At 44.2% G+C, this 144179-nt stretch overlaps 2 protein-coding genes, 2 long non-coding RNA genes and 1 pseudogene across 7 annotated transcripts; 3 read left to right on the top strand and 2 right to left on the bottom strand.

The window, feature by feature from the left end:
* Positions 1–37355: 37355 nt before the first annotated feature.
* Positions 37356–39950, top strand: RTP1 (receptor transporter protein 1). Its single transcript, XM_027108740.1, has 2 exons — positions 37356–37627; positions 39431–39950. Exons 1-2 carry the CDS (start codon positions 37356–37358, stop codon positions 39948–39950), a joined length of 792 nt encoding a protein of 263 aa, XP_026964541.1.
* A 4258-nt stretch (positions 39951–44208) lies between these two features.
* Positions 44209–45641, bottom strand: LOC113621874 (elongation factor 1-alpha 1 pseudogene; annotated as a pseudogene).
* A 6751-nt stretch (positions 45642–52392) lies between these two features.
* On the bottom strand, positions 52393–115195 carry MASP1 (MBL associated serine protease 1). Of its 4 annotated transcripts, XM_027109193.1 has the most exons (16): positions 114762–115195; positions 108670–108901; positions 89517–89694; positions 87753–87884; positions 85378–85574; positions 82622–82769; positions 81185–81303; positions 80135–80213; positions 73591–73728; positions 72724–72798; positions 63373–63510; positions 60202–60315; positions 59149–59334; positions 57308–57375; positions 55199–55298; positions 52393–54735 (listed from the first exon to the last, which is right to left on the bottom strand). In XM_027109193.1, exons 1-16 carry the CDS (start codon positions 114764–114766, stop codon positions 54545–54547), a joined length of 2100 nt encoding a protein of 699 aa, XP_026964994.1. In that variant the 5' UTR covers positions 114767–115195; the 3' UTR covers positions 52393–54544. The 4 variants fall into 4 exon arrangements, with proteins under 4 accessions (XP_026964994.1, XP_026964985.1, XP_026965002.1 ...); XM_027109184.1 differs by lacking the exons at positions 52393–54735; positions 55199–55298; positions 57308–57375; ... (1 more) ...; positions 60202–60315; positions 63373–63510 and adding an exon at positions 66782–69203 and having other exon boundaries at positions 114762–115179; XM_027109201.1 differs by lacking the exons at positions 52393–54735; positions 55199–55298; positions 57308–57375; ... (2 more) ...; positions 63373–63510; positions 108670–108901 and adding an exon at positions 66782–69203 and having other exon boundaries at positions 114762–115020.
* Positions 113792–137870, top strand: LOC113621871 (uncharacterized). Its single transcript, XR_003433332.1, has 3 exons — positions 113792–114665; positions 133722–133846; positions 135690–137870. It is a non-coding gene; the product is annotated as an uncharacterized LOC113621871 (long non-coding RNA).
* LOC113621869 (uncharacterized) lies at positions 115022–119707 on the top strand. The gene is made up of 3 exons (XR_003433330.1): positions 115022–115129; positions 115313–115489; positions 118492–119707. It is a non-coding gene; the product is annotated as an uncharacterized LOC113621869 (long non-coding RNA).
* Positions 137871–144179: the final 6309 nt, after the last annotated feature.

Raw genomic sequence — 144179 nt, 5'->3', positions numbered from 1 at the left:
ATCAAAATCCCCTAGGATAGTTGTTAAAAAGAAAAAAGCAAACAAACCAAAAAACCCATGACTCTGAATCTCAGGGGTGGACTGGGTGCCTAAGAATCTGCATTTTAGTAATCATGCGAGTAGACGATTCTCAGTTTGAGGATCATTGTTTTAGGTTGTCAGAATTCATCAGCTTAAAAAAAAAAAGCCTATCCTTATTTAACTCATGCAAAGATGGAAATTTTGAAAGGTATTAGTAAATGAGATTAACATGATTTAACTTTGTTGTTAAATCTCACCATAATTTCCTTCATTTAATGAGATTGATATTATTTTCTTGCAGTTTAAGGACTTTAACTTTTAAATGTATTTAAAAGATATGTCAGTCTTCTACTTTTACTTTTTTTGATTGAAATAAAGCATTCCAGTCACTTCAAATAGTGAACAAAATATTTTTTAAAATTTTTTCTTTATAGACCTGATTTCCTTATGCACGCTAAGACATTCAAACCCTTATTTGTTTCAAAAAGAGTCATGTACTACAATGTTCATTGCAGCGCTATTTACAATGGCCAGGACATAGAAGCAAGCTAAGTGTCCATCGACAGATGAATGGATAAAGAAGATGTGGCACATATATACAATGGAATATTACTCAGCCATAAAAGAAACGAAATTGAATTATTTGTAGTGAGGTGGATGGACCTAGAGTCTGTCATACAGAGTGAAGTAAGTAAGAAAGAGAAAAACAAATACCGTATGCTAACACATATATATATGAAATCTAAAAAAAAATAAATGGTCATGAAGAACCTAGTGGCAGGAAGGGAATAAAGACACAGACCTAGTAGAGAATGGCCTTGAGGACACGGGGAGGGGGAAGGGTAAGCTGGGATGAAGTGAGAGAGTGCCATGGACATATATACACTACCAAATGTAAAACCGATAGCTAGTGGGAAGCAGCCGCAGAGCACAGGGAGATCAGCTTGGTGCTTTGTGACCACCTAGAGGGGTGGGAAGGAGGGAGACACAAGAGGGAAGAGATATGGGGATATATGTATATGTATAGCTGGTTCACTTTGTTGTAAAGCAGAAACTAACACACCATTGTAAAGCAATTATACTCCAATAAAGATGTTAGAAAAAAAGAAACCTTATTTGTTGTTAATGTGAGATTTAAAAATACCATTCCAAGTAATTCTCTTAGTTTTAGTAATGAATTCTATAACGCTTATGGGTTGTGATTTTTTTTTAAGAGTCTTGGTGACTTAGTGTTGATACATGATGTGACCAGTTGATGCTACATATTACTAACCAACTGCAGCTGATACGAAAATGATGCCATCAAAATGGGGTTTTATCAATTGTTCCCTTGAAACAACTTGTGTATCAAATGTTAACAACTCCATTGTATCCATTGTCAGTAATTCTGAAGGCAATAAAAATACCTTCTATCAGCTTTTTAACAATTAAACTTTATATTTTGACATAATTGTACATACATTCATGTGAAGTTGTAAGAAATAATACAGAGATCTTCTGTGCTCTTTACCCAGTTTTTCCCAAAGGTAACATCTTACAAGAGTATACTATAATATCACAACCAGGATATTGAGATTGATGTAGTCAAGATACAGAACATTTCCATCACCAGAAGAATCCCTTCTGTTGCTCCATAATGGTCACACCCACTTTCCACCTATCCCCACTCCATCTTTAATCCACGATAACTACTAATCTGTTCTCCATTTCTATATATAATCATGGAATTTCAGGATTGTAATATAAACGGAAACAGTAGGTAACCTTCTGGGATTGGCATTTTTTTACTCAGCATAATTCTCTGGAGATTCATCCCCATTGTTTCCTGTATCAGTAGTTTGTGCCTTTTTGTTGCGGAGTAGTATTCCATGATGGATATACCACAATTTATTTAACTATTCACCAGCTGAAGGACATCTGGGCTGATTCCAGTTTTTGGCCTTTACGAATGAAATTGCTGTGTACATTTGTGTACAGGTTTCTGTGTGATTAATGCCCAGAAATGCAATTGCTGAATTGCATGGTAAATGCATGTTCAGTTTTTCAGAAACGGAAAAACTGCTTTTCAGAGTGGCCATACCATTTTATATTCCCACCAGCAAATTACGAGTCATCCAGTTTCTTTGAATTCTAACCAGCAGTTGGTGTTGTCACCAATTTTTAATTTTAGTTATTCTGATAGGTATGAAATTGTAAGATATTTAAGGGGTACAACAAAATGGTTTAATATACATATACATTGTGAAAGTTTTCCTCTCATTGAATTAATTAACACATCCATCACATATTTACATTTTGGGGGGGAGGGGGTGGGAATATTTAAGTTCTACTCTCTGAGCAAATTTCAATGATACAACACAGTGTTATCAACTATAGACACCATGTTATACATCAGATCCTCAGACCTTATTCATCTTATAACTGAAAGTTGGTTCCCTTTTACCAACCTGTCCTTATTTTATGGTTGCATTTTGAGAGTTTTTAAAATATATTCTAAATAGTAGCTCTTTGTCAGATACACGTTTTGCAAATATTTTTCTCTCATTCTGTAGCTGTCTTTTCATCCTTTTACAGTCTTTCACAGAGCAAACATTTTAGCGTAGTTCTGTCATATTATTTAAGTTTGTGTTTTAGTATTTTAATTTCTACCATGCAATGTGTTTTGTAATTTTTTTGAATGTGTGTGTTTATTCTAATACTTTGAAAATTATTTCTTTTTGATCTAAAGGTTATTGTTATAACTGTAACTTAAAACCTTTAATCCTATGTCTGTCTAGACAGAATCTAGCTCCATCCACACTGTGAGCAAATCACAAGGTAGTATTTTCCTTTTGCTTCCCTTTCACCCCTCCATTCAATTTTAGTTGCCATTTTTCTTAGCATTTACCTTTGTATTGCTACATAAACTTCCATTATTTTTACTTGATTTATCAGCTTCCAATGATATCTTTTGACCCCTTGCTACGAAGTATGAGTGAATTCAGCAAATATTAGTACCTATTTATTCTCCCAAATCTCTTCTCAAATCTGTTATATATGTTGTTCCCATATAGTCAGGATTATTACATTTACATTTTGCATTGTTACCATAATCCCTGCATTTGCTTTAATCTTTGTCCTACAGTAAAGTGGATCAGTCCCAATGCCAGTCTTATTGTTGTCTTTCTCATTTATCTGTTGGCTGATGGAAGTTCATCATCTAGTATTTTCTACAAGAAGGGCTCATCAGATGTTCAAAATGTTTATTTTTTGCCTTTGCACTTGAGTGATGTTTTGAGTTTTTTAAATATTCTTTGGTTACAATTTCTCTTGAGGATTTATAAGCATTGCTCCACTATTTTCTGTTGTGGAAAATTTGCTCTTTGGAAATCTGAGATCAGCCTTATATTTCTCTTTTGAAAATGATTTAGTATTTTTGCACAGTTCCCCAAAGAACTTTTTGTCTTTGAAGTTCAGTAGCATTGGTTTATAGTATGTTTCTGTGTTACTTTTTCCTGAGACATTGTGTGTCCTTGCAATTTTGCAATCAAATCTTCTTTTATTTTTAAAATTTCGTGGTGAAATAGTCACAGTTTTCAAATTGTCCAAAGCAACTTTTTTCCCTGATAGATGTCTTTCACATCCTGTTTGTTTTTTCTTTTCCTCACTTGTTTTCTTTCTTTTTAAAATTTATTTATTTATCTATTAATTTGTTTTTGGCTGCATTGGGTCTTCGTTGTGATGCGTGGGCTTCTCATTGCGGTGGCTTCTCTTGTGGAGCACAGGCTCTAGGTGCGCGGGCTTCAGTAGTTGCGACACGTGGGCTCAGTAGTTGTGGCTTGCGTGCTCTAGAGCGCAGGCTCAGTAGTTGTGGCGCATGGGCTTAGTTGCTCCGCGGCATGTGGGATCTTTCCGGACCAGGGATCAAACCCATGTCCCTTGCATTGGCAGGCAGATTCTTTACCACTGTGCCACCAGGGAAGTCCCTTCCTCACTTGTTTTTAATAGGATCTTTGTATAGATCTTTGCAGTTCCTTTTGGTGACCTCATTTTTGACAGAGGTGTTTTTTCTGCATCAGATATTTAGTTCCAGGAGATTCATATGCAGGTGGGTCCAGGCCTACATTTTAAGTGAGCAGAAGTTTTCTTTTGATTCTGGATTTTAAGGGGGTTTAATGAGTTTTTACAGCCTTTAGTTTTTCCCACTAACGGAAAAAGGCAACTATGGGGGTTTTCACTTTGCAAGTCTCTCTTCTCCCCCAACCACATAGGTAGACTGTTATCTGAAATTATGTCTTGCCAGTGTAATTCAACCTTGTCTTCTACACTTTTTACATCAAAACCAGGTCCAGGGAACCTGACATTGTCTGTACACTATATCCCTTCAGTTACAAAAAAAATTAGATTTTGCAACTCAGAGTATGCACCTGTTTTTAAAAAGTGTACTTTATGATCTCTTTCTGAGATCTGTAGCTGTGGGCATCCTCTTCTCCTCTTTCTCATATACTCCTCATAGAATTCCAATGTTCTCCCTAACCCATCCTGTTTCCTCTAGTTTTGTGACTAGAGGTTTTAGCAACCTCCTAGTTTCTTTGAAGGAAGAGTTTGCATTTCTGCTTCTCATCCTACTGGTTGCTTTAGGTTGATTTCCAAGGAAAGGAAAAAATGGAAACCTTTTGCCCCATCGTCAAACCAGAAGTCCTCAAACTAAATTCTTACTTTGCTGAAGTTTAGTCAATTGCAGTTTCCAGCCATGGAAACTTCCAGCCATGATAACTTGCTGGAGATTTTCTGGATGCATTAGGGACAGGAGTATGTGAGGGAAATGTGGCCAGTGAGAAATTTCCAATGGTGGATATTTATCTTACTGCTTATTTCCTTTTGAATATCTATATGGTGAATCTTCCCTGATCTTTGTCTTATCAATGAGCCTTTTTTAGCCAGAGAAATGGTCCTAGTTCATAGCCTACATAAAGGATGATTTTTTAAGGTTCCCTGTGTGATACATGTTATCTCAATCTTTGTTGTCTCCCTAGTTCCCATCTTATTTGTGAGCCACCTGAAAATACCCTGTCCTCAGAAATGAACTTGATGTACCCCATATCTTCTCTCAATAATGGACTTCAATGTTTCCTACCTCCTGGAAACACCTGAAAGGAAACCACACAAGGACACTTTAGATTGTGACATTGGAAGCAAAGCCTTACAATCTGCTTGTCATGAAGGGATTGCTCCTCTTTGGAATCCTTCCTCGGTTGCTTTTTAGGGTAACAGATTTCCCCAAATCATCACACTAAAAATTCCCTTCCTTTTTCTGCTGAGTCAGATCTTCTGTTTCCTGTATGCTCAAATCTTCCTCTCTCTCTCTCTCTCTCTCTCTCTTTGTTTTGTTGTTTTTTCTTGGTTGTAACACTTCTTCTGACAGCTTGCTGAGAATGAGTCCATGAGAGGAGAAGAATATTTTGAGACATCATATGTCTGAAAATATCTATTCCTCCCTCATTTTAATTAAAAAATTAGTTGGGTATAAACTTCTAGGTTGGAAATAATATTATCTCAGAATGTTGGAGGCCTTACTCAATTTTCTAGCTTCTAGGATTGTGGAAAAATTCAATGACTAACTGATTCTTGAACTTGTGTATGTAACCTCTTTTACCCATCTCTGGAAAATTTTAGGATATTTTCTTTATTACTACTATTCTGAAATTTCATAATAATGTCTTATTGTGGTTCCTTTTGTAGTTAATGTGCTACACCCCTGTTGGTTCCCTTAAATCAAGAAATCTGTGTTTTTCAGTTTTGGAAAATTATTTCTTTCTGTAATTTTTTTTTCTGGAAATTTTACTATTCAAATGTTGAATCCTAGATTAAAAAAATTATTTTACTGTGGTCAGGACACTTGACATGAGAGCAACCCTCTTAACAAATTGTTAAGAATATAATTCATTGTTGTTGACTACAGGTGCAATGTTATACAGCAATCTCTAGAGCTTATTCATCTTGCTTAACTGAAACTTTATGCCTGCTGCTTAGTAACTACCCATTTCTCCCTCCTCTCAGCCCCTGGCAACCACCATTCTACTCTTTAACTTTATGAATTTGATTATTTTAGATACCTCAAATAAGTGGAATCATGCACCATTTTCCATAACTGACTTATTTCCATTAGCATAATTTTCGCAAGGTTCTTCCATGTTGTCACACATTGCAGAATTCCCTTCTTTTTTTAAGGCTGAATGGTATTCCCTTGTATGTATATCCCACATTTTCTTCATCCATTCATCAATGGACATTTGGGTTGTTTCTTCAACTTGGCTATTGTGAATAGTGTAGCAATGAACATGAAAGTGCTAATATGTCTTTGAGATTCTAATTTCAATTCTTGAGGATAAATACCGAGAAGTAGGATTGGTGGATCACATAGTAGTTAAGGGTTTGATCTTCAAAATATATAAGGAATTCCTACAACTCAATTAGCATAAAAACTAATAATCCAATTAAAAAATGGGCTAATGACTTGAATATATATTTTGCCAAAGAAGACATACAATTGGCCAACAGATATACTTAAAAATGCTCAACATGATTAGTCATCAGGGAAATGCAAATCAAAATGACAATGTGATATCATCTCATACCTGTCAGGATGGCTATTAGTGAAAAAACTCACAAGTGTTGATGAGGATGTAGAGAAATTGGAACCCTTGTACACTGTTGGTGGGAATGCAAAATGGTATAGCTGCTATGAACAGTAGCATGGAGGTTTCTCAAAAGGTTGAATCTCTTGGATTGATCCTCTAATTTCTTTATTTCTTCTCTCCTATGTTCCCTTCTCTTTTTTGTTGTTGTTGTTCTGATTTCTTAGAAATCTAATCAACTTTACCTTCCAATTCTTTTCTTACAATTTTAATTTCTCCTAAAGGCTCTTAAATTTTCTAAGAACGATTTTTTTGTTTTGTTTTTTGTTTTGTTTTGTTTTTTTGCGGTACGGGAGCCTCTCACCGTCGTGGCCTCTCCCGCTGCGGAGCACAGGCTCCGGACGCGCAGGCTCAGTGGGCATGGCTCACGGGCCCAGCCGCTCCGCGGCACGTGGGATCTTCCCAGACCGGGGCATGAACCCGTGTCCCCTGCATCGGCAGGCGGACTCTCAACCACTGCGCCACCAGGGAAGCCCTCTAAGAACGATTTTTGATTTGAATACTCTTTTTAGAGTTTTCTGTCCTTGTTTTATGTATGCAATATCTCTTTTTTTTTTTTCCAGAGGGCATTGATGATAGTTTTGAGTCATTTTTCTCTGCTTCTTGCATTGTCTTTCTTTCTTCAGTTCCATTTTTTTTCCTTTGGTCTACTTTTGTGGCTTTCACATTATATTCTTTCTTCAAATGTCTTGTGACCTTTGGCTGCCTTTTCAATTTAAGAGAGGCACTAAATGCTGATTGGAAGTGTATTGGTGGGGCTTGTAGGCTGGTGGGACTCACTGTAGGGTAGCTGGATAGCAAGAGAAGCAGCCTTTTTTTGTGTGGGGGGGATTACCCCATCATGTCAGTATTTGTAGGCTACTCAGTCTACCTACAGAGGAGTCCTCCCAAGTCCTGCCTGGGGAGAGAGGTAACAACACACGTGATTTTCAACATTTTGGAGGCCAAGAGAGAAAAGAAGGCACTTTAACAAGTAGGTTTTTCTCTAACCTTCCTGTTTTGAGTGTGTTGACTCATTTTTACTCTTAGCCATTTCTGGTCCTTCTGCCTCAGTCTACCCACTTCATCATTTTCTGAAAGTAAACTTGTTTGTACGGCTATCTGGCTGCTTGAAGTGAAAGAGGAAATCTGGGATTCTAACTACTCTTCAAACAAGCTTTCAGCCAATTCTTTTGAGGTTTAGCCTCACCCAGAACCCCTGTCCTCAGAGATACCAGAGGCTTATAATTCCCCAAATTCTGGGTTTTGACACCTTATTTATTGCAGTGCTTTTCAAACTTAGCATGTATAAAAATCACCTGAGGAGGCGGTTGACCCACAGATATCTGGACACCCCCTCCCAGAGACTGTTATTCACTAGGTCTGTGGTGGGCCAGAGTATCTGCAGTACTAGCAAGCTTCCAGGTGATGCTGATGCCTCAGGTGAGTGATGCATTCTGCTTTTACCTGCAGTCACTTCACTTCCAGTTTTCTGACTACTAATGATTTACTTTTTTAAAATACTCATACAACCAATTCTATTTTCCAAAATTGTTTTAAATTCTCCTGATGTCTGTAGTCTCACTTTCCATTCTGTCTGTCCTAATTAATTTGAATTAAAAAATTCTTTAATCTTGTCTTTATGTGGTGTGGGAAGGGAGTGGAAATAAAGGCAAGCATTTAGGTTGCTGCCATTTCTAACCAGACGTCTAATTTGATTAAATGTAAGTTTGGGGCAAATCCTGAGAGTGACCTTATTTTTAAGGTTGGAAATAGTATAATTGTAATATAAACTTGTCCAGCACTGGCTTAAATAAAATGGAGTTTATTTTCCTAACATAAGTCAGAAATGTCAGTATAAGCAACCATCTAATGCTTTTGACCTTTTTCTCCTGATTGCAAGTTGGCTGCTAGTTCCTGACCAATACAGAGGGTGGATCTCAAGGAATGAGAACCAGAGACTGTTGGGTTCAACGGTGTCTCCCGAAGAGGAGATTCTTCCTCCCCCGACAGTTTGGGGGACTGCAGTATCAGTTTAATAAAGGAACCACTTCCCCAACAATCATCTTTGGGAGTTATCAGGGCAGCTGTGGTTTTCCTGCTTCTGTCCTGGCACTCTACTGCGGGGCATTGCTCTATCTGCCAACCACAGGCTCTGCTGAAACGCGTTCTGTTCATTTCACTGAATTCTGCTGTTCACGATTCTGCATTGTCACTTTTCAGCTGCATACCGTCCTCATTGCTGGACCCTTTTGCTACTTGCTTTCTTTTGGACACTACTATCTTTTCTCAGGAACCACCATCTCCCATAAGGTACCACCTTGTCCCACTGGGCATTGCTGATACTCTCCTGGGTACCACAGCTTCCACTTGGATTGGTGATCATGATGCAGTGGTGCTATCATGTGCCAAAGCTCCATGGCATTCCGTGGGGGAGAACACCCTTCTTCTTTGTGTTTTATATTTGGTCACTGGGCACTGCAACCATGATGCTGTGCCTCAGTGTTCAACACAATGATTAGTGAACTGGTGCTTTTATTTTCATTCCACCTTCCACTTCATCTCCATCCCCCAAAACATATAACAAACCACTCAGCAGTGAGTTATACTCAGAATGGTCCCTCTCCATCTGATATTACTGGGTAAGCAAGTCATTCTGTCCAAACTTTTCCCCCATTTTCCATGCTCACTGCTTTTAATGAGCTACTTTAGCCAATTCACCATTTATCCAGATAGACTTTTAGTTCATCAAGGCAGTGGACTCCCGAGAGATCCCTTTGGAGGAAATAACGCTCAGGTGTGCAGCAGGAAGGGCGTAAGGGAATTGGTTGGTTGATGCATTCATTTATCCATCCTACCTACTTCTACTGTACCTTGAGGCAAATTTCTTTATCTAATGTGATAAATACTCACCCCTCACTAACTTTTAAAATTTCAATCTGCTGAAGGTAGCCATGGGCTGAGATCGCTAGTGCCCCAGCAGTATAGTGGTATGGTTGTGACAACCAGTGTTTATTGCTTGGGAATAAGGTGCTGAAATTAGGTGAAGCTTGAAGAAGTCAGGCTGGGCTCAAGAGGGTTTTCATTAAATCCTCAAAGGTGACAGAGGGTTGTGAGCTCTTCAACCCTCAGCACGTCTCTGTGATCCTCCTCCTGCCCCGTCACTCATTACAGCTCACATCTCATCCAGGAGCGTCAGGCTAGCAGCTCACATCCTGTGAGGTCCATGGAATACAGGTCTCACTGCTGAGCAGAAGCTGTTCACCTGAGCTGCCTGGGTGTCACTAAGGTGAAGTTCTTTGCTCCTTCTTTCTCCTTCCTCTACCTTGATCCATTTCCACTATTTTTTTGTCTTTTTAAACTTATTTCTTTGCTTCTTTGTCTCTCTCTTGCCTGTATTTCTCTTTCCTTATGTCTATCTTCTTTGCTTCTAAGAATTCTGTATCTTCCCTTCTCTGCCTTTGTTCACTTCATTTGAACACATTATAAGCATGCTACGTGCCAGGGCATGTGTTAGGTGGTGGGTATAATAAAGGTGAGTAAAACAAGATCCTTGTTTTCCTGAAACTTAGTTCATTGTTGGCATTGTAACTATAACCCACAAGATAAAAAGAATCATTAAGCGACTGTGGTACTTCAGAAAACCACAAAGTGACCCTTGGGGTCAGAGGAGAGAGGAATTGTGACTGGGAGAATCAGGGAAAGTTTTGGAAAAGGTGGCATTTGAATTAGGCTCTAAAAAATGGCTTTGCTTTAACAGGAGGAGCTGGAGAGGAGCAATGAAATTCTTTTGATGATGACTTTAAAGCTGATCTGTAGACCCTAGGCACTGGATTTAAAAAGTCTTAGTGAATAGAAAAAATTGAGATCTCTGAAATGGCATAGGTGGACTGAATGAGGCGGGGTGAAGTACAAGGGGGTTCTCTGGGCTTATGACTTGAAGTAAGGAATCTGCAGGTGCTTGCTGCTTCCCTTGCTGGTGAGGTTGTGGCTTGTCCATAAGCCCTCTGAGCTTCCAGCTGCCTCCTAGGCTTGAACACACAGCCCCGGGGCTGGCACGTGAATGGTGGGGCTGACCTGCAACACTCCAAGGACCATGCGAGTCCCGGGGTGGACACCTTCCAAGGGCTTTGTCACTTGATTTGCATCACATCCCTCTGCATCTTCCCTTTAACTGAGATGCCAGGGAGATGCCACAGGAGAGGGTGGAGGTTTATCTGGAATTGTTGGATGGGAGGGGGCAACAATTTTCAAGGGCACTTTTTCAACTGTACTTGCACCCTGACCCTGGAAAATACTAAGTGAGAATGAAACGTGGTTAGAACCTGATAGCACCTGTTCACCATCATCCATCAAGTGCAAACCTTTAAAACAACAACAAAGCAATAAACCCTGGAAATATCATTCCTGAAAGAGTCTACTGGGGGTCAACTTCACAAACTGCTTGAGCTGGGATGGGTTTTAAAGAAGTGCCCTAATCACATTACACTTTCATTTTTGTGTGGGAAAACTGAGAATAATATCACATGGTGTGTACAGTAGTTCTGAAAATACAAGTCTCCTAACACCTAATTCTCTGCTCATCTCATGAACCCCTTGGATTTTGTCGGAATCATGTAAGAGGAAACATACTGTAATTATTAAAAGCCTGGGCTTCAGAGTCAGACCAACCTGGGTAACATTTTGGTGCTGTGTGGTTTTGGTCAAGTTCTCTTTGAGCCTAGGTTTCCTCATCCTTTAAGTGGATATAACTATGGGATCTACTACATTGGTATTACATCAGGATTAAATGAGATAATGCACGTGAAGAGTCTGCACACAGCTACTCAACAAAACTCATCTAGGATCATTAAGTTATACAGATTATTACATTTTTGCATTGAGTACCTTATCCCTCAAGAATTATTTTATACCTTTACATTGTTTCATAACTATGTTTACAGTGATTACCTCCACTGTTTACCACAACTTCCTTTCTATCACATCTTTCCTTTCTCCTTTGCTGGATTCCAACCAGCCCCTCCCCACCAAACCCTGCCAGGACCTGCCCTTACCCCTAGCTCTCCTGCTCCATTTGGTGGATTTTTGCAGATTCTGGCAGGGCTCTTACCCACTTTTCTCTCAGGCCCTCTCTTCACACAAAACTAGTTGTGCAAGACGTTTCTCAATCTCACCTTTTCTGCATCATTCCCTGAAAAAATGTCTTCAAGTTTCTGGTTCACTGATGATACTGTTCCTTGTGGTCCAGGGCTGTTACAGATGATTACTCAATATTTATATTCTTTGCTCTGTTTTTATGAAGTTTGGGTGGAAGGGGTACTAAGAGTATGGACTCCAGAAAGCATCTTGGCAAGGATACCTTGGCAGATCCCCAGCCCCTGTGTGTCAGCCCCAGGGGATGGAGGATGGGTTTGTTTCTCACAGTTCTGATTCCAACAGAAGCCCTACTCCCTGCTCAGGGAAGCATGTCCCCCTCACACAAAAGTCTGGATGGCCCTGGAGAGCACAGAGGCTGTATTCCTCTGGGAGCACCTATGCCGTCGTTCCTTGGCCAATCTGCCCGTGCATGACTCGAGCCAAAGTTTGAATTTTAGCTAGACTAATTATTAGATTCCTCTAGGAGAAAGGTCTCTCAAAACAAATCAAAGTTGGGATTCAGATCCCCAGAGTTGTGCCTTTAGATCAATACCTATGTGGGGAAGGCACAATTTGGCCAGGAGAAAGAGGCAGAGTTAGAGAAGAAGTAAAAATGGCATTTTTTACTGATCATTTTTACTGATAACACTTGGAATTTTTCCAAACCATAGCAACCTTTGTGGCTGAGAAAGTGAGCAGTGATAAGGTGCTGAGGAGGGTGTGAAAATTAATAATGAAGACCTTAACTAAAATCGGAGTCACGAAGACCTGGAGAGGGAGCTCTCATGCCCTACCACTTGTCCTCAATTACAGACCCCAACAGGAAGTTACATCTTCAGCAGGAAGTGACATTACTTTACTACCCTGGCAGGAGGGAAGAAGATTTTCTTCTCACCTAGCAACAATCCCAGCCAATGGAAAACACCAGAGCTCAGCCAATGAGGAGCCACCATTACCCTGAACTCTTCCTTCCTTCCAATGAACTTTCACTTTTCTCTTGCTGATAGTTCCTTGTCCCACCTTCCTTTCTATAAACAGTCTTTCATTTTGTATAACTCCTCAGAGTATCTCTCCACTTGCCAGATGAGATGCTGAGTCATTTAATAAGGCCATTTTAGATCTCCAAGTTTACTCAGTTGAATTTTTTTTTTTTTAACAAGGGTAACTAAAGTTTCTGCTTAACTGATCAACTGACCTGCTTATGGCATAATTTTTTTTTCTAACATCTTTATTGGAGTATAATTGCTTTACAATGGTGTGTTAGTTTCTGCTTTACAACAAAGTGAATCAGCTATACATATACATATATCCCCATATCTCTTCCCTCTTGCGTCTCCCTCCTCCCACCCTCTCCATCCCACCCCTCTAGGTGGTCACAAAGCACGAAGCTGATCTCCCTGTGCTATGAGGCTGCTTCCCACTAGCTATCTAGTCTACATTTCGTAGTGTATATATGACCATGCCACTCTCCCACCCTGTCCCAGCTTACCCTTCCCCCTCCCCATGTCCTCAAGTCCATTCTCTAGTAGGTCTGCATCTCTATTCCTGTCCTGCCTCTAGGTTCTTCATGACCTTTTTTTTTTTTTTTTTTTTTTTAGATTCCATATATATGTGTTAGCACACGGTATTTGTTTTTCTCTTTCTGACTTACTTCACTCTGTATGACAGACTCTAGGTCCATCCACCTCACTACAAATAACTCAATTTCATTTCTTTTTATGGCTGAGTAATATTCCATTGTATATACGTGCCACATCTTCTTTATCCATTCATCTCTCAATGGACACTTAGGTTGCTTTTATGGCATCATTTTCAGTGAACATCTTTCTCTGAGCAACAGGGTAGATTGTGCCCTAGACTGTCTCACCTGTTTCCCCAACATGGAGACCATGGATGTCTCTAGGGCATTAGCAGTATGTCCGGCAGGTTCACTGAAGCCCAGGATTCTTGCCAAGTAACCAGGGGTGCAGGGATGGTGGAGGAGAGGAATGGAAGTTAGACTAAATCTGAAAGCTGGCAAAGAGAGAGAGAACAGGGTTTACATAAACGCCTCTCATAAGATGGGCAGTTGTGAAGTCTTGAGTCCATCCCTCTGATGGACGTTGAGGATCATCATCCCTGTTTGGCCCCAGCCCTGCCTTTCACAGCTCTGTCTGTCCACAGATCTACAGGTAAAAAATTCTCTCCTGACATCGAATGTCTCTTGGTATCTTTCTTTTCCACCATCATATTCTAGTTGCAGCCTACTACAAGACTGAGGTCTCAGGGATGACTGCCCAACTCCTCACCTGGCCAAGGGCAATTCCCCTTGTTCTTCTGGATTTGCTATTTGCTATTTCTTCCCAGGAACTCTGTTTTCCTCTTTTACACTCTGTCTTCAACCCTCTTCACCTCTTTCTGTTTTTCCCTTCATCTTTTCTCCCTCCTTTCTTTTTTTTCCCCCCCTCTCCTACTGACCTTTGTTACTAACTCTCCCTCATACTACTTCCTTTAAAAGTTTCTTTCTGGACTTTCCTGGTTCTTTTTCTCTTTCTCTCTTTTTATCCCCTCTCTCAGTGTCTCTCTTCTTCTATAACTTCAAGCTTTTCTTTGCTACTTTATTTCTTAATCTGTTTCTTTCTACCCGTCTCTGTGTTTCTCTCTTCCTGCTCACATTCTTAACCTCTTTCTTTCCTTTTCCTTTTGCTGAAAAAAACCCTAATGTGCAATGTACACATAGGTACAAAGAAGGGCACAAACCATTAATGTAAAGTTTAGCAAGTAATTATAAATTGGGCACCTATGTAACTTCTGCAAAGGTGAAAAATAGATTAATTCTAGGATTCATAGCCTCCAGTACGTACCATCCTGACCATGAGCACCTGTCTTCACAAGCCTCACTGTTGTGACTATCATTTCCTTGATTTTCTTTATAGTTTGACCACCTATGTATGCCTTCCAAACAATGTAGCTTTAGTTTTGCATATTTTTGAAGGTTATGCACATGGAATCATACTATGTATATTCTTTCATGTCTTGCTTCTTTCACATTAGGTTTGTAAGATTTATCAGTGTTGCTGCTTGTAGCTACAGTTCATTCATTTTCATTGCTGCCTATTACTCATTGGATGGACATACTGAAATTTATCCAACTATCTGACATCAAATTGTAGTTATCAGGATACTTGTTTTGCATTTAAAAATAAGAGCTGGAATTGCTGCCCTCTGGTGTCTTTCAACAACTATAACAACAACATTGCATATATCCTCTCTTACTCCTTACAAGCAAACAAAGAGCTCCAAAAACCATAAAGAGTTTCACCCGGCCAGCTTGCTCAAATTACACCTGGGGGCTGAGGAGACCACACCTTTAAGCTGCAAAGAGATCCACTGACGGAGAGGCTTTTATTACCACCAGCACCAAGCTCAGTGCTGACTCTATTGAGGTTTGAGTCACCACGACTGAAAAGGATTTGGCATAAATAGATTGGCCAGATATAGTTGGGAGGTGCTCAGGCGTCTAAAAGAATGTTTTTCAAAAAGATATCTTTTACAGTGTTATTAACTCAGATACCAAGTCTTACTCTGAAAGCAGGCTGGGGAAATTCATTTCAACAGGTATTTTATTCTTTTATTTACCTGATGTTCACTGAGTGCCAGACATTGATCTAGGCTCTAGAATACAAAACTAAACAAAAACAGTAAACAGGCACATAACTGTGAAATAGTTATTTTATCACCAGTTAGTGATAAATATTAAAAAGAAAACAAATTAATGGTAAAGAAATAGAGGGTAACGGGCTGATTCTTGGAAAGCCCCTCAGAGAAGGTGACATGCAGAAATGTGAGGGATGTAACAGAGCAAGCCGTGTGAGGGTCCAGGGGAAGAGCGTAAGTAAAGGGAACTGTAAAGGCAAACGCGTTGAGGAGGGAAAGAACTAGTTATGCTTGCAGAATAGTGAGAAGGTCAGTTTGATGAAAGCAGAGGAGGGAGGTTGAGATTAGCAGGAGATGAGGTGGAGAGATAGGTAGGACATTGTAGGTGTAGTGGTAAGAAAATTGGATTTTACTCTGAGAGTGATGGAAATCCACTGGAGAGTTTAAGCAGGGAGTCATATGACTTAATTTACGTTTTGAAATCATCACTCTGGCTGCTGGGCAGAAAATTGATTCTAAGGGGATAAAAGTGGAAGCAGGGTGGTAAAAAAGGAAACTATTACAAAATCTTGGCCAGAAATGGGATAGCTTTGGACTGGGTGAAATGGTGGATATTGTGAGAAGTGGTCATATTTAGGGTGCATTTTGAACACAGACCCCACAGGACATGCTGATGAACTGGATGTGGGGAACGAGGGCAACAGGAGTTCACGATGACTCCCAGTTTGGGCTCAGCTGGTAGTGGAGGGGTGGCGATCAGAGTGGTCATGGGGAGAGACACAACTAAAGTTCTACTGGGGTGCATTAACTTTGAGATGCTTACTACACATCCAAGGGGACATGTCCAGTAGACAGGTGGTACGTGAGTCTTGGATTGAGATTAGGGCCAGAGGTATACATGTGGGAGTCATCATTGGAATAAATGGGACTGAATGAGATTACATAAGGAGTGAGAGTAGAAGAAAAGAGCGCTGAGGACTAAACTCTGGGGCACTCAACATTTAGACAGCTGGAAGAGAGGTGAGGCCAGCAAAGGAAACTGAGCAGGAATGGGCAGTGAGGAAGAAGGGAAAGCAAGAGAGTTTAGTATCCCAGAAGCCAATTTTTAAAAGTAGTTTAAAAAGGAAAGTAATACGTTGCCCTCCCCCACACCCCAAAATGCTATTGAGAGGTCAAGTAAAACGAGAATTGAGAATTGACACCTGGTTTTTCCGAGAGGGAAGTCATTGGTGACTTTGGCAAGGATGACCTTAGTAGGGGTGATGGGCTGGAAGCTTGGTTGGGAAGAATTGACTTAAGCCCAGAAAAGGGAGATGTAGAGATTTTGAATGATGACATTCAAGATGTTCTTAAGAAATGCAATCCATGCTTATAAGAAGCTGAGCTTACTAAAGATTAATGAATATTTCAGAAGGCGTCTGTGTCTTTTGAATTTATATCTGCTACACTATAGGTAGGCAAAGAAAAAAAAAAAGTCTCCATGGTTTGCTGGCAGAAAAACCACTGAAAGGTTTTAAAGAAATCTTCTCTTTTGCATCTAAGTGGCTTAAAAGTTAAGTGGAAACACAAAGTCACCCTAGATTATGCATCACTAGAAGACAGAGTACTAACCAGATATGTGACATCATCTGCTCAGGTGATGGCTTGGCTCAGGAAGGTGTACCAACTAATGGCTATGATTCTGCATACAATCTCCTTTAAAACACAAAATTAATAACCTTATAGATTTGTTTCATCTTATTTTTTCATTCTTAATTTTTTTTTGACTTTGTTCTCCACAACTTTATCTGCTTTCTTAATTCCATAACACTTTTTCTCAACTTAAAAGGCACTACGTTGTGACTATCTGGAAAAAATAGGGGGTTATAGCTATATCCTTAATCTCAACATTGACAAGAGAAATTTTACTGTGCCTTTATTGATCAAAGTATTTTAACATCCCATTTCTTACTGTTGGAATCTAGCAGTAGTCTGCTTTGTAACATCATTTTTTTTTGAATTTTTGAATTCTATTTTATTTATTTTTTATACAGCAGGTTCTTATTATTTATGCATTTTATACATATTAGTGTATATATGTCAATCCCAATCTCCCAATTCATACCACCACCACCACCCCGACACTTTTTTGCCATTTTTCTTTGACCACATTTTCTCACCTACTTAATGTAATTTTTTACTGCTTAATTGTTGCGTTATTTATTTTTAAAAACTGCTTTAATATTTTTTTGGAATAAGGGAAGTAATAATTTCTTAGCTGACCCATGTAGTTATTGAAATGTCTGTAACACTTCCCTAAGGAGGGAGCGAGTAACTCTGGAACACAAGGAGAGAGGAAGGCATAACAAACCCCCTACTGACCCCACCGCTGAACTACAAACCTCAGCCCTGGGAGGAGATCTAGCCTGGAGAATTTTGGTCCTGCAGCCAGATGATATAAAGGTCCAACAGATATCTCTTGGGGTATTATCAAAAGGAAAGGTTTTGTGGCTACGGAGCAAAGATTGGAGATAAAAGAGAAGGACTTGACTGTGGCCCAGCCAGTTGTGAAGACTGTTGTGTACATTGTCAGGTTCTTTCTAAGCATCCCTCCATTCCCTCTTCGGTAGCAGTCATGCTGTTTGAGCAGGATTGACATCTCTTATCTCCCATAGCTCCAGTATTCCAGTATTTCTACCGGAATATCTGGTTTGTTTTTGCTGTGTAGACACTGAGAACCTTCCCACTCTTCCTATTTCCTTTTTACATTGTTGGCTACAAACATTGAGCCAGATTTGTGGCCACACCTGTAACACGTGTGTAGGAGTACATGGAATTCATTTGTGCACTAACTCCAGTCTTGGATCCTTCTTACAGTTTACTCTCTTTTACCCCGTTTTGTTTTTACTGATTTAAAAATGTTTTAGTATGAAATTTCCAAACACACTTAAGAGCAGAGAGAATAGTATAATAAGCTTCCACATGTCCATCCCCCAGACTAAAGTTATCAAGATTTTGCCACATTTGCATTATTGGCTCATGCCTGGGGAATTCTGAAGCAAGACCCAAGTACCTTGTCATTTCAAGCTTAAATACTTCAGTATGCATCTCTAAAAATTTTGGATTCAATCTATAATCAAATTTCTCATGTTATCTCAAATATGTTTAATAGTCTATTTAATTCAATCAGTATCCAAAGAAGGTCCACGTATCACATTTGGTTGTACATCTCAATTCTCTTTTAATTTATAATAGTTACCCCTTCCTCACTTTTCCTTTGCCATTTATTTATTTGGGGGGAAAACATCATGAGTCTTGTAAGATTTCCCACATTTTGGACTTTGCTGATAGCATCTTTGTAGTAATGTTTGAGATATTCCCCCATACCTTACATTTCATCTACACTATCTCGAGGCCTGATCAGATTCAGATTTAATTTTTTGACATGATTAGTGTGGTACAATTCCTCTAGCATTACATCAAGAGGCACATAACACCTGGTTGTCTTTCTTTTTGTGACTGATTCACCCTGTTCCCTTTTTCCCTGATAGGCAAGAACTTTCTTTGGTTATTTGTTTATTATTCCATTTATTTTTAATATATGCAAATATTTATCTCTAATTCTTAGACCAAAGAGTATACCCTGGAGATTATAACAGTCTATAGAGACAATCCTCATTCCTTTGTTTAGCTCCATAGTTCTCCATTGGGTGGATGTTCCATATTTATTCACCTAGCACCCTACTAGTAAGCATTTAGTTTCTTTTCAATATTTGGCTACTAAAAATAATGTTGCAATGAATAACTTTTTGTGTATACCATTTTCTATGTTTGCCATTATATTTTAGGCCTAGATTTCTAAACTTCTGATTACTGGGTTGAAGGGAAATGCATATATTATTCTGTTATATATTTTTTGGCTGTTTGAAAATATAGAAAATATTGTAATATTTTGTGCATCTTTGATGCTATTTTAAACTTTTTTTCAAGAACTTGGGGGCATAAATTAATTTTTATTTTCATTATTATAATAATAGTTTTTGAGGCAATAAATAAATTTATGATTGTATGTATATCTATCATTTATAGGCATAATTTTCTGTTGTGAAAATTGATATTAACCAGGGATTATCCATATACTTCCCTCTCCCCCCCAGTCCACCAAAGCCAACACCATAACTACCAGGTCAACCTTTCCCTACTCCCCCAGATTTCCCCATCCCTTGCACGCTAAACTTGGCATTGCCAGTCCAGTCTCTATACTTTTGTGAGGATGGATCAAGAAGGATTTTATGGCAGAAAGAAATGACCTAGGGAGAAAAGTAGAGGGATGGACATAAGAAAACTGAGGCTATAGAGGCTGGAGATGGGCAATGTGGTGGAAAGATGGGGGTAGCAAATGAGAGGTGCTAGAGGACACAAAAGATTAAGTGGAAGGGACGAAATAGGAATATGAGAAGTGTTGCTAAAGTTTGTGAACTTGACCACTTTGTCTCCTTTTGGAAAAGCAAGTGAATAAAATTCTTCTATAATTTCTTGTTTGGCTCTCGTAATATGCATCTTGAACACAATGCCATGTAGAGATGGACGTTTATGGACGATAGCACCAAGCCTTCATAATGTAAACACCTAATGTGTTTACAGGTAACACTAGATTGAGATTAAGGTTGGCTGTCGGTGTGAAATCAGTTATGTATGAATTAATATATATGGACCAGCTATGTACTAATTGAAACCCATCCACATACTTGCAATGTAGGTATGTCTCTTTCTAATTATGAGCAGACCTATAAAGCAAGGCTGAGTCCTACCAGACACCAGATGTCCACTTACACCCTAATGCTTGAATCCAGTTGTTCTGGAATGAAACTATATGAATCACTGGTAAAATTTCTAAAAAAGAAGAAAAAACCATAGCAACAGAAAACAAAGGCTGACTCTAAGCACAGCCAGTGTGTTAGCTAAACAGGATAGGCCAGGTTGTCAAAATGTTGGCAAGTGTGGATGTCATCTAAAAAGCACCTGAAGTCAGGCTGTCCGTGATCAATGCCCCAGGAGCTGTCTCATCTGCCCTGCACAGGATTCCTTCATGGAAAATGAGCCTTCTGGGCCTGTCCCTGATGGCCTTGAGGGCTGACTGGAACCCGTTCCCTGAGGGTAGCATTCTTGTAATCCTCTATTTAGTTGATCTCCATTTGTGGAAAACCTGGGGCTCGAATTCAGGATTCTTCCTTCCAGAGAGTTTAGTGTTTTGTTTTGTTTTTTGTTTTGTCTTTATTGGAGTATAATTGCTCTACAATGTTGTGTTAGTTTCTGCCGTACAACAAAGTGAATCAGCTATATGCATACATATATCCCCATATCCGCTCCCTCTTGAGCCTCCCTCCCACCCTCCTTATCCCACCCCTCTAGGTCGTCACAAAGTACCGAGCTGATCTCCCTGTGCTATGCAGCAGCTTCCCACTAGCTATCTATTTTACATTTGGTAGTGTGTATATGTCAATGTTACACTCTCACTTCGTCCCAGCTTCCCCTTCTCCCCCTGTATCCTCAAGCCCGTTCTCTATGTCTGCATCTTAATTCTTGCCCTGCCACTAGGTTCATCAGTACAGTTTTTTTTAGATTCCATATATGTGCGTTAGCATAAGGTATTTGTTTTTCTCTTTCTGACTTACTTCACTCTGTATGACAGACTCTAGGTCCATCCACCTCACTACAAATAACTCAATTTCGTTCCTTTTTATGGCTGAGTAATATTCCATTGCATATATGTGCCACATCTTCTTTATCCATTCATCTGTCGATGGACACTTAGGTTGCTTCCATGTCCTAGTTATTGTAAACAGTGCTGCAATGAACAATGAGGTACATGTATGTTTTTGAATTATGGTTTTCTCAGGGTATATGTCCAGTACTGGGATTGCTGGGTCATATGGTAGTTCTATTTTTAGTTTAAAAAAAAAAACTAAAAAAGAGAGTTTAGTTTTTAAACTACTATTTGCAGCAGGCTGGGGAAGTCACAGATCTGCGATTGCTTTACCCTCTTCCCTTGTCCCAAGCTTCATCTGGGAACCTGGGTTCATTCTGCTTTACTTTTGCTCAAAGTTTAGCTCTGGATTATTGCACTGATATTGGCATTTACCCTGAAGGCGACTCTCCCTTTTTCTGCCTACCACTAGTTCAGCTCAATGTTTTAAAAGTGAATGTAAAATTTCCATGTATTTATCTCATTCACGCTCCCAAGCACTCTGTGAGGTAGGAACCATTATCCCGTCCCCACCTCCCACCCTAAATCAGCCGAGTGAGGAAACAGGCTTTAGAGGATATAAACGTTTCCAAAGTTACACTCGTAGTAAGTGGCACAGCCTCGATTTCAGCCTTGTCTCTTTGACTACAAAATGCATGCTCTTAACCACTGCGCTTCGGGCCAACTCCTCCTGGGGTGCACTATGACCATGGCCTTCAAACAGCCACTCTGCTGTTTCTCTTCATGTCAATCCACCCTTCATGCTGCCCACCAACTGTCCGTTTTAGAACATGGCTAAGACAGCACCAGTCTAACCATCCTTGATATGCCATCTCCATATTTCCCACCAAAGTGTACAAAAAACCACAAAAGACACAACTGCAAAAGCACTGGGAATTGGGGATGGTGATGGACTATTTGCTAGTGTCTGGGAAATTTACCACTAAGTGAGATGTGGAGGGGCTTAAAGTGACAAACTTTTCCCTTTGACCTGTGAAACAGTACAGCAGGACTAGCCATGATGATGCTGGAAAGCAGATTTGACACTCCCCTCCCACAGTTCCTCTCTCCAGGCCATAACAACCCTTCATCTCTAAGTCATAACATCCACTGGACAGCAATTCCCTGGGTGGGAGGGAAACAGAGGAAGTGTCTGTGTTAGTTTCTTCCTGGCACAAAATATAAAATCAACCAGATGTAGAAGCAGAGCCTTGGGGGCAGTGGACTCCGGGGCTTTGTTTCCTGAGACACCACTGCCTTGTCCCTCCCTCCCCACACATGCCTTTCTTGTGCCAATAGAAGTAATAGATGGGGAGAATTGGAAAAAAATTGGGCATAGGGCCAGGTGGGAAGGAACTCAACGGATCTAGGCAGGAGGAGGGGGGTAAGTTACCAGGTTTTGTTGAAGGAGGCACTCAAGCCAGCCAGTAAGGGACAGGTTTCTATGTTGCTTTGGAGAAAGAAAAAGAAAAAGATTTTAGAGGGATATGCTATGGTAAATGGGAAACGGATGGGTGAAAAGAAAGTTTAGGACATGTTGCTTAGTGTTATACAATGTAATTCCCCATCTGGCACCTCTGTGAGAAATGTCAATAAAAATATAAATTATTTTCCACTGCCTTTTTGGATTGCGCTTCTTTTGGTTGTAGTGCTGTTTAATGAATGACCGTTAAGGTGGTCCAAAGTTATCTCCCCTTCACAGTCAGACAAATGGGCAGTGGAAGAATTGAAAGATTCCTTCTTAGTCTGAATGAGTCACTCCTGATGCCTGTCTGTCTATAGGACAATCACCTCCCTCCAGGGTGTGACCTGAATGAGGGGAACCCAGGCAGGCATGGAAAGAGGGCATCTATGTCACCTGTTTGCTGCAAAACGTTGAGCCTTCATGGATCTTCTTTCAAATTTGAGCAAATAGGCAAACAAATGAACAAACCCCAAATCAAGTCAAATAAAAATGAAAACACAATCCAAATGGAATCTATAAACACAATTAAGCCACACAAAAGCATAGTAATACTCTACAGCTGCAAAGGAAGTACAAATTTAAGAGAAGTTACTATAGGAAGCAAAAGCATGCTTTAGAGCAATCTGCTTTCCTTCTTTTTCCTCCAACTCTGTTTCTTTCCTCCTGTGGCTCCCTTGTTTCTCCCAGTCTTTCACTGTTCCATACTCTTTCTCTTCTCTTTACCCCCCTCCACAGGTCCTCTCTACTCTTCTTCCTCTCTGCATCTCATTTTCCCTATTTTCTGGTCATCCTTTTGAGTTTCCATAGCCCTTGCTAAGGACGACATGGTGGGCATCTTTAAATCTTCCCCTCATTCTCCATCCTGTGTCATAGGAGGCGTGTTGGGATCTGAACTTCCAGGTCCTCTCAGTCCCTGAGCTACCTGGGATGGGGGAAATCTCTCTTCCTGTGGCTCCCTCCTTTGCAGAGCTTAAGTTCATGTCTTACATCAGATTCCCTTAGCTCTGTGTTCACTTGTTGAGGCTTGTTAAGGAAGCCAAGATGCATGAGGTGTGTGGCAGTGATGATGCCCTATGTAGAGTCCAAGCATGCCTTGGATTGAGTTTCCTGGAAACAAGCTCAGAGACAGAGAGTTGCGTGCAGAGTTTATTGGGAAGTGCTCTCGGGAGTTACACCTGTAGGGAGGTGAGGGAGGCAGAATTGGATAGACAAGAAAGGAACATGTGATATGGTTGCAACTGAGCCTCAGTCTACCCTATGGGGGCCTCTGGAAGTGAGATAGCCCTTTGGAGTTGTCTCAAATCAGGCCGGGGGGAGGGACAGGTCTTTGGATCCTTGAATCAGCTAGTCATTGGCCTTTGGGAGCCTACTGTGAAGGGCAATTCCCAGTAAGCCATCAGCATTTCCAGTATTCTTAGTTGAGGGACGGGAGCATCGGCAGAGAGTTGGGAATTTGGGTGGAGAGCTGGAGTGATAACCTGGGGACAGATACAATATGGCTGTTTTATCTTCCCCCACCCAATACACTCCTTCTTCTGCAGCCACAGTGATGAATGAGACAGAGGGTAATCAGACGTGGGTTTGGTCTTCATTCAAGGTACAAAGAGATAATGACCAAAATAACAAAGGAGTAAGAAAAAGACCAAGAAAGGGAGATATCATCTTTGGGGGATGATGTGGGAAGGTTCCCTGTGGGAGGCAGCATTGAACTGGGCCTGAGAAATAGGCCAGATTTTGATAGGTAGAGATGAGGGGTAGGTAGCAAGAATGTAGGCAGGGAGTCATCTGGAAGCACTTTAAGTCTTTGCAGGTCTTCAAGCCCCAGATGATTGTGAATAAAGAAGACCTAATTTCTCAAAGTAAGTGTCCTTTAAAGACATTTACTTTGGATAAAGCATAGCGTGGATAGAATGGAATGGAAGAGAAGCCCAAGGGACCTTGACCTGGAGATGTTTTCATATATCAACACCTCGAAGATATCAGGAAGCTAAGGTGTGGAGACTTTTAGCATCTTGAATTTAATAGAAGTTTATTTACAGAGCCATTTTCTGAGGCTTGAGTCTTGAAGTGAGGGTTGGGAAAGCTCCAAGAATGATAACTGTTGCTGCCTTTAAATATCTGAAGGGTGCCATGAGTGGCGGGGGAGTGGGTATCAATGTGCGTTCAGAAGGCAAACCTAAGATCACTACATGGGTGAAACAGGAAAACAGATGGTTCAGCTCATTGAAAGAAAGAGTTTAATGGAAGACAGTGCTTTTTCAAAATTAGGCAGGTTATGAAGTAGTGAGTTGACTATAGGATGAGGTATTCAAGAAGAAGATAGAAACAAGATTAGAGAGAAGATTCTTTGGAATTGGCAGTTGACCTAGATGAACTTTAAAGCCCATTCCAGATCAGAGGTGATATAATAATGGCTAACATTTATTCAACATTTACTATGTACCAAATACTATTCCAAGCACTGTGAACATATTACCTCATTTATTCCTCACAAGTTTATAAAGTGGGCACTATTATTCTGTTCATTTTATAGACAGAAAATTGAGACTAGGGAGATCAAGTCATTTAGCCAATTGTCACACAGCTAGGAAGAGGTGATGCTGAGATTTGAATGCAGACAGGCTGACTCCAGAATCTGGTCTTCATCTCCTGTGAGACTGGGATGTCAGAACCTGTGGCATCATTGCCCAGCCCATGTGATGCAGAGACAGTCAGTAGTCAGAGCCCAGAATAACAGTGATAGACTCTGATGTGTTAGCAAATGTCCCCTCCACTTGGTGAGTTACTTAGCTCAGTAATCTACAAAATGTCTACAAATAATGTTACCCAAGGGACACATCACTGCTTCTTACCTCAGGCAGGAATGAGATAGTCAAGTCCTTGACAGTCTCTAAGTGATGTGTTACTCAGCAAGTGGAGAGTAAGTTTGCAATGTGTTTCTTTGCTTCTCCTGTGAGGTTAGAAGGGGACCAAGAATGTGTGTCCTAGTTTTTCCTATCGGAGTGGAGGTCCTTGAGGGCACGAAGTGTAGACCTATTTCTTGGGGCCCAGCAGATCCCTTCTCGCCTCTTGCGAGTCAGCCTGGATTCCCAGACAAGAGCACTGAGCCCATGTGGTTCTGGCAGACACAGCCATGCCCTTAAGGGGCTTGTGAACTATTAGAATTGCTGTCACAGTCACAGCTCGCTCACACTCAAAATAACATGGCAAGTGTAACAGAGGCACCAGAAAGGGTCTGCAGTGGCTTAGAAGACAGCAAGCATATCCTCACAGGGAACAGTGGGGAATCTTCCCAGTGCAGGCAGGATTTTAACTCATTCATTCAACACCAACTTTCTTAGATGCTGTACTTCACATGTCAGTGAAAGTCAGAGGAGGAACTTGTTCTCAGAGAGCTCCTCTTTTCTTGGGGAAGACAGATCATCCTGCCATTACCCAGCACAGCGGTTAAGAGGCTGTGATGGCGCTGCCATCAGACTCTTAAAATCTCCTCTTCGCCACCTGCTGGCCAAATGACTCAGGGCAAGATGTTGAACCATTTCAGGGCTTATTTGAGTCATCCATGAAAGGCAGAAAAACAAGAGCTTACTTTACAGGGCTGATGTGAGAGTAAAATGTAAACCTTTAGCAGGGTGCCTGCTTGGCATACAGTAAGTGCTCGGTAAATGCTAGCAATCCTTATAAATGTTGCAGTAGGGAAAATGTGGGCTGCGACGGAGAACATAGGAACTCCCGCCCCTGCCGCAGTATAGGGGAGCAAGCATACCAGGCTGGGTAAGAAGGTGCTCTATGAGAACAAGGCATTTCAGACAGAAGAAACAGCAAGAACAAAAGAGGAGGGGGGATTCCAGGTCCTGTTCTGGGAAGAGAGGCATCGGCCAGGTGGGTTGAGCAGGGATAATGCGATGGGAGCTGTGTCTGGTGAGTTAGATAGAGAGTAGGTCATGGGTGAACCTGAGTGCCACGCTGAGTAATTAACCCCGGGATGTGGCCCTCAAGTGTGAGGCGGGGGATGATTTCCATACTTGTACATCCTTCTTTTGTAGACTCTGCTGAATTTGCTTGGAATCAGAAAAAACCTGGAAGATATACCAATTCAGGTAAAGATATAACCTTGAGCTGTCTGGATGACGGGGTGCTTATTTCATAACTTTGGTTATTTAAAAATTTGAGGGGTTTTCTAAATAACCATCAGTCCTTATTTCTTCAGAAAATATTTCATAAAGGAAACTTTTGGCACAGCCCTATCTATTCATTGGGAAAATAGGAAGTAGCTCCTTACATACGTTTCTGAGTATCTGGCAGGGGCAGGGGTGGTATGAAGAGGGAAATCCTGCCTTTGCCAAAGCTATAGGTGCTTCATATAATTGTGGGCCCATGAACTGTTAGCACAAAGAAGAAACTTATAGACATGTGGTATAGTTCTACCAGTTTTAAGGTCACAGAAATGTAGGACCAGGAGACCAGCTTCTCTGGGTCACACAGCAAGTCAGTGACGGAATGCAGACCCCTTATTTTTCCCTGCTCTCATTCATTCCACAGTTCTTGCTAATTCTCTCTCTCTCGTAGTTTCTGAGAGTTTATATATGTAGACAGGTACTGAGTATCATATTTACACCTAAGACAGGCCTTATAGAAATGCAGGGGTAGGTGGTACCACATAGTCAGACCAGATGCCAGTTGCTTCCAGAAGCACGGGTCGCAGATGTTTAAAGTGCAATTCAGTCAAACAATGGCAAAGAGTCCAAATAAAATATATAGTAAAGGTATTACTTAAATCGAAAAGGCTATGGATGCCAAAGTCTTAACACTAGTCAGGCCCAAGTGGCCTGGGCGATGCCCAGGTCACTATGACCCATGAGCTTACTCTGGTACAGACTTGGCTAGTTCTGGGCTGAGTCATTCATCTGTTTGAGTCTTCTGGACCTGTTTCCCATGGGTACTCAGAAAAGCGGCTTCAGGCTCTTTGGTCTTCTGTCTGGTGTGAAAGCCATTTTCCTTCTGGTGGGGCTTGTCAGGGCTCCTAGGGCAGGTCTTGGCTCCTGGAAGCTCACAGAGGAGAACTGCAGCTTCTGGAGCTGGTGCCCCAGAAAGCTAGCAGGAAGGCTGGCCTCATACCTGCCTTGTGGGCCAGTCTCCCAGTCCCGGTCCATTGCCTCAGGCTTCCCTTTCCTACTTCTCTTCCTATCTGTGTCTGGTACTAAACATCCTGCCACCCAACACCAAGAAAAGCATAGCTTGTTCCCATCTCAGGCAAAGGGTTCTCTCTCCCTGGAACTTTTCTCTCTCTCATTCATGCGGGAGTCACACTCTTTTCAAGGAGACAGTCTGGGCCTAGATTTTGGTCCCAGGGAAGAAAATAACTCCTCTGGGACACTGAAGAGACAATCTGGAGTCTGAAGATTCTCAGTTCCCAAGTGGCTGAGGTGTGGACCCCTTTACTCTTCTGCTCCTGAATCAGATCTACAAAGGAATTAACTTAGACCCTTGAAAGATCAATGCTGGCTTCTAAGAGAAAGTGAGAGCAGTTTTTGGTAAGACATTGGACTTCACCAATGTGACTGGCTGTGAAGGATGCACCTGGGTTTTTCACTGTTCCTTTGTCCTGTTTTCAGGCTGCACATAACTCTCCAATTCCATTCACCTAAATCAAATACTGCAACCAAAAGTTACATATAAACTTCCAAATTAACCTCCAAACCAAAGCCAATCAAAAACTGAGGACCTAGAAAGATGAATATGGGAGAGTAAATCCTTCCTATTTTTTCCACTGAGGTCAATAGTCTTCTCTCAATAATTAAGTCATTGTTAAGTGGCTGGGATTATAACCTGATATCCAGCAATGCACTCATACATCATTCACTCAACAGACATTGAACATCTACTACATGTTGAGCAGTATTCTAGATGCTGGGGATCCCTGTGGTCTTTTATTTTGATCAAGACTATAAAATTCATCTGAACACTGGTCTGAGAGAGTAAAGAATAATTTGTCTTTGTGGCCCACAGCCATGTTACATTACCTACATGCTAGAGCATCTAGCATATAAGAGTTACTCAATGGATGGATGTTGAATGAAGGGAACTTTAAATTTTATGGTTCACCAAGACTGTTTAACTCCTTTAACAGAAAAGTCTTTTGGCCTGAGAAGCTAGGCCTCTGGATAACAGAGCTGCTAATTACCTGCATGTTATGTATACACCATGTACTTCAAACATAGACATTCGTTGGTGAGTGCATCTGAGGCTACAAGAGGAACATGTTTAGACTATTTTTGTACATATTAGGTTGTCATTATAGTGATAGGAAGATGTATGGAAAAATTCAGACCACAAAGGCTTAAACTAGACGCCTGCAGTTACAAGGTGCAAGAAGCATGGGTTCATGGTTTCAAAGCAAAATATTTGAAGAGGATGATGAGCAAAAGAAAAAATGCTCATTTACTTTCTATTATGGAAACGTTCGACATAAGAAAGTAGAGAGAATGGTATAGTAAATGCACGTGTACCCACAGAGTCAAAAATGATCAACTCGTGGTTAATCATGTTTCATCTATACCACCACCCATAATATTTTGAAGGAAATCTCAAATACTATGTTAAAGAAAATGTTTTAGAATGGCAGAAGCCTGCTGGTTGTTGAAGCTGGGTGATGGGAACGTGGAGTTCCATCTTTTGTTGTTGCTGTTCACTTTTATATATCTTGAAAGTTTCCGAGATACACCGATGGAAAACTAGGAACTGTTCTGCTTTTGCCATTACAGAAAATTATGTCAGAGAATAGAATAACTAATACTCTTTCCCCTAAAGTTGTGTTTCAGCTCCAATATAAGGTATTCTTAATAAAAGCTTTCAAGTTTAAAGAATAAAAAAAAAGCAGTGATCCTGGATCACTGGGTCTGTCTGAAGACAGATGGTGAATGGTCTCCTCACTCTGGGTGAAGAGTTGCCTTCACACTAAATTAAAAACTGATCATCTTATGTCTGTGTAAAGCCTCACGTGTGATAAATCAGAGTAACTGGTACATCTGATCAGGGTTGGACTAGATAAACTCCCAGACCTCTTCCACTCCTTGACTCTGTTCTATATACACTTCTGTCTTTTCAGGTCATGTGGTAGAGGCTGAGCCAAAGTAATTGAATGTAATTGTGATCCAGGATTATTCTGTGGCTGCTGTGAAATACACATTCGCTGTCCGGAGCAGTTTCCCATCGCTTCCAAAAGAGAGAACCATATTTTCTCTTTCCATGGCTTTTCTTGGAAAGGTCATGTTTGGAGGGAGGATAGTATGCGGTATGATGGAATTTTCTTTTTCCTCCATTCCCTCCATTCCTTCTTCCTTTACCTTGCTGAGTAGAGGATCTTTGATATAAGAGAATGAAGGGACAGAAACCTTGCTAGTGAATCAAAGTTATGCAATGGTAAGTAGTCACTATTAGTAGGAGGAACATTTATTTGCCTGTAGATGCTTCATGCTAAAGACTGAATCAGGGCCCTGAAGAGAAAGCAGAAGAGGAGAAGACAGATGGGAGATCAGATTCTATGGCCATACCACCCTGAAAGTGCCTGATCTCATCGGAAGGGAGAGAAGGGAAAGTTCTAGACATGCAACCTAGATGGATTTTCAGTTGACTGATGGGTAACTTCATGGAAAAGTAAAAGAAAGTTGTACCCTGTCCTCTGATAGTGCCCTGGAGGATAGTGGCACATAGGACTCACAAAATTGAGCAATAGCTTAGAAGAGAAGCTCAGTGGTGGTAGTGAGGGCAGGAGGGGAAGGAGAGGAAAGGATTCCTATACATCGTGATAGGGCAGGCAAGGGTGGGTGGTAGTAGTGGGCTGAGTATTTGCGACGGTTTCCTTTACTGGGTTTCAAGGTGAGCAGCCCTACTGTCCCTTTCTGGTTATGTTTTGAGGTTGGGCTTACTGGATTTAGTTTACTGTTTGCTTTGCTTCTCTGATCTTTAGTTTCCTTTTTTGCAAAATAATGTCAACCTCTACTTACATCATAGAATTTGACATAGCTTTTTCAAGACACTAAGCTTTGGAGGATAAGAACAAATGATTGGGCACTTTGGTGGACAGTCTGCAAAGGTGGCCACTACCAATTCCTGTCTTCCCTGTAGGTATATGCCACTTCCCCAACAAGAGATGGAGTTTATTATAAGCTTTTGCACAGAAAAGGAAACCATAAACAAAACGAAAAGACAACCACAGAATGGGAGAAAATACTTGCAAACAGTATGACCAACAAGGGCTTAATTTTCAAAATATACATATAGCTCATACAGCTCAGTATCAAAAAAACAAGCAACCCAATCAAAATATGGGCAGAACACCTAAATAGACATTTCTCCAAAGAAGATATACAGATGGCCAACAGGCACGTGAAAAAATGCTCAACATCGCTAACTATTAGAGCAATGAAAATCAAAACTACAATGAGTTATTACCTCACACCCGTCAGAATGGCCATCATCAAAAAGTCTACAAATAATAAATGCTGGAGAGGTTATGGAGAAAAAGGAACCCTCCTACATTGTTGGTGGGAATGTAAAGTGGTGCAGCCACTATGGAGAACAGTATGGAGGTTCCTTAAAAAACTAAGAATAGCGTTGCCATGTGATCCAGCAATCCCACTTCTGGGCATATATCTGGAAAAAATGAAAACTCTAATTTGAAAAGATACACGCACCCCAATGTTTATAGCAGCACTATTTACAATAGCCAAGAAATGGAAGCAACCTGAGTGTCCATCGACAGATGAATGGATAAAGAAGATGTGCTATATATATATATATATATATATACACACAATGGAGTATTACTCAGCCATAAGAGAGAATGAAATAATGCCAGCATTATTGGCATTATTTGAAGCAACATGGATGGACCTAGAGATTATCATACTAAGTGAAGTAAATCAGAGAAAGACAAATATCATATGATATCACTTATATGTGGAATCTAAAAAAATGATACAAATGAAATTATTCACAAAACAGAAACAGACTCACAGAATAGAAAACAAATTTATGGTTACCAAAGGGAAGAGCAGGGATGGGGGAGGGATAATTTAGGAGTTTGGGATTGACAGATACACACTACTATATATAAAACAGATAAACAACAAAAACCTACTGTATAACACAGGGAACTATATTTAATATCTTGTAATAACCTATAATGGAAAATAATCTGAAAAAGAATGTGCATAGATATATGTATATATATGTGTATATATGTATATATATATACACATATATATTATATATATATAACTGAATCACTTTGCTGTACACCTGAAATAACACAACATTGTAAATCAACTATACTTCAATTTAAAAAAAAAGGTGGAGTTTATTTTCCAGCTCCTTAACTCTGGCCCTGTGATTGCTTTGACCAATAGAACATGATGGGAGTGATGTTCCAGGATTTCTGACCCAGCCCTAAGTGGAATGACGGCTTCCATTTCCTTCCTCTTGGAATGCTCCTTCTTGGAAACCATCCACCATGCAGTGAGGCAGCCTAAGCAGCTGAGGAATACCATAATAGTGAATATGGCGTTTTGAAAGTCCACAAATGACGGAGCATTGTGAAGAAGGAAGGGAAACCTAAATCCATAATAATTTTCTATTCCAGTGAGAACAAAGTTCTGTCCATTTCCATTTCCTTGATGGAAATGGTCCGATAAAATCAAACTGCTACCAGGTTGTTGGCTGGTTCCCCATGGAATCATGTCCCATTCAAGGGGTCACTGTTGATCTCTGCTATTGTCATTTGGACACTCAGCAGTGAACTTAGAGAATAACTTATTTGCCACTGTGATATTCTGTGTAGCATTGCTTCTGACCAGGAACTGATTTTAAAGCAAATGAAATCTGGCAATGGGTTCATACTCATGGAATTCATTTGTTTTACTGTATCTCCCATCGCTCTGAAGCAGCTGGCCCCAATGAACAGTGGGGAGCTCAGTTATGGAGCCGTCTAGGTGACAGCACCTTGCAGGGCCGGGGTATTGCTCTCCAGGATGTGGCGTATACTCTGAATTAGCAACCAGGTTTGATGCTGTTTTCCTCAGCTCCACGAATTCAGAGGTGGAAAAGCTCCCTCAAAATCACCTCTGATGGTAGTGATTTTACCTTTTTTTTTTTTTTATTCTTTGCTTCCTGTCCCCGACAACTTTGGACTCTGCTGGTTTAGAGGTCTTTGTTCCCAAGTGAGGAATGTTTCCGTCAAGGAAGAAAACAATGGTTTCATTAAATTGGAAGTTGAGACTACTACCTGGGCTCTTTATACCAGTAAATCAACAGATCACGGAGGGGCTTACTGTTTGGGTTCAGCAAGGGTAGGTCTTTCTGGGAAGGAAAATTCTTTGTTGTGGAACTGTCAGGTACATTTAGATCCTAGGTCTCCAGGCACTGTGTGCCAGCAGATACTTCTAGTCATTGATCCAACCCCCAAACATACCCTTCCTTCCCAAATGCCCTTTAGGGATATGGAATTGTCCCTGGTTGAGAATCACTTGTCACTAGTGCATTGTTTCAACAGTGACAAGGTTTATTTTTTATAATGTTTTGATAAGCAATAATAGAATAATAAACTTTATAAAATATTTCTTATTGAGCCAAATAACAAATTAGAGACATGGTTTTCTTTCTTTTCTCTCTTTTTTCCCCTACCACTCTATTTTCTAGTTGGGGATTTAGTTTTAAACCATTTTATGGATTTAAATTGTGGTCACAAACTCTAAGAAACTAGCCAAGGTGAGGTCATTGGCTTTAAAGATGTCTAGATTTGAGACAGGCTGGGACCTGGGACCCTTTGTTGTAGTGCTTGCACCTGGACAAATGTCTCCTCAAGCAACAAAATATGAAGAAACTATAAGGGACTAAAAATAACTGCGCACATGCACAGTTGGGGCAAATTATGAACAACAAGATACAAAAAGACTAGAAACCCAACTGCCACTTCTGAGGAGTCCAGAGTGAAAGCTGCGTACTGTGCATGCCCCCTGCACTCAACACCACCAAAGGGGTGGGCAAAACACCTAAGTCCCCCCTCTGGCCCGACCCCTGGACCCACCCCTACCCTTGCCCCATATAAGGGACCAGCTCGCTGCCCCCCTCAGGGAGTGAGCAAGGGAACCCGTTGCTTGTTTTCACTCCCTCCTGCTGCAGCACAAGTCCCAGTAAAGCCTTGCCTGAATTTCTCATTTGTCCTCTTATCAATTTCTATTGATTAAAGAGTCTAAGAACACTGTCAATAACCGATTGGCAATCTCTAAATTGTGGATATCATGACATCAGAGTTCATTTGACTGAGAGCAAGTTGCAATACCACAGGGTTATTTGTCTTGATAGAAATAAGATTTTATTAGAGAAAACATTCTGCTATACAGAAGGATGTATTACATTGCTCTCTGCATAGTAAGCTCAGGTTCTAAATTAAACTTAATTTGTGCCAATGGGAATTGCATCAGCTGGTTATGCACACACATGTGCGCACACGCAGGCGCACACACACACACACACGTACCTCTGGTGATTCTTACCTTCTGTGTTCTTGTCTTTCATCATAATGTTTACTGTAGCAACGACCGCAAAATATTCCTAGAGAATCTGTTCCTGGTGTTGGGTAATACACTTTGGCTCCAGGGCAAGTTCTAAAAGCTTCTATCAGCTTTTCATACTTTCTGGAATCGTCCTCAGTTTCCATTCTCTCCTTGGCCTGTGGCTGCAATGTGAGACAGCTCCCATCACACCTCTGAGACTGGTTAAGTCAGTTTACTTCTCTGAGTATTGATTGCCTTAATTCAGAAGCAAGAATACTGACTTGAATAAAAAGTTTAATGAACTTTAAAATCCCTTCTAGTGTGAACGTTCAGTGGCTCCGATTCATTTTCTGTCCTTACTGTGTCCAGTACAAAGCCAGTGGAGTGACACCTCCACAGAGATCTTCAACTATGTAGCAGCCCCCAAGGAGACAGACCCTGACTCCAGGCACTACCTGCAATGCCTCATTAGAAGCATCCCTCTTCCATCCAGTGGCCTCCATCTGCCCTCCTGCCCTCCAAGGATTCAGGTTTCTAAGTATAAAGCTCTTTGAATTCATATGTGGCTACAGCCAGAGGGGACCTCAGCCTTGCCATCTGGTCTAATTCTTCATCGAACAAATGAACAAACTGAGGCCAAGAGAAGTGACTTGTCCATGGTCACAAAGCCAGCCAGTAGCAGGGCTGGGATGTATATTGACATATCCTGCCTTCCAGTTCAGTGTTCTCTCCACTGAACCTGGGTGCCTGTCGTCAAATGATTACGGCTTCACAGGAATGGTGCTCCTAGAGATGGCTTTCTGCACTGTATTTCCTTTGGGAAGATTTCAAGCTGAATATCTCTTTCAGCTCTAAAATCTTTACACTGGGTATCAGGGGTCTGTGGACACTTGCTCCATGAAGCTCAGCAGAAAAGGAGGCGTGTGATAACAGGGAACCTGGGGGGTTAAATACACTCACTTCTCTATCCAGGGGCTATGGCCTCAGGCTGGCCTACTGAACTATTTGCTGAAAGGACATGAATTTCAATTCTCTGAGTCTGGAATGACCATATCCAGTGATGAGAAGGTAGAAAGACACATTTATTTAGCAAATGTTTTGTTTTGATGTTCTGTGCTGAGCAGTGTAGTGATTAAGCTGGGGCTTTGGAAACAATCATTTAGGCTCAAATCCCAGTTCCATTCATTATTAGCTGTTGAATCTTGGGCAAGTTATCTAATCTCTCTGCTTTATCTTACGTATTTGCAAAATGGAGCTGCTGCTGATATTACCTATGTATAGAGATTATTATTAAGATGAACTCAATTAATATGTATAAAGCACTTAGAAAAATGCCTGATACATAGTAAGTGCTATACAGTGATCGCTGTTACTATGCAAATTAAAAATATATTCACATAAAACATCAACATACATTTTGAAGTGATACATATTAAATATATTAGAATAGCTACCTATGAGGATATAAGAGCATTCCAAAAAAAAAAAAAAAAAACCCATGCAAGTAATTCCAGAGGTCCTGCTCTTAACTAGAGACACTGCCTCTTTTTTTATCCCATTGCCAATCTGAATAAACTGAGGCTAAAATAAAGGACGCTAAGGCATGAAGCATTCATGCAGAGGCAGCAGGAGAACTTGGAAGACAGTCTCCAGAATCAGATGGGAGATTTAGGCCCTTCCTTTTCATCCCTAAACTTCAGAATCTGTAGGCTGTCTACGAGTTAATACTGTTTGAAGAGGCTGCTCAGATTCCGCTAGCCGCACCAATCTTCTGCAGGGAGTAGAGTCAGGAGTGTGTTTTCCAGCTGCGGAAAGCGTCATCTCTGATGCCTGAAATGCAGGTCCATGAGCTTCAGCAGTAAGTTTTACTCAAATAGGAAGCAAGAGTGTAACTGTGAGAGATTGAAAAAAATGAATGCTCCCAAATAGAAGGTTGCCTAAATAAATTATGCCCAACCATATGACAGCATATAGGCTGGAATTATTCCAAGCTGGAATAATATTAATGACCTAGACCTAGAAAATGATCTAGAAAAGTATTTGTGATATATTGTTATTTAAAAAAAAATAGATCACAGTGTACTATGTAGAATGTGTGTGTATATATACACATACATGCATACGCACATATATATATACACACATACATGTACGGAAAATAGCAGGCAGGGTGTGTACATCATAATATTAACAGCGACTATCTTGAGCATGGGTATTAAGAAGAGTCTTACTTTTGCCTTATTTTACCTATATTTTCCAAGTTTTCTATAATAAACCTGTATGACTTTTATAAAGGAAAAATAATTTAAAAATAGCTAAAGGGGCACCAGTACTAAAGGTTGTTTTTCCTATGGATATCATGTTCCTCTTCTATAATCAAGTTGAAAATGATCTTTTCTATTCCTTCCAGGCTGATGCAATGGCTCCCACCTTTGTGCACAGGTGGCTGCTCTTATCCATGGCTGTCACAGCATGGATCCTATTGCATTCTGGTTACTGGGTACATACCCAGTTACAACCATCTGGCATATATAGAGCCTGGCACATGGGTATGTTTGACACAAATGCAGTAATGAATCGGTAGGGGCTCAATAGCTTGGATTTGGCTACAAGCTCTGCCATTTATAAGCTAGGTGAGTCCCAGTCTCCTGATCTGTACAGTGGCAATAACAATTGTGGGTCAAGAGACCTCCAGTAGTTTTCGTAAATGGCAAAGTGCTGGTCACAAGATGGGTGAGGGTGCAGAAAGAGGGTTTATTATCATTGCTGCATCTATTAACAGGTCTACATCTTCCCATCCCTTATTTCTCTTTGGTTCCCTAAGGCATCATGGTTACCATAGCAGCCAGATGATGCTGATGGTACCTCCAGGGGCAGCAAGGTAAAGCTGAGCCAGTTCCCAGGTCCTCGTGCATGCCCTTGGCAGGCCAGAGTGAGACGGTCTGAAGCTCAGCCTCCTTTCAGGCCCCCCACCCTGTCTAGGGTCACTTAGATCCACAAACCCTGCCTCTTCAGCCTCAGTTTGGGGGCCCTGAAACACCCCTTCAGAGGCTCCCTCCTTCCCAACCTCTGTCTCCTGACTCCCTGCCTGGTTGCCGTGGAAACAGGTTCCACTGCGGACAAAGGAGGGAGCTGGGTCCTGCTTCCTCCCGGTCCTACTGATGAGGATTTTTAGACCGTGGAGACTGCGCTGCCCTGCCTTGCACCTGCCCTCACTTCCCGTGTTCTCACTCAAGTGGAGATTGCCCTCCCTTGCCACTGACGAGACCATGTGTAAAAGTGTGACCACAGGTGAATGGAAGAAAATCTTCTACGAGAAGATGGAGGCGGCAAAGCCGGCTGACAGCTGGGGCCTCATCATCGATCCCAACCTCAAGCACAATGTGCTAGCCCCAGGCTGGAAGCAGTACCTGGAGTTGCATGCCTCAGGCAGGTGAGTAGCCCAGGAAGTAGGACCCCTGCAGGCAGCCCCTGGGACACCTTCCAAGAAAAGACAGAAACATGGGGAACCCAGGTGCTAGGGGTCAGTCTCACTGTTGGCCCAGTGCAGACTGGGAGGCAGAGAAAGAGCAGCTACTGGGAGTTGGGACACCTAAGTTTGATTCCAGCTCTTCCGCTGAGCACCTGGTAACTTTCCCTCTCTGAGTCATAGTCTCCCCTTCTGGAAAAAGAGGTGGAATATATTTATTAGTTCTAAACACTGGTATTTTACATACTTTTATATCTTAATAACCTCTTAACACAATTGAAAGCCAAGAGAAGGGAGGGGCTTGTGGGTCAAGAGGCCTATGTTCTGGTCCTGGAACAGTTCAGTTTCAATCTATTTAAGTCAGCTTGACTTAATATAAAATATTGAACACCTGAGGTGTGCTGGAAACTAGCTCTACTCTGTATGACCTTTGAGAAATTCAGTTTCCTTCTTGGACCTCACTTTCCCCACTTGTGGAAGGAGGGGTTAGCATAGATCCTTGCCTCTTGGTTCATGGACCAGCAGCAGTAGCATCACCTGGAACTTGTTAAAGATGCAGCATCTTCGGCCCCATTCTAGACCTGCTGAATCGGAATCTGCATTTCAGCAAGGTCCCTAGGTGATTCATATGCACAATAATGTCTGAGATGACTTTCGAGCACTCTTGTCCGTGGGTGGATTATGTAAAGACTTACCTCTGGGACATAAGATTCGGAGGTTGAATGGTGCAGCCTGGGGGTCAGAAGCAAGGCCTTCCTTCCTTCCCTAGTTCAATTTATTCAATTCAAGAAACATCTACTGGGTACCTGTTAGGTGTCGGATACTGGCTCTGCCTCTAACTCACTGTGTATACAGCTTTCTTACTCTCTTTGCCTCAGAGTAAAACAAAGGGTTAATTAGGTGATTTCTAAGCTCCCTCCAGTTTTGACATTTTCCATTCCAAGTTTTGTAGTCTAGTTTGGGAGAGGGGAAACGGTCCCCAAAGGGTGTGAGTAAACGAGAAGAGATGAGAATGGAAATGTGGAGTCCCTTAACCAGCTGATGGGAGGAATGCAAAGACCGGACACTCACTGTCAGGGCCCAGGAGCTTCTCAAACACCTGAAAGGCTTGTGGGGCTGAGTGGGGAGGGCTTGTGCATCCTCCCGACCTGGCTGATGACCTGAGAACCCCAGCTGGCCCCAGTTAGCTCACTCTGGGCGTGAACTGCCTCCACTTCCAGGCCTTCAGATACATTAACCCTGGCACCGGCCCAGAGGCTGAGAATTGACAACGGTGTCATTTTCTCTGGATTTGGGTCTAGCCAGTTCATAGTCAGTGTTGACAGGTAAGAGTGTGTGGATGGAGCTTGTGTTTTCCCTGTGGTGCGGGCCATCCCTGCTATCAGACTCAAAGGATATTTGAGCAGGAAGGACTGCAACGTGCACGTTTTACAGATGAGGAAAGGTGCCCAGAGCCAAAGGCCCAGAGGCAAGGCCTGAAGGGCACTGAAATGGAGGGCACTGAGGCTTCTGCAGAGCGCAGAGGGGGGCCCAGTGATGGCAGAGCGCTGCCGGATGCCAGCTGCCTCCTGAGGCGCCTACTCTGCTCCTAGCAGAGCACACAAGGGGGCGGGCTGGGAAGCCACCTGGGGAAAGCTAGTGAACCCAGGGGGCCGTAAACACAACACCTCTACCTCCAGGCTCTGCCTACTGCCCCTTACCTCGTTCCTGGATCTGTTTCCACCTCCTCCACTCCGTCCTCTCCTCCTGCTCTCCTCGTCTCCACAGGTTCCATTGCTCCTGGTGCTGGCACACCTGGCAGTCGCCCCACGTGGTCATCCTCTTCCACATGTACCTGGACCGCGCCCAGCAGGCAGGCTCGGTGCGCATGCGCGTCTTCAAGCAGCTGTGCTACAAGTGCGGCACGGCGCGGCTGGACGAGTCGAGCATGCTGGAGGAGAACATCGAGAGCCTGGTGGACAACCTCATCACCAGCCTGCGCGAGCAGTGCTATGAGGAGAGAAACGGCCAGTACCGCATCCACATGGCCAGCCGCCAAGACAACCGGCGGCACCGCGGAGAGTTCTGCGAGGCCTGCCAGGAGGGCATCGTGCACTGGAAGCCCAGCGAGAAGCTGCTGGAGGAGGAGGCGACAACCTACACCTTCTCCCGGGCTCCCAGCCCCACCAAGCCACAGGCCGAGGCGGGTTCTGGCTGCAATTTCTGCTCCATCCCCTGGTGCTTGTTTTGGGCCACGGTCCTGTTGCTGATCATCTACCTGCAGTTCTCCTTCCACAGCTCCGTCTAAGATTCCCTTGTTGGGCCCAGGCAGATGCTAGGGGCCCAAGGCCTGAGAGGCCAGCCAACTGGTGGGAGGGGTGAAGAGAGACCTGGGTTGGGAGTGGGGATAAGTTCTAGAGCCGGTGCCACCACTGACTCAGTGGGGACCCAGGACAAATCACCCTGCTTTTCTATCTATAAAAGTAAGGGTTTGGGCTAGATCATTGGCTTTTCAAAGTGAGGCCCAGGACCCCAACGTTCTGCATAGGTGCCTCGGGGCTTTTGGATTTGGAAGGGGTGAGTGAGTGCGTTTCCCATCATGGTCAAACCGCCCATCCCCAACTCCTACCTCCTCCTCTAGAGCGGCTCCATGTTAGATGGAGTTTATTTAAGAGTTTTGTATGAAAAAGGTCCAACTGCGTTTAAAAAGTTTGAAAATTACAGGGCTAGGTGTGATCTCAAGGGGCCTTTCCACAGCAATGAGCTCCTCCTTGCTTTCTCATTAACCCCAGCCCTACCCTTCATTATTGCCCACATCCAGAGCTGCAGCCTTACATTAGCCTCTGCCTGGTGTATGGGTCTCATCCATAGCTCTATCTCCATGCACACAGCAGAGGTTCCCCTTGAAGGGAGAGAGGTGGAGGCACTAGGCTGCCCCTTTGTCCCTGGGTACGCGGGGTCCCTTGTTTCTGTTTTCCACACTCCCAGTTTCCGGCTTCCCTCCACTCAGGGTGGATTCTGGGGCCTGTCTGGTGCCCAGATGGTGCTTGGGGTGGAGTCCCATAGAGCTAGGCTTCCCACCCACTGCACGTGAACCATCAGAGAATTTAGGAGAGGTTCAGAAGGTAGGATGTTAGAAGCAAAGCACAAAATCCCTAGGAAACAAATATAATGATTCTCCATTATAATGAAGAGTCCTCAGAGTTCAGGGACCGAGTCGGACTGATTCTCATTGGTTCTGATGGTCAGAGTACCGGAAGAGGGGCCTGGCTTCTTGAGCTATTTGCTGAAACCCTCGTTGAGAGGCTTTCTCATATGGGCCAGGCATGGGCCCACTCACCAAAGATCAGCAGTCCACCTAGAACCACAGGGATGGGGGCCCATTAGTAAGAGAGGGAGCATGAAAGATGGGAAGTGTTTTGCCCTAGAGAAGTGCATAGATAGGTGGGAGAATCCTAATCGCCTTCAAATGGGATGCCATATGGTGTAGAAAGGGAGGAGAGGAGACTTTCTGATGGGAGGGGTACAGACTGTGATTTGGGGAAGGGAGGCAGAAAGCAGGAAGTGGGACGCTACCCTGTACCTTTGAGGGTCCTCGTCCACCCCACCTTTGTTAATAACTTGACTCCTTCTCCTTCCCCCACTGCTCCCCTTTCTAATGGGAAGTCACCACCCACCATCTGTAGTGGTGGAGGGAGGAGGGCCACTTATATAAAGACAGGGTACTTTAATAAAGATGGGATTTCTTCAATCAGGCTTAGTAGTCATTACTGTGTGCTTGGGATTCACCAGTGTCCCTGATCTGTAATGGGCTGTTGGACACCCCTCCCATCCCCTCTCTCCCCTTTCTGGGGTCCCCATATAAAGCTTGATCTAGCTCCAGCTTCAAGGTCTGGGCCAACCGTGTACATAGTCAGGAGGGATTCAGGCAGCCCTTGGTCAGCCATCCAGGGGACTCAGCATAAGATAGTCTTACTCTTGCCCTTGCTCTGGTTCTAGTAACTGCCTGGTGACTTCCTTTGCTTCACATACACAAGTATTCATTCCTTTATCCAGGAGGCATATCCTGAGTGCCTTCTCTCTGGCAAGGCCTGATTTGGGTGCTGGGATCCAGTAAGCACTAAGGGGTAGGCCGTGTCTCTCAGAGATCTCTGCTTACTGCAGATATTCTCAGCCTTGGCTGTACTTCAGAAATCCTGGGGAGCCTTTAAAGAAATATCAGTGCCCAGCCACCACCTGAGACCAGCAGAATCAGAATTGCTGGGTGTGGGGCCTGAGCATCTGAAATTAGAATAAGACCCCCAGGTGATCCACCTGAGCTGCCTGGTGTAAGGCCTCCTAACTGAGGAATAGGCTTCCTTCTGCACCCAGGCTTATAATAATGAGCCCAGAGATCTTCCTTGATGACCTGCTGTGGATTCTCTAGGACTTGGGCACAGCTTCCCCACTCACTCCCTGGGGACTTGACCCTCCCTCAAACCTCCGTGCTCCTGCCTGACCACCTGCTGCATGGCTTTATCCTGCTCTGAGAATCTCCAATTTTGAGCTCTGCCACCCTTGCCAGATGCTTATCAAGCTTGGCTGTAATTGCTTGTCTAGAGCTATACTCCCTGCTAGAGTGTGATCACGGCTCGGAAGCGACTTACTCCAGTCCCCACTGCCAGGTAGTGGTAGAGCAAGGGTCCAACCCTTGCCTGGGTTTACTCCGGAACACTTTCCTAAATCATTAAGCCTCTTCCTGCTCTGTAGGAAGATGTCTACCATCTACAAACACCTCCTCCGTCTCCCTTATTGTCCCTCATACTTGCTAGGCTTATGCACAGCTTAGCCCTTGTCTTGGCAAAGACTTCTCTAGGGCAGTTCTTTCTTAGCACACATGGCCACATGCCACATGATGACCTTGTTAGATGTACCCTAGGTTTTATAAATAAACTCCTCAGGGACATTCCAGGATCCCAAGCCTCTCCCACTTGTGCTTCTGTGCATTGGTCTTGATGTTTGAGCCAGGAGGAGACCTACAGGCACTTGAATTGGTGTTCCAGAGGCTGCAATCCTTAGCGTAGGGTCAGCAAGAAGTGCTGCCTTGATCACTTCCTTCAAACTCAGCAGGATGGAGGAACAGCCCAATGGGAGAACGCTTCTTGGGGCTCAGGAGTCCTGCAAACCCAGAAGATCACCAACTAAGGATGATTTGCTGTGAGACAGATTAGAGATGTCTTGATTGAGTGCCCTTATTTTATGGAGAAAAAACTGAAGTACTAGAGAAAGTACGAAAGTTGAGCCGCACCGTACAGCATAGAGTAAGGCAAGATCAAGAAATCTGGGGTTAAGAAAGACTTGAGTCCTAGTTCTGCTACTTACTAGCTGTATGGCCTTAGGAAAATTAGTTAAGCTCCTTGAGCCCCAGTTTTCCTCCTTGTTGAAATGGGAATAATCAATCTGCCACGGAGGGCTATTGTAAGGAATAAATAATACACTATCTGTGACATTCCAGATACAAAGCCCATATTCATTCTCTTCTTTCTGATGAGATTGAATGCTCATCCTCTTCTTTCTTCTCCTTTTCCTTTCAATTGGCAGCCTCCCCTTTGAGACCTGAAGGGCTTTCTCTTTGTGATTTCAGTTCTGTTGGTAAATACTTTAGGAAAAACATGGAAGGCGAGGGTTAACCTCCCAGCCCAAGAGTTAGAACTAGTTTATTTTAATATATGTAGCATCATTTCTTTTCCTCTCCTCATATATCTTGCAAAGCAATGACTTCATTTTCCCAGCAGCATGGTAGCCACTCTTCATTCTTCAAAGATAGCTATTTAAAAAATCTCCCCAAACAGAAAACATCAGTGATTTCTGGGCTCCATTCCCATTGGCTGAAATACCCCAGAAGGAATTTAGTTCTTTTCCAAGTCCCATTCTGGTTCTCTGCAGGACTCCCAGCTAAGAAATTTCCTTTGGGATCACTTTCGGCATTGCGTGGGTACTGCCACATGCATCAGGGAAGTGAAATCTGCCTGCTGTATGGCTCTTTTGTGACAGGGCCTTGTGAGGGCTGGTGGGTTGGCAATTGTGGTATAGAAATCTCATTGGCCTGAGGGCTGGAAACCTGGGTTTCAGCCCTGGCTTAGCCAATATCCAGGCAGGTAGGTTGGTGACCTTGGATGATCTAGTCTTTCCCGTCCCCTGGGTCTCAGTTTCTTCATTTGTAAAGCAAAGAGGTAAGGTGAACTGAAGGCTCCCTGCTAGCTCTGACGTTGCTCAAAAACTGCTGCTTAGACTTTTTTTTTTTTTCTCATTAAACTTTTTTAATGGGTCTCAAATTCTGTGACAGATTTTTGGTCAAGTTGTTTCCATTAAAAAGTACTGATTTTAAAAACTAATACCTTAAAACTGCCACACACAGAACAAATGGTCCACAAAACATTCTCCTTCCTTCTGAAGGTTTTGCCATGCACTGTTATCATTAACCAGTTTTTTGCTATTAAACTTAAATGGCCAATTGAGACAAACTGTCCTGAGGCCGCTCTTCCACCACCGATCAAGACGGGGGTGGCAGGTATTGGGGATAACATTCATTTAGCCTTCTGAGCTTTCTGGGCAGACTTGGTGACCTTGCCAGCTCCAGCTGCCTTTTGTCCACTGCTTTGATGACACCCATAGAAACCGTCTGTCTCATGTCACGAACAGCAAAATGGCCCAGAGGAGGATAGTCAGAGAAGCTCTCAACACACATGGGTTTCCCAGGAACCATATCAACAATGACAGCATCACCAGATTTCAAGAGTTTGGGGCCAACTTCCAGCTTTTTCCCAGAACGACGATCAATCTTCTCCTTCAGCTCAGCAAACTTGCAGGCAATGAGAGCTGTGTGACAATCCAGCACAGGTGCACAGCCAGCACTGCTTTGGCCTGGATGGTTCAAGATAATCACCTGAGCTGTGAAGCCAGCTGCTTCCATCGGTGGGTCATTTTTGCTGTCACCAGCCACACTGCCAAAGTGAACATCTTTGACAGACACATTCTTGACATTGAAGCCCACATTGTCCCCAGGAAGGGCTTCACTCAAAGCCTCATGGTGCATTTCAACAGACTTCACTTCAGTTATCACATTGACTGGGGCAAAGGTGACCACCATGCCAGGTTTGAGAACACCAGTCTCCACTCAACCCACAGGGACAGTGCCAATACCACCAATTTTGTAGATGTCCTGGATGGGCAAACGCTAGGGCTTGTCAGTTGGGCGAGTTGGTGGCAGGATGCAATCCAGAGCTTCAATCAGCGTGGTTCCTCTGTCGTTGCCATCTTTTCAGGTGACTTTCCATCCCTTGAGTTACGGCATGTTAGCACTTGGCTCCAGCACGTTTTCACCATTCCAGCCAGAAACTGGCACAAACGCTACTGTGTCGGGGTTGTAGCCAATTTTCTTAATGGAGGCGCTGACTTCCTTAACAATTTCCTCGTATCTCTTCTGGCTGTAGGGTGGCTCAGTGGAATCCATTTTGTTAACTCCAACATTTAGTTGTTTCACACCCAGAGTGTAGACCAGAAGGGCATGCTCACAGGTCTGTCCATTCTTGGAAATACCGGCTTCAAATTCACCAACACCAGCAGCAACAATCATGACAGCACAATTAGCCTGGGATGTGCCTGTAATCATGTTTTTGATGAAGCCTCTGTGTCCTGGGGCATCAATGATGGTCACATAGTACTTGCTGGTCTCGAATTTCCATAGGGAGATATCAATGGTGATACCATGCTTGCGTTCATCTTTCAGTTTGTCCAAGACCCAGGCATACTTGAAGGAGCCCTTTCCTATCTCAGCAGCCTCCTTCTCGAACTTTTCAATGGTTCTCTTGTCGATCCCACCACATTGGTAGATCAGATGGCCAGTAGTGGTAGACTTCCCCGAATGTACGTGTCCAATGACAACGATGTTGGCGTGGCTCTTCTCCTTTCCCATTTTTGCTTAGGTTTAGTGGTGGTTTTCACGACACCTGGGTCCTGGAGGCAAACCCATTGCGAAAAAGCTGCTAAGTCTTATTTTGTCCTTGGGCATTTGGGATAGTGCCCTGACCCTGACCCCTCTAATAGGCCATCTAGTTGTTACACCAAGATTTCAGTCTGCCTAGGTCAGCTTGGGGTTGGACCTTCTTATCTGAATGTCCATAGCATCTTCCTTTCCTTTCCTTTCTGGAGCAAATTGATGTATGCATCTTACTCTGACTCAACCTCTCTCTAAAGGTATTCACATTTTGAAAGGCAGTTACCTTGAGAGGTGTCACCTTATACAAGGACTTGGGTGGTAGTGTTGGAATATCAGTCTGTGTCTTATCCCTTCACTTCTAAGCCCAATAATTTTTCACTCCCATCTTAATAGGCTTACAGTATTATTTTGAGGACATAATAAGATATTCCCTATTTTCAAGATTTATTCACTCAACAAATGTTTATTGAGTACATATTATGTGCCAGGCAGTGTTCTAGGCACTAGAGATACAGTGGAGAGCAAAGTGACTAAATCACTGACCTTATGGATAGTAGAAAAACTAGACAGCAAACAATATAAGTAAGCTGTGTGGTATACTAGATAGTATTAAGTACTAAGGAGAAGAATAAAGTAGGCAAGGGGGACAGGAAGGGCAGGGGATGGAGTTAGTTACAATTTTAGATTAGGTAGCTAGGGAAGGTCTCACTAAGAAGGTGACATTTGAAAAAAGATGAAGGCACTGAGCAAGGCAAAGGGCATGTGCAAAAGCCCTGAGGTAGGAGCAGCCTGGAATGTTGAACCATGAGGAGGCCAACGCGGCTTCAGGCTTACTAAGTCATTACTAAGTGGGGATGGGGGTCAGAGCATATAAGCCATAGGACATCAGGACATTGGTTGTTGATTTAAACGAGACAAGAAGCCATTGGAGGGTTTGAGCAGTGGGGTGATGTAATCCAATTTAGTGTCACTGTGTTGAGAATGTCCACAGAGGGACAAGAATGAAAGAGGAAAGATTAGCTAGGAGGCTCCTGCGACAATCCAGCAGAGGGGATAGTGCCTGTTCCTGGGTGGGGACCTGTACCAGGGTGGTAGCAACTGGGATTGAATCTGGCTGTATTTTAAAGTAAAGCTGAGGGGGTTTGTTGATGACTCAGATGTATGGTGTGCGAGAAAGAGGAATCAAACACGCCCCAGGATTTTTGGTCAGGTCAACTGGAAGAGTGGAGTTACCGCTTTCTGAGATGGGGTTGGCTGTGTAAGGAACAGACGTGGGGGCCGTGACAGGAGCTTGGTTGTGGACACGTGAAGTCTGAGATGCTTTTTGGGCATCCTGTTAGACACTGAACAGGAGAAATGCCAAGGCAGTTGAATATTCATACCTGTGGTTCAGAGGAGAGGACCAAGCTGGAGATGCAAGTGATGTCATTAGCATTTCGATGATGTTAAATGTCATGAGATTACTCAGGGAGTGAGGGTAGAGATTACAGACAGGAGGGCCAGGACTGAGCCCTGGGGCTATCCATGTATAGAGGTTGGAAAGAAGGAGAACCTCGAGGGGGACTGTGGAAACTGAGCACAGAGAGCACGATCCACTGAGAATTCAGCACCATCAGGCAGCAGAGCTGGGGCTGGAGCCCACGTCTTCAGGGTCAGGTTTCAGAACTCTTTCCACGCATCCAAAGCACCTTCTCTCTCACGGCACCAACTTACTCCTTGAACTGGAATCCTGTCCATGTCCCCTGCGTCCCCTGTTGTTTCATCAGGTCTGAGCAGGACGTGATTCCTATCTTGTTTGTTTTGTTTTGTTCTGTATGTTTAAAGTATTTCGTAATGATGAAATACACTGAAATAAAAAGACTTAATGGGAGGCCTAGACCGCCAATATGGATTTGGGCCTTGGACAGGCAAACTCAGAGCAAAGCGAGCTGTTGTTGGAATTGTTTAAAGGAAGGATTCTGTTGTCTGGGATCCTGTTGGCAAGTCTGGGCCACATGGGAGTGGATTCAATAAGCTGGATAGTCCCAGGAGATGGGCAAGATGGAATAATGTCACAGGATAAACAGCTGAATGGGAGGTGAGAGTCCTCACTTCTAAAATAGCATCATCTAAGACCTTGGGTCTGGACTGCATCTACACTGTACCCTTTGGATCCCCGGGGCTTGCTGTGTTTGGTGCTGACCTGTTGGCATGTTACTTTGCAGAGACTTCCCCTGGGACTGGAGGATATTGGAGGGTAAGATATGTTCTGACCCACACTAATCTGTTCATCATCCTGCGCGCTCGCCCTGGGCAACATCCAGGCTCGACACATCTTCCCCTGTCTTAACACTGTCTTGTCCTAACGCCCCACTTCTCAGAGAGGCCTCCCTTGGAGCCTTTGCCTAAATATTAGCAGGGTCCCGGCTCTTTTTCCTGTGATCAGAAGCTCACTGCTGGGAATTGAGCCTGTGTTTTTTGCATACAAAAGACATTTTCCTTATCTTCTTGAAAAAAGGCCAACACATACCAGACACAGGAGGTGGTCACAAAGGCCCTGTTTGTCTCTTTCCCTCAAGTTCAGAGAATGCCCTGGCTTCCTTTCTGGAGACAGCACCGGTGCCAGAAAGTCCAGGGACCTGAAAACAGTTACTGCCTTCAGGTTTTGGTCCCTGCCCTTTTCCCCCTCTACTCTCTACTAATTCACCCTCAAATGTGAACAGAGGTTTGAATCTCTTCAAAGTGGCTCTTCTAGGCCCAGCCCTAGGTTCTCAGAGCCCCTGGAAGCCGATTCTTACCCTCCCTCTCCCCGGCCCTTCCCTTGTTCAGGACCAGAGGGTGCCTCACTTGTTGTTGGGAAGCCATATGGAGTCTCCCTACCTTTAGGCTCTTCTCCCGCAGTTTACTCTCTGCACTAAAGCCTGATTTGAAAAGTAAAGCTCATCACGTCTCTCCTTGGTCTAAAACCCTCAAATGTCTCCCCATTCCCAAAACCACGCTGAGCATCCCAGGTCAGTACTTCCTGATGCTGTTCTTTTTTCTCCCAATTTCTCTGGCTCTCCTGGGACACCAAGTCTCTCAGTTTCCCCTAAACACCCTATCATACCCCTGCTTCCTCACATGCTATTGCCCATGCCTGGGATGCTTTCCCCTTCTTCAGTTTACCACTGCAAAGTAAGAGCACTGTTCTTGCCAGGAAGACACTAATGCAGAAATGGCTTAGCGACGGTGTTGCTGCTGAGTCGCAGAGAACTCCTGGATCTAGGGCTAGAGCAGCAGGGTGTCTGCCTCTCCTCCGCCTCTCACCAGAAGCATGACCTGGGTCAAAAAACCCAAGCTTGGGAAATAAAGGCTCCCAGCATTCTTCAGGGGTCTCACACGAGCAGGACAGCCTGGAAACGTGCATCTCAAACTGGGTGCACATTAGAATCACCTGGGGGAATTTTAACTCCCACCCCCCAAGCCCCCAGGGCTCAGCCTTACTCCAGACTGATTATATCTGAGTCTCTGGAGGGTGTGAACCAGACATCAGTATATCTTTAAGGTGGTTAAAAAATTTTAAACCGGGAGTTTCCTGTGTCCTGCCTAGTTCAAGAACCACTGGTATAGAACCAGTGGAGCGAGAGCCTGGGCTCCAGAGTCCATCAGAACTGGTTTCAAATCCCAGTGCCCCTAATCTCCTAGCTGCAAGATCTTAGGTCACATTGTTTTAAATACAAACTTTTAATTTTAGAATACTTTTAGATTTTTAGAAGAGTTGTGAAGATGATAGAGAAAGTTCCCATATACGCTTCACCAGTTTCCCCTGTTATTAACATCCCACGTTAGTATGGTGCATTTGTCACAATTAATAAACCAATATTGATATATTATTCTTAACTATTCAGATTTCCTTCGTTTTTACCTAATGTCCTTTCTCTGTCCCAGGATGTCATCTAAAGATGTCTTCTTAGGCTCTGTATTAGTTTCCATGAAGGGCTGCCACAACATAGCACCTCAAACTGGGTGGCTTAAAACAACAGAAATGTGTTGGCTCACAGTTGGCAGGGCTACACTCTCTCTGCAACCTGTAGGGGATACTCCTTCCTTGTCTGTTCCTAGCTTCTGCTAGAATGCCATTCCTTGGCATTCCTTGGCTTGCCGCTGTGGGATTTCAATCTCAGCCCCCATCGTCACGTTGTGTTCTGCCCTCATGTGTCTGTTTCTCTGTGTCTCATCTTCTCTTAAGGACACCAGTCATCACCTACTCCAGTATGACCTTGTTTTAACTAATTACATCTGCAAGGCCCCTAGTTCCAAATAAGGTCCTGTTGGGAGGTACTGAGGGTTAGGACCTCAGCATATCTTTTGAGGGATACAGTTCAACCTATTACAGGTTCCTCTTGGCTGAGACAGTTTCTCAGACTTCCTTTGTTTTTGACGATCTCCAAAGTTCTGAGGAGTGTTGGTCAAGTATTGTGTAAAATATCCCACAATTGGGAGTTTTCTGACATGTTTCTCAGGATTAGAGTGGGCTTATGAGATCTGGGGAGGTGGAACACAGAGGTACAGCAACATTTTCATCACAGCATATCAAGGTCACAAACTATCAGTGTGACTCACCTCTGTTGATATTAACTGTGCTCATGTGGCTGAGGCAATGTTTTGTCAGGTTTCTCCTCTATAAAGTGGCTCTCCCCTCACCCCATTTCCATATTGTACTCTTTAGAAAGAGGTCACTATAGGCAGCCCACACTTAAGGGATGGGGATAATGTTCTACCTCCTTTACGGCAAAGTATTTACATAAACTATTTTTTATTCTCCTCTATTTTTTTATTCAATCATTTATTCATATAAGTATATATTTACGGGTATTTATTTTATACTTTGAGTTATAATCCAATAATATTTTGCTGCTCAAATTATACCAGCTTTTACCATTGGAGCTCTTCCTGTTGGTTCCTGTGTCACACACCCCCATCACTGTGTGACTTACTTAATTTCTGGTACCAGATACTTTTGTATCATCTTGTATATTTCCTGCCCTGGTCCTAGAATCAGCCATGTCTTCAAGGAGCCCTTATTTCTTTTATTGCAGAATAGTATTAGAAACAAAAATCCGGATAATACGTGTGCTCATTGCTACTGGGGTGTTGTTGGGTCTAGGTAGAGCCACATTTTTAACCTCACCGTGCTTCAGTTTGCTCAGTTGTAAAATGGGGATAATAATAGTACTTTTGTCATAGGTTATTTTGAGGACTAAATTAGAGAATTGTGTAAGAGCTTAGTGTGGTCTCAATCATATGGTAAATACTCAAAAGTATTTTAGTGATTATCTCCCATAGACCTTTTTATTTTGAGCTAATTTAGTTTCCAAAGTTCTTTCCTATAGGCTAATTCATCTGATTCAACAACCCTCAGACAGGGGTAGGGCAAAGATTTTTCTGCCAGTTTATAGATGGAGAACTTAAGTGGATAAAGAAGTCAACATATGCTTGCATGAGAACCTAAGTCTCTTGATTTCATGCCCAATCCTAGACCCAGATTGGCCACCGTCTCTGCTGCATGAGGGGTATGGATTTTCCTTCCATGATTGTTGCCTACCTTTACTTGAAGGACTTCTTAGTGTTGCTGGTTCTTTGATTCCTGCCACCTGGGAATAAGGTTAACTCGTGGCAGAAGGAAAGTACATACTCCAATTCAGAGCAGGCCGCGCATAGACCTGGCGCCATATTTTCTGAACCAAACAATTGAACACGTGATCCGAAAAAAAATGGTTTTTCTATTCTAAGTGCGGGCAACAATCCAGAAGTACAATTTGGATATTGAAAGACTGGCATCCTGGGATATTCTGATAACTTACAGGAACAATAGAACAAGGTATTTAATCAGAACTGACCTGAAAAGCCTAAGAAGTGCTTTTGTATCGATAATTTGATCTTCCCATCAATCTCCCTCTCTCTCTTCATGGTTCAGGGATCCTAATTGGATACAGAGAAATGTTGATAAACGAAAACACAACTCACCAGAACTATCAGTACATGAAAAACATACAAGCCAAACAGGATGCTTTGACTCAAAACAGATGTTTATTGGAAGTAACGTGTAGTTACAGCTACACATGTAGAGCAACAGCTTCTGTTGCTAATGAAATCGGGCACGATCATTATTGCTGATAACAACATTCATGGCATGGAATCATAGCTTTAGATATGCTAAGTATATTCCGGGAGGTGGATTTTGGTTGTATAGAAGAGACCTTTCTAAGAGCACGTTTTGAGGTTCAAATTGGCTATGTTTGGAGGTAGTGAGTTTCCCTTCTTTAGATATGTTCAAGAACGAGGTCATAGAGTTAGACAATATGGTCCTAACAGACACTCCAACCCTCTGCTTCTATGACTCTGTGAGACAGTTGGTTTTCTTGGACCTTAGCATCAGTGCGGGGGCTGGTACATCTGGTAAATGTTTGTAGATCAAGGGTAAGCCCAAGTCCAGCAGCACATCTAGACATCCCTTAGAATCAGGATGAAATTGCAATTGGGGGAATAAACAGGATAAACTGGGTCCAGCCAGAATTTGGACACAAATTCCGAGGCTTCAAGTCTCAGAGTTGTCTGATTTTAAGGAGAAAGTTTCTTTTAGATGTTGGCTCTGGTCCTGGAGTCAGAGCACTTGTCTGCTGGACATGTCCTTTTTTTTTTTTTTTTTTCAGTATGCGGGCCTCTCACTGTTGTGGCCTCTCCCGTTGTGGAGCACAGGCTCCGGATGTGCAGCCTCAGCGGCCATGGCTCATGGGCTCAGCTGCTCCGCGGCATGTGGGATCTTCCCGGATCGGGGCACGAACCCGTGTCCCCTGCATCGGCAGGCAGAGGACATGTCCTTTTTGTGAGGGAAGACAGTGTAATCTGAGGAAAGCCTGAGTGGACATGGACTCTTGTTGTCCTTCTACCTGGAAGGCCTCCCTCTGTCTTACCTGTGGAAATGCCCACCCTCTTCAAGGCTCAGCTCCAACACCATCTCCTCTGGGATGTCTTCCTGACGCCCCCTCCTCCAACGTCTCCATACTAGAATGGCCTTTCTTTCACCTCTGTGCTATTCTGACACATAGCACTTGGTGGGGTTCATTCTGTTCATGATAGACACTTGTGTATGTGTCAGCTCTTCCTGTAGGAGCTCCTGGAAGGTATGAGTCATGTTCCCCTCATCTTGGTGGTCCGCATAGCAGTCAGCATAACCTGGCACGTGGGGGCACCCAGGCAGTGCTGTGAAATTGGAAGCCATGGTGTTTGGAATGCCTTAGGGTAGTTCCAAAACTTTGCATTGCAATTCTTCTCTGGTGTCTGAAGTAGAGCTCCAGTTTGCTTGACAAATGTCTGGTGAGATTGAGTATGATCGCCATCTTCCATTTACAGAATAAACAGCAGGGCACAGAGAGGTAGAATGACTTACTCAGAGAATCAAAAGCAGGCTGTGAGCTTAGGGCTTAGTGTCCATAAGTTCTCATTCCTCAGTATCATCTTCTTTCAGCAAGAGACCCTGAACTACTCCAGCAGCTGCAGTGCAGGTCGAGAAACGAAATCTCCCATGAAGACCAAATTTGATAGAACAGAAGCCAGGGACTTGGGGCTTCTGATCCCTTGAAGGGCTTAAATCTCAGAGCTCTGGAGGGAAGGAGGTCCCTGGAAGCTTCCGGAGAGAGGAGGTGGCTCTTGGAGAGGAGAGGCATCCTGCTTGGGAAGCACTTATGACCCTGCAGGGCTGGGGTGTTCAGGGTGAAGAACAGGGGTGAGGAACCAGGGGAATGGTGGCTTGGGGTCAGCTGTGGACACAGGGAGGGAGAGTGCAGGGGCCTGAGTCTAGCCTCTCAGGGCCTACCTTGTGCAACTCAGGTTCCCAGGAAGAAAAGGAGGCTGGTGCCTAGAACAGAGGCTCTGCTTAGGAATAAGGAAAGGCCCCTTGGCTAGCACTTCGCCAGGGCTATGTCCTTGGGAACTAGGGTGTGGTGCACAGGGGTGGGTGTTGCAGTAGCAGCAGTGTTTGGTCTGCAACAAAGTTCTATTGAACCTAAGGCAATTTTTGCCTTTCGGTTATTTTGGCTTTAACTCATCTCTTCAGGGAGAAATGGCTTCATTGGATCCTAGATTGTCAGAGCTGGGAGGGTCCTTTGGGATGAGGGGAAGGGAGTTGCATAGAGTCACAGGGAGCTGTGGGCAGAGTTGGTTCTAGAACCTGGTGTCTGACTTCCTAATTCACCATTCCCAGTCTCCCCACCCTGTGAGAGTGCCTGCTTCTCTCAGGCACTCTCACAGTTTGGTATCCAGCTCATGGTCATAAGTGCATCACTATGGGACATGCCATAGACTAAGAACATTGTCTCTTTTACCTTTTTATGGGGAGGGGTGGGGATTGGGAATGGGAAATGCGTGGTAGCAAAGAAGCATGGAGCATTCGGGGGCAGGTGAAGGAGATGGTCAAGGTTGAGGGGAGCGGTGCACACTGGTCAGCCCTAAGGCCCAGCCAGGATTCGTAAGAGAATGTAATGCGCCTGGTAGACACACCAGCCTTCTGCTAAGTCATATTTATTGAGCACTTAGTTTATGCCTGCACTGTGCTACACTGTGCTACGTGTTATATGTATATTAACTAAATTTGATCCTCATCAGACTTTTATGAGGTAGGTAAGGTATGCCATTTCCATAATATGGACAAAGAAACTGAGGCTTAAAGACGTGAAGTCACCTGCCCAGTGTTACAAAGCTAGTAGGTGATACAACCTGGATTCTGACCACCCTGCTACTCTGCTTCTTTAAAGAGAGTGAGAAGGGGGCTGAGATGCCCCCTTTATTGGCCAGTAATAGATGGGCCGAATGAGGTGCGTGTAGGGCAAGGGGCACCTTGCATCAGATAACCAGCCTCTGCTGCTGACTGACCATGGACAGGTGAGGAAGAAGGTGAGGAACCGAATTCAATTCCTCATCCCAGTGACCCTCTGTATCCAGTCCTTGTTGTGGAAGGTGTAGGAATACACTCCGTAACGGTCCTTCTTTCCACAGTCCACACCCCAGGACACCGTGCCCACTAGGTACCATTGGCCTCTCTCTATATCCAAGGTCACCATGGGCCCTCCAGAGTCACCCGCACAGGCATCCTTCCCACCTAGAGGAAGAAGTGAGGCAGGTTAAAGCGTCTCCTTCCCTAGCCCCAAATCCAGAGAAGCCGCCTTCTCTCCACAACTGCCTTGTAGTTCAGAGAATCGGGCACCAGGGGGCGCAGTAGACCATTGGACCCAGACCTGGATTCTGAGCTGTTGTAGGTCAGACCTCCTCAGACCTCAGTGATTTTAGAAAGTGCAAGTTAGGACTCTCTCATTTCACAAGGGAAAAGCTGGGCTGGGAGAAGGGAATTATGGAAGTTCCTTACTTAGCCCCCCCTTCTCTTCGATGCAGCTTCTTCAGTGGAATCCTTCCTCTCATGACCGTCCTCCCTCTCCCCCGCCTTGCTCCTGCCTGTCCGCCGCTGCTCAACCTGCCAGCTCCAAGGTCTCCAGTCCTTCCACTGCCAGGCTCAGCTCCCCTCCCTGGCTGGTGGTGCCCTGTTGTACGCCGGCCTCCTGACTTACCTTCCTTCTCCCCAGCACAGATCATGTCTCTGGTCACTTTCTTCTTCAGTGGGGTATAGGCCTCCTGGCAGATGCGGTGGTCAACAACTGGGATTTCGATCTGGAACACAAGGCCACTGTTGGTCCCTACCCCTGGCTGAGGAGCCCTACTGCTCTGACACCCCTAGAGCTGACTCATCCCCATCCCCTTCCTGGATGAGCCTGGGTCTGCCTTAGACCTGGCCTCAGAAACTACCTGTGGTACAGGTGAAGGAACACTGAGTGCAGAATCAGGAGATCCATGTTCTGGTACAGTATTAGTCATGAACTTGCTGTGTGACCTTGCACAGGTCATTTGCCCTTTCTGGGCCTCAGTTTTCTCATCTGTAAAATGGAGATAGTAATACTTGCCTAGCACATGCATGATCTCAAATATGGCAGTGTATGCAAAACCGATGGGCAGTCTTCTCTTCCTCACTCTTACCACTACTGGTTGTGGGACCTGGGGCACGTAGCCTTCACCACTGTGTTCTCAGATCTCTGAGACTCTGTTTCCTTATCTGAATAATGGGAGTCACAATATTTGACATACTAATCGCATAGAGTTGTTGTGCGAAGAGGAGATGAATGAGCAGATATTCTGTAAACTACAAACACTGCCTAAATAGGAGGTGGTGTAGGGTTAGTGAGGCTCGCCTAGCCGCAAGCATTCACTTACGTTCTCCCCCACCACAGTGTGAGCTTCCAGACACTCGGTCTGTATGTTGTCCATTTCTATCTCACATAGCCTGGAACATGGTCAGTACTCAGGAAATGTTATTTTGAATTGAGGTGATACACTGATACATAAAGTAAGATATTGTGATTGTTACTGCCCTAGATTCAGCTTGGGGGTAAACGTTGGAATGGATGTCTAGAATAAAAAGAGGAAACATATGAGTTTCCTTCAGCCAAACCAAGAACTGAATGGGTCACACTCCCCCCAAAAGCACAACTCCTGTTGGCCCTTGCTGGGAGGGGCCCAGAGGCATTCAGGTCTCTTTGGGGCCATGGCCTTCCCAGAGAAGTGGCGAGAGGAAGTCAGGCAGGGTGGTCGTGAGCACGTGTCCTCAGCAAACTGTTGAGTGCCTGACTGACCTCTGTCCATCGCTCATGTATCATTTAAGTGTCACTTCCTCTGGGAAGCCCTTCTGTACCCCTAAGACAAGGTCAGAGCCCCTGCTGTACATTCTGGAGCATCGTGTACCTCTTCCTCATTCCATTGATCACATTGGTAACTACTTTCTGTCTCTCCCACTTGACTGTAAGCCCAAGGAGGCCAGGGGCCAGATCTGTGCTCTTACCTCCCAGCATACCTAGCAGTTAATACAATGTCTGGTACACAGGAGGCACCGAATAAACACTCTAGAGTTAACGATTGAAGGGCTAAATTGTTGTTGCCAATCCAGAATTTTAAAGTACGCTAAAATAATGCATGTTGAAGGGTTTAGAGACTAGCTGTGGCAGTCGTAGAAGCTGGTAATGTCCGAGCCAGGCAGCTCCTGGAGGACATCTAGTGTTGCCCCTGACTTTGCAGCTTGAGATACTACACTGCGGTCTAGAGAGGCAAGAGGACTCGTTTAAGATCTCGCAGCAGGTTACTAGGAGCCAGGACTTGGAGCCATGGCTCCTTACTCCTGGTTCAGTGTTCTTTTCTGATATGACAAGAATGTAAACTTCTGAATGCAACAGTCAAGTTCATTGCTGCAAGGACTGCAGCTCTCAAGGCCCACTCCTTGGCCCATTCTTGGTTACTCTGTTATGTGAACCTTCATGATGTATATAGATGGATCACCTTTGGGGGAGTCCAAGACGGCTGTTTTCTGGAAGAATTTCCATAAATTGAGACTTTAATAAGCTACAGAAACATTAAGCAATGTTTAGAGACTAGAGCCCTATGACATGTAGAGCAAACAGATCAAACTAGTTGGGATTCAGTCTCATTTAACTTTGAAGGTGAGTTTGGGCCCCTGGTACCTCTCTCACCCACCCCCTGCCGAAGCCTCTAACCCCCTAAGGGGCACTATGGTGCAGAAAGGTCCAATGTAGGGCAGACGTGTCACCCTCTGAAGGGTATAAATTGAACTTCACCTCCATCAGGGTCTCCGGGAACCTTTGCAAGAACTGCTTCCCCCAGCCACTGATGATGACCATGGCCCCTGGAGGAGAGAAGACACAGTGAGAGCAGAGAGGCTGTCTGTGGGGTTTTCAGAGGGTGACGTCTTGCAGCCCCATCATCCTCTGCCTGTGGAGGAAGGGCTGAGTTTGCCCCCTCAGAGAATGGCAGCATGGTGGGGGAGAAGACTGCTGGGTTGAAGGTTACCCACGACAGAGGTTTAGGCATTTGTTTCTATGAGACGTTAGCTGGTTTATTTGTTTAGTTGCCTGTTCTCTCCCACTCCCAACTAGCTTGGAACCTAGACTCCATGAGAGCAGTAATCTCATATATCTTATTCAGTGCTGTTTCTCCATGCCTACAGCAGTGCTGACACATAGTAGATGCTCAATCAATAACTGAATAAATACAAAGTCCAGCTTAGCCCACAATATGCTATGTTCCCTCCCCTTCTGAGTCTCAGTTTCTCCATCCATAAAATGAAGAGGCTGGACTTGGTATTCTCTAAAACCCCTCCCAGCTCTGATATTCTAGAAGCCTATGAAGTTGGCAGATCTCGAGGCAGTGTGGAAATGGGTTGAGCACTGATAGAACACTTATCTCTTCATTTGTAAAAGAGCCTGGCTACTGAAAACAACATTGGGCTTTAAGTTGGAAGATCTGAATTCTATCCCCAGATCTACTTCTTACAAGCTGAATCTTGGCTAAGTCACTGTACCTTGCTGAGCCTGTTTTCTCATCTGGAAAACGGGACTACAATACCACCTCATAAGGCTTTTATAAGTAGTACATAAATTAATTAATGTAAATCAAGTGGCACGTGGTAGACGCATGGCATCTGATGAATCAGAGCCATATCTGTGCCTTTCCTGTTGGCTTACTTCTCCTGAATACTTCTCAGATCCCATTCAACCATTTTAAAAAATAACTTCTTCGAACTAAACAAGGTTATCTGTGACATGGCTCCACTGAATTTAGAACAGGATGGAACAAAAGCCAACTGCCCTGGGTTGGACTCTCACTCTGTGTTGGATATGTTTGATTATTATTTCACTTAAACATCACAACCACCCATGGGATATTATCCCCAGTGTACAGGGAAGGGTTTGAGGTTTGGCAACTTCCTCAAGGTCACCCAACTAGGAAATGGCAGCATGGGGATTTGAGCCTGTGCTGGTGATTAAGCTATTGTCTCTCAGCTCCAAACGTACCCTTCTACACTCTACCTTGTGATGCTGCAAATGAGACTCTGAAATGGCAGATCTGCTTTGTCAGGGGCTTGCCATTCCTGTTGGCATCACTCTAGCAATGGTTCCTCACCCCAGCAGTGGCGGTTGGTCCCAGCTGTTCTCCCTAGCACCATCAGCACAGGGCCTCTTCTGCAGCGTCTGAGTTCCTGCTTCACAGACCCCTGTCAAGCTTCTAGGTTCTATGTCTCCAACTTCTTCTCTTTGTTCCTCCAGCCCCAGGAGTGGTGGTTTCTTCCTGCAAGTGCTATCTCTATTATCTCAGCATCCCCCTTTACTTCTCCAGTCCTCCAATACCCTATATTAAATTCTCTCTGATATAATAACTGGTCTGGTTTCTGTTTTCCTATCCGGACCCTGACTCATATAGTGCTTGCAGTACTGATCAAGCCTGCCTGTTTACCTTGGAACCAGCTTTGACTCAGCTGTTTTAGGGGCGGCAGCTGAGGAATCACACAGACATGGTCAGCTGGCTCAGTTGGCACCAGAGCCCGACCAATGCTGGAGAAGAAGGCTCTATGGAGGTACCAAGTGCTCTGCAGATGTGGAATCACAGGTGGGGGTGGTACCTTCCTGCGGTGGCCCCTGGGGCAGACAGATGGGCATCACGAAGTCATTCAGCACTGGGCTCTTCGACAGCTCCACCAGAGCCACGTCATTCTCAAATGTGTTGGGGTTATACAGGGGATGGAGGAAGATTTGTTTGACGTTGAGACTCTGTTCATTCTCATCTGACCGGTACCTCCAATGCTTGCCTGGGAAAGAAGAAGGCGTGTGAGGTATGAGGGCAATGCAAGCTTAGAGGATAAGGTCGCACCTTGTTCCCTGTCAGCCCCTGTCCCATTCAGCCCATGCTTCCAGCCTTAACCCTTATACTGCCCTTCACCTACCTTTTTCAAGGCATCCCATCCTACCTGCCCTTCTCCACATATTCTCATGGCTCTGACCTCTGTCTTTCTTCATGACCGGATCCCATTGCCTTATAATACTCATTCCAGTGCCCATTGCCATATGTCCAAGCCTTCCTTGCCTGGGTCATGTGTTGCCTCCCTCCATGAAACCTCTCAGAGTCTTGAGTTAGATTCTTCAATTAGGAATCTCTTCCCTACGAACTCCCATGTCCTTTATCTGTTCCTCTCCTATAGAACTTACTGCTTCCTACTTTATATTCGAGGTCTCTGTGCTTACATTCTGTTCCTTTATTAGACTCTAAGTCCCTGTGGGCAGGAACTTGTGTAGTTAGATGCTGGCATAGTGTCAGGACATAGATATGTGCTGAACTAAACTGAGTCAGCGGTGGTCTTGATTTTACAAAGGAGGGGGAGCTTGGATCGTTTGTGTATGATCCACTGGAAACCACGGGTTCACAGAAGCCTGCAGCACTTTTGGAAATTATCCAGATGAGGCTCTTTGTTGTAAAAACTGAGGCTTCACCTTCAGTGACCTGCTCATGGTCCCACCACCTGAGAATCACAGCCTTGGGCCTAGATGCAGGTCCCTGGCCTCCAGTCCTGACTCGTCCTTCATCCCAGGCACCTTCCCTGATGACTGAGTGAGTGAGTGGACACACCCCATCCCCAGAACCGCAGCTGGCTGCAGGAATCACCTTGCTCCGCACTCACCCATGATGATTTTGAAGGCAGAGGGGCTGAGCAGGTCCAAGCCATGTAGGGTTGCGTCCTCTGAATCCAGCGATTGGTGAAGGCAGTGAGCCGCGGTCACAATCCACTTGGAGCCTGGGAACAGAATTGTGCACACACACTGTCCTCACGGCCCCATCCTGCTTCCCACAGCCTCAAGCAGAGGGCTTTCAGACCCCTCCTCTCCATGGCACCCCTCTCCCTTGCGTTTCACAGCCTCAAGGCAGAAACGCATATGATCCTGATCTGTAAATGGGGAGTTGAATCTGAGATTTCATCTGCCTTCTCCAACCTAGGCCCAAACTGAATGCTTTAAAGATGATTTCAGGTCTCCCTTAAACCCATGGGGTTGGCGAGCTCCGGACAGCCCAAGGTGTGCACAAGAAACTTTGTGTTCACTGGCTGCCCCTCCGGTCTTGCTGCTCAAGCCGTGGTCCCTGGACCGGTAGCCTCAGCCTCCCCTGGGAGCTTCTTGGAAATGCAGACTCTGAGGCCCCACCGTACGTCTACTGAATCAGAACCTGCACTCAGTAGTAAAATCTGAGGGTTTTAATAAGACCTCCAAGTAATTTCTATGCATATTAAAGTCTGGAAAGCACTGTTGTACGTGGTTCTTCTCAACTTCGGGTGCACATTTAGAATCAGCTGGGGAATTAAAAACAAGCAAACAAATCCCCAAAAATAGTACCTGGGCCTGAAGCCAGAGCATCTATGTCATGGGAGTGAGGCACAGGTACAAATACATTTTATAGACATGGATTCTGAGGCCTGGAGGAGAGCGAGGATGTCTAGGGCAACTCTGCAGGTTGGTGGCAGGGCCAGGGCCAGACCCTGGGTGTCCTGATGGTCAGCTGAGCACATCTCTTGCATCTTGGCTGTCTTTTTCCCTTGATGGACAGGTCCCTGCCCTTTGCTCAGTATGGGGTCAGGCTTCGGTTCATCCTTAAGGTGGAACAGATGACAAACCCATAAATAGCTGAGGCCAGAGACATGCTGGGTTGAGCCAAGCAGAAAGAAAGGCACCAGGGCTTTGGGATGGGGTATCAGGGTCAAGTACAGAGTCCAGGGCAGAGTCCCTTTCTGGAGCAGGTCCCGGGCTCCACTTGGCCCTCTCAGGAGCAGCTATGTTCCCTGGCTACTGGCTTCTGGATAGAGCTCCGCACAGGCCACCCTCTTTTCCCTGGTGGCATTTTTGATCCCTGTCCACAGCCAGGGCCTGTTGCCTAATTTTCCAGGTAGGTAAAGTGGGATGAGGTACCCAGATTAGGGAGCCTGCCTTGGAGCGGGGCTCTGGGCCATTTAGATGAACCTGGGGTACGCAGTGGTGAGTCCAAAGACATGGCTTTGCCTCGCAGCTCTGCAAATACTGAGTCCCTGAGCCAGAAGCCAGGCTTTAGGGTGGGCACTGAGCGGGAGCTTTCTGTCTGTCCCTCAGCTCCTTCCCTGCTTCCTCTGCCCTCTCCTGTCTTTCCCTCTCTCTACAAAACTAGACAACAGAGGAGGAGAGAGATTCTAGACGAGGAGAGCTGTGGGGAGGGCTGAGTAAGTCAGATCTTGTAGCCTGGCTGAGGGTAGAGAAGTGGGAATAAACACGCAGTAGACACAAGTGAGTGCTGAACATCATTGAACTTAAACACTCAAGGCTTCAGAAAACTAATCTAACTCTTAAAACCGTGGGCAGTAATCCATCTATTTACTTACATTCTAAAAAAACCAGAAATGTCTTTGCTCCCTTCTGCTCTCCCTGCCGGCTCCTCCCCTTTCTTTGCTTCTCTTCCGATGCGTTCTTTTCTGGGTCCTCCCTGCTTTTCTATGCCTTTCACAATTCTCTCTCTCTCTCTCTCTCTGTCTCGTCTCATGCCCCACCAGTTTCTCTTCCTCCGGTTGTATTTGTTTCCTTTCATTTTCCCCTTAATTTCTCTTCACTTCCCTCTCCAGTTCTCTCATATGCCCTCTGTCTCTTTCTCTATCTTTGTCCTTGTCCTTCTAAGCCCTCTGTCTCTCTGCCCCTTCTCATTCTTGGTCCTCTCCCCTGCCTGCTCCCCACTGGGCTCCCCTTTAACCTGTGCTCACTCTCTGTGCCCCTTGGGGAGGCTCCATAGCAGAGACCACTCATCTTTGTGTTTGTAGGAATATAAGGATCAAACCCTCTGCTGGGTTACCATTTCACACACCTCGGGGATGTCCAGACTGCAGTCTCACCAGAGCCTGCACCTCCCCTCGGGGATCCCAGTCGGGGAGCTGTCCTCACCTGAGTGTACCCTAGAGAAGGAGGGTGGGTCAGCGCGAGGCGAGACCGGCAGCCCCAGAGCTGCCCAGGCAGAAGTGGACCCATCCATGCCTTCTTCCTCTGTGATAGGGTTAGAGGGACTCTAGATTGCTATTAATTTTTATTATGATGTCAGAGCTGGGATGGACTTTAGGTCATTTGGACTAAACTGGCAGGAAGAGCCATCAGTCATTTCTTCCCTGCCTTTGCTCCCACTGCCAATCACATTCAGTCCATTACAAAATTCTCACAATCTTATTTCTCAATGGCTTTGAAACGGCCTGGTTTCTATTCCTCAGCCCCTGTCCTTTTTCTGAGGCTAATGACTTCCCTCCCCACTATTGCACTATAGCTGCCTCACTGGACTCTTGGCTTCCAGATTCACCCTTCTTTCAATCCATGCTGTCTCAGGAGAGAACTTTCCAGAACATGCTTATAAACCTGGAGCAGCAATCAAGAAAAGATCTAAATTCCCAAGCATGGCATTCAAGGCTTTGTAAATCTCCCTTCTCTGACTCCTCTAGTGTGGGTTTCCTGGTTCCCCCTGGTCCCACGGCGCTGGCACACCCTCACTTTGAGCCGCATGTAAGTGCCTTGTGTTGTAATCCATGTTTAAGGGTCTGACTCCCTCACCCTTCTCAGTGCCAGAGAATGACCAGGGCTCGGGAAGTGTTGTTGGCTGAAGGAGCCAGCTAGAACAGAACACGTGTCTCCTGGCTCCAGCTAAGGTTTCTTTCTGCCACTTTGTACTTCTGGGTCCCGCTACTACTGTGGAAGATTCTCAGTGAAGAAATCTTGTCAGTCTCCAGGAAGAGGGTCAGGTCCCTTTCCTTCTACCCTAACCTCTAATCCTGGGTCCCCCAGCCCTTCCACCTTCAACTTACCTAAAAGGGAGCCCCCGCAGAAGGGCTGCCCATTCAGGTGTGACAGCATGGCAATCCATGGGGTGGTGCCCTTCTGGGCTGGGCGTCCACTGAAGATCCTGGCCATCAGATTCCGGGAGAACTTGGGGATCCCACACACTGCAGCCAAGGGAGGGAGGACAGATCACACTCTGGGCTCCATCTTGCCCTTTGCCAGAGCTACTAGCACATCACCCTCTGTTAGGAACATCTGTTATTTTTGATATCCCAGCATCCATTGCTCCTTTCAGTAACAGCACCCCAATTTTCCTCTGGGGCCCACTCTTCCCCCATTTCTTGTCCATATAGCCTGAGTTGCAGTGATCTTACCTCTGGTTCTAGGGGTAGGAATGTGACCCAGACCTGACTAATGAAAGCCTCTTATACTCTGGTCACAGCGATTGCTCAGAGATGGGAATGTAACCCTGGCCAGGCCAATGAAAGCCTGCCTTGGGAATTTTGCTAGGAGGTCCTTCTCTGCTGGGTTGCTAAGCTGCTGGCTAAAAGCCCAGATTTGCCAGAGATCACTTCATGGAAAGTTTGTAGAAAAACTTGCTACTAATGGAAAAACCAAACCAAACCAAACCAAAAAACATCCTCCTCTCCATCTGCTCCCTCTGTAAACTTTCTTCTCTTCAGAACAAATTCTGGGCTTCCAAACTTTTGGGGACCTGGCTTTGAGGATTCGCACCCCTCTCCTCTGTCTTGCATCTCTCCTTTGTCTATGCCTCCAAAACATGATCAAGACCTCTCATCCTAAAAATCAAATTTCCATTTTCCCTGATTCTCACTCATTCCACAGTCTCTCCCTCCCCTCTCTTCCATAGTCAAGCTTCTGGAAAGAGGAGATGACACCCAGTATCTGCATCCTTCCCTGTCCTTTGGAGGTGGATTCAAAGGAATAAAGTGCCACGCTCCACACAAATTTGGACATAAAGTGGCCATTTGAATATTTAATAGATCTGTAATCATGGATGGACACAGAACGACTCTGGGCCCATAGCTGGAACTTCAAAGATGATATTTACATGTATAGGAGAACACTATTTCTGAAATTTTATCTCACGTATTCTTCAGCTCTAGGAAATCTCCTCGCCTTGTGGCTGCTGGAGGTTTTTAGGTTTCAAGGAAGCAAAACCTGGAGAACTGAGCATATAAACTAAGAGAAGGGAGGATGTAAGGGCAGTGTGCTATCTCAGGAAAGAGATAAAAACCTAGGAGAAGCCTGAAGAGAGAAAGAGAAGGAGGGAGGGTGTGGGAGGGAGGGGGAAAGAGAGAGAGAGAGAAGAGGGAAAGAAGAAGGAGGAGAAAGAGGTGGTGGAGGAGGAAGAGGAGGAGGATAAAGGACGAGGAGGATAAAGTAAGAGGGAGGAAGGGTTAAGGACTTCAACATGAGCGCGGGCCTGCTCCCTGGATCCTCTCTCAGAGTTGACAGTAGAGACTGGGTCCCAGCACCCGGGAAAGTCCAGCCTGGAAGCGTCCTCTGGACTGTCCTGGGTCATTTGCACTGTTGATCACTTTATCCTTCTTGACACTTTCCCTCCTTGGCTTCTGAAGCTCCTCTCTTCCTGTGTTTCTGATTCCTCTTCCTTGTCTCTTTCTTGGGGTTTCTCTTCTTCTCTCCATGCCGTCAATGCTCGTCTTTCCCTTTTTGAGTCCTCAGCCCCCTTTTCTTTTCTCTTCCAGTAGATAATGCCATCTCCTCCCATGCCATCACACTATTTAGACCCTGATGAATTTCAGATCAGTGTCTCTAATCTGCCCTTTCCTCTGAACTGATCCTGAAGTCTCCAGCTGGATTGCACATAAACTCCTCAAGCACAGAAAACCCAAGTCATGGTCTCCACCCTTCACCACCCATCTGTCTCCCCTTTGTTATTCCAGATGTCTGTCAATGTCTGCACGGACTGCATCCTCGTTGCCTCCCTCTTCTTCAACATCCGTATTTAATCAGCCACTAAACTGGTAAAAAAAGTCACCAGAAGAAGCAGACAGTAATGTCACAATGTGCTCTCCATGCAACCTCGTGACACCTGTGTCTCAATATGTCACAACATAAAGTCCAAATATCTAGAGGAAAGTAAAACTCTGAAATGTAATAGAATACAAGACATGATAATCTTCGAAATCAGCTACATGTAAAGTATAAGGCATAATGTAAGATTCTTTTAGCTCTCAATAGTGTAAAAAGCATGACAGTTTCATTATGATACAAACCCCAAACAAAGGCAAACCAGGAGTACCTTGTATGGGGAGCTCTCACTAACAGATTAGCTTGTGTTACTCCACATCTCTGTGTCTGCACTATTCACACGATGCCTCTACACCAAGCCCTGCCCAATACACTACTTAGATGTTTTCAAACTCCCCACGCCCACATCTGCAGTGTCACACCCTAGGTCCGGGGGGTTTTCACCACCTCTCTCCAGAATGGTTGTTGTAATTTCCCAACCGCTCTCTCTAGCTTGGTCCTTCCCCGACCCCTCCACTTTTCACAGCATGTTGCTCACGCTCTAACCTGCTGACTCAGAATTTCCCATGGGTGAGACCCAGGAATCTGCATTCCTAACAAGCACTCCAGGTGATTCTGATATACCCCAAACTAGAGAATCACTGGTTACAGGACAGAGCACATAGAATAACATAGAATGACCTTCAAGACTCTGTCCACCTTCCCCTCATCACCTCTGCCTCCACTCTACTCAGGGCACACTTTCCTGCTTCATCTTTGTCCCCTCTTCCCTTGTCTCCCATCTCCCAGTGCGTTCTTTGTAACCTCTCTGCAAATGTATCCAGATCCTCTTCAGCTGTATGAACCTCCCCCTCCTTAAGTTCCCATAATACTGCAATCTCCACTCCTCTAATGACGTTAATTCCCTTTGCCTTTGTGAGACCTAGGTGCACACGGTCTTGCCTTGCGTGCTCATTTGAGCTCTTTGAACTCAAGGAATTAAACGGCAGGCACTTCCGTGATGGAATGGGCAGCCTTTGAGAGGACACATGTCCATAACCGACTCCATTCCTCAGCACCCTTTCTTGGATGATGTCCAGGTGACAAAAATTGTACTGTTTCTGCAATGGGAGAGATTTTGGCTTCATGAGGGGCCAGGTTTTCTTCAAAAAGTCAAAACAGGGCTTCCCTGGTGGCGCAGTGGTTGAGAGTCCGCCTGCTGATGCAGGGGACATGGGTTCATGCCCCGGTTCGGGAAGATCCCACGTGCTGCGGAGCAGCTGGGCCCGTGAGCCATGGCCACTGAGCCTGCGCGTCCGGAGCCTGTGCTCCGCAGCGGGAGAGGCCACAACAGTGAGAGGCCCGCGTACGGCAAAAAAAAAAAAAAAAAAAAAAGTCAGAACAAACGAACATCAACAATAACCAAACCCCAAAACAAAGGCTGTTGGTTATCCACAGAGGGTTTATTTCCACTTTAGTCCCCTGATGGGAGAAACGGAGTGCAGAGGAAACTTACAGAGGAGTGAAGCTTGTGATATAAAATAAACAAAATATAGTATCCTCTACATGCACTGTTCATACACATAGGAGTGTGCTTCCAGGACCCGACTGGAAAAGCGGATGCTTCCCAACTGCTCTCTTGGAATCCCTCTCAGGGCTTCTTCTTTCTCTGATGGAGAGTCCCCAGGAGAGCGAGCCTGGGAGAAGGAAGATGATCAGCCCTGTGAGGGCCAGGGAGAGGCTGCTGGCATTGGAAGCACCGAACGCCGGAGCTGGAAGGACCCTGAGGGGGATCTGATGCCTTCCTTTTACAGATGGGGAAACTGAGGCCCAGTCGGGGGCAGAGCTGGGGCTGGAACCCAGGACTCTGGGCTCTCCCTCTCTTCTCACTGTCTTTCACGGGCAAGTCCCTGCTTCTCTGGAAGCTGGAGGACTGGATCCCTCTCAACACCCACGCTGGGTGTGTTCTCTGTAGAGCTCAGACCACAGACACGCGGGGCGGTCTGGTGGGACTGGGTCACTCCTATGCCCTGAGCCCTCCTTCTTCTGTTTCCCTGTCCAAAGGCACAGCGGAGCATGGCGTGAGCCTTCTCTCTCTCCAAACAATCCAGTTGAGTCTCCACACCTGAGGCTGAAGCTGTTCAGATGACACATTTCAAGGCTGGAAGGTTGCTTCGTGCTTGTCTGGAGTGCCAGGTGTGGACACCCGTGTGGTCAGCTGGTATTCGGGAGTGACGTGTGGGTCCAAATGATGTGCTCTGAGTGGTTGGTGGGAATGTAACGGGCTTGGGGAGCCTCCCCCTGCTCTTCTCCTCCCCCCAGCCACCACAGAGCTTCCCAACTTTCTCTTTGTCCTCTGAAATTCCTTTAACGGGGAACAGAAGGGATAAGGCTTGGACTGCAAGAGGTTTGGGGAGAGAAAACCCAGGGACAAAAGTACTACAAGGCATTACACTCGGAGAGAGGGGCCTCAGGCTGTCATCCCTGTCTCCCCAAACCTGAGGAGTTTTCGGCCAGAATGTACCCAGAGGGCAAAGCTGGGAGAACACACGGACTTAGCTCACGGCAAGGAAACATTTTCTAACAGTCAGGTCCAAGCTCAGTTACGCCAAGAGTGAGAGCAGGGCCACTGGGTTTGACAAATGACTAGCAGTGAACGAGGCCCCTGGGGTGAGTACTCAGGAGAGGAGTGGGGGGTACTGGCCCCAGTCTAGCTCCCTCACTGTACTGCGGGGAGAAGGAGGCCTGGAGAGGGGAGGGGACTCGCCAGGGCCAGCGACCCAGGCCTCCTGTGTAGGGCCTTTTCCCTGTACCACACTGCTGCCTCTCAGGGTCCCAGGGGCTGTCTTGGGAGGGTGGGAGCAGCGTGGTCCATCCCACTGGTCACGTGAGTAACATGGAGTATGCCGTCTTTGGGAGTGTGTGGTGCAGCCTCGCTCGGGCTGGCCAGGGCAGGCGCCCCGAGGACGTAACGCAGCTCACCGCTCCACCTGGAGCTCCCCCAGGCCCCGCGGGGAGCCTATCTGCTCCCACACCCAGTCCACGTAGTTGGAGACCTTGGTGTAGACCCCATACACCTGCTTGCTGCCACATTCTTCGGGGCCCCCCCAGGACACCAGGCCTTGGGCCACCCAGCGCTGGCTCGAGTCGTCGAGGATGACAAAGGCGCCGCCGCTGTCCCCCAGGCACGTGTCCTTGCCACCCTCGTAGTAGCCGGCACAGAACATGTTCTCTGTGACGCTGTAGTTGCCTGACCGGGACTCGTAGCTAGTCTTGCACTCGGCGTGCGGCACCACGGGTAACTTGACGTACTGCAGGACGTCTGACAAGGTCCGCGTGCCACTGCTGATGATCTCGTCCACCGTCACGTTAGGATTGGAGATGCCCCAACCAGCTACCAGCCCCAGCATGTGGGGCGCCGGGCCTTCGGGCTCGGGTCGCGGCAGGCAGACGGGCATGATATGAGGCCCCAGGGGCACGGGCTCCCGCAGCTGCACGAGAGCGATGTCGTGGTTGTAGTTCTGGATGTCGAAGTCTGGGTGGAGCACCACTCGGGCGGCCGAGCTGTTGACAGCCCCCAATTTGTCCCGCACGTCATGCAGGCCCAGGTAGACGGTGACGTGCTCCTTGGAGACTGGTGTCACCGTGTTGTCTCTGCGCTGGGAGCGCAGCACGTGGGCTGCCGTGAGGATCCAGGACTCAGAGAGCAGGGCCCCGCTCCCAAACCACTTGTCATTGGGCACCCTTGAGGTGTCCTCCACCACGATCAGGGCCTGCCACGGGAAGAGGCCGGGCTCAGCATTCCGGCCCCCGATGATCCGCTTGACCAGGTTTGGCAGGGAGCGCGAGGGCTGGCCACACGCTGCAAGGAAAAGGAGGGAGCGGGGACAAGGGACAGAGACACGTCAGGTCAGCCAGGTGGAGGACCTCTGAAAGAAATGCACGTCTCACCCACTGTAGATTATGCCACCACGGCCCCTACTCTGCATCACAGAGCCATGCTAGCCTGGGAAAGCTGTGAGTGCGCTCATCTTTGGCCTAAGTCTTTCTAGTCTGGCCCATCTGTAGTTGGACCCTTCTGTAGCCAGGGCTGTCTATGGACCAGACCTTTTTATATGTGGGCCTTCACCATCCTGAACCATTCCAGCCAAGATCACTTGTGGCCTGGATCATCTTTAGTCAGGACTATCTCTAGCAGTGGTCACTTTGCCCCTTTCTTCCCTAGAAAGGCATCTCAGAACCCTGACGTGGTCCATGCCGTAGGTACTTAGAAAACTTCTGAAAACCACAGATCAATGGCTTTGAGAGATGGAAGGAAATTAAAATACTGTCTAGCAAGTCACAGCAAACACTGGACTGGGAACTGAGACACCTGGGGCCTTGAACTGGCTTTTCTCTCCTCTGTCCTGTGTGACTCTGGGTTAGGATATTTCCTTCTCTGGATTTCAATTTTTGATCTGCTAAATGAGGCAGTTGGTCAAGATGATCTCCAAGGATCCTTTAAATTCCAAATTCCTTTGATTTTTATTTCATCTGCCCTGGTCACCCCCATTTTATAGGTGAGTAGAACTCTCCAGAGGTTAAATGACTAGCCCAAGGTCACATTGCTATTAAGTTGAGTAGCAGGGGCTTAACTAGATTCTAAGATGAATGTCTTGTCCTTGTGTCCCACAGTGCCTCATTACGGATAAAGAACCTTTTCTTCTCTGGACTAAAGGGCACATGATGTGAAGGGATGCCCAGGGCATCCAGGGTTAGGGGAAGGTGGCATAACCTACAAGCAATGATGCATAGGCTCTGCTCTACCCATCATTGCACCTGGGAACCCCGTAGTACCTTCAGGGAAAGAAGAAAGGTCTGATCAAACTTCGTTCTACCGAGTTGTACCCCGAGCATGCACATGCACCACCAGCCTCCTGTAGCCAAACGCCTTTGGCCCGTGAGCAGAGGGTCTTCAGAACCAGCCCCCCACTGCCTAAGAATAAGCTCCCAAGGGCCCCTCCAAGCAGGGTGCTTGGGTCTGGGGGCTAAGCCTGGTATGAGCGTGGACCTCCTCTGGGTTGCGAATTGCCAGGCTACATCCCTTGGCCTGCAATACTTTCAGCAGTCCTTTAAAGACCAAGGAGCATCTGAGTTTTCTCGGCAACTCTGAGAGGTCAGGCTTCCAGCAGCCTAATGCTTTTCAGATGCTCTTCTTCTGGACGCCAAATGCTTCTTACGTGATCCCGAGGCACCCTGCTGTGCACCCCAGGCCAGACGTGAGGTGGTTTTCGCTAATTGTCTGTGGCAGGCCTTTCGGAGCTGAAGGCCAGACTCCCGATTATAAGCGGCAGCCTACCAAGTGGCTTCTCCAGGCAGGTCTGCGACTGGCCCTGCAGAACAGCGCACTGAGCGCTCATAGGCCCTCATCTGGTGAGGGACGCTTCTGTGGCTCAGGCCACGGTCACAGCAAAGCCGGCACTGAATGGTGCCTTTTTCCCACGAAGGTGCCAGTGGCATACTCTGGGTCACAGAGTGTCTGAGCGGGGGAAGCTTGGAGAACAGCTCACTTACAGATGGAAAACTTGAGGTTCAAAGAAGGCAAGTGACACACTCAAAGTTATTGGTGGCAGAGCCAGAAATGGAGCCTGTTTCTTTGGACACTGGCTTCATTTTTTCCCACTAAAGTCTGTTTTTCTTCTTGATACGCTCTTGTCCTTTCAAGAGGTTGAATGACGCAGCAAGCCTTTGAGAGTGCTCATTGAAATGGGGCCATTCTTTTAGGCTGCTACCGTTCTCCATCCAGTCTTTCCTGAGGCAAAGGATTCACCTTGAAATACTAGAGCTGCAGCTGTGCTGAAGTCAGATTTGGGCTCTAGAAGACTGGAGGTACTGAGGGAGGGCCCTAAAAACAGAAATGTGATATTCGAGAATTCTGGGTTCATGAGGATGGCAGAGTCAAGAATGGCTCAGCATTGCTGGTGTTGACATCAAAAGTCTTGGGTCCATCTTCCAGTTCTGCCTCTAACTTTCTGTAGGTAACCCTGGATGAATCATTACACCTCCCTGATCCTTAGTTTTCTCATGTGTCAAATAAGGGGCAAGTAATATTTTCTTAACAGTTTCCTTGGAAAGGTGGGATATTATGATGCCAGATGAAATGGCTTTCTCCATTCTGGCTTGCCTTTGGGTTCAATCTTGGTGTTTTAGTGGGGGAGAATTTAGAATTTTCTGGCCTGGTTCAATGATACACGATGTTCTGCTCGATACCAGGTGTTAAAAGAATTGCATGACTCATTGCAAGATGCTTTGTATGAATCTAGAGGACGATGACCATTAAGAGTCATAGAATGTCAGGGATCACCTGGTACTTCTCCTTCACTTCTGAGGTACGAAATCCTAGCCCCAGAGACGTGAGGTTACCTACCAAAGCTTGCAATTAGGAAAAGACAACAGTGGGACCAAGACCCGGGCCCATGACTCCCAGCTCAGTGCCTCCTCCCCTTCTAGACACCGCAACATGGCTGCCTGGGATGGAAGCCACCTGCAGTGCCGTCTTTGGTCCACCTAGTATTTTAGCAAAATGGGGGTTTGGCCTCCAGTTTGCCACAGCTCCACCATTCCCCATCTTCTCTGAGGCTTCTCCAGCCGTGGCCCTTGGGTGTGCTCCTGGCTAAGCCTAACTGAGATGATGGGGGTCAGCAGAGCGTGGATGGGTTGGCCTTTCCCCTGTTTCAGCTCCTCACGAATTCTTTGTGTTCTTTCTTAGACTTAAAGCCCTCTTAAGTGAAGTCTTCCTAACCAGTCCCCATCCCTTTACTCCCAGACAACTACATGCAGGAATTTCCTCCTTCTCTGGGAACTCGTAGCAGCTGTGATGGCCAGGGACGTTTCCTATTACCACAACGTTCTTTGTTCATTTTAAAGTAGGGTCAGTAGACAGGCTTGGGGGAGGTAGCAGTCACTAAGACTTGAACGCATTGCTCTTTGGAAGAGCTTGTTGCTCTGTCCTATGGTCATTTGGTATTTGTCTGATTTCCACCTCCTCTGAAACACAGTGAGTGCTTGAGGACGAGGTGTCTACTTTCTCACTTTTCCTGGTGCACAGCCAGGGCAAACACCAACTCTGTGGGATGAAAAACCTGGTGGGAAGGGTGCAGAACTGCAGAGAGAAGAGGCAAGAAGGCTCCTGGTGTGACAGAACAGGTTGAACATAGAGGCTGGCTGGTTTGAGAAGATGTGAGGCTAGGCTTTTCTGACCTTTGCCCTTCTGACGTTATCTCTTAAAAATCAGTCGAAGCATCGTGACCTCCCCACCCCTTACTCCATCAGCAGGCAGAGCACCTGCGGCCCGAGGGCCTGGCATGGGAGACCCTGAGGCAGAGAACTTGAGGGGGAGGTACCTGGCAGGCAGGTGGGCTGGCTTCTCCCCAGGACTTCATTCATCCAGACTCCTTGGGCAGAACATGTATATACATCTGGGAGAGGGAGAAAAGGTTGAAGAAGAAGGAGAACATAGGTGATTTATAGCACATGGAAAATAGATCTGCATTTTTAACTCCTCTGTTGTGGATCATTGCAAGCCTTCCAAAGTCTTTCTGATGCCGTTCTCTCTGAACCAGTCCCGTCTGCAACTTGAAACGTCTTTCTAAACTGGGAATCGTTTCATCTCTGCTCAAAATCACAATAGCTCCCCATTGGCCTCAAAAATAAACAGGATGCTCTTCAGTATGGTGTCCAAGGCTCTGAGCAATCTGACTCCTGCCTGTTGGGGCCCCGCCCAGCCCCTGCGAGGCACCTCTCATCATTAGTCACACAGCTCTCTGTGACGCACTTCCTCTGCCCCCCCTTCTCCACTTAACAAACCCTTTCATAAACCACGCTTGTGCCCACCATCTCATGAGACTTACGCTGGCTCTGTGAGCGCTATCACTATTCCCTTTCTGGAAGGAGGACTTGGAGGCTTTGAGAAATTAGGAGAATTTTCTTAGTGCTAGTCTGTGGTGGAAGCAGAACTGACTGGCCTTCACATCTCCTTGAGGGTTCCTTCTCTGCCAGAGGCTGTATGTCTGTGTGGGTACAGGGATGTCATGCAGCTTAACTCGGGGTGCAGGCCTGAGGCAGGGAGAGGTGAGGCATGTCTCCAAGGGTTTCTCTTCCCAATTCCTCCCAAACCGTGGCCAACAGACTGGCTGTTTCAGCCCCCAGCCTAACCCTGAGACCCAGAGCATGTGAGGACGGAGTGCGCTGGTTTAGCGTGGAAGGCTCACCTGTGATACTGTGCAGCATCTTGTAGTAGGGCTGCTGGCAGGAGTATCTGATCTCAGATTTGTATGTGGTAAGGTTGTTTCTGGTGGAAAATGTGACCAGTCCGTTTTCCAGCTCTGCTGGGGCTCCACAGTCCACAACTGAGAGAGAAGAGAGTGAGACCCCTCAATTACCCCTTCCTCTTCTTCCTGGGGCCATCTGGTGCGTGTCTCATACGATGTGCAGTTTGTACACTGCACACAACTCCAGAGAGCAACGTTATAGTCTATGCACATGGTGGCCCTGCATTTGGGGTGTCTCCCATCTATGACTGCTGTGTGGTCAACTCACCTGGCCTGGTGTCAATTCCAGGGCAGGGGCAGGTCTGCTGAGACTCAAGGAGATCCCAGTCTTCTCCCCATCAGGGCCCTTTCCTTGACTTCCAGTTCTATTGTGCAATCCTCTTCTGTCCAAGCATGAAGCCCATGTCTCAGTGAGAAAATTCTGGCTCACATGAACCAAAGAACCTTCAGTTCTTCCAGACCCAACCACATGCTGAGTAAGAGCAATTATTGTGCTCACTTTGGAGCTTGGCATAAAAAAGTACAAACAAAAAGAAACCCAGCTCCTGCATGAGTACACAGCCGCACCCTGCTGGCTCTCTGCAGGCACAGAAGGCAGAAGGGGGGTCAGGAGGGACCAACTTTTAGTCTTCACCTACTCATTTTCTCTGGTTGTTGGTGGCTGGACGTTGGGGCTGGCTGTAGGGCAAGACCAAAGATGCCTGCTCCTCAGAGGTGATCTTAGGAGAGCTTGCCAGTCCAGCACGAGTGTGCCAGGAGCCAGGTCAGGGGCTGAGGACCCAATTTGTCAATGTCTCTTCAGGGGCCTTTGTTAGAAGATGGTGCTCATGTCTAAGGAAATCCTAATCTTAGTTCAAACAGCCTCTGCCAGAACTGAAGAATCCCAGAGGACTCAGAACTTCGCAGGTGGAAAGGAACCTGAAGTCAGGCAACCTAGAACATCATCTTTACTTACAGATGAGCCCAGCGGGGAGACTTGACTGGTCTAAGGTCACATAGTGAATTACAGTCAGAGAACCACACCTGACCTTAAACTCAGTGTTTTTTTAAGTAAACCAGACTCACAGTTCCTAGGATCTGTTTTCTAGTGAAAACGGCCTGTAATCAATATTAGCTGGGTAATGGTGGACATTAGCTATCCATCTTGTGATAATTTCAGAGGATCATATTCTAAAGCCAGAGTTTCCCTCCTCCTGAATTTCACCTGGTCACCTCGGGAAACAGAGACAGGGGCAATTTAGCCCTGAGACGCATTCAGAAATTGTGATTTTTAACTTTAGGACTCCAAATTTATATTTTTGATTGAACAGAGAGTTATCTAACTGAAAATACAGATGATTCTAAGACCCTTCAGGGTGGAGGAGAAGGATGAAGCATGGGAGTAAAAGCAGGTAGGTACCTCCTATCTACAAGGAAGGCAAACGCCAAGAGAACTGGTTAGTGCTGTTTCCTGGCCTCCAATCCCCCTGGACAAATCGCTCCCATTTGTTTTGATCTCCCAAAGGTAGAGACACCCTTCTACTCTGAGGAGGAAGCATGTAAGGGTCAGCACTATGATAACAAGAGGCAATAATATTTACTATCTAAAGCTATAAACAATTTTAAAAGAATTTTCCTGCAGAGTCTCTAAGCAGATTTTTCTTCCTTTTTAAAGAAATACCATTGATTAGTGCCTGGATCTTTGTATTACTCTTGAGTCCCTTAACTTCGGTCTAGCAATTTATTTTGCCCAAATTATCCTCAAGACCTAATACCTAGTTCTGGGTGGAGGATTCCAGAGTCAGTCATAGACATGGCTAGGTGGTCAGGCCGTTGAGAGCCTGTACGCAGCCAGCACTGGTGCAGAGAGATTGTCTGGACGGAGAGCCTGCTTTCACTTTACTCCAGAGAAGTAACTTTGCCCACTGATGAAGCTGGTTTTACAACCAGACAGAGGGGGTGACAGATAGTGGAAAACAGAGGGTCATTTCAGCTTGGGTATAGTGAGTGGGGAAGAGGTGAACCTTCTCCCCAAGTCTACACTGGCAGGCAAAGAGCCATGCGTCTCTGGGACCTAGAGACAGCTTCCCGTTCGCAAGGCCCTTTGAGTTCTGCCTGCCACAATCCAAGATGCTAGATCCAGACCCTGCTTCCTCAGTTAGTCCATCTTCTTTGCTTGGGAAAGGGTCTCATCATCTTCTCTAAAGTGTGTCTGGCCACTTCCACACTCTGGGATCAAAACGCTCTTTCTTTCCCCTTTCCTTTGGCCTCCCATTCTCATCAGTCTCTGGGTTGGGTTGTGCCACCCACACCCTGTCTCCACTGTCACTCTTCCTGCCATTTACTTTCCTTCAGACATGTCTTTCTTGCCCTGCCGCCCTGAGGATACACTGACACAGTCTTGGGGCTTCCTAGGGAACCACACACAATCAGCTCACCTGGCCCTCAGGTCCCAGGGATGCCCCTGACCTGCCCCACCCCACTTTCATCTTCGTCCCTCCTGCCGTGCCCTTGCATTCCAGTGTCACACACCCCTCACTGTGCTGCTGCTTTCCCTACACAGGAAACCATGTGGTTCATGCTCTGGCCACCCTCCAGGCCTTGATCGAACATCGCTGCTTCTTGAAAGGCTTTTCTCATTCTTCTAATTGGATAGGGCTGCTTCCTCATTTCTCCTTGCATGGCCCTTTATTCACTGCTCTCTGAGGCATGTATCTTAAGTTGCCTGGTATTGCAATTATTTGGTTTTATATCATATCTTCCGTCTAAATTACGATCCCCTCTCTCACACTGAATACAAGACCTATTATACTTTGTGGTCTTAAAAATATTGATCCAACTGATGCTTATCTTTAGTGACTGCCCCATCTCCTCTCTCAAGGGTGCCCTTGACCTAGGATGGTGCTGCAGTCTCCGGACCATTCATTGTCCGACTTTGCAGGATTCCACCTTCGTCAAGAGGCCATTCAATCAGCAAATAGACTGAGCAGTCACAATGTAATGCAGGGGTGCTCTGATATGTCTACCCAGATTTTGTTCAGGCTGAAGCAGAGATTCCCACCCTCCACAGCCCTTTCTTTATCATTATTTATGACCCACTGATGTCCCATGGCACCAGAGCTGAGGACTGCTGCTTTCAAGCGTGATGCCTATCTTTTGAAAAACTTTAATTAGGGAATTTTCGGAAATGCAAAATTTGTAAACCCCAGAGGAAAGATCTTCTGATGATGGAATTTCAGCCCTGTGTTAGGTACAGGTGGAAGAGAAACTCTTGGGCATGAGAATAGGTCTAGGTTTCCTAAAAATCCATGCTCTATGAGTTATTGTTAGTTTCACCTACTCATGGTTGCTAAGAAAATAGCAATGGGGACAAATATTAAAGTCATAAAGTCACAGGCATTTTGGCCCATTGAAACTTGAAGTGTGGAGTGGAAATCAGGGCCCACTTTGACCTGGTCTACCTAAGACCATGTGAATGTCTCTAGAATGAAAGCCATTTTTCCTTTGATAAGAGTATAGTCCACATAGAAGTGCTAAAAAAAAATCCCCCATTATCTTTTCATTATCTTTTCAGCATAATGTATTTGTATGATGGGTGAACCCTCAAAAGGAGAGTTGTCATATACGCCACGGTTTCAACTGCTTAGGCCTGTGTTGCCTTGTTCAGCATCCATTCTAATCCGCACTGAAATGGGAAATGGAGTGTTGGCAGGATGGGGAGGGATGGAGGAGCTCTGGGACCCAGGGGTCTTGTGAGTGGTCCATTCCTGGATGTCTGCACTGTGTGGGGTCCCGCCATTCACTCTGCCACTTGCTCTGACTCAGGTTCGCTCTCCACATCCATTTCCGTTTCTGCCACCATGATGAAGATCAAAGAGGGGTCAGGAGGTAAAGAGAAAGGAAGCAGAGAGAAGGAGGGAGAGAGAGAAAGAAGAGAAAGAAAAATTAGCAAGCAAAGCAGAAACAGTTGCTGCAGGAAATACAGAAATCACTCCACCAGAATCGATTAAGAATGCATAGTGTAGGTACAGCCAGTGTGAAGGACAGCTTGGGATTGTGGAATGCGTACCATTCTGAGAATTTGCACAGTCATAAATCCTGGCTCATGGCAATGATAACATTCTGCCCGTGCAGCAAGCTTTGCATTCATCTGGTCCAAACCCTCATTTGGCAGATGGAATCAGAGTACAGCAGGACTTGTTTGGGGTCACCCAGCAAGGTGGACGCAGGGCCAGAACCACAGCCCAGAATTCCCACTTCCTGTTTTGGTGCAAGTCTCTTCACTGCACACACACACTTCTGTCTGTTCCCAACTGCTTTCCCCACAGTCCCTGGGGACTCACAACTTCTCAGTGTTTTTTGTCTTTTTTGCATCTCCCCTAGGACCCAGCACATGCCTGGGACAAAAGTACTCAATAAATACCTACTCAGTGAACAAGCAGAGATGCCGGGTATGTCTGAGTGGGGAGTCTAATAGTCCTGATTCAGGCTATGCTGGGAGAACCAGGCCATATTAGGGAGGAAAAATTCCTCTTTTCTTTAGTACAAAATGACAGCATACCTTTGTATACTAGCATACGTCACATAAAAGAGCACCAGCAGATACATTAGTGCCTTACTCTATCAATACTTCTGTGACAATAAAAAGTGTGTGTTTCGGGCTTCCCTGGTGGCGCAGTGGTTGAGAGTCTGCCTGCCGATGCAGGGGACATGGGTTCGTGCCCTGGTCTGGGAGGATCCCACGTGCCGCGGAGCAGCTGGGCCCGTGAGTCACGGCCGCTGAGCCTGCGCGTCCGGAGCCTGCGCTCCGCAACGGGAGAGGCCACAACAGTGAGAGGCCCGCGTACCGCAAAAAAAAGAAAAAAAAAGTGTGTGTTTCATCAGGGACAAAAAATTATTACCGTTTCCTACTTTCCAAGAGTATGAATGAGAGAAACCAACCTCTTCCTATGAGGGGGTTGGGTAGGAGAAAGAAACAAGCTTCTACAGAGCTCTTACTTATTCCTGGTGCTCCATGGGTGTGATACGTACATTAACTCAGTCCACAGAACAATCAAGAATGCAGGAAACTCAGGCCAAATGAGTCTCCGTCAAGTGTTCATGCATATTTAACTGGTGGGGTCTGGATTTGAATCTAGAAATTCCAAAGCAACACCCTGTCCTCTCTACCCCTCATCCTCTGCCTCGTCCTTCAGACCGCCTCCTTGCCCTGTTCTGCAAAGTGCTTCACACAGAACTTAGTCACAGCACCACACACGAGCCACGTGTTGCAGGAGGTGGCAGATGTGTCTGTTGGCATTTAGTTCTTCAATGCCTGGGCCTTGTCTTTTCCATCTGAATTCCCTGTGGACCTCTGCACAGGCATCCAGTAAGTGTCTGTGGAGACTTTTTGTTGCAGCCATAAAGTGCACCCATTTCCCACACTGGGCTGACTCCAGCCTCATCATCATATAGAAAAGAAAATTGAAAACAAGCACTTTCTGCTCCAAAATTATGCCTGGGATTTGCCTCAGGGGAGCCCCACCCTGACAGTGTCCCCCTGGGGCAGTGGGAGTGGATCCGCCTGCCTACTGGACCCAAGCCATTTATTAGAAGGGAAGAGGACAACACTCTAAAGTTTATATGAGGTCATGAAATGGGGCTGGGCAGGACCCACCCTAATTCTCAACTCCTCACCTCTCCATTCGAAAATATATTCTCCTTCCCTCCCTCCCTCTTTTCTCTTCCCTTTCTGTCGCCAGGCCTCCTCTCATCACTGTTGCCACAGATAAGTTTTCTAAAATTGTGGTCCTTACACGTCTTGCACTGAAATCACCCGGTTAGGGGCAGAGGGCGTGGTGGCCGGTGATTTGTATTTTTACAAGCTCACTAGGTGACTTATAGGGATGACATTATTTCCGAACCAGTGGGATATATTCTAGAGCTAATCCAAAATCTTTACAGCTGAGGTGAAGGATCTTGTCCCTGGTCACAGCGTGGCTTAGGAGCAGAGCCAAGGCAAGAACTCTGAGTCCCAAGAACCAGTGCAGAACTGGACCCCCTGCTTCACTGTGTTGACCGCACAGCCCTTCCTGCACAGCCCCAGCTCATGAGCTGTCCCAGGAGACAGTGGATATAGCTGATGGCCACGTAAAGGCTGGCAAGGTCACTGGGCTCTGGGCACCAGTGCCAAAATAGTTTCCTGAATTAGCAATCGCCAGAGCTAGTTTCGAACCTGGAAACAAGCTATTCCTTTAGCAAATCTGGCAACCTGCCTGCAGGCAGAGGTAAAATTAGCATTTAGAAAACAAACTGGGACCCACAAGGTCCTTTCGGAATTCTAACATCTTATTGCTGGAAGAAACATTAATAAACTTTCGTCCAACCCCGATGTGCCTGTGGAATTCCTGCCCTAACCCGCTCAGACTGTACCTGCCAGGTTTCCCCCCTTGTGTGGGCTCTGCTCGGACCCCACCAGTGCTGGGGAGCTCATGAGCCTTAGAATCAACCGATTGTGTTTTCTTACTTTTACAGGTGGGAATCTTGTTACTCCACGTCCCATCCTTCAGACACTCGATCTGGAACGTGTCCATCTCCACATTATCCTGGGAAGAAACATGAAGGAGGTATGGGAAGAAGGAGGAACGGTGGGGTCTATGGTTTTTCCCAGTGAAAGCAGCTCGAACAGCAAAGGTGGCTGCCCTCCCCTGAGCTTTCCCAACCGTGGGCCTCCAAGAGCTTGAAGCTAAGGGGAAGACAGATGCTGAATTCGTATCCCCCCGCTCCTACTCTGGAGACAGGCCAGGACTGTGTGCAAGAAGGGGTCCGGGAGGCTGTCTCTGAAGGGAAACCTGGACCCGTGACTCCTTCAGAGCAGCGGCTCTCAAACCTGAGTGAGCGGCAGCAACCTGAGCCCCTGAGGGCTTTTGCACAGGTAGCTGGGCCCTTCTGAATCAGTGGGTCTGGCCTGGGGACCACAGCTTTGCATTTCTAACAAGTGATGTGCTGATGTCGTGGGGCCCTCACTTGGATGATCGTTCCCTGAGAGCAGCGGCCCACTAACTTGGCTCACATCAGACTCACCTGGGCAACTTAACAGAGAACAGGCACCGGGACCCCCCCCCCCCCGCCCCAGAGATTCTGCTTGAATTGATCTCAGGTGGGGTTGGGAGGTGATTTTGTTTTTGTTGTTGTTTTTAAGTTAACCATGGGGTTCCTAGGAGAACGACTGTTTCAGAGAGCAAGCAATGCCTACCTGCCACCTTCAAAATCTCTACTTCTATCCCAGGTCCCCCCCAAAAGCCTGACAAACTTTGTTAATGTTGTTTGTACTGGTTATCGGGCTGCATGGATTTGATTTGCTCTGACTTTTGTGTCACGTTCAGAAATGAGAGTCTGGGACACACACTTTGAATTTTCACAAGACTGGAATCTCTGATGCATTTTGGAGGTTTATGGAGAAGGTAGGAAATACTGTGGCGGGACCAGGACAAGCTCTAGAAGCCCGCCTGCCCTGGGAGGCTCTGGAGAATTTCTCTGGCCTGGATGACCTCCCTCCCCCGGCAGGACCCTGTACCTTCAGCACTTTGTGGCCTGTGTCACAGCTGATGAGCACCTGGTCTTTGAAAAAGTACTTGGCTTGCAAGGGCTCGATATTCCCATGGACAGGAGGCTGCAGCTTGGGGCACTCATTCCCTGGTGGGGAACAATGAAAGGAGAAGGTGAGAAAACAAAGAAAAGTCTGGTCACGAGAGGCCATTCCTTAGAATGCAAGGCCTGATGAAGGTGGAAAAGCCACACAAAAACCATACCCCCGGGCTGTGGGGGCCTGGACCTACCAGGCCCTGAAGAAGGCTTACTTTGGAAACTTGAGCAGGTCACTTTCCAACATGGACCTCTATTTCCTCATTTGTAAAATGAAGTGGTTGGCCAGATGATTTCATCAAAACTCAGGGTTGGAAAAGATATTAAATGTCACTGAGTGCAACTCCTGTCTAATGTTCCCTTTACATCCTCTATAGTAGACCTCAGACATCTATTTGCATTCCTACAGGGACAGGGAGCTCGATACCTCCCAACCTGTATCTTTCATACTAGACTCCTCTGATTAAAGGAACAGAATTTTCATATTCAACTGAAATTTATACCCTTGTAATTTTTACTCAGTGGGCATAGTTTGCTCTTTTGGGTCACGCACGATGACCCCACTCTTTCTTCCCAAGACCATTCTTCAAAGTGTTAGAGAGACTGGGATTATATGCTCCTGAGCCCTCTCTTCAAAAGGCTAAATTGGATAGGATTCCTCCTTCCTGGACAAACTCTCCTTTGTTAATATCCTCTTCCTGCCTCTCCCCACAAGCAGGCACTATATGTGATGATGCAGGCAAGTCCAGGACAGTCTCTGAACTGGATTAGTCACACACAGCTGTGGTCTTGTCACTGATGTCTACCCACTTCTTCCTCGAGTTACTGCAGGCCCGTTGGATCAAATACCTCCAGCAGGGTATGGACCAGGACTGAGTGCCTCGAGGTACTGGGGAATGAGGCTTGTGGGCTTTGTCAGTCTGGGGGACACATGGAGGCAAACGGCCATGGTGAAACATTTTGAGCTACAGACTCTCACCCAAATTCCTGCCCCAGACGTGAGGAGGGCTGGCACCGGAGGGGTCCTCCCCACGCCCAATGAATCACAGCGTGAAGGGGTGAAGTTCAGAAAACAGTTTTGTTTTTTTTTTTTAAATCTCCTCATGTGATTCTGAAGTGCAGCCAGTTTTGAAATCTACATCTAGTCCAAACCCACCATCATTGCTGCCCTTGCGCCCATTTTACAGATGGGAAACTGAGTCAGTAAAGAGAATTTGCCTCGGTCCCAAGCTGCTCACTGGCAGAGTTGGGAGTTCTGCCACATCCCAGGAGGAGCCCCAGGCCTGCTCCCCCTCACCACGTGGCCACTGCCCCATGAGGGCTGAGCATGGGAGCCAAGTGTGACCCAGGAGGGGAGAGGCCGTGTTACCTGTTGCCCTGTACAACAGCCTCCAGCCCCGGTTCTCGCCTGAGTTGTCACTGCGGAACAGGATCTGAACGCTGTGGCTCTGGGTATTGATGGGTTCTGGGGCTTTCTCTCCACAGAAGGGCCCCAGAACTTTTGGACCGGTTTTAATCTGTGAGGGGCAAGACAGAGAAAAAGCAGGGTCACACCTGAGTGGCAGAGGCTGCTGCAGGGATTGTCTCTACACTGCACCCGGGGTTTTCTGGAAGCTTCAATGTGAGCCCATGGTGTTCACTCACATTTTTAGTGGGCATTACCATTCACCAAAGGGCTCCATCTCCACTCTCCCATTTACAATTTACAATGACCCTGGAAGTGGACAAGGCAGGCTCATAATCCTCTGCTCATAGATGAATCTATTATGGCTCAGAAAGGAGAAGAGCCCTGTCCAGGTGCACAGGACAGAAAAGGCCTCTGTTCTCAAAGACCCTGCAGCCTAGTCGGGGCAGACTAATGGATAATGAACAAAATAATTACGGGCTTTGGTAAGCATTATAAAAATAATCAGGATGATGTATAGATATAATATAAATATATGCTATATGTTTATGTAGTAAAATCTATGTAGTTTGTTTGTTTGTTTGTTTTTTTGCAGTATGCGGGCCTCTCACTGTTGTGGCCTCTCCCATTGCAGAGCACAGGCTCCGGACGCGCAGGCTCAGCGGCCACGGCTCACGGGCCCAGCTGCTCCGCGGCATGTGGGATCTTCCCGTACCGGGGCATGAACCCGTGTCCCCTGCATCGGCAGGCAGACTCTCAACAACTGCGCCACCAGGGAAGCCCATCTATGTAGTTTGTATAATTCATCATTAATATAATAGATAATAACTTTAAACAGGAAGTCAGGGAAGGCCTCTTTGAGGAGGTGACATTGGATTTGAAACATGTAGGATGAGAAGGAGCTTCTCATTGGAAGAGGAGGGAAGAATACTTTCCAGGCAGCGAAAACAACTTATATGAAGGTTAAGGCCAAAGGTGGGAAAGAGCCTGGCAAGTATCAAGAACAGGAAGGATTTGCATTTCTCTAATGATTAGTGATGTTGAGCATCCTTTCATGTGTTTGTTGGCAATCTGTACAGACAATAAATGCTGGAGAGGTTGTGGAGAAAAGGGAACCCTCCTGCACTGTCTGTGGGAATGTAAATTGATACAGCCACTATGGAGTACAGTATGGAGGTTCCTTAAAAAACTAAAAATAGAACTACCATACGACCCAGCAATCCCACTACTGGGCATATACCCTGAGAAAACCATAATTCAAAAAGAGTCATGTACCACAACGTTCACTGCAGCTCTGTTTACAATAGCCAGGACATGGAAGCAACCTAAGTGTCCATCGACAGATGAATGGATAAAGAATATGTGGCACATATATACAATGGAATATTACTCAGCCATAAAAGAAACGAAATTGAGTTATTTGTAGTGAGGCGGATGGACCTAGAGTCTGTCATACAGAGGGGAGTAAGTCAGAAAGAGAAAAATAAATACCGTATGCTAACACATATATACGGAATCTTAAAAAAAAAAATGGTTCTGAAGAAACTAGGGGCAGGACAGGAATAAAGACGCAGAGTAGAGAACGGACTTGAGGCCACGGGGAGGGGGAAGGGTAAGCTGGGACGAAGTGAGAGAGTGGCATGGACATATATACACTACCAAATGTAAAACCCGTAGCTAGTGGGAAGCAGCCACATAGCACAGGGAGATCAGCTCGGTGCTTTGTGACCACCTAGAGGTGTGGGATAGGGAGGGTGGGAGGGAGACGCAAGAGGGAGAAGGTATGGGGATATATATATACATATAGCTGATTCACTTTGTTATACAGCAGAAACTAACACACCATTGTAAAGCAATTATACCCCAATAAAGATGTTAAAAAAAATTATAAATAAATAAATAAATAAAAGAACGGGAAGGAAGCCAGTGGGGCTGGAACAGAGGGAATGCCCTGGCTTGAGGTTGCAAAGGCAGACAAGGGCCATATTGTGTTGAGGAATTTATGTTTACTCCAAATACAATCTTGATGTAACCTGGCTTTCACAGAGTTTACCCTGGATTCTGTGAGAGAGCAGACCGTGTAGAGCAAGAGTGGAAGCCAGCAAACCCGCCAGGTAGCTTTGCAGTTGACCGGAAGAGAGCAGGGTTTACACTCAGATGGAGGCATCGGGGATGGAGAGACGGGAAGACGCACTCTGGGCTGGTCCGGATTTCCCAGCTCCCAGGCCCGGTCCTGCCTATGCCTTTAACTCTTTCTCCTTCTACCTCTGAGGACCAGCACTCTTTAACCCTCATTTGATGAATTCTATAATCCTGGCTACATCTTCATCTTGTCAGCCTTACTGTGGCAAGGGGGCAAAGTGAAGCCTCAAGAGGTTACGTGCCTGGATAAGGCTCATAGCATAGCTCCCAGGATGTGCTGTGTGGTAGACAGAGTTCTAAGACGGTCCCCATGACCTTCACCCTGGTGTTACTTCATGATGATGTTATGTTACCTGGCAGAAGGGATTTTGCAGGTGGGCAAAGGGCTAGTTTGGGAACAGGGCAGATCCCTAGACTGGATCCAATTAAGCTGGTAGATGTTATTTTAAATAATTATTTTTAGGAAGAAACCTGCTTGGCCCCCTCTCCTGGAAGAAGGGAGGGCCAAGAATGTCAATTTTCCCAATTCATCCAAGATTTTCCAGCATTCCCAGGGCTTATGCCCACTGTCTTCTTACCTTGATGTAGTCATAGGGGCAGGACACCTCAGGATGGTCCTCAATGTCGAAAATGTCCTCAAACTGCAGGGTGATCATGAAACCCTCCTCCAGCTCAATGGTGTAGACGCATTCGGAGCTCTTAGGGTAAGGGCTGGGGAAGTCGGGGCTGGTGATCACGCCAGTCCTCTGCGTGAAGAGGTTGTCACTGCACTCCACTGTGGGAAACACACCGGAGCAAAGTGGCACACCACACCCGTGGCCACAGCAACCCCTTTCTTATCGGCTACTGTACAATTTTCCCAGTGGTCCTGAGACGCAAGTGGGGAAGGAGTCATTATCCCCATTTTACAGATGGAGAAACTGCAGTTTAGTGAGGGGAAGTGATTTAAGCAAGGTCACACACCCAGTAATTTGCAGAGTCAATACTCAAAGGCAGTGAGTGTGATAAACTTTCTTGGCAAATTCTCTGGTCTTTGTCGGGGGCTGGAGGGGCCTGAGACGGAGTGGTCTGGTAGAAAGTCTGGTCTTCTTTTGTCCTGCTCTCCCCTCAGCCCAGGACTCCCTGGGGTCTCTGCTCAAAGCCTTCCTGGATCCCTCATATAACACAGGACCTTCACACGTACCCTCACTCTCTGGCCCTGGTCTTGCTTTTGTTTCTCTTCATGCTGCTGACCACTGCTTGCCAGTATGAAATACATTTGTCAGTGGATTTTCCTGTCTCCACTAGACTGTAAGTTCCCTGAGCTCAGGGATTCTGCTCTGTTCCTCACCACAGCTGCAACCCAGCACCCAGGGTCCTGGATCCTGGCCATGGCTGAGCCCTGCCAAGGCCCTGTTGTTTGCCACTGAACCATTGTCCTTGGGCTGACCCATCCTGGATCTGGCACGACAATTCTTCCTAAGCCTTTGTTTATCCTGCTTATTTGTAAACAAGAAAACTGTGGCCAGAAAGGGGGCGTGACTAACCTGAAGTCCCACAGCTATGAGCTGCAGAACAAGGTTTAGAATGGCTTCTGAATCCCGAAGCTTTCACTTTCTACACCAACCACTTTCATGGGGAGAATATCGCCCCTAAGGGGGCCAAAATTGGTTCTTTGGGAGGGGGAGTTATTACTCTTTTTATGCATAATACACAGATAGACATACAGTGCGTAAGCATATATACAGTATGTCTGTGGTATTAAAATTTCATGGGTGAGGCAATTAGGAAGAGAATGTTTAAAAAGGCACCTGGGGGCAGAAGTGAAAATGAAAAACAGGATTGGGAAACATTGCTCATTCTTAGCCCCTCTGTACTCAGCACATAGTAGATACTCAATAAATACTTACTGAATGAAAACCATGGAAAATACAACCCTGTTCAAGAAAACTCCTGTTATGTGCCTGCTTTGTACTGATGGGTCCTATAGGGTTTTATTTGGAAGTAAGTAGAAGTTTTTGAAGGAGAAAGGAAAAAAAATTCTTGTTTCCAGCCTTTCCCTCCTCCAATGATCCCTCACTCAGCTTCCAAGTGATCTTTCTAAAACGCAGATCCTTACCCTGAAGTCATACTAATCTACTGGCAATTCCCCAAACATTCCAAATTCTGTCATGCTTCTGTATGTTTGCAGAAGCTGTTCTCTCTGCCTGGAGTGCCCTCCTTTCCTTGTTATTTCTCCTTCATCAAGGGCACCATCTCTGAGAAGTGCTTGCTCACTTCTCTGTGCAGACTCAGGTCTGATGGTACCATGTCCACACTTCTTTTACAGCACTTACTACATTTTACCATTTTCCTATGTGGCTATTACCTGCTAGCCAGGAGGTCCTCATGGAAAGTGGCCGAGTCCTCCTATTTCTCCACCCCTGCCTCAGCCTGGAGACTGTGGCAGAGAAGGCACACTGATGAGAGGTGAAAGCAAAGGGAGCTAGAAGGAATGGGACGTTTTCTTGCCACCTCTGTCTTTGCCTCTCTCTTCCCTCTTCTCTCCCTTGCACTGAGGTTCTCTCTATCAACAGAGGAACTTGAGGGGCCATGAGAGAGCAGGAAAAAAGGACCTGGTGGGTGAAGCCTAGTTTATGGTTCAGGACTGGGAAACCTGGGTTTTCCCTTGACTTGGCCAGTTACTTACAGTAGAAGAGGAAGTAGGGACTAAGGAGCAGAAATTCCTGCTGCCCAGTAAGAAAGATGGACTAGAGGCTAGGGCTTCTGAAATACGGTCCTCTGAGAACCTGAACCCGACTTCCAGGCTGGTGGGCATTTCAACATCTTTATCCCTGTGGTATCTGAGGCACAGCTCTCTGATTTCATTTTAAATCATCCCTACTGCACATCTGTCCTTCCTCTGAGCCTCCCCTAATCTTATCGGAAAATATGGCGCATAATGGTGGTGCACAGAATCATCGCTGGGCCCCACCTCGGCAGGTCCTGTTGTCTGTGTGGAGGATGTAGCCGAAGCGGCAGGAGCAGTAGTAGCCGCCGATGTAGTTATGGCAGTAGTGGTCACAGGACAGCTCCTCGTCTTCCCGCTCCATGCACTCGTCCACATCTGCGGGGCAGGTAGAGCCTCTCAGTCAACCAGTTCATGTGTGATGGTGAAGACAACAGCCAACATCTACAGAGCACTCAGTATGGGCCACTCACTGTGTTGGGAGGTTCCTGCATCCCTCATTTAAGCCTCTCTGAAGGCCCATAAGTAGCCACTATCTCCATTTACAAATGAAGAGACTTACCCAAGATCACAGAGAGCCTGGTTGAAACCCAGGCAACCTGACTCCTGGTGGTGCCACTGTTCTCTAACAGTTGTGATAATAGTAAGCAGGACCATTATGATCCCCTTTCTATAGATGATGAAGCTGAGACTTAGAGCCATTAAAGAACTTACTCCGAGTCACACCAAGAGTTAAGTGGTGGAGTCGGCATTCAAATCAAGGTGGGCTGGCTCTAGAATCCGGGCTCTTAACCTCTCCTCCATGCTGCTTCTCTCTTTCTAAGTCCCTATGGGGGTCAAGCCCTATCCTAGGCGTTGGAAATATAAGGATAAAAAGATGTATGTTCTCAACCCAGTTTAAAAATTGGAACATACATTTCTTCCCAAAAGATACAGGAATGGCCACGAAGCACATGAAAAGATGCTCAGCATCACTAGGCACCAGGGAAATGCAAATTAAAACCATAATGAAGTACCACTACATACCCCACGGAATGGTGAAACATTTTTTAATTGATAACATCAAATGTTGGTGAGGATAAGGAGCAGCCAGAACTCTCATACGTTGGTGGAGAGATACAAAATGGTGCAAACACTTTGGAAAAAGTTTGACAATTTCTTATAGAACTAAACATACACCTACCCTATGACTCAGCAATTCTGCTCCTAGATCTATACCCTGCAGAAATGAAAACATGTTTGCAAAATGGCTTGTGCAAAAAGGTTCATAGAAATTTTATTGAGAGCCAAAATATGGATAGAACCCAGGTGTCCAACAATAGGAGCATGGATAAATAGATTGCAGTATATTCATACAATGGAAAATTACTCTGCTAGGAAAAGAAACAATTACTGATGCATTGCAACAACATGAATGAATATCAAAAACTTTATGCTGAGTAAAAAAGTCCTCACCTCACAAAATATATTCTGTATGTGTTCATTTATATGTAGTTTTGGAAGTGGCAAAGCTAATCTATGGTGGAAAAAAAATCAGGACAGTTGTGGCCTCTAAAGGTGGTGGGAGTGGGTTGCAGTTGGGAAGGAGTACAAGGGAACTTTTTGGGTTAGTGATAAAGCTCAACATCTTTTTAGGAGTTTGTGTTAGACACAAATATAAATTTTTGAAAATTTAAATGTACTTAAGATTTGTGCATTTCATTGAATGTAAATTTTACATTAAAAGGAAAAATGTGAATAGATTAGATAAACAATATACATGCTAAAGTATTTAGGAAGAAGAGTACTGATGTCTGCAATTTATTTTGAAATGCATCAAAAAAGATGAATTAATGGATAGAGGATAGATAGATGGATAGACAAGTGACAGAGCAAATGCAGTAAGACATTACTGGTAGAATCTATGTGGTGAGTATAAGGTGTTCACTTTAAAGAAGAGAGCACAAGGCACTTTTAATCTTGATAGAGAAAGGGAGACCCGGGGATGAGCCACCTACTTCTCTAACTTACCCACAGCCATGTAGTGGGCCTCAAAGCCTGTGAATCGCTCCTCGTTGGAGAAATCTGAACGGAAAGTGATAGACATGAAGGAGCCAGGGGAGAGGACCACTTCCTGGCCAGGGGTCTGTTCTGTGTCTGTGGTCTCCCTGCCACAGAAGGTTGCCAGCACCTGCTCCTCAGTTTCTACCTTTAGGGTCAAAGAGAAAGGGAACAAGATGAGCACCTTCCCAAATTAGCTCTTCTCTGCTGGTCTCCAGGAGAAAGGACGGAGGGGCTGCCCACAAGTAGACCAGGCAGCCTGGGAAAGCCAGAGAAAGGGGTTTAGGGATTCTGGGATTTGAGGAAAGACACATTACAGGTTAAGTCAATGTGGCCGTCCAGCCACTGTTTCACTCGTTTTGTTTAGGTCCATCAAAAGTATCTTGGCATTTGTCATTCCTGTTGACAACAAAATGGCTTATTTGTTAAAAATAGCTCAATGTTAAAATAAATAAATTTTAACATTGGATAACAGAATAAATAAGAGCTAGATAATCTCACAGATTCTATACGCAACAGGAACTTACATTTCCAGGAAAAGAAAGTTTATACACAATATAAGTCATTCATTGAACATTCAGTGTGTGCCTGCCACAGAGCAAAGTGTGGGGTGGGGATGATGGGAGATGAGTAAGACACAGAGCTGTCACGGGGAGGCAGTGTTCAGGGGGAGAAAAACAGAGACAGAGCTATCATACAGTGTGACAAGTGTCTCATTGAGGATGCACTCAGAAGGAGGTGAAGGATCCCCGTTAGAATGTATGCTGCAAGAGAGTGAGACTTTAATTAATTAATTACTTGATTACTTAATTACTCAATTACTTATTGATATATCTGAGTTTTATTTATAAAATGATACAATATCTGTATCAGAAGTGGAAGTTTTAAAAAAATTGCATATGCTTTTCATTATTTTTATTGAAGTATAGTTGCTTAATAATGTGTTATTTTCAGGTGTACAACAAAGTGATTCAGTTATACATATGTATGCATCTATTCTTTTTCAGATTCTTTTCTTCATAGATGTATCTTCAGTGCATGGTGCAGGACCTAGAACATAGCAGTTATCCAATAAATATTTGTCATTAAGAACTAAAAGTGCAAGACATATTCTGAGAACAATGAGATGCCAGGGAGTCTGTGGGGATTGTAGGAGGAGATATATTTGGAGGAATAAGTTGAAACTAGATTACAGTTGACCTTGAATGACATAATAACAAGTGACTCAATTCTGTGAGTAAAGGGAAGACGTAATCAGAACTGTATTTAATAGGTAGTCTTAATAATACAGAAACTACTGGAGTCACTCAGAAATAGGTGCCTTTGTATTAAGACTCAGATGCAAATATTGCCTATTTGCTAAAGAATTCCTACTTTGCAAGAGTCTGAGGCCCTGGGTAAATTCAGAGACCCAAGGAGAGATTCTAAACTGATTGCCTAAAGCAGAATTTATGTGTTTGGTTTGGGAAGCACAGTGTTGTAGCTGGTTGGTATATTTATTTGACTACCAATACTTGGCCTACCTACCACTCTATCATTTACATCTACCGCGATCCTTTTAAAGTAGTGTTTCTGTTTGCAACCTCTAGATTGGTATTTTAACCAAGATGCATGAGAAAAATCTCTGACCAAGAATGATTTCTGCTGCCTTTCAAAGTCATTAAAGAAAGTTCTCAAAGGCTGCCTATCTCTAGTAGCTTCTAATGAATTCATTGTTTTGTTCATTAGTTTAGTATGTCAGAAGTATCTTAACATTTGACACTTCTGTTTTGAAACTAATGATTTATTTATTTAAAATAAGTGGGAGTTTTAAAGAAAAACAATTTGCCCTGGCAACAAAACACAAGGACAATTAATCACTAACTTTGGGAACTGAAGTGTAAACAGAAAATGAGATCATAGCTTTGCTATTTTTTCCTCTTCTCTGCAGATACTAGCCCAACTCACACCAGCCTTATTGCTATAGAATGTGCCTATTTGCACACAGCTGAAATGTCACTTCCTTGAACATCACAGCTGTTTTGCTGTTTTGCTGATCTGAGTTTTCCAGGTAGCTGAAGTTTTTACCTAGCTATGACTAAAAAAATTTTTTCCGGGGTAGCGGGGCATAATGCTTTTTAAAGTGCTTTATTCAAATCCCTGCTTTCTCAGGTAAAACATGCTAATCCTTCTTGGTGATCCAGGGACATTGTTATGAACATCAACTATCTCAGGGATATTGAGTTATGTAATGTTGCTTGCCCTGCTTTGAAGGTCCCCAGACTATTATGCCTTTGCAATTCTTACGTCTTCTTTATGTAATGTTTTATTCACTGTTTTAAAATCAGTTTATTAGCTGAAATATGTTGTAAAATAGAAACCAGTTAAGCTGCTATCATTAGAACTTAATAAAAATAAGACAAAATAGATTTAGAGTGAGGGCCTGGGAGAAGGCTTCTTCTATGAGTAACTGCATGAGCTGGAATTCACTATCTTGGTGACCTCTGCTTTGGAGTGTATGGACCTGGCATTTAGAGGTCCTGAGTATTCCTGAGGACCATACTCAGAGGTCCTGAGTATTCCTGACTCCACCATAAACTGTTATGTGGCTGACTCCTGTAGTTATCCACCTGGTAAACTAGGGGTTTCAACTTGCTGAGCTCTACACTCTCTTCCAGTCCTGACATACTAGTATTCTAACAAGTCATCATATCCACATATTAAATAAACCAAGTAGAGGATGGTGAGCAGGAATTTCAGCACACAGATTGCTTCCTGCTGAAGAACTTGATGAACTTGAACTTGTTTGTGGTCTATACCCATGTGATACAGAATCAATTACTAATGAAGAGTCATGCCTTGAGCATTAACACTCCCAGGCACAGCAGCCTCCTTCCTAATTCGGTATTCCCAAGGTCTCTGGGGTTCCATAGTACCTGTAGCATGGACACTTTCAAGTGAAATCAGCCAGAGATAATTTGGATTAGGGAGAGACCTAATGAAAGTCTGTGATAAACAACCTCCCTCCTTGTAACTTCCAGGCTTAAGGGCCGTTTATGATGGCAGGTAAACGATCATCACCTGCAGGGCCTCACTGTTCCAGAGGACAGGTAAGCACGCCCCAGCTGAGACCCATGGGGAAATCTGAGCCAGATATACCTTTAGAAGCAGGGAAGAAAAGGCCCCAGGGCCCTGGGAATTCAGCCTGCAGCTCCGAATAGAGTCCTGGAATATCAGAGTGTGGAAGGAGGGACCCTTAAGAGCTGTTTCGATCCCCATCCTTCTAGAGGAAACTGAGGTCCAGAGAGGGGCAGTGACTTGCTCAAGAGTAGAGAGATAATGATTCCCTGATACTTGTTTTGTTTTTGGAACTGTTTTGACCCTGGAGAAAGGAACCCACCAACCCAGAGAGTGCAAGGCAAAAGACATAGGCACTCTGCCAAACAACTTTTCTGGCTCAAGGGCCTCTTGAAACTTTATCTTGGGTGCATGGACTGTCTCCCAGAGAGGATGTGGCTCAGTGACAGCTCTGGCCATAACCTAAATAGAGGGGGTCACTGGCCCTACTTAATATCTTCAGCCCTTGCTATGATTGTAAAAATCTACAAAAACCATTGACTTCTGAGTACAGATGGAGGATTGAGCTCTGGCTTCTGTTCAGACTACCCCATTTCTAGGGTCATCGTATTAACATGATGGAGGGAAATACCTTATCAAATGAAAACACAAAATTCGTAATATTAGAGAACCATCTGGCTGGGGATCACAGACTCTTCATTTTTCTACTTCTTATGGGCAGCCATGTCCTTTCAGACTATTGTGATTTAGGGCACCAACACATGGATGCATGTCCTCAATTTGCTTTCTTTCAACTCAACTCAGCAAATATTTATATAGCAAGTTCTGTCTGCATTATAATGTGAAGGATGTCAAAAAGTACTTATTTGTTGCACGTGCTTAATAAGGAAGTCCCCTGCCTCCGAGAATGTAAAATTTAGTAGGAGAATAAGTACTCAAATGTGTATGTGTTAGGGAATCACCAGATTGTAGTTATTGCAATGAAAGCTAGGAAGCCCCTGGGCTTATAAGATGGGAAAATATTGCATCCAGCTGAGAGGAATCAGAGAACACTTAAGAAGAAGAGAATGTTCTTTGATCTGGGGACTGAAAGGTGAGTAGAATTTAGGCAGGTAGAAATAGTAGGTGGAGGGTTTGGGGGGCAGAGGGGAGGACATCCAGGCAGAGGGAATAGCGAAGTCCCAGGGGCATTAGGAGTCTCAACTGCCCCTCCCTTCCCACCACCACCTAGGAAAGGGGTTCTGTTGATGTAGGAAAGGAGTTCTATTGATATAGGAAAGGGGTTCTATTGAGGACAGGGAACAGGGGAGAGAGATCTAAGGAAAAGAAGCCAGAGCCTGTTTTCTATGAATTTTCTACCTTAGTAGAAACAGCACAAACCTCCTAGGCAAAGCTAAGGCAGAGCAGCAGAAAACTTGGTCAAATTTCTGTGGGAGGACAGCTATGGCTGCTTTCCACATGCCCATAAGGTTATCTCACCAGAGCTTAACAAATACACTGACAGCCACCCAATGAGAAACTTGAAGCCCAGATGATTTAAATGAATCAAGCAAGGTCATGATCTAGTGAGTGGTGGCTTCAGGTTCACAATGCAGCATCCTGATTCCCTAGTCAATAATGCTCATGTTCCTTTAAGACAGGAGGCAAACAAAAAATGCTGTCCTCTACTATATGATATCACTTATATATGGAATCTTAAAAATAATATGAACTAGTGAATATAACAGAAAAGAAACAGACTCACAGATACAGAGAACAAACCAGTGGTTACCAGTGGGGGAGGGGGCAACAAAGGAGTAGGGGATTAAGAGGTACAAACTATTATGTATAAATAAATAAGCTACAAGGATATATGTACAGCACAGGGAATATAGCCAATATTTTACAATAACTATAAATGGATTTTAACCTTTAAAAATTGTGAATCACTGTGTTGTACACCTGTAACTTATATGATATTGTACATCAACTATACCTCAATTTAAAAAAAAAAGAGGGCGTCCTATAAGCCCAAATGCCTGAGAGCTTTGCTAGTCCACGTTCCCAAGCTTCATCCTGGAGCCCCACTGACATCTTCTCTGGGCCCTTGAAGAGCTTTTCAGATTTAATTTAGGCATTCAGGGAGTGTGCTGAATTGTCCTGCTGTCAATTTAGTTAACCTCGGAACCATGTTCCCCAGAATCTCCTTCTCTCTCTAGTTCCAGGTTACTGTTCGCCAAAACAGGAACTTGTGTGGGTTTGGAAGGCAATAGTCCTTACTCTCTGGAGGTTGTTTTATGATCAAATACAGAGATGGACAGATGTAGATGTGCCAATAGGTTCTAATTGTCTTCACTCTCCTCCTCTCTGCATACAGCTCTTCTTTCCTGCTTCTGGCTCTGATGACTAAGAGTGGCCCAGGCCCACCAGAGGCTTGCAGGTGTCCCCACAGGCATAGTAGCTGCTCAGAGCCAACAGCTTCTCATAGACTTCTCTCCATGAACTCCCTCTTCATGACCCAACTTTGGCTTCTTCAATAGGCTTGAATTCTCAGCTTTCTCTGAAGATACCAATATTTCCACCCATGCCAGGGCTTCACGAAAATGGATAAGTGAACTGTCTGTGGTCCTCCAACTCTCTGTCTAGGAGAAGCTGGGATCTTTACTTTCCTAGCCTCTCCTATAATTACATGAGTTCTAATGCCCATAAATAGCTTTTATCTCATAATACTCACAGAGGCTCTGCTCTTCTGACTGAACTCTGACTGATACAGCCTGGAGCCACAGAAATGACCTCAGGCAAATCCAGCAAAAGGACCATCCTGCCAAGTCTAGCCTAAACTTCTGACCACAGAATCAAGAGCAAATAAAATGTATATTGTTTTGGCTACTAAATTTTGGAGTGGTTTGTTACACAGCACTAGACATGTTATAGGGAGTAAGGAAGTAATCTGGGATAAAGAGAGACACTGACCTTTGTGAACTGAAATTTTGAGAATTACAGTCTCATGCCCTCTTAGGGCCTTGAAATTTACCTCATTTAACCTCTTATTTTTCTACCACACCCTTGAAAAATTCACACCACCTTCTCACGATCAGTTGCAGAGATGAAAAACTCACTACCTTCCAAGATAGATGAGGCCATTTTGGATTATCTTTGGCTTAGAAAGTTCTTCCCTGGCCCCATAACTGGGAATATAATTGAGGGGAAGATATTCCAATTGTGGAAAAAATTTATGAACAATGATGTTTCTAGCAGTTATATATAATAATAGAAAACTGGAAACAATGTAAATACCCAATTCTAGGGGAACTGTTGCATTAGCATTAGCTTAGTTAAGCAGCTATTAATTATTGCATTAATGGAGAATTTTCAGTGATCTGGAAACATTCTTAGTAGGTTACACTAAGTGAAAAAGCAGGACAAATTGTATATTCAATGTAATTATAACTATGTTGAAAGTATACATTGAAAATAAAAGGTGGAAGGAATTAGAGCAAACAACAATGGCTAGTGAAATGACAGGTAATTTTTCTTTTTCCTGTTTTTCTATTTTAAAAGTATTTTAAAAAGAAATTTGGGCCCACAGCTACTTCCCTCTAGCTTCTACCCAATGGCATAAAATCAGTTGGTTCAGGTCAACTAACAAAGGGAGCACACAGGTGGGGCAGCTGAACCAGCCTGGAAGTTCAGGGTTGGTTTCCAGTCTCTCCATCTCTTATAACCACCTGAGTCTTCCCTTCCTCATGGTCATGTATGGAGACCCCCTCATCACTATTTCACTTCCTTCTCTCATTTTTTTCTAGCCCTTGGGTCCCAACAAAGCTGAAAAAGAGGTGAAAATTTTTGATTTAATTCCACACAAACAATACGGTGAAAAATAAAATTCTGAGAAAACAATCAAGAAACTCGGAACAACTAAAATTCACATATGGCAGGGAGGGTCTCATGTCAGGGAACAGTTTTTGTGATTGTCAAGTCCAAGAGGGACCCAGAGGATGGGGTGTAAGTGGAGGTATGAGGGGAGATAGAAGACATCCTTGGTGTGAAATTCCTGAAGACTTTAGGGGAAAGAAGAGGAGAGGGAGAGAGGGGGCATGGAGGATTGAACATTTAAGAATGTTTGTGATAAGAACATCTCTGCCCTTTTTTGGTTCTCAAGAGAGTGAGTCAAATTGTGAATTGCTTTCAATTGTGTAAGTTTTCTGTTTTTTTGGATGTAACCCCTTACTGAGACTGGATCATGTGGGACCTCATCTTTATTTAAGTTGCACATGAGTCTTCACCAATTAGTATATGTTAGGAAAATTACTTAAATTCTCTATGTTTTAGGTTAAATTGTATTCCCTAAAAGATATGTTCAAGTCCTAACTCTTGGACTTGATTTTATATGGAAATAGTTCTTTGCCTATGAAATTATGTTAAGATGACATCACACTGGATTAGGGTGGACCCTAACCCAATGACTGGTGTCCTTATAAGAAATGGGAAACTTGGACACAGAGACATACACAGAGGGAAGTGTGAAGACAGAGGCAGAGACTGGAGATATGTGGCCGTAGCCAGGAATGCCAAGGACTGGCAAACAACCACCAGGCAGCTAGAAGAGGCAAAGAAGGATCCTTCCCTAGAGCCTTCAGAGGAAGCATGGCCCCACCAACACCTTGATTTCAGACTTCTCGCCTCCAGAACTGTGACAGAAGAAGCTGCTGTTATAAACCACCAGGTTAATGGCAATCTGTTATGGCAGCCCTAGGAATTGAATACACTCTGTATATAGGTTTTTCTCATTTGTAAAATAGTGAAAATAATAGTATTTATAAATCATAGGACTTTGTGAATATGACATGAGTTAATATATGTAAAATATTCAGAAAGTTACCTGAAATATAGTCAGCACTCAGTAAATCAGTGAGAAAAACAGGACCACTGAGATTCAGCCAACCTTTCTGGACTCCCAGCTAAGTGGGGCATGGGTAATTTCACATATTCAGAGAAGAATTAAGAGACTGAAACCGTCCCTAGATATTCTCTTGTTTCCTGGTTCCACTCTCTCATTCCTAATCTCACTGGGGTCATCAGCACAGACATCTCTTTTTATGAGTCCCCCCAGATCCCAGGCTGATGGGGCAGGCAGGGAACCCAGGGAGACCTTGCAACCTGGCCTCCTCATTTGGCAGGTGGCATCTTAGGTCCCTTTGGCTCTCTGAACTTTGCAAGCCTCCTATCAGTCCTGGGAGGTGGGTGACATGGAAAAGATATTACCCTAATTTTATAAGAGAGGACCAGAGTAATTTAAGGGATCTCTGAAAGCTTCCATCCACAAGAGAATAATAGCAAGTCCAGGAATCCCTTTACTTTCCTGTGTGTCAAAGGATTTCTCTAGGTGTGTGAATTTAGGCCAATGATTCAGTGACAGCCCTGGGCCCAGGACCCCTGACTCACAAGTGAGTGCTCTGTGCTCCTGTGGTCGCCTTCACCGCAAGTCTGTCACCCTCCAGGGACTGGGCCAGGGGTTAACAGCTCAAACTGCTACTTTATCCAGGTGCCCAAGCTGCAGTTAAATATCATGAGAAGGAGCAAAGTAAAGGTACCAGATGCCAGACAAGAAACTGGGTCTAGAAAAAAAAGGAGACGTGTGTGTGTGTGTGTGTGTGTGTGTGTGTGTGTGTGTGTGTATGTGTGTATTGCATTTCAGAAGCTCTTGAAAGCCATGTAAGTAAAAATAGCACAGCTGGTGGGGTTAAGACTCAAGTTGGCCACATTTGTGAGGGGCTGCAGGTTGTTGCTTCAGTCCTGGATCAAGTCGTTTGGCCATAAAATAATAATGATGATAATAATAATAATAACAATAATAATAATAATTGCAGTAGTAGTGGTAGTAATAATTCCCACTCCCCCTCCATGTGGAATTTCCAGTTGACAAGGTGTTTTCACCTTCTTTATTTGTTTCTGACGGCTGTCTTGTAATGATTGCACTTCAGGTAGACATTGTGATTCCCCGACCAGAGAGGTGACATGAATTTCCAAGGTCACATAGCCTAGGAGTAGCTGACCTGAGATAAAAATACAAATGTTCTGACTTCCAGCCTTGTTCAGTAACTGGAATTACAAGACCATAGAAGGTCTGAGATAGAAAGGACATTAAAGGCTACCTATCATTTTCCTCTCTTAGATGGGGAAACTGAGGCTCAGAGAAGTGAAGTAACTGGTTGAAAGTCACATGGCCAGATAATGGCAGAGCTACCATCAGGGCCCAGATATACTGATAGTCCCAGCAAAGTGTTCTTATACATTTGTTAGTCGGAGTAAAAACCTCCTAACAGAGCTGGGTAAGCCCCTAGGAAGGTATGTATCGTGTACATGCAAATGCTAGACGCCATTAACAGTGTGAGGACCTGAGACCCAGCTGGCAGGTGTTAGAGTCCCTGAATCCCTCTGCTACCAGGAGGATTGCCCAGTCACTAGGAGGGCTCCGGGCAGAAAAGGAGACGGTCTCTAGGCAGCAGAGCACGGGGAGAAGAAAGAGCTGGTTGGGGAGGGGTGGCCGCGAGCTTGGGAAGCAAGCATCCCGCAGGTGGGAAACTGGAGGCGCCTGGCATCTCAGTGCGGCAGGGCTGGGGGGGGCGTGGGTGGGAGCGTCTGGGAATCATGGCTGGGAAGGGGGGCCAGGAAGGGCTTTACTCTCATTGGACCGTGAATGGCTTAAACTCCCCATCCACCCCTTCTGTGACTTCAGAGCCAGGCCCATTCACATGCAAATACCCTCTGGGACCGGGAAGCTGAGCCCCAGAAGGTTCAGGACAGGAAAATAGCCTGGGGACAGGCAAAAACAAAGCCTTGTTGTGTTCTTCTCCTGCAGAGGCAGCCTGGCTCCAGGTCGGTCACAGTCAGCACTGGGGTGAAAGCAGTGATTAAGTAAGTGCTGAGCGGAGAAAAGGGACCCGCCACCGGCCAGCGTCTCCAGGCACTTTCCAGGAATGTGCAAGCCGGTATGTCCCTCCGCCACTGCCCAGGACCCTGCCCTCCCCAGCCCGAATGCACATCCTCAAATCTTGGAAAATTTTCAAGAGAGCTAGAATAGGGACCAAAAGACCTGGCTTCTGGTTACCGCCCTGCCACTCACATGTGTCACTTTAACCTCCCCAGGCACTGGTGCCCTGGAGCTGGCTCTTACCAACTTACAGGGGCCAGTTGTCAACTTTTCAGGGATTTTTGCAATGCTGTTGTTAAACATACCCATCGTGAAAAACTGTTTCATAAATTTACAATTAAATAAATTATATTAAAAAGAAATAAATTATATAAAAACTCATCATCTCCTAACTATTCTATCATTTTACTATTATCTCAGCACTTGAGTTTACTAATGTCTAGAATATCTAAGTGGTGAATAGAGAGCTACCGAGGTATCTCTTCTCTGCCCTCCCAACCCACCCCCCAGTCCAGACCAGGTTGTTGATCATTGCTAAGTGCACCACTGGGTTCAGCCTCAGTTTTCACAAACATACTCGGTGGACCTTAATTCTCTCCTCTAAGAGTCAGGAGGTCAAATGACACTTGGGTGGGAAAGCAGCTTGTAAAGTCTGCCATTGCCTGTGCGCATTAGGCAGGGACCCTATTTCCCAGGCCCCCTGGTGACGGGGCTCCCACCTGTACCTCTGTCTTCATCTCCCATCCCTGTCCCTCCTGCTCCAGCCACACTGCCAACCTTGCTCTTCTTCAAACACACCAGGCACGTTCCCACTAAGGTCTTGGCTGTTCTTTCTGGTTGGGATGCTTTTCCCCAGAAAGCTACATGGCTGACTTTCTCAACTTCTTCAAGTCTTTGCTCAAATGTCACCCTTTCAACAAGGACCACCTTGATCAACATATTTCAGTGGTAACATGCACCCCACCTCACGTGGACCCTCTTTACCCTGCTCTGTTTCACTTCTTTGCCTATCACCTTACTACTCATTATATAATTAACCTGTGGATTGCGTTTAGTGTTTACTGTCTGTTCCCCCCAGTGTCATGTAAGCACCCAGCCGACCGGCATTTCTGTCTTGATTACCACTATACCCCAAGCTCTAGTAAATGGTAGGCATTCAATGAATATTTGTTGAATAAATGAATACCTCCCCTTCCCTACTTTTTCTTCTATGAGCACATCAAAGCAAATTCAAGCCCTGCTTTTTACTAAGGTGTGTCTGAGAGTGGCCTGTGTACACATAAGCACACAGATTTGCACACCGGGGCACCTATTCCCCAGAGCACTCCCACCTCACACTCACCCACACTTGCCCACATTCTCTGCCCCAGCGCTGGGAACCTTCCTTCTGTTTTCCATCACCCCAGAGCCTGTGCTGTTTGTACTTCCTTCATCAAATAAGCTTTTGTCACGCTTTTTCTGAAGCTCATTTTCACTTCCTGATTCTTCTGAATCAGCTAGAATGGATTTGGAAACCTGGTATCTCTGGAGTGAAGAATTCCACTAGGGAATACAATTGAAATTCATGAGAAATATTTACCCATTCCTCTTTTCCCTCAGGGGCAAGGCCTCCTGTCTACTCCCAGAGAATGAACAGAGCTTCGGCGGTAGTTGAAGGTCGAGGGCACGTTCAGAGTAAACACAGAGCACTGCACAGAAATTAGGAGTCCGGGTTCAGAGGAGTCAGTCTTTGAGCAGGGCCATGGGAGGGACTTATCTGTCAATTACACAGCAGGATGAAGACTGACCCAACGAGGTCTGGGAAGGGAGCATCAGGGCTGGAAGGGCTTAGAGAGGCCAGCCAGTCCAATTTCCTCATTGGGCAGATGGAGAAACTGAGGCCCAGAGCAGACAAGTGACTTGCCCAATGTCTCAGCAGGAGTCAGTGGCTGATCTCTAGACCAGAGCCCTTTCCTTTATGCTTACCACCAGGAGATTTTTGCTTTTTCCTGTTCTGCCCCCAGGGCTGTGCTCACTACTAGAAATAAACACAGACATAGGCCCTGAACCCCTGGGGCTGACAGTCTAGTGCAATGTCCTTGAGTTCACCATTAGACATGTGTACCACAAACAGATAAATTGAGCACTTTCCCAACCTTCATAGCTCAGACTCCAATTTTTATTTATTTATTTATTTTTTCGGTACGCGGGCCTCTCACTGTTGCGGCCTCTCCCGTTGCGGAGCACAGGCTCCGGATGCGCAGGCTCAGCGGCCACGGCTCACGGGCCCAGCCGCTCCGCGGCATGTGGGATCCTCCCGGACCGGGGCACGAACCAGTGTCCCCTGCATCGGCAGGCGGACTCTCAACCACTGTGCCACCAGGGAAGCCTGTTCAGACTCCATTTTTATGAATTTTTTTTTTCTCTCAATGTCAGAATAAAAGAGAAAGTTCTTTAACAAAATCTAGACAACACAGGAACCCTCAAGGTCCTTCAGTTTTACAAGATTTTACTAAATTTCTCTTATAGCCAGGAAGCATATCAAAATCCTGAAATCCCTACCAGGATAAAACTTGTTCTGAGAAGGGCCAAATGGAGAAACACAATCATGACTTAGGAGTAAGAAGAACAAGGATTGAAACCTGGCTTTGCTCTAAAGTCCTGGACCACAAATGCACTTAAGCTCTTGATGCTCAGTATCCTTTCCTGTGAATTAGATGTAGTAATCCCGGCTCTCCCTAGTCCATGAGAATCAAAGGAGGCAATACATCAGAAAGTGCCACAAACTTGTGTCACGACAAATGAATACACAGGAGAAATAAACAGCCTCTTGCATTTGATTAGTCCTTTCAGAGTACTTTTCCACAAATTGCCTGAAAAACTGAGTGATATGTGCAAGGTCATAGGCAGCCAGTTAGTGGTAAAGTCAGAGCAGATGAGAAAACGGACACTCATTGAGCATCTGGTGATACCAGCAAGCACTTTAGTGCTCACACCCTTGCCATCATTACCACTCTAATAATGCTTACTGAACTAATTACATAGGTGTTGGGCATATGTCAATACAGCATTTACCTCACTTGACATTCACAATAAGCCCAAGAGATAGGCATTACTGTTATCCCTATTTTACAATAAATAGTGGAGGCAGGATCTGACTCTAGGTCTGAGTGACTCTAGAGGCTGAACTCCAAACCATTGAACATGTTTGCCTTTTGCAGTACTGATTTCACTCATAGCCATCATTTCATTTAAACTCTTGCATAAACTGCAAGGAAGGTACTGTATCATTGAGTCTTTTTTTTTTTTTTTTTGGTACCAATCACAAAACCAATGCTTAGGGAGATCAAGAAGTTTAGGGAATTACACTGTTAAATTCCTCTTTACCCTTCAAGACTTATCTCAGACATTAATTATTTCCAAAGCTTTTCTTGAACACCCAGAAATGATCACTCTACAACTTATATACTGCCCCATACTCTTGTGTTACTCTGCCCAGTTTTAGCTTATTAATTATGTACTCGTCTTATGACACACTATGAAATCATGAGTTCTTGGAGGGCAGGTACTGTCTTACTCATCTTCATGGGGCCTGTCTTTGGTGCAGTGTCCAACTTATGGTAGATTTTCAATAAAGTTCTTAGACTTCATTCCATTGACAGCGGAGAACAACTGAAAGATTTTGAGAGTTGCACAATCAAAACAATGTTTAAGAAGATCTCTCTGGACACATGTAGAGGGTGGACCGGTTGGGGAGAGACCCACAGCTGGTAGACATTTAGGATGGTATTGCAATAAACTAGGCAAGAGGAATAAGAACTGGAACTAAAGGGCTAAAGTGGAGAGAATGGAAGAAATGTTTAATGTATCAAGAATATAAGAGGAGAAAAGTGATGTTATGTCATATGAGCATTTAACAGATGCCAGTTGAGCTATATGCACTCAATAAAAGAAGGGGAAAGAGAGAAAGAGAAAAAAGCCAAATGCAGGCTTTTATTATCTCCTTTTCCAATGAACAGATACCATGAAGTGGACTTGACAATAAGATGTGTGAATCTGCTGCTCCCTTGGTGGTTCTGGTTTCTGAGTACCTTTTTCAGTAACTATAGCTCCAGGGCTCACTTCTCAGCACAAGTCAAACTACTTCATCTGATGCTCAACTAAAGGAATTATATAATTTGTTGCATTTCTGGGAAAAAAAGTCTCTTCTAGACATTCTAAAAGACAGTGCTCTACTATATTTAAGAGAGTAAGTTTGACTATAGACAGTATTTGCCTTACATTACACTTAAAAACCTAGGCATCCATAAGGTGGGGGACTCCACTGTCACTTAATATTTTTAAAAGAAGAAAAGAAAAGACTGAGAGTTTTGAGATATAAATTCTGGTCCCCGTGTGACCTTGGCCAATGAATTGCCCTTTCCAGGGCTTCAGCATGATGATCATGAAGTTGAATCATGATTCCTGAGGTCTTAGATACACAGAATATCAGGGCTAGGTGGACCTTAGAGAACATCTGGTTCAACTCCCTGTATCTGAGACAGGAGGAAAGAGTCCACTCTAAAAGCAATCACTCGCCCAGGGTTACTTAGTTAGTAGAGAATGGCCACAAGAATCTAGGCCTCCAGTTTCCTGGCCAGTGTCTGTGCTCTGCCCCTCGCCTACAGCATTAACCAGCTGTGATTCATATGTCTCATCTGTGCACTGTAGGAATCCACACATTGCAGCCACATTCCAAGGAAGCAAATCCTGTCGTGCAGATGTGCATGCGCCTTGAAGACCAAAGACTGCGGGAAGTCAGGCTGGAGAGGAATTTTCATAAAATGAGAGCATCCAGACCACAGCCTTGGGGTCCTGCCCTTCTTCAAGCTGCTGATGTGCAGTGTCAGCAATTCCGTCATCATCACCCTGATGGGTCAGGGTGGGAAGGGCAGTCTGTGGACTGGGGCTGGGCTGAAAGGATTCCTGTGAACTGGACGGTCCTTTAAACCCACTCCCAGGCCTGCCAGGGGAATTCAGTCACAGAATGAAAGAGCCTCAAAACAGGGGATATTATCCCATCAGACGGAAATGAGTGATATTCCAAGTTCCTTGGAAAAGGACAGCACTGGCATGATATATTTACAAGTTTTCTTCAAATGACATGTCACTAAGGCAACTCCAGCAGACTATAGTCTCTTACTGGAGTGCTTATGGCCACGGAACTTCAGGAAGTGGCCGCTGTGACATATTATTACCGTTCTCTGGCATTATCCTAACTAGGATAATGAGGGTTTGGGGGGTCATCTGGAAAGCTCTGGCAAGGAGAATGAAGATTAAAATTCTGGAATTTAAGGGACCTTAGGGATCATCTCATTCTACTCCTCATGGAACAGATGAAAAGACAGAATTTTGTAGCGGGGTACTGACTTATCCAAGGGTGGCATGGCTGGCATGCTCATGCTTCATTCAGATGAAAAGGGAAGAGCCTCCTTCTCATTCATAGCCAGGAAAGCCACATATTCTGGGGGTGGAAGGTTAGGGAGAGAACACAATTAGGAAAAGACAACGGGTTTCGACTATATGTTGAAGGCTTCTGGGTTTTAGGGTTCACAGGTGAGAGTACTAGTCTTGTCCCTGAATTGGGAACTTAAGGAGTATTCAAGCTGTAATTCCTGCAAGGTGTGACCTTCAGGGGGACCAAGAAGGTTGAGTGAGCAGAGTGAGCTTCTGAGCCACCTTCAACCCTAGCAGCCTCACTTCTGTTTCCTATATCAAGACTACTAGAAGATTTTTAAGAAGAAAATGTCCACTAGGGAGAAAATATTTGAAAAACAACAATAACAACAATGACATGGGACTAGGTGGGTCTCCAGAGGGCCCCTGTGGCCTGACATCCTATGAGTTCTTGAGTCCAGGAGGGGAACTCTGCCGGGCACATGTGGGCAAGGACACAGGGCCTGTCTCCACATGAGCACTAGTCATCAGCTGACCAGGGTGCAGCGTCCTGTGAAGGAAGGCCTGCTCAGGCCCCATGGCTACTAGAACCTCTGCAGGGAGGCCAATGCTAGTGCTGGGATGGCATTCTGGAAGGAAGTGGGCTGTGCAAGCCCAAGCAGAGTAATACCTCTCTGTCCAATATGCTAATCTCTTCTTCTAAAGGAACTGGAAAAATGTATTGGAATCAGAGAAGCAAGGACTGTCGGGCACTTCAGGTAGGCAGCTCAGTCTCTGTGTTGCCTCACACAGACTGTTTCTTTGCTATGCTCAGAGGTCATAAGTCTAATTTTGGAGCAGAGAGAGTGCTAAAAGATTGCCTTTTCTACTCCAGATCATTTGGGAGTTAGTGGCAGATCTGGGACTAGAACAGGCATTTCCTGAATCCCAGTCAAGAAACCAGGATGATGCTGCCCTTCCAGAGGGCCTAGTCCCATCTCCTTGGGCTTTCAGGAAGGTATCTCACCACCCTAGATAGAAACCATCAATCAATTTCCAAAATATTCTCCAACCAGAAAGGCCAAACTTTGGGTAGAAATTTCAGTGTCCTTAATTCAGTGTCGGAAGAGGTCTTCACAGTCTATTGTTGCCCTTGAAAAGTATCATTTTTTTCCGTTACAAAGTGTAGCTGATGTCAACCCTTTAATCTGCCTTGCCAGGAGACTCAATTTATTTGGGGGCAAAGGAATGAGTTAAATCCTCTATTGTGTGTTTATCATCTCGATAAAGGAGTCCTAACAAGGTCAAACCTGGCATCCATATAAATAAGAGGAAAACTTGTGAGAAATGATTGAATATGAATTGAGAGTGAATTCTTAGGGTGGAGGCAGGGAGGAATAATGAAAATAAGTCATTGTCACAGCTAAAGAAAAAAATTCTAATTTCTGTGGTCTTGAGGCCTCAGCTACTAATAAAGGTAAGTGTTTCCGCTGGCAAAATTTCTAGATGATTGACATAGTTGAAAGTAGAGAAAAAAGCAGTTAGGAAGTTCACATCTAGCCTTGTCTAAATCTATGGAATTTACTCTTCTATTAAGTCACTGTTTGGTCATTTTCCTTCTGCTAAGTTCACTCTCCAACCTAAATATATGAGAATACCATGGTTGTACAGTGAGCATCAGCTAGGGGAATGGGCTGGGGGATTCTGCTAACCTAATGTCCCCTACCCATAATGCATCTGGGATCCTGGAGTTTGGTTCTGCCAGAGGCTAGATTATGTCCTAGAAGACATAACTAACCTGTTTGTTAGAAATTTCAATTTAGGATGATAAACACTTCGGATCTTGGTGAATACTCTCTGCTTGATCCTTGCGAGTCTGAGAAGTTGACTCCATTTTCAATGAATTTATAGAAACTGTCTGTCAATCTAGATTACCAAGCCACATCATCTCTTAGAGCAGCCAGTTTTACCTTTTCTCATTCTTTTTGTCAATCTTTTATTGTCATTACTCTTTTTCATCTTGTGCAATTGCTATTTTTCTAGGCTCATCTCTCTTTTTAAGGGACTAGATTTTTGTGTCCTTAAATTCTCACAGTTTCTAGCACAGGGCATTCAAAGATGGGCAGCATCACACAGAGAGAGCAATGGTTCTCAAATGGAGAGATTTTGCTCCCCTGGGGATATTGATAACTGCTGGAGACATTTCTGGTTGTCACAACGGGAGTGGGAGTGCTATTGGCAACTAGTGAGTAGAAGCCAGGAATGCTGCTAAAGACCCTACCATTCGCAAAACAGCTTTCTTCAGCAAGTAATTGTCTGGCTCAAAATGTCAACAGTGTTAAAATTGAAAAACTGTCACGGAGCACCAATTTTAGAACGTTTTCAGTCACAGAAAATGTGCTTTAAATGGGATACTTGATGCATATCCAACATATATAATTAGCAACACCCACCATTTAAAATGAGTTAATCAGGGTAGGGGTTCACAGCCCCACTTACCAGGCCTCTGCCCCACCCCATCCCACTGTTCTTTTCAGCCCCTGCAGTATCCTAGGGCTCAGTGTAGTACAGCTTGTGAGCAGTTTGGTGGAGCCAAAAGAACATGGTATTGAAAGTCACAAGACATGGGTTTGGAACCCTGATCCATCACTTACTAGCTGTACAACGTTGGGTGAGTTGCTTCACCTTCTTGGGGTTGTTTCTTTGTCTGTAAATGGGACAGTAGTACCTGTCTCATAGGATTGTTTTAAAGGTTGAATGAGATTTTAAGTGTAAATCACCTTGTCAACTCACTTCTTTGCTGTTGATCAAACATTCTGGTAAATACAAGGTTAACTCTTGCTGAATTACAGGCTGTGGAAAAATGAGACTATACTAATACCAAAAACATAGAAAGCCTACTCTAGGGTGGTTTGATGAGAACTTCTTCCAGGAAACCAGAGAGAGTTTATAAAGTAGGTTCTTAGGTCTTCACATCTTTTTGAACCAGATACAACCTTAATAAGTGTCATCTCTCAGAAGTACTTTAACCTTTCTTAGCTCCATTTTTAAAAGAGAACAGCTCCCCACCCATGGCATTGTTTGTGGGCTCTCCTTAAATTCTGGGAAATGTTGTTTTGATGTTGTAATCATTTTCTGCTCCTCTTCCATTTGTCTTTGACATCCATCTGTGTAGTGACCCCCCACTGTTGCCCATACCCTTTGTTGATAAAATCCAAACTCTTTAGCATCATATTCAAGGCCCTTCAGAATCTCATCCCAATCCAACCTTCCAACTTCACCTCCTACTCTCCGCTGCGGCATACGCTATACTTCCCAAACACTTGATCATTACCTAGGGAACAGGGCAACGCTTTCTAATGCCTCAGCTTTGGATATAATGCTAGCTTACTCTGATTAATGCTGACTCTGGGGTGTCTGCCCTTTTCTGCTTGTTGAATTAAAGGTGACATTGGAGCAGAGGTTAGTGGAAACGTTAAAGACTTTGAGATCAGAAAGGAAAAGGCAAGGCTGTGTTTGGCTGAGTCACACTTCGCCAGTTTCAGTTTCCCTCAAGGTCTTTTCTAGGTCTTCCTACTCAGCCTGCACCTAGCATGCCACCCCCAACCCTCCTTCATAATGTTATAACATTGTAATGTCTCCCTCACTGGACTGCCAGTGGGTGGTAAACACAGCATCTAATTCATCTAAGCTCCTCTAACTCCCAGCAGATTCTCCCATAGAGAACCTGGCCCAGGTAGGGAACATTAGGGGTCTCACCTTCACATAGTCGTATTCACAAAGGTAAGAGGATTCCAAGTTGAAGTGCATGAAGTAAAGCTTGATCCGAAATCCCTCGGGGACAGTGATATTCCACGTCACCTCTGAATCACTTGGATAAGAGTCTGGATAGCCAGGCGACTGAATCTGGCCAAACATATTGTTAAGCTCCACTATGTGGGCCAAAGCCTTCAACAAGGAGAAGCACAGAGCATGAGAGAGAAGGAGCCACCTGAAAGACATGAATGGATTCACTTACATTCACAGACACTGGTCCTTGCCATTTAGCTAAATCAACAGCCAGGAGAACAAGTTCCCGGCCACTGACCTGCTGTAATTACTTCGTCCTTATGGGTCTTGCTTACCCAGCCTATAATACTGGAGGCGGTAACTTGATTTTAAAGGTTGCTTCCAGTTGTGCTCTTTTTAAAGATTTGATAATAGTATTAAACTTTCCCAGAAAATACCATATTTGGGACTCTGAGGCATATCATTTTTTGGTTGAAAATATAAATTTCATAGTTAGGTAAAAGCTGATATCATTTCGTTAGCTTAGCTTCATTTAAGAATCATAAACTCTTGATTCAATTTTCTAAAAAGTAAGTAATAGTAACGTGGTAATATTGCGATAAGACTTATACTCAATGATGGGATCTGTAGTACCTAAAACAAATTTAACAAAATCAATCAAGAAATGCAAAATTTTGAATTAAGAAGGAATGAGCAAAACAAGGTTTTTCCTTTTGGCAAGTGTTTTTATAAAAGGATCAAAAACCTACAGTTTATTTCCAGCTGCAGGAATGAGAGATGATGGACTGTGAAAAGAGTTGCATAAGGGGCACGGGAAATTCAACAAAACTTGCAGAATACACCCAAAGTGGCTGATGCAATAATGAGGCAGAATGTCCAAGGCTTGTCAAAAACCTAATGGTCGGGCTTCCCTGGTGGCGCAGTGGTTGAGAGTCCGCCTGCCGATGCAGGGGACACGGGTTCGTGCCCCGGTCCTGGAAGATCCCACATGCCGCGGAGCGGCTAGGCCCGTGAGCCATGGCCGCTGAGCCTGCACATCCGGAGCCTGTGCTCCGCAACGGGAGAGGCCACGGCAGTGAGAGGCCCGCGTACTGCAAAAAAACAAAAACAAAACCAAACAAACAAAAAACCTAATGGTCAGTACACAGGACAACCAAGGCATCTACTAGATTGCTCCCCCTGTGAGACTCAAGGACCTTGAACTCTAACATCCCAATTCTGGCTCATCGACTTCTCCCTTAAATACTATATGTTCTGCTTCCTATGTCTTGGGAACCCCTCTGCTTCTCTCCAGCCAATTAATTTAAATGTTCTTATCTGGACTGTTGCTATTTCATCCTAACTGATCTCCCTGGCTACCACTTCATACCATTCAGCAATCTTCCGCCAAATTTGATTTTCTAAAACACAGATGTGTCCACACTGCTCCACTGTGCCTGCAGGGCAAAGCATCTGCTACCGGGATGGCTGATAAGCCCTTTTTGATCTAGTGCTGATTTACCTGTCCAACTTCATCTCATACAGCCATGCCGAGGCAGATCATTCTGGGAGCATGCCATGCCCATCCAGGCCTTGGTCCCACTGCACATGCCCTGCTCATTCCTCACCTGGTTGTCTTATTTATCCTCCACCATCCAGCTCAAAGCTTCCCAAGATACCACAGAGTATCCTTCACTCCAGATTCCAGCTCCCTGTACGTGCTTCCAGTTACAGCACTGCTTTAGGCACAGTCCCTGAAGTTAGGTGTATTTGGGTTCAAATCCCAGTTCTCTTACTTACTGGCTGTGAAACCTTGGGTAATTAGTCTCTGAGCCCAGGTTTCCTCAAATGTAAGATGAAGATTATAATCTCTAATTTACAGAGCTCACATGAACATTGGAGATGATGTATGTGAAAGACCTAATATAAAGCCTGGTATATAAGAGATGATGAATGAATGAACGAATGAATGAACGAAAGCATGAAAGTGGGGCCAGAGTCTTATATAGCCTAAAAAGTAACTTCTGGGAAATTATACCAGCGTCTTAAGATTAAGATACAATTTGGCTAATCAGGAAGTTGTTTCTCCCCAAGCTGCCCCACGCTGCTCGGTAAACAGATGCACGTATGTTTATATATGCACACGTATGAATTTTTGAGTGTGTAAACACAATGAGATAACTACAATGAGATTATCTAGCTGTCATATAATATTTACATAAAAGGTAAATACGTAAGTGCAAAATGGCCTACAAGGGTGTCAGTAGGATATTAACAGTAGTTATCTCTGAAGTGGTAATATGAGTGTTCTTAATTTTACTTTTGTGTATATAAAATGTTCAGATGTGTCTAGAAGGGCCTAGTGCTATTTTTTCAATTAAAAAAAATAGTTATTTAAATTTTTTCCAAGGCCCCTGCAATAGCAACATGTGAGATGCAACTAAGGAAACAAAATGTTTTAATCCAATTGCCAGGGTCAATATTTTTATAAACCAATCTGTGGAGGAGAGAGAAGGGGAGGCACAGGTCCAAGCTCTCTTGTGAACTAGTAGGAAAGCTTGAGTCTAGAAACCCTGGCTTGCAGGGCTCAGGCAGCCCCACTTTCAAGTGAGGAAATATACTGATGGTACCCGGGCTAGGAGTTCTGGTTCAGTTCCGCTTGGGGAGGGGAGAGCACTGGTCTTAGGTTGGAATAGCTGGATTCAAGTCCAGACTTTGACTTTATTTATCTGACCCATCTTGGGGAAGTCACGTAAGGTCTCCCTCTCAGTTTCTTCATTCTTTAATTGGTGACAATAATGACATCCCCCGGGGCTGCTATCAGAATAAAGGACGATTGGAAAATAAGTACTTTGTTAACTGTCCAGCCCTAGGCAAACATTAGTTATGATTACTCCATCATGCTGCTTCCCGAAAAGCAGGGGTTAGGAATGAGCTTTGGATCCCCCAGCTGGACCTCCCTGCAATAGCGACACCCAGATTATGTAAGGCTGAAAGGTCAACTTTCTCCATATCTGCTTTTTCCAGACCACATGGAGGAGACTCTGAGCTTCCTAATGCTGCTTCTGTCAAGGGCTGGCCCAGGCTAACGGTTCCATCTATCCTCAGAGGCCTAGGACCATGTGTAGTAGGCAACTGGTCATCGTGGGAGGAAGGCCTGTGAAGCTTTCTGTTCTATTTTGTTTGCATCTCAAAACAGTTTTAAACATATGAAACAAATCTCTCTTTTCACATAATAAGCCTGAGCATATGCTTGCTTGCTTGCTTTCAGGGCTGCAAATTAAAGAATGTAAGTGGCAGCTTTCATTTCCCATCACACTCTGAATGTTTTTGGCTTCTTATCCACCAGGCACCGGCTGTACAAATTCTGACACCTGCTATCTATTCTCCAACTAATCAAAAAGTTTAATTACATTTGCTTGAAATGTCAAAAGTAATATATAATGCCAGGATTTCCTAAGCTCTACTGTAGGAGCAAGCTCTCAGGAATGCCTTAAAAAATGCCGGCATATATCCATGGTTGTGGAATGAGTAGCACTTTCTATCCTTTCCATTCACTCCTCACTTCAACCTACACTACACCCAGACTGTTTTGGGGTAGAAGAGTTGAAATGGACTACATAGATCCCTTTGACAACACCCGTACTTGACAGATGACGAAAAGGATACCCCGAGAGGTGACATGTCATGCCCAATACCATATGGTGAATTAGCTTCAACAGAAGAAGGGAATAACAAAAGCTCACAGAGGATGCTGGGTCCATGCCCATATCATGCCCAGGCATCTGGCCAAAGCAATTAATCCTGTGAAAAATAATTTAAAAACCCGTAGCTTTATGTGAAAATTAAAAAAAAAAAAAATAATACCAAAGCTCCTTCCCCCGCAGATTTTAGTTTAATTGGTCTGGAGTGAGGCCTGGTCATTGACATTTTTTTTTTTTTTTTTTTGCGGTACACGGGCCTCTCACTGTTGTGGCCTCTCCCGTTGCGGAGCACAGGCTCTGGACACGCAGGCTCAGCTGCTCCGCGGCATGTGGGATCTTCCCGGACCGGGGCACGAACCCGTGTCCCCTGCATCGGCAGGCGGACTCTCAACCACTGCACCACCAGGGAAGCCCTGACGTTTTTTAAAGCACCACAGATGCTTCTAATGTGCAGCTAGGATTGAGAGCCGCTGGTGTAGAATAATATACTTGGTTGACAGTCTGGCAAAATACAGTAGAAAAACATCCTGAACTTGGAGCCTAAAGATCCAAATTTGGGTCTGGGCTTTTTCAAGATCATCAGTGTGGCTCTGGGCAAGTTGCTAAACTCTTTTATCCTCACTTCTCCATAAATCCTACCTCATCCAAAATCTGAAGACCAGATGAGACAGTGCCTATGAAAGGGCTTTGCAAACTCTGAACTGTTGTGTCTATGTGAGGGAAGACCTTTTATAGACTTCTAGTGGAGCACTTTTCCAGTAGTAGTTTTGCTATTGAACAACTGAATTCAATTCAGCTAATATTTATTGCATGCCTAATAGGAAACAGACATTATGCTAGGTACTAGGCATACAAAGATGAACATGCCATAGATCCTATTCCTTAAGGAACACTCAGTCTTGGAAGAGGAGGTGGACATTTCAACAAAGAGGTATTAAGAAAGGTAGCTCCCAAGGACAGAGATATCACAAAGGAGAAGATGCTGACTCTGGGGATACTGGGCAGGGAAGAGGAGGTGATGTATGAGCCAGCTTGAACAATCGGGTCCTCTAGAAATAGGAGAAATAAGAGGGAGAGCTATTCTGGCTTAAGGGATCAGCAAACACCAAGATACAGAACTGATCGTCGGCCTTGTAGTTTGTTATGGCTGGGGCAGTGGGTGGTAGGGTGAGATTTGAATAGTGGACAGATCAATCAAATTGTCATTCCATGTAGATGGGCATAAATCTCCTCTCTTTTAGGAGAAAGGAAAATGAAGTTAGATAGCAGATTTAACATTACAATGGATTTAGAAAGAAGAGAATGATTGGATTAACCTTAAAGACCTGATTATCTCTCTAAACCACAGGTAATCTGAGTTCAAAGAGTTAACATAGCCTGAAGCCCCTCATTGGCCCCAGACCCTGAAAAGTTGCTAGGTGACTTTGCAGAAGAGAAACAAATAGAAACCCTTTTCCAATTGAGAAGAAAATTAACGGGAAAAGATGTTTAGAGGCAACACATCTGCAGAGTGTTTTTTTTTTTCTTTTTTGTATTTTTAACAGTATTAACACTTATAAGTAGTAAAAGTAATTATGGTGGTCGGATTTTGACACTTGGAGAGAAAAACTTACAAGGAATGTCTGGTAACAAGCATCAAGTAACTCTAAGTCTAGGCTGAGGAATGGGGAATATTGAAGAGCTTGGAAACAATTAGAATTTAAAGTCCTAGTTTCAGAACTCCAAAGACTCTTTTTTTTTTTTTTTTAATTTCAATTTGTAATATTCCTTTAAGAGCCATTTGGTGCAATTCATAGCCTGATTCACGCCACTGGCGGCCTCTGATTTCAGTAAGAAATGCAGAAATTTATAGTGGAATGTAAAACGGGGACAGGTTTTTAGTTTTCTAAATTGAGGTTTTAAACTAGCAAACTTCTGAAGGTTTAAGAAGCCACATAGCTGAGCTACGGGAATCTGGTTTCTTTTCCGGTCAGAACAAATAAACACACAAACACATATCTAACTCACAAAGTGTTGGAAGAGATAAAGCAATGCTCTTTACAAAGGAGGAAAACAAAAACTCAGCCTTGTGGGCAACAGAAGAAAAGTCACATTGGCCAGCAGACAGCACCCTACGCTGGCAGAGGGAGAAATCTGAGTTCCAGCGGCGTCAGGGGCATTTGCACACAGCCTCCCGTTTCAAGTTGCATGTCTCCGGAGTCCCAGGGAAGGCCCCAGCCTGTCTCCCTTCTCAGAGCCCCAGGGAGTGATGAAAAGCCCCTGAACCAGCCACAGGACTCGCAGGTGAGTCAGCCCAGAGACAAGGTCAGACCTTCCAGGGCTACTTGGCACCTGGTCCCTGGAAGGACCCCCTGTGCCCACTCCTGCCCTGGCACTCACCTCATTTTCCTGCCTTGGGTGCTCCTGGCTGCCTGGTCCCCCCGGCCTGACTTGTCTGCGAGCTCGTCCCCGGTGTGGTGTCAGCGATGCCTTATCTTTGTTCTGAAGTCCCTGTGTGTCTCTGGAATTGGCTGGCATTCTCCATTCAGGTCACGCCTTCCCCTGCCTGCAACAGATCCCCTCTCCCCCTCTCTCCCTCTGCCTTTTCCTCTCTCTCTCCTCTCTGACTTGCTCGTACACACACTCAGAGGAACCTGACAGAACAGAATCTGTCTTCTTCCTTAAAAGATCTGCTTCTCCAGGTCCCTCCTTCATCCCATACAGCTGCTTCCAGCTCCTGAGAGAGAATAACTGAGCAGCTCAAATAGGTATTTGTATCACCATGTGTGTGTGTGTGTGTGTGTGTGTGTATGTGTGTGGATATATGTGTGTGTGTATGTGTGTGGATGTGTGTGTGTATATGTGTGTGTGTGTGTGTGTGTGTGTGTGTGTGTGTGTGTGTGTAAAGGGTGGAGGGGGACAAAGTCTGATCTCTCTGTCTCCCTTGCCAGATGGCTATAGTTTTCTGCTCGTGTTCAGGACACTGGCAAAGGACACCAATTAAACAGGATGATCAACTAAGAGGGCAATTCTAACATCTACACTAGGCAGGAAAATAGAACCAAATCCCAAAGCTTGTCTGTCTGCAAACAACTACAGGCTTTCCTGTGAACAGAGCGGCTGGCCCGGTATGTGAGGGGAGCAGTCAGTCCTGCAGTTGGTTAGTTGTTCTTCGTCACTTAAAAGCAAGGCTTGTGCTGTTTACCAACTCAGAGCATTCAGAGGCCTGATACAGCCCGGGGAGGACCCACTACAGACAGAAAGCCCCGCATCCCATGGCTGTAGAGAGATCTGGGCCTGTAAAGGTGGCTAGACCTGGAGTTTGTGGAGAAAAGCAGCATCAGATATAAACCAAGCTGAATAAGAAGAAAATTCCTTTCTTCACAACAATGACCACCAGTCCTGAATAGGGAGAGAGACATCTGGGTGTAACAAGTAGATTTTACTGAGAACCTTTTCTGTGTTAGGCACATGGCTAGGTGCAAACATCATCTCAATTACTCCCACAAACCTGTGAGGATCATACTATTATACTCATTTTACAAATAAGAAAACGGAAGCATAGAGAGGTACACAATCTGCCTGGATCATCCAGCCCTTTATTACTCCTTACTGCTACCACGGCAAACGCAAACAGTTAACATTTACTGAGCACTGTGTGTCAGGTACTGCTCTAGTAATGTATTGATTGCTTTCGATCATCTTTACATTTTGTGTATCTGGGTAGTAATATTATCCCCATTTTCCCGATGAGGAAACTGCCCAGAGAGTTTAAGTAAGTTACCCAAGATCACACAGCTAGAAAGTGATAGGGGAAGAATTTGAGTTCTTACCCACAATATTGTACTGCTTCTCACTACAATATTATAGTACATATGGCATTTCAAATACACACCACATTCACAAAGAAACTCAATTTGGGGCATTTTGAAAAGAGCAATTAGACTCAGCATCAGAGTTGGCTATAATCTTCCCTTTCTATCCAAGCTGGCTGTGCACTTTGGCCCCAATTGTTAACATCTCTGATCCTGTTTTCTCATCTGGAAAATGGGGGTTGCTTTGAGACTTAAAGGAAATTATCCTTGCCATTTTTTTAGCTGTTCAGTGTACCCAAGAGAGGGCTCCCACCCATTCTAACCAAGGTGGCAAACACATGCATTCTCCACCCTCTGATAACACTGCTTTAGCACATTTGGGGGAACAATGCCTTGCATCTTGCTGAAATTCTCCTGGCTCCATTTTCTCTCCAGTTTCTCTATTTTATCACTTTTAAAGGTCAGCTTTGCTAATCTGGGCATTATTAAGAGGCTGTGTTTGATAATGTGAGTGCAAGTATATGAGATGAGAGAATATGTGTGAACCTAGGCACCATTCTGGCTAAATAGCCTAAAAATTTCTGTGTTAGGCAGGATAGAAAAAATCCCTTTAAAAGTCCCATTAAGAAGACTCACAGGCTCCTCAAACATCAAATAACTCTCACACAACATTTTAATGATTTAAGTGCAAATGAATCAGAAACACATGGACTACATTTCTCTTGGAATATACAAGGGTTTTAAAACCAAGGGATAAAGAACTTGGCACGAAGCATCCTGCACCATGCAGAGGGCCCTGCCCACTAAAGACATTCCCTCCATCAACACTGCAGCTGAGCTGACCCTCTCCTAATTTAGGGCACATCCAGGGAAATGCAGTCATTTGTTCTGGGCACAGAGGGGAGAGCTTGGGAGGGAAAGCCATCAGCTTCTCCTTGCAAAGTGTCATAGAGTAACTGAGCCTCCTGGAATAATTTCCTGGCCATGTTTCTTTAAGGCTGCCAGTGCTCAATGGGAGGCATTTGAAATACGTTCTGAGCCAAAGTTCTGCCAATATACAGCAGAGCTGATATGTGCTTCCCTGGGAGTTAGCCAAGGCTCAGATGGAATCTGCATGATAACGGGAACTATGTGGCTCAGGACTGATCTGGGTGGGATTCAGAGCTGTTTCCCATCGTGTTGGGCTGCATTGGTGATACCTTCCTGACCTCTTGATAAAAACTTCCTGGGGTGTCATGAATAGATCACAGGGAGTGGGAGGAATGGAAAAGACAGTGGTTTAGGAATAGACTCAACATGAGTAGGCTAACTCATGGGACCTTGGGCAAGTCACCTACTTTCTCTGCTGGAGGAGGGGAAGGAGTGACACCCGTTTGCTCCGCTATAAAATCAGGGGAGAGGAGTCCATTGAGATCATGGAGTGAGGACTAGGAAATTGCAGTGGAGGTGGGGAGGTGAATTGCTAATGATCTGTAAAGAGAGCCAAGGAGTCCTGAGTGACCTTCTAATCTTGACACTTGTTTTATCTGTGGTCACAATAGCATTACATTACTCAGGATTCAATCACAGGTATTCAGAAAGATAATTTTTAAGAAGGTTCAACTCGTTTTTTAAAATGTTGATGAAAAGGTTAACATATGAGTATAAGGAACTAACAGTATGTCAATTAGAATCATAGAAGTGTAGAATGACGGATGTGGGCTCAACATCTCCTTTATAGTCAGGGAAAGGGATCAGAAAGCTACTACTAAGAAAGTAAATACTACAGCACTCCTACAACTAGAACTGGGCTTGGTTTACATGTTCTACCACAGTATTTATTACATGCAACTCCTGAGCCCAGACTTTCTGGAATTCCATGAATGCGCTGGAAAATGTAAAATATTTGGGCAATGAGTTTTTGTTGGCAAAGTGTGAAATCCAGGCTTCCTATAGAGTATATGAGAACTGATAAATAGCCCCAAAGATTACACCTTAGAATTAAATTTTAGGTTATTCAACACATTGGCTGACAGTATGCTGGAAACCCTGGCTTCAGAACCTATAGGATCATCAGAATAATATGGGAAATTAAAAAAACAAAAACAAAAAAACCAGTGCCTGAGCTTCATCTCAGAAGATTCATATTCAATGAATCTCGGGTGGGGCTCCTGAATCTGTAATTTTAAAAGCTCCCATGGACGATTTTGTCATTTTGGGTACTTATAATGGTGCGTCTTATAATTAATGGCATCTTAGATTTGATGATATAGTCTTAGTATCTGCCAGATACCTTCATATACATCATTACATGTAATATTTACATGTGTTTAAAGGTGAGGACACTGAAGTTCAGAGAAACTAAGTGTGTCAGCAAGAGGATGATGGACATCTAGAGCCCAGGACTCCTGACCCTAAATCCAGGGCTCTTTCATCTGCAGCCCCTTGATCCTGCCTGTGGACTTTGAGTATCCATGAGCCATGCTGTCACGTGACTGCAAGATTTCAGGGAAGGGATACATAATTTACATTCAAAAAATAAATTATTAAGCTCTCTTATGGGCTAAATTGCACCCCTTCAAAGTTCACATATCAAAACCGAGACAGGAACTTTAAAGAGGTCTAAGTTAAGAGGAGGTTATTAGCGTAGGCCCTAATCCAATATGACTGATATCTTTATAAGAGGAGGAGATTAAGATAGAGACAATCAGAGGAAAGACTATGTGAGGAGACAGCAAGAAGGTGGCCACCTGTGACCCAAGGAGATGAGGCCTCAGAATAGCAACCTCGATCTTGAACTTCCTTAAAATACCTGCCAATACCTTGGGCTTGAACTTCTAGTCTCCTAAACTGTCAGAAAATGCACTTCTGCTGTTTAAGCTACCTAGTCTGTGGTACTTTGTTATGGCAGCCCTAGCAAACTAATACAGGCTCTCTTGCAGAAGTTCTCCCAAAGCGTGAGCGCATACCACCACGGTGTCAAGCTGATTTCAAGCACCGCAGGCACAGAATTAACAAATACTGGGTCAGTTAAGGTTCTGTTTGGTAGGTAATAAGAGAAACCTTGACTAAAGCTGAAACAGAGTTTATTTTACCTCACTTAGCAAGAAGTGAGGCAGTAGGTGGGCCTGGGGACATTTTCTTTTTTTCTGTTCTGCCATTCTTAGGAGCTAGGCTATGTGTAAGGAAGAATCCAGGGGTTCTTAAGTACTTGAGATACTTGAGACATAGACCGTTTGTTATGAGCTGAATTATACCCCCACCCCAAATTCATATGTTGAAGCCTGAACTCCCACTATCTCAAAATATGACTGTATTTGAAGATAGGAGCTTTAAAAAGGTGATTAAGTTAAAATGGGGCTGTTAGAATGGGCCTAATCTAATTATAAAAAGAGGAGATTAGGATACAGACAACACAGAAAGCAGGGAGACCATGTGGGGATACAGTAGGAAGGTGGCCATCTGCAAGCCCAGGAGAGGGGTCTCAAAAGAAACCACCTAGACTTCTAGCCTCCAGAACTGTGAGAAAATAAATTTCTACTACTTGAGTAATCCAGTCTGTGGTATTTTGTTATGGCAGCCCTAGGAAGCTAACAGAGCATCCACATCTCCCTTACGTTTGCTCACCTAAATCCATTTGATACCAATTATTGTTGCTATTCACTCATATTAGGCCTCCCCTCCCACAGAAGTTCCTCAGATGCTAAGACTACACGGCCCAAGCAGATTCAGCCATAGGACAGGATTAATTAGGCCTTAAGAAGCAAATGGACAGCTGAGGTTAGACCATGTGAAAGGCAGGATTCAGATCAGGGGAGTCAGTGTTATCACTTCTCTAACTCCCTAATGCTGTTTCAGTGACCATGACTTTTCCACCCTCCTTCCAAACTCCCTTGCTCTTCTATCATTCTGGCACACCCTACTCCTCTATTACTGTCACCTTCCAATCTCTTGGTCCCCTCCTCTGCTCCTTTCATTAGGAACTTAGGCATGTGGCACCATGCTTACCTCTCCTTCCCAATTTCTCCTGACATCCTGACACTGGACCCTCATTGCTTGATCTCCTCATTTCAATGATGACTTCTTCCATTTCATTGTAACCATCTACTCTACTTAAAGCCACATCCACCTCTGAAATCTTAAACTTGTAACACCCCATTCTCTGACCACCATCTCTTACCTTTCTAAGTCTTTGACTCCTTCAATAACCCTAGACTTCAACCTCATCAAGACATCCAGTCCTCTGACACCACTCCATTTCCAGTCTATCAGATCCTCTTGGCTTTATATCTTTTCTGAATCCCACAACCAATCACCAGCACTCCTGTGTGGATCCTTCTTTCTCTACCAGTTTCTTGACTCTCTTCTTACTTCAGAGGAATGATTCCTCATCTTTCTGGTGAATCACTGAGAATCTAATGAAAGCTAGATTCTCTGTCTGGAATACCCCCAATAAAGCCACGTAATTTACTCCCTCACTTCTTCAATTCTTTCTAAAAATGTCACCTTTTCAGTGAGGTCTTTCCTGGCCAATCTATTCTATTATTTCTATTTCCACCCAGCTTTGCTCTCCCCATATCCTGTTTTATTTGTCTTAATGGCAGTAATCATCAGCTAAGATGGTATTTATTTTAAGTTTTTATTGGTTTGTTGCTTGCTCCCCACCCCATTAGAATAACACAATCTCCAGGTGGACAAGTATTTTTATATTTTTTGTTTACTGCTCTATTCCCAGTACCAACAATAATGCCTTTGACTTGCACAAAGTAGGACCTTAATAAACATTTGTGGAATGAGCCATCTTCCAAGAAACATTTAAATAGGCACACATTCTTGAATTTTGGCATATAATTTCAGGGACTTGATGGCTCTTCTGAAGCCATGAAGCTCAGAAGCTCAATTTTTTTTTTTTTCACCCGTGTCCCCTGCATCGGCAGGTGGACTCTCAACCATTGCGCCACCAGGGAAGCCCCAGAAGCTCAATTTTAACCATTCTTCCTGAATATTTCTCATACATCCCACCACTGCAGTTTTAAATACCGTTACATACTGATCACTAGCAAATCTATTTCTTTAGTCTAAATGTCTTCCCACCCTCAAATCAAATGTCTATTCTCGCCTCCATCTGAAAGTTCCACTGGGCCGAGGTCATTATTTTTCTATTCCTGACTTGCTCATTCTCTCATACCAACGATGTCTATGAACTACCATCAACTCAGAAATTCAAGCCAGATATTTGAGTGTCATCCCTGATTTATATTTTCCTTTTCTCCTCATATGCCATCAATCAATAACTCCTATTGTTTACATATAAGTATCTTTCAAATCCATCATTATGCATAACTTCAATTCCCCACTACCGCTGCATTAGTGACGGGATTCATTAGTTCTCACTGGATTATTTCAACAACTTCTCATTTGTTTCTTTGCCCTTAGTACCAATCTTATAAATATACAAGTCTCATTAATTGTCTCCCTTTGTCAAACCTTTCAGATCACTTCTTTGCTTACAGAATAAAATAAAAATACCTTAGAAGAGCATTTGAACTCTGAAGTTTAATGTTGACATGAGGTGCAGTGAAACTGAAGTAGCCTGCAGTGCTGAGCCAACATGTGGAGGACAGCTGCCCTGGAGAATGGCTTGGACCCACAGCAGACTTTGCATAAGTGCGAAAGAAACTACTGTGCAAAGCCACTGAGCTTTTAGTATTATTTGTTACTGCAGATAATTTAGCCTATTCTGACTGACACAATACTCTTATATGGGATTGCTCTTTCACCTCTATATTCTCTCCTACAACCAGCACACTTACATATACAGACTTTTATGTCTAGAACTGGTACCAAACTAGTTGCATATTCCAGATTTTATCATGATCTCTCATGTCTGTATGTACTGATATACTTGGTTCTCTTGTTCTTTAATGCTATTTTCTTCCTCATTTGTCTGTAGCATTTCCTCTTATCTATCATATGAAATCTTGCTTAAACGTCAGCTTCTCTGGAAAATCTTCCCCAATCACTCAACACGGAAGTAAACACTACCTTTGTTCCTTACACTTAAACTTTAAATTATAGTTTAAATTGCATGTGTCAAATTATACAGCAAATTTTTGTCTACTTGGGTCATCCCTTCATCACAATAATTTGAGGGCCTGAACAATATCCTTTGTACCTTTGGCTCAGTAAATGTTTATTGAATACATAGATGTCTAAATAAATTTTTAAAAAGGCATCAAGACATGGGGCTTCCCTGGTGGCGCAGTGGTTGAGAGTCCGCCTGCCAATGCAGGGGACATGGGTTCGTGCCCCGGCCCGGGAAGATCCCACATGCTGCGGAGCGGCTGGGCCCGTGAGTCATGGCCGCTGAGCCTGCGCGTCCGGAGCCTGTGCTCCGCAACGGGAGAGACCACAGCAGTGAGAGGCCCGTGTACCGAAAAAAAAAAAAGGCATCAAGACAGGTAAACACACAACTAAGTCTATAATTATAAATTGTGATGAATGCCATGTTGAAAGAGAGCAGAGTTCTATGAGAGAGGCTAATAGAAGGGCTTAATTTACACAGAGTGGTTAGCAAAGTCATGGTGAAGTGGTATCTAAGTTGAATAGGATGAGTACAAGTTCTCTAGTGAAGAGCTGGTGATTTCACAGTGATGGACTTTGCTACCTGGACTTCCACACATGTGGAAATTCCCCATTTTTATAACCCAGTTCATAGAAATAATAAAGATATAGAAATGAGATTAATAAATGAACAGCTGCACTCAGAATCAAGAAAAGGTATTTCCTGTGGGAAAGTCTGCAAAAGGAGGGTGGTAGATGAGAAGCTATGGCAGTGAGTTTCCCACAGTGGGAACCCATCCTGACCATGTGGGAAGTCTTCACAGTCCCGCTGGAAAGCTGGGGGCTGACAGGGCTGTATGTGAAGTCACTGGGGAAGGAGTGAGAATCACCACCACAGAAAAATTGCCAAACAAGAATCAACAAATATTTTTCAAAGCCTGCGTATGGAAAAGGGGTAATAAACTCAATAAGAAAAGGATTTCATGGAAGGAAATAGAGTTAATAGAACCATAAGAATAGGATTTTAAAATAAGCTGTTTCCATAAAGCTAAAGGAGGGGATATCATCTATGATACAAGAAGAGGAGAAAGATTTGAAACAAGAACAGGTTGAAACGCAAAAAGAAGCAATTGGATAATTAACGAAATTAAAATAACAATTTTACATTTATTAAATATAATTTATTAAATATATTTATTGAAATTAAAAATAAAATTCAATTATAAGTATAAACAGCTGAATGGTCACAAATGAAGAATTAATTAACGATTTGGAAAATCAAGTTGAGGAATTCTCCCAGATAAAGAGATCAGAAGTATGAAAAAAATAAAGGGGGTATGGATTCAGAAGGTCCTACATATGTCTAATAGAATTTTCATTAAAAATGGAATAAAGAGGGCTTCCCTGGTGGAGCAGTGGTTGAGAGTCCGCCTGCCGATGCAGGGGACATGGGTTCGTGCCCCGGTCCAGGAAGATCCCACATGCCACAGAGCGGCTGGGCCTGTGAGCCATGGCCGCTGGGCCTGTGCGTCTGGAGCCTGTACTCCGCAACAGGAGAGGCCACAACAGTGAGAGGCCCACGTACCACCAAAAAAAAAAAAAAAAAAAAGGAATAAAGAGGGGGAACAGGAAGTAATCTTTGAAGAAATATTGGCCTCAGTTTTCTAAGAATTGAGGAAAGACAAGAATTCTCAGACTGAAAAGATCTACCAAGGCCCAAGTGAGATACTTACATAAAGTTAGATCTAGATTCCTTGCAGCAAAATTTCAGTGTACTAAGGATAAAATTAAAATCTTAAAAATTACCAAAGAGAAAGAATGAAATTAGATTATCATTCAGACATTCTCACCAGCCACCTGGAAACAAAAGGGAAATAGAGAATACCCACATGTACAAAAGGAAAATACTTTTAAACCTATCATTCTATACTAGCTGAAGGATTATGTAAATGAAGCTGAAATAAAGACATTTTCAGACTCTAAAAAGCCTACCATTTGCAGGCCCTTTCAGAAAGAGTTACTGGATGATGTTGGAGCTGGTTAGTGTTGCTGAAATTGTAGAGAAATAACCACACTTGTACCATGCATGTGGGACTATAAAGTGGCCTGGCTACTTGAAGTACAATCTGGGGGTATTAATAAAATAAAAATTTGCATATCCTACAAACCAACAATCTTACCTCAAGATATCTGTCCTAGGGAAACATTCATTTGCAAACATGTTTATTGTAGCAAAAGTTGCCAAGGTGAAAAATGGGCATCAGTAAAGTAATGACTAAATATAATATGGACATACTATGAAACACAGAGCACTGGTTAGAAGGGATGAGAAAGATCTTCATGCATCAACCTGGATTTATCTCCAAGATTTACTATTAAGTGAAAAGGGCAGGCTGAAGAATGACACGTGCATTAGGATACCATTTATTTAATGAAAAAGCAATAGGCTCAACCAGCAATACATATTTTGCACATACCATAGATATTTTGCATGGATTTTCCATATATCACTGAAAAAAGCATGGAAGGAAATATACCAAACACAACTAGTTACTTGTATGGAGGATGCGGTGAGAGGCTTTATTCATATTTGTAATAAGCAAAACCTTTAGTGGCTGGTCAGAGCTGTTTAGGCAAGGGATTTTAAGGATAAAAGAGCACTCTGGGAAATGCAAATCAAAACTGCAATGAGATATCATCTCACCCCTGTCAGAATGGCCATCATCAAACAATCTACAAACAATAAATGCTGGAGAGGGTGTGGAGAAAAGGGAACCTTCTTGCACTGTTGGTCGGAATGTAAATTGATACAGCCACTATGGAGAACAGTATGGAGGTTCCTTTAAAAACTAAAAATGGAACTACCATACGACCCAGCAATCCCACTACTGGGCATATACCCTGAGAAGCCATAATTCAAAAAGAGTCATGTACCACAATATTCATTGCAGCTCTACTTACAATAGCCAAGACATGGAAGCAACCTAAGTGTCCATCGACAGATGAATGGATAAAGAAGTTGTGGCACATATATACAATGGAATATTACTCAGCCATAAAAAGAAATGAAATTGAGTTATTTGTAGTGAGGTGGATGGACCTAAAGTCTGTCATGCAGAGTGAAGTAAGTCAGAAAGAGGAAAACAAATGCCATATGCTAACACATATATATGGAATCTAAAAAAAAAAAAGGTCATGAAGAACCTAGGGGCAGGACAGGAATAAAGACGCAGACCTACTAGAGAATAGACTTGAGGACACAGGGAGGGGGAAGGGTAAGCTGGGACAAAGTGAGAGAGTGGCATGGACATATATACACTACCAAATGTAAAACCGATAGCTAGTGGGAAGCAGCCGCACAGCACAGGGAGATCAGCTCGGTGCTTTGTGACCACCTAGAGGGGTGGGATAGGGAGGGTGGGAGGGAGGGAGATGCAAGAGGGAAGAGATATGGGGATATATGTATATGTATAGCTGATTCACTTTGTTATAAAGCAGAAACTAACACACACACAAAATAAATGAATAAATAAATAAATAAATAAAAATAAGACCGGGGAGAGAAATAAAAAAAAAAAAAAGAAGGAGGACTCTGGGTATTGTGAGGAAAATGGATTTGGAGGATAGGAGGCAGGGAGACCAGTTTGGAGGCTGTTGCAGTAGTTAGGACCATTAGGCACAGTAGGCACACAGCCTGGGGCCATGAAAATGTTTTAATTTTAATTCTTTTCAAATCAGAATGAAAACTAAGATAATAATGAATATATAATAAAGAATCCATTTACTTTTATAGCAATGAAGCACTAAAATACAATTTCTATTTATTTATTTATTTTATGAATAAATCCCAGATTAGGAGAGAGAATGCTTGGATGGATCAGAGTGGTAGCAAGTGAACATGGAGCCAAGAGGATAAAGACAAAATATATTTTGTAAGAAGAAAAGCCTGAACCTCGCCATAAATTGAGAGTGAGGAATTGAGGGAGAGAAAGACAGCAAAGATAACTCTCAGAATTCTGACTTAAGACGGTGTTGGTGCCATTTACTGAGATGGGGAAGAGAGGTGGAAGGTGAGCAGGGGTCAGGGTGTAAGGAGACTTGCATGCCGGACTAGATGTGGAAAATCTACTAGACAGGACAGGGATTCTCAACTCTGGATGGATGACAGAGTCACATGGGAGCTTGAAAAATTCAAAATTTTGCAACAACTCCCAGACCAGATCCCACCCAGAGTCTTGAAAGGGTTGAGGAACGCTGAATTTTTAGGGAGACAGAAAAGATTTTTAAACAGAGAATGACATGATCAGATAGCGTTTTTAAACAAATTCATATTTGAAAGCAGTATGGGAGCTGGAAACGAGTTGGCAAGAGATTGGAGGATAACCAGGAGCTACAATACCCAATGAACCCAGGCCCCCTGATTCTCAGGCCACTCCCGGGCTCAGAAAAGTTTAATGGAACCAAAGAAGTTTGGAAGAAAGCTGAAAAGACCTCCCAGCCACACCCAGTACAGAGCACAGATTGACTGAACGCCAGGGACATTTGAAGCACGTGGGCCTTGGGGCCATCAACATTCTCTCTGGCCAAACCACAGTGCTAAGTTAAATGTTCAGTTGTCACAAGACAACAAACCTGAACCACAATTGCTTTTTAAAAGCAGGATTTTAAAACCTGAAATACTTCACAAAAAAAGCATGTCAGGAAAGCTGGCTATCTTTGGGACAATTGTTTTAAAATGTGGACCTCAAAATATTTTCAGCCCCCCGACGAAGGGGCTGAAGAGGGAAGGGGAACAGAGCTCTATGGACCTTCTGTCTTTACCCATATCTGACTGTGAATAAGGGTGACTCTTCTGGAGACATGCCAGCAGACCCTGATAGTTGAGCAGGAGATCATGATACTCAACGCTTACGCTCATCACAACAGTGAGGGTTTTTGAGTAAGCTATGGCAACTCTTTGGGCCTGAGTTATTTTGTTTTGTTTTCCCCATAAGATGGGAGAAATGATAGCACTTTTTTTTACATATTGTTTCAAGGACACAGTTGTTCTTAAAGCCTTTTGAATGAGTAACACCTTTGAGAATCTAATGAAAGTTGATCTTCTCTGGAGTAAAGCATAAAATATACATGTATCTGGGTATTTATAGGACTGGTAATTAATCCTTGCTAATGTTATAAATCACCTGCAAAGCTCCTGGCCCTTTGTGGAGACTCAACTGATAGTAATTATTATTAATATAATTAGACAGTAAGGGTAGGAGGATCATGAAATGTATATGTAGAAAGTGGCCTTCAGGATGGGACTAAAAAGATGAGCAGGATTTCAATAGGCTGAAGGAAGAACAAGAGCTACAGTAATGGCAAAAAGTGAAGTGAGAATCAGTGATAGAGGGATTATGCCTAATGAGTAATAATACTGACCATTTGCTGAGCCCTAGCTATGTGCCAGACGTTACATGCATGATCTCAGTCAGTCTTCACAAGTGAGGTACTGTTAGCCCCACTTTAGATATAAGGAAATTGAGAATTAGGGGGATCAAGAGGGAGGCAAGAGTAGAGGCAGGATCTTACCTTAGAAGTCTCTATTTCTGTTCTTTATGTAATTCTCTTTAATTTTGTGTATGTTCGAAAATTTCCATAATAATACATTTAAAAAGTCTCCCACTCCCTACAATTTTTATACCACAGGATGGCTTAATGGGAAGCCATTAATGGGAAGTAATTTCTTCTAATTATTGAGTTATCTATATATGAGTCCATTATATATACAAGTCCATTATCAGATGCATGATTTGCAAATATTTTCCCCTAGTCCATGGTTTGTCTTTTCATTATCTTAATGTTTTTTGCAGAGGAAAAGTTTTTAATTTTGATGAAGTACAATTTATCAATGTTTTCTTCTATATATCATGCTTTTGGTATTGTATCAAAGAAATCTTTTCTTAACCCAAGTGTCCACCATAATAAAATACCATATTCTGGGGGGTTTAAACAACAGACATTTATTTTTCACAGTTTTGCAGGCTGGGAAGTCCAAGAGCAAGGAGCCAGCAGATTTGGTTTCTGGTGAGAGCCCTTTTCCTGGTTTGTAGACTGCCTTTATGTTGTGTCCTCACATGGGAGAAAGAGAGGGCGTCTCTTCTTATAAAGACACAAATCTAATCATTGGTCCCACCCTCATGATCTCGTCTAAGCTTAATTACTTCCCAAAGGCTCCACCTCCAAATACTATCACATTGGGGTGTAGGGCTTCAACATATGAATTTTGGGGGATACAAATGTTCAGTCCATAACACCAAGGTCACAATACTTTTTCCTGTATTTTCTTCTAGAATTTTTAGGTTCAGATTTACATTAGGCCTATGATCCTATGATTTACATTTAGGTCTATGATCCATATGGAGCTGATTTTCACATATGGCACAAGATATGAATTGAAGTTCATTTTTTTACATATAGATATCCAATTGTTCCAGCATCACTTGTTAAAAGGACTATCCTTTCCCCACTGATTTGCCTTTACATCTTTCTCAGTTGTCCTTATAAGTGTGGATTTATATCTGTTTTCTCAATCTGTTCCATTCATCTATTTGTCGATCTTTATGCCAATACTGCATTCTTAATTACAGTAGCTTTAGAAAAATTTTGAAATATGTAGTGTTAGTTCTCCAACATTGTTCTTTTTCAAAGTTGTTTTAGTAAGAGTTTGTCAATTTCTACCAGAAAGCCTGCTATGATTCTGATTGGGATTATGTTGAATCTATACATCAGTTTGGAGGAGAATTGACATCTTAAGAATATTGAGTGTTCATATTAAATGAACACAGTATATCTCTTCATTTATGTGTCTTTAAAAATTTCTCTCAATAATGATTTGTTGTTTTCAGCAAATAGTTCTTGTCTACCTATTGTCATATTTATCTCTAAGTCTTTCATAAATTTTGATTTCATTGTATCTGACATTTTTATTATGATTTCTGATTGCTTAGTGCTAATATATAGAAATATAATTGATTTTGTAAATTGGTTTTGTCTCCTGCAACCTTGCTGAATTCATATTTTAGTTTTAATAGCTTTTTTTAAGATCTCATCAGATTTTCTGCATAGATGATCATATCATCAAAAGAATAAAGACAGTTTTACTTCTTCCTTTCTTTTCTTTTCCTTATTTTGTTGCACTGACTAGAACCAAAAGTACAATATGGCATAGAAGTGGAGAGTGTGAACATAAATGTTTTATTCTTGATCTTATGGAGAAAGCATTCAGTCTTTCAACATTTAGTTGTTAACTGTAGGTTTTTTGTAGTTGTTCTTTATCAGAGGAAGTTCCACTCTATTCCTAGTTTGCTGAGAATTTGTACCAGGAATAGCTGTTGGATTTTATCAATTGTTTTTTCTGCCTTTATTTGTTAATTTTTTTGGCCACGAGGCATGGCTTGTGGGATCTTAGTTGCTGACCAGGGATAGAGCCCCAGGCCCGGGAAATGCAAGCATGGAGTCCTAACCACTGGACGTCCAGGGAATTCCCTTTTCTGCCTTTATTGACATGATCATATGATTTTTCATTTTTCATTTGTTAATATTTAAAATGTCAATGTTAAAATTTTACCATATTAAAAATATGGTAAATTACATTGGTTTATTTTCTTGACTTTTCCAGAAAGTTAATCTTGCATTAACTCCACTTGGTCATGATATATTATCCTTTTTGTATATTGTTGAATTTAATTTGATAAAATTTTGTTAATAATTATTTTATATATGGTTTTGAGGGACACTGGTATGAAGTTTTCTTATAACATTTTTATCTGATTTTGGTATCAGGAAAACACTGGCCTCATAGAATGAGCTGAGAAGTATTTCCTTCTCTTCAATTTTCTAGAAGAGTTTATGTAGAATTGGTATTATTTCTTTGTTGTTTCTTAATACAGTGAAGCTATGTAGGCCTGAGTTTACCCCTCCCTCTCCTCTGTGGGAAGATTTTTAACTACAAATTCAATTTCTTTAATAGATAAAAGGCTATACAAGTTTTCTGTTTCATCTTGAGTAAACTTTTGTGTTTTTCAAGGAATTTGTCCATTTTATCTATGTTGTCAACTTTATGGATATAACATTGTTCATCGTAGTATTCCTTTATTGTACTTTTAGTATTTGTAAAATCTTTAGTAATGTCCCTTCCTTTATTCCAGAATTTGGTATTTGTGTCTTCTCTCTTTTTGTGCTGACCAGTTTATATAGAAGTTTGTCGACTTTATTACCTCCTCAAAGAGGCTGCTCTTGATTTCACTGATTTTTTTCCAACATATCTGTGTTGGGTATTTTGTGGATTTATTCCCAAATCTTTAGTATTTCCTTTCTTCTGTTTACTTTGAGTTTAATTTTGGTTTGATCTTTAGTGCTATAAATTTCCCCATAAGTTCTGCTTCAGCAGCATCCCACACATACCTATATGCTGTGTTTTTTGTTTTTTGTTTTTTTTTTTTTTTGCGGTACGCAGGCCTCTCACTGTTGTGGCCTCTCCCGTTGCGGAGCACAGGCTCTGGATGCGCAGGCTCAGCAGCCATGGCTCACGGGCCCAGCTGCTCCGCGGCATGTGGGATCTTCCCAGACCGGGGCACGAACCTGTGTCCCCTGCATTGGCAGGCGGACTCTCAACCACTGCGCCACCAGGGAAGCCCATATAAGCTGTGTTTTTGTTTTTACTCATTTAACTTTTTATTTTTTGACTTCTGGTTATTTAAAAATGTGCTATTTGGTTTCCAAATATTTGGTAATTTTCCAGAAATTATTCTGTTATTGATTTCAAATTTAATTCCATTTTGGTCAGAGAACCTACTTTGTATGACTTGAATCATTTTAAATTTACTGAGCTTTGTTATAAAGCAGAAACTAACACACCATTGTAAAGCAATTATACCCCAATAAAGATGTTAAAAAAAATTTACTGAGATTGGTTTTAGCCCTGAAATATGATCTATCTTGGTAAATATTTCACATGCACTTAAAAGGCATGTATATTCTGCTGTGGTTGGAAGGAGTTGTCTTTAAATGACAGGTTGGCTGATCATGTTATTTAAGTGGTCAGTATAGTTACTGATTTTCTTTCTGCCTGTTCTATCAACTATTTAGGGAGGAATGTTAAAATCTCTAACCATATTGTCAATTTTTCTACTTCTCATTGCAGTTCAGTCAGGTTTTGTTTCATATATTTTGGGGTTCTGTAATTAGATGTGTAAACTTAAGATTGTTATATCCTCTTTGTGAATTACTTCTTTTGTTTACCATTATGATCTTCTTTATCCCTGGTAATATTTGTTCTGAAATCTACTTGTCTGACATTAATATAGCCACTCCAACTTTCCTTTAATTAATGTTAGCATGGTATATCTTTTCCTACCTTTTTCCTTTTAATCTATTTCTATCTTTATATTTAAAATGCATTTCTTGTATGAAGCATATAGTTGGGTCTTGCTTCTTTATTAATCTGAAAACCTCTGCCTTTCAATTTTGTCCAATTTAGACCATTTACATTTAATGTGATTATTATTTGGCTGAGTTTGAGTTTATCACACAGCTCTTTGTATCCTATTTGTCCCATCTGTTCTTTGTTTTCTTTGGGTTTTTTTCTCTTTCAGATTAATTTAGACTAGAATTAGTATATTTGTTTTTATTTCATTTTATCTACTTTGTTGGCTTATTAGCTATAATTCTTTGTTTTGTTATTTTACTGTTGCTTGGGGTTTTAACTTATTACAGTCTACTTTCGAATGACATTATACAACTTAATGTGTATTATAAGAACCTTAAATAATGTACTTCCACTTTCCCCTTCATGTCACTATATGATTGCTGTCATTAATTTTCCTTATACACGCGTCTTGAGCCCCTTGGTACATTGGTATTATTTTATTTAAACAGATAATTATCTGTAAAATAGATTTAAATAATTTTTAAAATCTTCTGTATTTACCCAGGTAGTTGCCATTTCTGGTGCTCTCATTTCTTTGTGTATATTCATATTTCCATTTGGTATTATTTTCCTTCTGCCTGAAGGAGTTCCTTTAATATTTCTTTTAGTGTGGGTCTGCTGGTATGAATTCTTTAAAACTACATATCTGGAAAAGTCTTCACCTTGCCTTTGTTTTAAAACAATATTCTCATGGAAGCAGAAGGGTCTATATTATTTTGAGTGTGACGAAAGGCATAATTAAGATGACAGTTCACATATATCAAGCACTTAGTTTATGCCAGCAACCTTCTGAGTTAAGCATTATTATTATTTGCATTATACAGACCTGGAGACTGAGGATCAGAAAAATTTAAGTTTTCCAATGTCATACACCCAACAAGTGACAAATGACATTCACATTTCTCTAGAGTCTCTAATGTTAACCACAACATTCTGCTGTCTATCAAGAAAATAGAGGACATATAAGTACACACTCCAGGAAATGCCTCATACTTATATTTCTGAGAAAAAAAATTAAGTCACTTGAAAGTCATTCCAGACTCTTTCTGGGACAATGGTCTTAACAGGAAACTCCTGGAGCCCTGTGAAACCATACAACTCCTCAGAGACCTGCTTATAGAGAATATAATCAGCAAAGCTCCACAACACAGCTGGTTGGTCAAGGCCACCCAAAGTCATTCCCAGAGCCTGAGAAATGGCTCTATAAAATTAGCAGCTGGGGGTTGGGGTGGGTGTTGGTTCTAAGGGAGCATTTCCCAGTGGATGGCTATACACACTCATATGAAAAGAGGGCTGCATTGATAGTGCTGGGTAGGGTGTCATGCTCTTTTCTCAAATGTTCTGTGGAAGTAGCATGGACAAAACAAAGAGCACTGGGTCTGCACCCATGCTACCTGGATGGATGGATTTAGCATTAAGAACTTGAGCGTCCTATGTTACTTGCCTGGTCCCGTTTCCTCATCCGTAACAAGAGGACATGAGTGGTCATTCAGCCTACCATTTGGTGCTGTAAAAATGAGAAGGATTATTATTTTTGTTCTTATTTTTATGAATGTTTCAGGATTCTGCACAGGGATACAATGAAAACGTGTTACATCACACACTGAAAAATGAAATATACCAAAAAAGCTGCACCAAGTTAGAATTTGGAACAGAAATTATTTATAAAATAGGCAATGCTACTGGGCATGTTTTGGTCTTCAATTAAATTCTTTTTAAACTCTGGCTCCACAGTGTAATGGTTTTGGAATTAGTAATAATAAAACATTAGTTACACTGGTGAGTAATGGTTTTATTTAAACAGGATGAAATGTTAACCCAGTGGTGCCAGAACCAAATGTAAGACCTCTAAATGGCTATCCCGTGAATGTCAGAGGCCAGGGTCATTCCTATTAACCTTTCGGTGGGAGGCTGAGATACACACAGCCCAGCTACCTGCATTTCACATCATTTCACCTCGATGTTTTATCTGTGCCTCAAAATTCTTTTGGGAGCACTCAATATTGACTTTTTTTTTTTTTTTTTTACTGACAGAGACACTGGGGCTCAGAAAGATTGACTTGGTCAAAGTCTCACCGCCTGTAGGGGGTGCAGAGCCGAAGAGGTCATGACAGTGCAGAGAGCACAGTTTGACTGTGACATGACAGGCGTCGGCTGGGGTGGGTACCTGCATAACTGAGGAACAGTTACTATGTGAGAACGGGGATAATACCTACTTCGTGGAGACTAAAATGTGCTTACTCAGGCCCTGGCACTTACTTAAATACTTAACAAAAGTTGGCTATTCTTCTCCTTCTTCATCTCCCACCTAACTTTCCACTAGAGCACACAGGCGTCTTAACAAATACAGCCACAGGCAAGCTTCTACTTACGCAGTCCCCCAACCACCAGGAAAACACCCCCAACAAACCTGTCCGAAATGGACTCCATTCCACTCCCCTTCCAGCTTGTGAGTCCTGGGCTTTGGAGATGTTCCCGCACTGCTCCCTTTCCCTCCCTTTGCCCTGGCAGTCAGCACTTCAGCTTGGGCCTGTCCTCACCTGGCTCTGGAGACTTCCCAGGGGTGGGAGGGAGGGGTGCAGGGGTGGGGGCAGTGCTTCATTTCAGGTGGGAAGGCAGAAAAAAGAAGAAAAGCTGGAGAAACCCCTCTCCTGGGGGTGGGGGGCAGCCCCTGCCCTGATCTCCTATCAGACCCCGTCCCATCTGTCAGGCCTGCATCTCCTTCTCCTCCTTGGCTTCAGGCCCTAGGGCCAAGCTCCCTGGCAAGTCTGCCTTTCCTCTGGAACATGGGGCCTCTAGCTCTCCTCTGGGTTTGCAGGGAACCCCTGCTAGCAGCAGTATCACCTGAGAACTTGCTGGAGGCCCACATTCTCTGAAGTCTGGCACCAGGCCTACTGAACGGGAACTCCAGGGGCAGGCCCCAGCAATCTGCATTTTAAGAAGCTCCCCAAGTAATTCTGATGTACCCAAAGTGTGAAAACCACTGTTCTAGGGAAACAATGCAAAAGGAAGCTGAGGACCTGAGTATTCAGCTCTGCTTCTTGACAAGCACAGTGAGAGCCCCCCAAGTTGTGGTTAAAGGCTATGTGTTAGTTCCAGGCACAGATGGTGGGGAGGGGGAGGGGGAGAAGGAAGGAGTTGGGAGGAGGATGGGGGTGGGTACAGGGAGATGGCTGGACAGAGGAATGCAGACGGAGTGGGGAGTGGGAGATGGAGAGGGAGGGGTTTGTGGAGGTGGATGGGGGAAGGGGGAGGAGCTCAGAGACTGAGCTCTGTTCTGTGGGAAAGGAAGGCGCAAGGGGTAGAAATCCTACACTTATTGAGTACTTCCTACTAAGCAGGTACCTGGCATCCACTGTTTCCTTTCACTTTTAATTTAAATTTTTTTTAAAAAAGTAAATGTTATTTATCCCTGCATTACGGATGGAGACTCTGAGAGGTTGGGCTGGGAAAGGGTAAAGAGAATAGGGTGAGAGTGATACCAATACAGGACCATAAATGTACGACCATAGATAGGATAGGATATTATCGTCTTGTGGAACACCTGCACTGTACAGATGGGGAAACTGAGGGCCAGGGAGGAGAAAGGACTTGCCCAGGATCACACAGAAAGTCAGTGTCTACTAATTCCTAACCCCGTGCTCTGTCCCCAACCCTTTAAAATGCAAGAAAATCAAAAGCATTTTCTTGCATTTTAAAGCTTGTTTTCAAACTGTTTATCTTGAATTAATTTCAGATTTACAGAAAAGTTGGAAGAAAGTATAGATATCCTTAAGTCCCTCACTGCTTTTCCCCTAAAGGTAACATCTTACATATGTGTAGTATAGTAATCAAAAAGTTTTGGGGGAGTTAATTACACTTTTTACTTTGAAGTAATTGTATATTTACATTTAGTCATAGGAAATAATACAGACCATCCTGTGCATCCTTTATGGAGTTTCCCCCAATGGAAACATTTTGTCCAGAACTTTTATGCTTGTATGTTTTTGTTTTACCCTTCAGATTCATCCTCCTCACTCAGAAGAAAGTTCTCAGATCTCTTCTGAAGAGACAGAAAAGACAGGATATAAAAATAAAAATGGAAAGGGTTTTCTCAGCAGGAAGGATGGGCATCTGCTTTTCCTGGACCCACTATTTCTTCTCCAGGGACCGCCCAGGCCTTCCAACAAAAACCTCTGGGTCTAAGCCTCTGCAGGTGCCATCCAAAGATACCTGCGCCGGCAGCAGGGGAGCATTGGCAGTGTTCCAAGAACTTAAAACCTCGTGAAACCTTGCGCTTGGGAGGAATCTTGGAAATCAGCCACCCAATTCTTCATTTGATGCTTGAGTCTCTATCAACCTCTGCTGGGAACTCACCCCTATTCAAAAGCTTTGATAACTTGGAGTGCTAGAAAGTCCTTTCACTGGACTTGAGAGCAGGACTGTGATTTCTTGTTTGCTGTGATATTCCTACTCCCCCCCACCCACCCCCCACAACAGTGCTCAATAAATACTAGTTGAATGGATGGATGAATGAATGAGCTAGTGAGCAGATCTTCTGCCCAGTTTGTGTGGTTGCTGTGAAGGAGGGCGTCAGGGTCTGCCTGGGATGCTGTCAGCGTGACTCAGCACAGCCTGTGCCTTGCTGAGGGCAGATGCCCTTGGAACTTGAGGTGGATAGGAGAGTTCCCAGCTAAGAGGTCCCTGGGGTGGGGAGACGAGTCTTTCCAGAGTTCCGAGTGCCAGGGCCGGGTAGCAGTCTTACTCCATGGCCATGACTTATTACATTCCCGAGTAAATCGAAATACAATCCATATGTTCTGGGGTTATTTACACGATTCTCATCAAGATGCCACCGTTGCGTAAGAGCCATTTGACATCGATGGCACGGCTTTCTTTCTTCCATTCTGAGAAGAGTCCCTGAAGAAAAGCCAATTCCACTGTCCCCGGAAAGGGAGGGGCAGGAGCACAGGGAACAGTCATCTGGGGCAGCCCTGCTGGCAACGCAGTGCCTGGGGAGACTGTTTTCAGTGAGTCTCATAGGGGAGGCTGAGGAAAGAGGGAGACTCCTGCCAAGCTGCATGCCCCCGAGGGCTCTGCCAGCTGCTGCCAGCACGACTTCAGTGGAGGGCGGGGTGGAAATGGCTTAAGGAGTTGCCAAAGAACAGGGAGGAAGAGCTGGTGCATCGGGAAGATGGGGGCTTCCAGGAAGGACACCTGGGTTGCATTCTGGTGTAACTTTGGGTAAATTACTTCCTTCCCACCGCCCCTGGGCCTCAGTTTCCCCTTCTGTGAAGTGTGAGGCTGCACTCATGCTGCACCATCCTTATGCATCCTGATAGACTATTCTAGGGTCCCTTTTTTATATCTTATTGTGAATATTATCCGGCAATGCCTAGATAAATATTTTTCAAGAAAATATCTTTACCACAATCCTTAGTAAGAAATACATTTTACACAGTAATCTAGTGTGTGTGTGTGTGTGTGTGTGTGTGTATGTATGTATGTATGTATATATATAAATATATAAAACTGAAACAAAGTTTTCACAAATCAATGCTTACCCTTCCTACAAGGATAGACATGTAGATTAATGGACCAGCAGAAAGAGTCCAGAAATAAATCTACGCATTTATGGTCAAGTGATTTCCAACCAAGGTGCCAAGGCAATTCAGTGAGGAAAGAGAGCCTTTTTAGGTGCTGGCACAACTGGATATCCATATGCAAAAATCCACCCAGACAACCATCCATCCAGACATACATATATACGTGTATATACTTACACCCTTACTTCACATGATACACAAAAATGAATTAAAAATGGACCTTAGATTGAAATGTAAGAGCTAAAAGTAAGGAGCGAACTATGTGTACTTGTTAACCACAAGGACGATCCTCATGAACATTATGTTAAGTGAAAGAAGACGAACGTGAAAGACTAAATACTTTGTGTTTCCATTTACATGAAATTTCTAGAAAAGGCAAAACATTAGAGACAGAAAGCAGCTTGGAGGTTTATTTGGGCTGTAGGGCTGCTAACAGGCATGGGGGAACTTTGTGAAGTGACAGCAGTGTTCTGAAACTGTGGTGATGGTTACACAGCCCTATAAATTAGCTAAAAATCATCAAATTGTACACTTACAATGGATGAACTTTATAATATGTAAATTATAACTCAAAGAGACACACTAATAAAATTAAACCTGAAGGATAAAGATGGTACATGATTTGTTTGTGATGTGTTCTTTGGGTGTGATGAGTTAGTTCCAAACCACCTCTTACTGTCTTATTTGTCTCTCTTCATAACATCCACAGAATCATTGCACATAGACATACTACTCATAACTACAGTCATTTGAAAAGATTAGAAAGAATAGATATACAGTGATTAGATTTATACTGAAAACTAAACTTTTTTAAGAAAAGGAGTTTATAAATCTAAGCAAGTCTTCCAACATTATGCGACACCAACAAATGCTATTAGACCATAATTAGCCATACTTTCAGGCATGTAGTTTGTCATATTCACCAAAGGCATAATCTGATAGTTCTGAATGATCATGAAGTGCAAGGAAAAACGTTCTGTCTCTCCTTAGTAGCTTAGGATGGGAATCAGACACATCCAAAGACTTCCAAACCTAACTGATCATGAGGATGATTCATGGACAGCTCCACACCTCACCCCCAAGACCTCCGAGGTGGTGAAGTTTTAGGATTCTTCAGTCTTGCAAAGATCTCCCAGGTGGTAAGGGAGGTTTGTGAGTTTCACTTGGTGAAATCAGTGTAATCAGATTTGAGATAGAATACGAAGATTGGTTTCCAATTATAGTTAAAATATCAAGGTTTGCAAATGAACGACTTAAAAATATATATATAAAGCAGAGTATAGATTAAGTTGCCCAAATCTGACCAACTCTGTTTTCTGTTCATACCTAATTTAACTGTCTCATTGAGTTTGTTTTGGGGAACTGGTCTCTCCTTCTGAAAGCACTCTTCCTTTGGTTTTTCAGGCGCTGCTTCTCCCTTCCCTTTCCCGTCCCCCAACTGTTTTCCCTCAAGGACCACTGGGAGGCATCTCATCTCCTTCACTTCCCATCCCCTACATGTTGACCTCCAACCTCTGCTCTCTCCTCCTCTCATTCTCCTCCAGTGGTTTCTCAAGTGTGCCCTTAAGCCATTTGTATCAGAAGCACCCAAAGAGTTTGCTTCTTGCTGAAAGTGCAAATTCCAGGGCCCTAGCCCAGATCTACTGAATCAGAATCTCTGGAGGGCACCTAGGAATCTGCATTCAAGCTGTCTCTCCTAAAATTCTAAAGCACACTGAAGTGTGAGAACAGCAGCTCTACAGACTTCCCCTGGGCCACACTCCTTAATCTAATGTTTCCTGATTCATCCATCCCACTGCTGCCCAGACCCCATCTCATTGTTCTACTCCTTAAAATCTTTTACACAGGCATCTTGTCCCTGGAAACTGAGGCTAAGCTCCCAGATCCTGGCATTAAAGACCTTTGTCACTTGGCCCTTGTGAAGCTCTTGGGTTAGGCTTTTTCTCCCCACAGCTCTCAAATTTCTCTGCACTCCAGGTATACCCTTAACACACCTGCCTGCTTGCACCTCTGGGCCTGGCTGTTCCTGCTGCCCAAGTGGTCTCCACCAAGGTTCTCCTGAATTCACCTTCAAGTCTCAGAAACTGCCTTGAACATTATTCTCCGAAACTACCCTGAGCTTGACAGCCTCACCATGTTCTCTTTTTGGCCTTAGGGTGCCCGTTTGTAAGATTCCTCACTCAGTATTGTCCTGGACGGGCCTCCTACCCACCAGAGCTCTGCACGAAGGGACCCATGTCCATTCTCTTCAGAACCCCAGGAGCATGGGGTTCTGTAGCACAGCAGGAAGACAATGGTCGTGATGACAGGTGCAGCAAGGGTGCTGCTTTCCTGGGTGAGGGGCGACTTCTCTCATCAGTTCACGTGCACTAGGCTCCAGGCTGGGCCCTGTGTTCGGAATGTGAACTGTCTCTGCTCTCAAGGGCCTCTTGTTGAGTGAAGGACACAGAAAAGTTGGTGGGGATAATCTGGGTGCAGAATGCTGTTACAGAGGGAAGTGTGGGGAGCTGGGGGAGCATGGAGGAGAACAGTCAGCCCGGACCTTGGTTCCAGATGAAAAGTTCCTGTCCCAGCAAAAGGGCAAAGTGATAGGGAAGGTTAGACACGGAACAGTGCACAGGATGGGAAAGAGCTCCTGAAGGACAGCGAAGAAGGCTTAAGCCTCAATCTGGGCTCTGCCACTGATAAGCTGTGTGACACATGCTTATACAATTCCTGAGCCCAGACTTCATGTAAGTAAAGGGTGGAGTTTAAACTAAGTTCAGTTCTGAAACCCTTGAAAAGATCAGAGATGGGAACTCGATACAATGTATGTTGTGAAAGGTGCATTAATAGTGTTAGACACCAGATGGCAGGAGAGGATCTATTTTTGCACAAACTTGGGGCTTTACCTCCATCACTGAAACCTCACCTTGGGGGTGGTTCATTAGAATTGGAGCTGATAGACGCCACCAGCTCCAGACCTGGCTTCTATATAAGAGGCTCTTCTGAGACATATGAGCAGCAATTCTTATTAAAAAGAATTCTCCCTCACTTTGGGGGAACTAGTCATTAGTTGTCTTTAAATATGCATATTTGAAAAGCAGCCCCCGTGATGCCTACTGACATACTTCCGAGGCCGTCCCAGCACTGTTATGCTGCAGCTCTGGTTCTGACCCCGTGTGCTGGACACATGGAGGGAGGTGTTTTATTCAGGTCCTAGTGGGACAAGCTGCCCACCCCTCACTCTCTGGGGGTAGGTATTGATCACAGGAAATGGATGGGCTGCCTTGCAAGGTATCTATGCCCTATCCCTGGGGCTTTGGCCAAAGCTGGGCAGCTGGGGGGCTAAGGAGGTAATTTCTGATCCTCAGTGGCTAGGTTTGGAGCAGAGACCCTTGTGAGGATCTGATGGAAGCCATAGACCCTGTCCTCCAGAACACTCGTAATATACATGTTATTTCAGCAGCTTCTCGGACCTTGTGTCTAGGGACCCTGACTATGGACCACTCAGAGTTCTTCTCAGCCTTAAGAACCTCATGTCATGTATTCACTCTCAGTGGTCAGCTATGCACATTAGCTTTCTAATCTGTGGTAAGACTAATCTCTTGGTTATTTCCCCTAGAGAAGAAGTTGCAGGAGTGATGAATCCCGAGTCTTACCATGGGTAATAACTAAATAGCGGACCATGAAGGATCAGTTAGATATAACTGTAATGCTTTTGGGTCTGGGTTTCCTGTGAGCACTTCAGCCGTGCAAAAGGCTGCATTCTCAAGCTCTGCTCCAGGGGAGGCTGAAGAGCTGCATATGTTTCCAGCCAGTGCCTGCCTGCTGGAACACACCTTGCTGCACAGGGAGGACATGAAGCTTTTTGCCAGCTATATGTCCACATCTCGGTCCTGAGTTTTCTTTGAATATCTTTCTCTTTGCTAGAAAACCCCTGCTGCCTGCTTTTCTGTGCACTGTACAGCGGCTCCACACACTCATGGCTTTGGGGTTCTTTGCTTCCTGAGGCTAGTGACCCAGAAGCATCAGAGGACAGAATAACTAGCAATGACCTTGGGGTGGGAGTCTCTGTGTGGTCCTGGCTCTGCCATTTATTAACTGTGAGTCTCTGGGCCTCAGACATATAATGTGGATAATGATTCCTTTCCTGGCCTCACAGGGTTCGTTTATTTGACAAATATGCGTTAGAGCCTATGTGCCACTCCCTGCTCCAAACACTGTGGATACGATGAATGAGACAGACATGGATTTCCAGTCCAAGCTAGTTTGAAAGTCAAATCATAAAACATAGCTGAACACCTTGTGTTAACTACAAAGTGCTCTGCTGACATACAATCTTCCTTCTGTTTTTGTTTGAATGGTTTTGCGGCCTATTGTGGCAGGAGACACAGACTCAGGGTTCCAAACATCACAAATATGAGGAAGTTACCTTCAGGCAGAGTTGATGGACCTCAGTCCTGCTCGGTGGGAAATTGCAACCAGGCTGGCCCTGCTCATCCGCATTCCTTTTTTTTTACATCTTTATTGGAGTATAATTGCTTTACAATGGGTGTGTTAGTTTCTGCTTTATAACAAAGTGAATCAGCTATACATATGTTCCCATATCTCTTCCCCCTTGCGTCTCCCTCCCTCCCACCCCTCTAGGTGGTCACAAAGCACCGAGCTGATCTCCCTGTGCTATGCGGCTGCTTCCCACTAGCTATCTACCTTACGTTTGGTAGTGTATATATGTCCATGCCTCTCTCTCGCTTTGTCACAGCTCACCCTTCCCCCTCCCCATATCCTCAAGTCCGTTCTCTAGTAGGTCTGTGTCTTTATTCCTCTCTTACCCCTAGGTTCTTCATGACATTTTTCGTAGTCTTTCTCCTGGAAGATAAGTGGATGGGACTGCAGCTTCCATTATTCAAACAAAATCCAAAGTCCTCCACCGAGCTTTGGGCAGACAAGCGCCATCTTGTGGAGAATGTAGGTGGGATGCTGCTGGCCAGGGCAGCACCCCAGGACACCCCCGAGTCTCATGTCCCTCGTCTGTATGTGTTCTTCCCCACAGTGCCCTAAGCCTCCCAGGCAAACTGATTCCTAAGACAACCAGTTGAAAGTTTCCGTTTGATCTTACTGTTCCATGTGATCCCAAATTTCCAAGTCATATGTTACATACACAAAATAGTTTAATATTAGTAATGGGGAGCTGGGAGACCCTTGATCCTCATTTCCATTCTTTTCCCCTTTCTTCTCCAACAAGGCCCTTTCCTCCGGGTTAGGCTCCGTCTGGGAGAAATGCTGTCAGTGGACAGGATGACACTGTGTAGTGGCAGAAGTCCGACAGCCCAGGGGACTCTGGATGAGAAAATGGGGCTCGTCCTCACCCCAAATGCTAAGGAATGTAGAGTATAGCCCCCCTCTCTCCCCAGTAGCCCTCTCAGTCCTTTGAATACCCACCCCTCTCACTGGGTGGGCTTTAAATCAACACTGATGCTTTCAGACAAGACCTGCATGTTGAGGGTCTGAATTCACTCAGGAAGGGGTGTGAGTGTGTGGAAATCGTTAAAGTTGCATTTTTATTAAACAATATGTTAGACTTGAGCTATTCTATTCTGTGCAAATTATTCAGAAAATGAATTTTCCTGGACAGAGTAAAAAAAAAAAAAAAGACTAGGGAAAGGAGGAATTAATTATTAGGAATTCTGAGGACAAAACCTTCTCTCTTGTTTCTAGGAAAAATTGAAGAACATTTGTCTCTCTGCTTTAAAGAAGACGTATTTGCAATGTTTGTGTATAAAACAATTTAAGGCAACCCTTCCTCTGCCCGCCCCCCAGCCATATACACCTTCTCAATACCAAGAGTGTCCTGTGGGTCACACGAGGTGCTGACAGCTCCCATCTCTCCAGGGGCTCAGCCCCAAAACCATGCTGTCTTTGTGACCTCTCTCTTTCTCTCATACCATAGATCCAACCAGTCAGGAAATCCTATGGACTCTACTTTCAAAACATATCCAGAATCCAACCATTTCTTACTTCTCTACTGTGATCTGAGCTCTCAGGAAGATTAGTGCAATAGCCTCCTACTTACTCTCCCTACTTCCCCTCTACAATCTATTTTAAAAAATTACAGCCAGAGTGGTCCTATAAAACCTAAGTCACATTCGCTCAGTTTCCCGGCAAACCCTTCCATCGAAAAAAAAAATTATAAACCATTTGTGTTCTCTACTGACCACGGGAATGTCTGACAGCCTGGGCAGAATCTATGTGTCCTTTGTTCAGTAGTATTAACTACTACCAGCTCTTGGGTTTGGACCTAATTCTCCTATAGCCTCTTAAAGACTGAAAAATCCTGGAAATGAGGTAGCAGCAGAGATGGGCTGAGATTTCTCTGAGGTTATTAATTTCTGTTTCCCACTAGCTAAATTGGGCCTGAGGTTCTCCTGAGAAGCACAGAGCAGTGATTCTAGCAGAGCCCTGCCAGGGTAGGTCCAAGGGATTCATCCAAGTTTGGCACAAGAGAGCAGTTAGAGGAAAACCAAAAGAGTCCATGCAAAGTCAACTGGAAATAAACGAGCCTTGGATAAGCTTCATTAATGGCAAGTTTTCCCCCCTCACCCAGTGTCTTTCCTTTAAGGGGCACTCTGCCAGACAAGTTCCTAGATCTTCCTGCTGCAAAATCTGATTTCCCGTTCAATAATGCGAGGTAATATTGACGATGGCTAATAATTCTTAAGTACATATTTTGCACCAGACACTATTCTAGACCCTTTATATTCATCCCTTCATTTGTTCACTCATTCAACAAGTATTTATTGGGCACTTAATAAATCTATAAATAAAACAAAACAGAAAAATAAACCCCTACCTTCCAGAGCTTACATTCTGGTACAGGGAGACAGAAAATATAGGACCATAATGAATAAGTAAATTATATTGTATA

Source organism: Aethalodelphis obliquidens, unplaced genomic scaffold (genome assembly GCF_003676395.1).
Source record: "Aethalodelphis obliquidens isolate GAN/ISIS:26980383/991018 unplaced genomic scaffold, ASM367639v1 scaffold1, whole genome shotgun sequence".
Taxonomy (NCBI): Eukaryota; Metazoa; Chordata; class Mammalia; order Artiodactyla; family Delphinidae; genus Aethalodelphis; species Aethalodelphis obliquidens.
This window is presented reverse-complemented; position numbering and strand designations above follow the sequence as displayed.

Coding starts and splice junctions, on each gene's coding strand:
- MASP1 (XM_027109184.1), bottom strand. Junction 73,729..80,134: donor CAAGATTCCCACCTGTAAAA/GTAAGAAAACAC, acceptor CTTCTCTCTCAG/TTGTGGACTGTGGAGCCCCA. Junction 72,799..73,590: donor GATGCTGCACAGTATCACAG/GTGAGCCTTCCA, acceptor TCCCTCTCCCAG/ATGTATATACATGTTCTGCC.
- RTP1 (XM_027108740.1), top strand. CDS start 37,356: ATGAGGATTTTTAGACCGTGGAGACTGCGCTGCCCTGCCTTGCACCTG. Junction 37,628..39,430: donor GAGTTGCATGCCTCAGGCAG/GTGAGTAGCCCA, acceptor TCGTCTCCACAG/GTTCCATTGCTCCTGGTGCT.